Below are 144,179 nucleotides of genomic sequence, written 5' to 3'. Positions count from 1 at the left end.
GCTATAACGAAGGGATTGAATCGGTTCAACAGCCTTGAAGAGTGCAATCAATATTTGTGAACGTGAGCTACTCTCTCTCAAACCCTGAAACCAGACAAATCAGTCTCAAACATGTGATGTCATAGGGTGCAAAGTCTGGAGCTGCTTCACTGACAATGAATGGGAGCCTGATTTTGTGGAACCACAGTTTGTTCATTTTCTTTCTTATGCCCAAATGAGCTTTACTCTATCAGTTGTGAAACAGAAAACATACCCATATACTCAGAACATTTCCCAGCTCCAGACTTTATTTGCTATGAGAGCTATGTCCAAAGTCCGGCCCAGGGGCCAATCATCTCCCAATCAAGTTTTCATAAAGAGATGATTAATGGACAGAGTTGACAGCGAGGGCTGCTGCATTCAGGAGCAGTGGAAGGTTGACTATTTTTTTCAGAGAAACCTGAAATAATTGCCTTTGTCTTAGTTTTTCATTCATTTTCCATAACTGCTTATCCTGTTGGGGGTCGCAGGGAAGGTTGTGGCTGGAGCCTATCCCAGCTGACACTGGGCGAGAGGCGGGGTACAACCTAGACAGGTCATATAGGGACAGACACATAGAGACAGACAACCATTCACGCTCACATTCACCCCTACGGACAATTTGGAGTCACCAATTAACCTGCATGTCTTTGGACGGTAGGAGGAAGCCGGAGTACCCAGAGAAAACTCACACTGACATGAGGAGAACATGTAATATCCGCATAGAGGGGCTCCCCCACCTTGGGTTTGAACCAGGAACCATCTTGCTGAAAAGAAAAGTGCCTTTTTGAGGATGAATGTATTTTAGAGAACCAATTAACCTAACCTGCATGACTTTGGACTGTGAGGCAACAATACTAACTGCACCACCATGCCACTTTTGTCTTTTTAATAAACCATATGGTGCTAGTAGCAGCTGGCCCCCAGCTATTTTCACATTATCTGATCTGGTCCCCATTCAAAAAAAAGCAAAAAGCATTCAAAAGTTTCATTACCCTAGTTCTTAGATTTGAGAGAGTTGTTCATGTTGACTAATATTTTTGGACTGTCTTTGACCAAAGGAATAATGAAAATTTGAAAATAGGCATAGTTCCCCTTTAATGAAGAAACCTGTGCTTTTATTCTGAAGGATTTCAGTTGGAAATCTGTTGCTGGCGGAAATCAAAATTAAGACATATATTTGACTGCACAGAAACATTTTTGGTCATCTTAATAATAAAATAAAGCCAGAAAATGTGTTTGTTATCACCATGATATTATATAACGTTACAGTAATTAAAAAGCAAATTGGCCTGGAGAGTGCACCAGGTGTATGTGTAGCATTACGATAAAATAACGCTAGCTTTAACGTTAACGTTACTTCTTGATACTTGAATTAGCTTAGAAACACTAAACGCGACACTGTCACACACTTAAGCACATGTAAAAACTCTAATAGTGATTTTCTTGAGCGTGTTAATTAATAAACACCTGCGTTTATGTGTAAAAAATCCTCGGTTGAAATGTTACTCATAACAGTTGCTGCTAACGTTAGCTAACGTTAACCCTCACTACGCAGAAGCTAACGAGCTAGCTACAAGTGACGTTAGTTAATATTTGTGCCGGTGTTTGTCTGATAAACAAAGAAACGTGTAAAAGTCTTACTTGTGAGTGTCTCTAATCCTCGCACACGTCCTCAAAACTCTGTCACTTTGTCCTTTGAAACCATACAACCACACGCTTTGAACAGTTTACAGCTAACAGTTAATGCTAACCAAACTAAAATCACAGATTACACTCTAGTTAACGAGTGTGTAGTGGTTACCATAGCAACGACGTCATACGTCCCTCATAATGTCAGTTAACGTCGCTTATCTTCGCATTCCTTCTTTCTATTAAGCTAAATTTAGCACTTGCTACTTAAAGTTGCCAGCTAATAACATGCAAAACAATGTAAAAGTTTAAAACAAGGGCACCCAAACAATCCTAAATCTTATGTTACACTTGCAGCGACCGTCCAGCAGATGGCGTTACATTGTAATTTACCGCACAGCACGTCCTCAACATGTGTCCTGCATTGCCAACAGACAGCAGCATCAAAGGCCGGCTGAATGAAAGCGCTTAAATGAAACAGGATTCAGCTGACCTGAATCCAAGGCGAAAGTGATGGCCATGATGCAACACTACTGTTCTCCTGTTAGCTTCTTTTTCCCACAGTGTACTCTGGGAGCTGGCACAGCCCATTACTCACCCCTTGCAACAGCTGCAGGGGTGTGTTATCTGAGCAATGTCTGTGTGTGCACACAATATGTATGAAAGAGACATAATGAGAGATTCATTTCAGTCAGCACTGATTAGTAAAGGTTATCCTATAAACACTGGGTGCCACCAAGCAAGACGCCCCCCTCCTTAAAAGTATGGCCAGCCTGTGATGAATTGTGGGAGACAGTTTTAGACTGTATGTTCCTGATTTGCCTTGGGTTTACTGGTTGTTGCACAAATAACCTTCCCCTTCAAAGGCTGTTTTCAGTGTTACTTTATTTCTTGCCTACAAAAATTCCCAAAGCCATATGGTTCGACATATGGCACAGGTATGTGCATTTACCACGTGTAAGTGTATCATGATGTGCACCAGAAAGAAAGGCAAAATCATATGCAAAAACTCTGATAGCACACCCATGCAGAACACTGTGTATAAATGCTTGCATGCACATATACACTGGGCCTTTCTGAGTTTAACTGGCATCATTATAATAATGGCCGTCTCTATTATTTGACTTCAGTTCGCTTAAACCATATCTGACTAAGTGGCTCTAAACTCCCTTGCAATTTGGTTGTTTTGGCAGGGGAGCTATGCAATTTTTGTGCATAAAGTCAACAGCTGAAATGACTGATTTTTCCAGTGATTGCTATGTAGACACATCATCCACGGTTTTGCCTTCTGTAATAATGGTAAACTCTGAAAAACAATTTTCATGCAGGAAAAAAACACCATCCACTGTTTTTCCATAGTGAGACAGTATGAACGAAGGGAGGGAACAAAGGCCAGAGCCATCCTCCTTGTATATATTAGAACCAATTAGACTTTTACAAAGGGACTCTCTAATTAAACCTGTTAATTATGTAGAGTTAATTTTACCACCCCTTGTTAAATCCAAACAAATCACCCGGTGCTTTGGGATGAATGTTTTGCACGGGAGCCAGGTTTCCAAATTAACCTTGAACCCTCTCCAACAGTCTGGATGCTAACTTCTGAATCCTGGCAGGCCCCAGTTTATTTTGTGATGAAAATATGCCACTTCATGTGCCCCTAGCATTACCATTTTTGGCTAAATAAAACATAAGCCCCAGTTTTATTGCTATTTTAGGGGAGAGCAGCTGAGAATTGCAAACTTATGTGGGAATAATAAAAGGATGCTGAAGGTTTTAGAGTTTCTGCTTCAGGTTACTGTTTGTTTCTACATCAAATATAAACTGTACCGTCCTTATACATACTTTACAGACTCTGCTTTACCCTTTACCCTCAGTCAAACCATTTCAAAACAAATCTACCGTGGCTTCCCGGTAACCCAGACAAAATTGCTGACTTGGGCTTCATGAGTTCACAGGAACTGCTGTGAGGTTTAATGATCTGCAAATCAGACACCAGGGGCAGATAGCTGGGTGAAGACTATGATTAATGTCAACCTGTTTTGGTACAGACATTCATACCCCCCTCAGGAGAAATTGTAATAACTTTTTGTTGTTTCACTTTTCATCTTGCTCCACCAGTTCATCAGATAAAAAAAAAGATTCATCCAGTATTTTGATTTATGATTAAATACCTGCAAAACTCATGACTCTCCCATCAACCTCAGCTGAACTTGTGAGCATGCTACACACCAAGCTAACATCAGCACGTTAGCGTTGTGGTATTAGCCAAGACACTCTCAGGGCCGTTTCATAGTCGACGCAAAGGCACGCAGACGCGAACGCATTGGGACACATCGAGACCCACTGGCCGCCATGATGCGTGCTTGAGTCTCAAAATGTGTTGTCCATTTTTTTGATACGCGATGCAGCGACGCGTGTAATACCATTTGTTGCCAGCGGGGGTGATAATGTAAGCAATGTACTTGAAATTAACCACTTTTTGTTATTCACAGAAGAAGCAGATATGGAATATGGCGGGCGAAGAGAAAAAAATTTGCAAACTCGTACAGGCACATCCCCATTTATATGACAGTTCTAGTGCACTGCACTCTAATAAAATAGCAGTACTAGCTAGCTACCACAGTACTAGCTAGCCGGAATGTACCGGTGACTCTGCTACCCCCTATTGCGCAAGTGATGTATTGGATTTCAAGTGTCGCCTGCGTCGCTTGTGTTCAATGTATTGACTATGAAAGGAAGTGTGTCGCTTGCGTTGCTTGCGTCACTTGCGTCACTTGCTCCAGTGCGTGCATCGACTATGAAACGGCCCTACGAAATGACGGCATAGAGATACACAACCCAGTTTCCAGAAGAAAATGTTGGCATCATACGCCATAGTAAACCACAGTTACATTTGCATGTTTCACGGGTATCATTAACGTTTCTAAAGTGATGTGATATGCTGAACTGGTCATCGTGAGGTGGAAGGGATGGTGCATGGCAAAGGTACAGACCACTGTTTAAGACCAACAAAAGCAACAAAAACATTGCTGTGTTGCCAAGTCATGAAAGGCAGTTGTCTTTTACCGAGATGCTGATGCTTTTCCTGTCCCCAAACAGGGTATTCTAGGCCAGGGCATTATCTTTTCCTCGCCATAACCAAGTGGTTTTCTGCCTAAACCTAACCACATGTTGACCAGAGTGTTGTTGAAAAGTAAAGTTTCAACATACCCGCTACATAGGAATTTTGTTGTGTTGCAGCCTTCAGCCTTGGTCAGGTCAGGAAATGGATGTTAGTTATGTTTACGGTAACAGTCGGGTCAGCAGAAGGCCTACATGAGGCCTTGAGGTCAGGCTACTTGACTCTGTCATGAACGCTCTTCATCTATCGTCTCCCAGTTGTGGTGGAGGGAATACAGCTGCCCAGATAAGGATGTCTCCCCGGCTCCGTTGCCATAGCTCCCAAGGTTAAGGGGAAGGGAGATTGCCCTATGCTCCAGGCTCAACAGATGAGAGTCTCTTTATTGATATGTGCATTTTGTTAGAGACACTTGAGGTGATTTAGAGCGAGCCAGGTGAGCCAGGTGCTTGTTGTTTAAAGTTAGTAACCAATAAAAACTTCACAAAGTCATAGATCAGGACAGAATAACCTTACTTGGGAATGTGGAGTAACTCTCAAGGGAATACTGTTTGGGTTAAATGCAAGAACTGGGCAAGGACACCCTCAGAATCACTTGCAACTCTGCATGTTCAGCTGCGATTCTCCTCGATTGAGTCTTCATCAAGTCTCCTGAGGTCTTCTTCTGCTGTTAAATCTGCAGCTCTGAAAATTCTTCAACAATAATAATGTGCAAATGTCTTGTATCTGTGGTTTGCAGAAATGCACAATGCCAACGTTTTTCCTGGCTACTGGGTTGGAATATAAAGAACATTTCGCACCTGTTGCCATCAGCCGAGCTGCTTTCTGAAAAGATGCTGTGGAAATTAAAGAGTTAAGTAAATCTGAAGACTTTGTTTTCTGGTGGATGCCATTTGTCTTAAGAGTGTAACCTCTGCTGCTACGCCCATTTAAGGCCAAGGGTCAAGAACCAGTAACCATGTGTGTCACTTTTTCTGTGTGGGTGCATGTCCTGAATTTGTCCATTTGCTTAGTAGCCACTGCACAAACCAGACCTCTGGAAAAAGTTACTGTACTCCCACAGCAAAGAGTCCAGATCTCTGTTTTACTGCCTTATTGTAGTCACAACAAACGCAACTTGGGGATTGGGGGTAATTTCACAAAACCCTCCACCTCCCGGTTTCTCTCTTTCATGTGTGGTTGGGTGTTGGGTTTTTACCATTTTAAATGTCCTAATTAAAACACACAGAAGCACACACACACAGGCACACTATGCACAGCGTTCTTTTTCCATGCACACAATCTGCCGTTACAATTTCTCTTGTCAGAGACTTTGTCCTTCACACATGGCGCCTGGAGACAGTTTATAAACAGATGTTTTAAAGTCTCTTAAAACCTTGCAACCATTTTTTTTTCTTATTGAAGCTCCGACTGAATCTTTTGTGCACTTCTACAATATTATTCACGTCCTTGAGAGATCTTTACCGTACTATTCAGAGAAAGCCGAGATGAAATGGTATGTTATGATTGCCGTTAAGTCATTTCACCAGAGGGATGGAAACATGAAACTGAATCCAACTCTTCATTGTTGGATCCGACTCCATACTGCTGAGTTTACATCCTGTGTAAATATTTTGCGCCATCAAATTTGAGTTTAGTGGACTACCTACGACATAAATCACAGAGAAATCGAGAACTGCTTTTGGCAAACTGTGAGTGTGACGTAATTCTTCAGATCTCTGTGGAGAATTGTTCCATAGTGTGTGAATGGGCAGAGCAGAGGCCCAGATCTGTAAGACCCCCTACAACTTGGAGTCCTCTGACCCACCACTGTCCATGATTCTCCCAAACAAAAAAAACACATGTGCTGGAGAGCCATGCCTGTTTTCAGCATTTTGTGCCGAAGAACTAAAGCTGTATGGGTGAGCCAGCAACAGCTGTGCACATTTCATAAAGATTATCTTGACTCATTTGGAACAAATCCTGATCTTTGAAGCATGTTTAAATCATCAATAACTTGGAGCTTTGAACTCAATGAATGATGTGAACCCAATGAATCAGTACACAGTGGTGCATTGTAATGCAATCTGTTTCACTGTATTCAATGATATTCCTTTGTTTGGCATCAGATTGCATCGCCAAGTATCCTAAAAATAGCAGCATGTTGGGACAGTTTGCATCCTATCATGCCTCATGTCGCCCTGTCATGTCAGATCTTTAAATTGTTATATAGTTAGTGTTAAAGCATACACAATTGACATCTGCACTATATAATACTGGATTATGTGGCACAATATACAGTGCAGGATGTACTGGATCCTTACAGGGATTTGTTTGGCTGTCAGAACATGCAAGTTAATTAAATTTACAACCTGCTACACTTCTTCGCTGTGTTTTTATGAGTTGGTATTCCTTTCATCACACCTGGTCTAAATATGGTGTGTGTTTGTGTGAACACGTGTGTATGTGCTATGCAGGGGCAAATTCTTTGGACGTTTCAAGCCTTTCCTCGTTGAGATTTGGCAGTGCCGGTCATGTTTTCGTACCTTTACTTGCTCAGGAAGTTGAGAAGAAAATCTATAAATTCTATAGCATTTTATGGCAGAGTAAAAGAGGAGGGAAAAGAAGTACATTTGTAATGTATTTTAAAGGTTATATGTATGAGATTTTGAACATTAATAGCTGCAAACAGTTTTTTTGCTATAGATATAGTGGAGTAATCGAGTCCTGAGCAGACAATGAAGTAACACTCCCTGTCTTCTCTTCTCTTTGTTTTGATAGCCGGGCCAGCTGTGCATGCATTTTACTGCATGTGAGTCCCTCCCTTTGAAACTGTTGGCCTGTCCCATGTAGCCTACATTAAGAGACTGCTAGATTTATACTTGTGTGTCAGCTCTATACAGACCCTACGCCGTAGCCTACACACATGGCCTATGTCGTTGTGAGTGTGTATACTTGTGTGGTGGTGTGTCTGTGTCACTCTGCAGTTACACCTCCAAAACACTAGTCCACAGGGGGGTTTCTGTGAAGTGCTGTAAAGTTTAGTTGATTCAAAACACACATTAAATACACATTAAACATGGCGTAATAGAGACCCCTTTAAACGCAAGTACACAAATCAGCTTCACTATAACTCGCAGCATTCACAGACAAACACTTGTCTTTATCTGGACACATTTTCCCCACAAATACAACATGCTAATGTTTTTAGCACAAGCCTATGGCATTTTACATTGTATAAATTAGCCTAGGAACTAGTGGAGTTTTCATCTACTCATATGAAGCCAGGCACAACAGTAACATTTAACAAAGGTAACATTACAAAATTTGGCTTCATTACAACTCACAAAGTTCACTGACAAAACAACTGTCTTATACTAAGCATGTTTTTGAAATAAATATAACATGCTAACATTATTAGCACAAGCCTATGGCATTTTACATTGTATAAATTAGCCTAGCGATGAGCGGAGATCTTCTCTGCTCATATGAAGCCAGGATGAATCCTGAAGTATAAATCCCTGAAGGATAGATCACACACACACAAGACTTAAAATGCTATTTTTGTGGAGGCTTTATTGTCTTCACAATTTATTGTTTATTATCTGTGAAATTTAAGTAAATAAAAGCTTCATTTCCACTGAGGAAAATGGTTTCAGCTTACAAAAACTGACAGGGGATCTGCGTTGCCGTGACGTGTAGTTACATTTCTGGGGAGGTGCATGTCAGGCTATGGCATAGGGTATGGCATTGGCTCTAAGTCGACACAGAGCCTACGCCGTAGGTATGGTGTATGTTATAGGCGTGATATAAAGAAGTATAAATCTAACATAAGAGAGTGACCTCCCACATAGCATTGTGTAAGTGAAATGGCTAAGAGCAGTTCAAAGTGTTCAGCTGAAGTCAACCATACGGCAAAGTACCTACAGTAGTAGGTACCTACACTTCGCAAAGAATTTCTATCGACAGATTCTGAATATGTATGCAAGATTTTGGTATCTGAAGCATTCTGGTTTCTGTTTGCACTCCCTTGTAGAAAAAGTATTGACCAATCACAATTGAACGGCAGGTAAGAAATCCTTGTGGAGAGACTGCGATCTCACAACCCATCCGCTATCATCCAATGACGAGTTAGCTTTATATTAGCTTTCTTAGGACTTATTTCCATTTATATATGCAGATATGTGCCTCAACAGATTAGCCAAAATGACCAGCGCATTGGAGAGGAAGTCTTGACTCGGATATCAGCTGGCTTCACCGGATCATCCTAAATGTTGTCAGATGATAGGCATTGGAATCCGAGATTGCTCAGCAGATCTTAAAAACAGCTCCTTGCCAAGCTGAATAATTTAGGATGCTAATGTTACTAAAATAACTCAAAACTCTAAAATATTGTGCCACATGTAGTGGTTCTGAATGTCATATATAGAAGATTTAAATACACATCAAGTTGTACTGAAACAAAGTGTTCTCGCAGTAAGTGGTCACATGTCAATATCTTCCGTGTTACCAATCTTAGTCAGTATACTTGCACACTATGGGAACAAAACCATTTTGAAAGGCCTCTTCTCCTCTGTTTACCTTTGATGTGGTGTTTCTTGTTATTTTACAGAGCAGGACCCTGTTCCTCACAGGCCTTATTAGACACTTCTAAGGGAAGTACATGCAGTGCCGCTCATGTAACAAGCAACTGTGGCTCACCTGCTGGTGTCCAATAAAATGAAACAAATTGCCAACTGCTGCATATACACTTGCATAGGTTTAACCTGGGAGGAAATGGAGGCTTACAATTAGTTTTTATGATGCACTTTCAGCTTAAGGACCACTTTACCGATACTTTTTACAGTAGTAGATGGCTCTTATTGTCTTCACAGTATGGGTTTTTTTTTTTTGTGTTCTGGTTTCCATTGTGTCTCCAAAATCTGCCTCTGCTGCCAAACAAATCCGAGCTAATTAAGTTTATCCTGACGTTTGACACTCAAAACAATGACTGTATTTGTAATCAGCCTATATAAATCCTAATTCCTGGAGACAATCTATGGAAAAAAACATTCTCTAAAAGATAATTACAAATCATTTGGGAAGTCTAGCTCCATGCTAAATGAAAGACTGAATCAACTTGAGGTAATGCTTTTCACCTTAAATGCCCAGTCTAATTACAGTTTACTGGAACTTTCTGAATCACTGTCTTTGTTCACATGGATGATTTTGGATTGTAACCAGTAAAACAAAGTAGAGCCATGAGTGATAAAGAAAGTAGCAAACTCTATAAACAATAAAAGAGAAACACACTTTTTACAGATTAAATTACAGTCAGATAAACCCCTGCTTGTATCTTCGAAGTCTGAAAAGTTGGTGGCAAAGCTTGGGCTGCAGAAAGTTAATTGATTCCAGGTATGTGACCTTCCAGGACCTTTGAGGTGGAATTTATCCAAGGACACCCAACAAATGTCCAGAGGGATTAGAGTAAAATTACCTTCCTGTTTCCACCGAGGAGTCCTGTATGTATTTTACTGGCTCCACAGACCTCTATGGATTTCATGGTCAAGGATTCTGGGGGTAAATTGGAGTACCTGAGAGGGGTCATAGAGGTCACAGGAAAGTTTAAGTGAGTTGAAATAAACAAGCCCAGTCAGGTTGTCTCACCGCTGCAATAAATGCAAATCAATCTGTCACAAGTGATGAGTCACTTTGACTTGATTCTCACGAAGATGCACTCAAGTTACATAAACATCTTTGTGTTTGGTTTGGGCTTAAAGTTAATCTTTTCAATCTTTACCTATACAGAGAGGATTCACTTCCTGGAAGCAAGTCCTCCGTGCCTTCAATCATAGCATGCCACCAGATTATTGCTGATTGGCTCAGCTGGATTAGCATCTTACTATCCACTGAAAATGTTAAAGATGACAGTTGACCTTCAGTGTATGTCATCATTTATCATTTTCACCTACCTTAATAGTTTCACTCACCACAGAATGCAGATTTATCAGTCTGCGTTCTTGCCTGCACTTGTGTTCTTGTGGACTTGTGAAACGTCATTAGTCGCAGCCCAAGTACTGTTCCAACTCAAAGTCGGCATCCAGCCAAGTACAATTCCAAATGCCTGGATGTGAACTTGCTATCTATCCCAAAATGCATTCCTCACAGACCAGCAGCAATGGCAACCATCCTTGGGAGTTTGTGCTCCCGAGCTGAACTTGCCAAGTCTGAACTCCCAAGTGTGCAAGTCCGAACTTGGCGTTCTTGATATTGAGAAATGCCTTTTATCTCTTGCACATACCAATGTTAGAAATCATGGAGGAAAATGGTGTTTATCGACCAAGATAAATAATCCAAGCTATACACAAACGTCAGTTCTTCAGTGGATTCTTAGGCATGTGTTGAGGTGCTATATACTTTAGGTGCTAGGTTAGGTTGTCTACCTTTTGTTTCTCCAGTAAACTAAACTAAGCTATATAACCAGTAGAGAACCCGTTTGGTCGATCCCATTTTTGACTCACTATATCTTAATGAAAAATGTGTTGAACTGAACTCAACCTGACTGAGCTATCTCTACGATTCGGTTTATGTATGTTATACTGTAAAAATCCCCACTAGATGTCACTGTGTCTTTAGATCGTAAGCCTTTTCAGTTCGCCTCCGACAAGAAGTTAGCAACAAACCCACACATGAGGGCTCTGTGTGGTGGGATTTGACATGTTACAGTTTCAGAGGTCTTACTGAACAGATTTATGTTACTTAATACAAAAAAATAAGTCTAATAGGGGTCAAATTAAAAAAAAAAAATGCTGTACCAAATAGTTTATTTTTCCTTTTATGGTAAAGGCAGTGAACTAAGCTAATGTAATTGAAATTGTGTGTAAATTAAAGAGTTAAGCCCATGGATTGTTCTTCAGAGTCTCTGAGAGTGTTGTTTAGAAGCATTTTGATTCATCCATGGTATTATCTGATATCATCCAAGGGCCCCCAAGCTCAAAGCTCAAAAATCAAAACAATGTAGTGCTATATGGCACCTCCAGTGGTTTCCATATATCACTATTTGACAAAGCCTCTTTAAAAGATGGGTGCTATATAGCATCAGAACAGGTTACCCAATGATTATGAGTCAAAGACCCGCATTTCGGTACTATTTAGCATCATTTTTGTTCAGAGTGTACATAAAAACAATAATAGAAAGTTAAAAAAGATACAACATTGTTGTTCAAATAAAGACTGAACTGACTGTTCCAATCAAAATATCCTGTAAGCAGCACCCTCAAATTGCACTGGACTATGCTGTAATTGTTGAGTGAACAGATTTACTGCAGTTAGATAACACCACTGTTTACCAGTGGGATATAATGGGAGCTTATGCATCATTCTTTTCATATCTCTGAACGAAGAAATAAAAGAAAGCATAATACAAAAAACAGATTACTGGAAAACAGGGACATGCGTGTGTGTTACATCACGTCAGAGGAGATTTAATCATGCTCAGACATCTGTAGCTGACCCATCCTTGAGGGTATTAACCCCTATAATGGGTAACACTGGAATGTCTGAGAAAGAAAGAAAGAAAGAAAGAAAGAAAGAAAGAAAGAAAGAAAGGCTCTGTTATGTGTGTCTGTGTAGTGTAAGTTAAATTTTGTGAGTCGTCTGTTGCGAAGGATGGAAGCAATTAACTTCATCTGTTCGCCAGATCCAGAGGATAGCCTCTCATTTACATACGTCTCACTTTGTGAGTACGTGTGTGTGTTAATGTGTGTGTTCCCCACAGACTCGGGGAGGAATCCTCCAGGGCCGCCTGGCTTCCTTCCCTTTCATCCCAACCACAGTCCACAGACAGCCACATCCTTGGAAACGCGGCCCTCCCTGGTTAAGATGGTGAAGTCTACGGAACATCTATGAATCAAATGATCTTCCACTTTCTCTGTTTCTGTCCGTCCTTCTAATTTGGTTGGATAACCATATTTTCTCTCCATTAATTATATTTTATCTTCCATTTCTCTCTCTTGCTATGTATCCTGGTTTTGGAACATCATGTTTTCTCATCATGAATCATTCTGTCATCTCTTGTACTTGCACACACACATCACATATCTGGTAACTTGTCACCACTCGTAAATGATAACAGCAAAACCTCTGAGAGAAAAACAGACATTTCATATTCCTGGAGCGGCTATTTTAAGCTGATATTAAAAACCCATGTCGTCTGATGTTTCTTACTGGAAAACTAGTGTTCAGTATTATGTTTCTATGAGTATTCCACACAGTAGCCACACAGTGATACTGTAATACCTCTTATTAAATGAAATCATATGGTATGTTATGAGGTTTTTCAGTAGAGCAACATTAAATAGACCTTTTTTTACTGGACCTGTAACATCAAGGACTGACTTGAAAAAAATTAAAGCTGCAATAGATTATTTTTGCCCTTTTGCGGGCAGCAGAGACAACCTGTGAACACCACAGGTACATATTATCAATAAATTTGTCAGCAAATGTTGCAAAAAGCTGTCTGTTTACACATTTAGCAGACAAGAAGCAACATTAGCATCATTTGGAGTTGTGTTTTTGGCCATATTCAATATTCACTCTTTGTTTTAGCTCTGTTTTGGTCTCCACCAACTCCTGACAAAAAAATCTGGCTCTTCAGCTGCTCTTGTTTGTTTCCCATCTCGTCACTAATTTGCGTGTTTGCCATTTGTTCCTTGGCAAGTAGTTTTAGTTTTTTTTTTCACCTCTTTTTTTTGGCAGTTTCCTAGCTTGACATCACCTGACTAAATAACAAATTCCTCTTAGTTCATTTTCAGTTTCCATGGGGCGTTATCAACGGCCATAAATCAAAATGCCTCTTGACACAATTGGATAGACCTACAACCACATTGGTTGTTCATACAAGCAGTAATACAACCCATATTAATGTTTATATTTAGGCAGAGACCTCTAGTGGCTGTAGTAATTACGGGGAGTGAGATGTTGAAAACTGTGAATGAAAAATGGTCATACACCAGTTAATTGTGCATGAGTGTGTCCGTTTTTGCTGTCAGAATTCGAAAATAGTAAGACATAGCTGCAGCCACATTCTGTTTTGCATCACAGCAAGAGGTGGTTTGAACCATTGGGTGCAGGAGCCCTTCTGTGCGGAGTTTGCATGTTCTCCCCATGTCACCGTGGGTTTTCACTGGGTACTCCAGCTTCCTCCCACAATCCAAAGACATGCAGGTTAATTGGTGACTCTAAATTGCCCATAGGTGTGAATGTGAGTGTGAATGGTTGTCTGTCTCTATGTGTCAGCCCTGTGATAGTCTGGTGACCTGCCCCGGGTGTACCCCGCCTCTCGTCCAATGTCAGCTGGGATAGGCTCGTGGGTGGGTCATGTAGCTGCTCAGTCACAGCTATACCTGGTTAAAAAATAATACTTTAGCAGGAAGCATTAGCTGTAGCCACCTTGGTTGTATTTGAATGCCACTTAACTAAGCTAGGTTTAGGCTTTCCATAGTATTCACGGTGCGAAGGTACATGAGCCAAAAATGACGTCGTCACATTTTTTTTTTTTTAGAAGCATGAGGGCCCCGCAAGTTATCAGTCATTGTCTAGAACAGGCCTGGTGTTAGATAAATGCTTGTCACTGAGCAACTGACGGATCTGTCAAAGCAAATAAAACATGAGCTCTCAGATCCGTCCAGTTCTCAAGCTAGCATTTGCCTGCTGTGGCTGAAAATGATGCCGATGAGAGCCATGAGACTGAACCAAAACAGTAAATTTATGGGTCAGAAAACCAAAACAAACATAATCAAACAAACAAATATGTCAGGTGACCACTGTAAGAACGTACAATTATGTTTTTTTTTCACCAGCTGTTTCACTTTCCAAACTAAGTTTTAACCATCAACTCTAGCATTCAGGCTCCAGTTATTTGACATCCAAAACCCTAAACTACTACTTTCCTTTGTTTCATTTTCTATTTCACTAAATGTACAAACCACAGAGACAGACTATAATTTTCCATGGATGCTGGTGCCATCGTGAAGAATGCAAAGTTCATTTTATTGCATTATATGCCATATCCACAACTGATTTTGTGTGTTTTTTCCTCTCTGTGGTCAGAAACAGGCTAAAACTGTTTCAATGTAGTACGGAGGGTTTTCGGTTTAGTCCTCAGAAAGAAGCCTACACCCCAAAACCAAAATTACAGAGTAGAGAGCTCAGATTGAGGGGGAGGGAGGGTGTGTGCAACTACAATGATGCAAACATCTGACCTTCAAAGGACAATTAAGATCTTTTAAATGCCAAATTCATAGAAAACTGAATCTGGCTCTTTTACATAAGTAAGAAAACAACAAACATGAGCCCACACGTGTGTTCAGAGACCACTTAAGCAAGAATGCAGTAATCGGGTTTGCTGAAAGGGGTCATGACTCACATCTCCTCTGTCTGCAGGGTGTCAGTAAAACCATTACAGTTTTGACCTCAGACACCGACCCCCCACAGCGACCGGATCCTCACACAGCAACTCGCATTCTCACATCTTCCAGACTCCAGTATTTAGTGGCCAGTTTAAAGAGGTCTTAAAACTCACTTGATTTCACCATAGTGAAATCAAGTGAGAAAAACAAAACAGGGGCACAGATCTGCCACTGGACCAGATGACTTCAACCAGCAAGATTTAAAATGGAAATTAACATGAGAAATGTTAAAATGCTGCTAATGACACACTCATTTTGTCAACCAGTCAACAAGTTGACACATAGGCTCAGTTGGTGAGGGAGGGTGAGTGAAGATGAACAGATGCTGAGATCATGATGAAGATATGCAGCTCCAGGGTTGGCCACAGGCTCCCTCTGTGTGACCTCTGAACCCTCAATTAGCTGTGTGGGATGTCAGCCAGTGTCTGAGCACATGTGGAATAGCTGTGTAACTCACTATGCATGCATGCACACACAGAATGCCAGCATGTCTGGCTTCGTAGATGTTTGCTAGAAAGCATTATGAACATTCCCCTCTAACGCATCAGCACACCATGCAACAGGCAGTATAGAAGCCAGTGTATGTACTGTAATTATTTATAAAACTAAATGTGGCACTGCTTTCTTGATGGTAAACAATCCTGCCATAACACTGCTAAAACAAATGGAATGTCTCTTACACATGAACTCAGTTTTGGCAATATACTTTGTGTCAAACTTTGCTGGGTAAGGCCGTTTCAATTTGGGGTCACTGGGCAAAAATACCACAATAAACGTTGAGGGTAAGGTAATTTAAGTGGTTGGAAAGAACACCAGACTTCTGCAGCTCCTCTTGGCTCTGTTTTCAGGCTTTAGAAAGTCTAACTCATGATGGAAGACTTTGGGCAATCGAAGGTCATTTCAGAGAGAGGGCGTTCCTGTTGGCTGTTCAACAAATGCAGATGCTTGTGCACGTCCCCTCAGATAGCAAAAGCCTGACTCAATGGTGGAGAATCCTGCAGAGTCAATTGATACTCCAACATTGGCAACAACTGCAAAGCAACCCATAAAAGGGAGATGGGCGTATCGAAATGAAAGTCTGAAAGAGAGTTTGCCAATAAATGAAATAAAACATGAACTGTTGTACAGATGTGGAGAAAATGTTGCTAATAATTTAGCCTTCTGCTAACTAGAACCAAAGGCTCACATCTGCGGCTTCTAGCTAACTTTAGCTAGAGCATTGTATCCTCCGCCTCACTCCCTGCTGCTACACCTCACAGGGAGGAGAGTGGGCAGCAGCTCTGGAGACTGACCCCAAGTCAGCAACCAGAAGCTAGCACAAACCCCAACTCTAGGGGACTGGACAGCCCAATTCCCCGCTGGAATAGCAAACTTTAGCTTGTAGGTACCGTTACAAGCTAAAGTTTCTCGCTGCTGTTACATGTGGGGGTTTGCAAAAGCCAAATTTGAGCTGCTGGCGGTTTTGAGCTGCTACAGTCACCACTCAAAAGTCTGTGTCTTGAGCTTGCCTACTCCCCTCATTGGAAAGCAGTTCACAGAGGCAGGGAGCGAGGTGGAGAGACAGAGGGTGGCTAGCTAGCTAATTCTTGTCTCAGTCTTAGTCTGATAAACTGAGAAAGAGAAGGAGCGGGGTAAGGAGGGGCTGAGTGAATGTGTTGCATTCACTTCTACAATGAAATAACTGCTGTGTGTGTTTCTGTGTTCACAAACTCAATCAAACATAGCAAGACTTTTGATTAAAACACAGCCTCAATCACTACCTCTTGAGACTGTGTCCTTGGGACATGTCTCAGTGATCTGTGTAAAACTTTTTTTCTTTATAGTTCAGATCCTCAGTAAAAAGACAGAGTCCAACTTTTCATTCACGGGAACTTTTATTGACTTTTCTCTTCATTTTCTGGCCTGTATTTCCAAATAATGGACTTTATAGAATTGGGTTCGCTCACAGACTCTTGGGGTTGCAACCTTATAAAACCGAAGACAGTGGTAGTGTCTATAATGCCTCGAGAGCTGGAGACATATGACTCACATTTCTTATGAGTTTTATTCAACTACAACTGCACGTATACACTATGTTTTTGGGGGGTTTTTTCAAAATCAACCTTTGCCCTGTTTTCATTATTGTTCGTTATCTCTACCAGGCGCAAGCCTGGAAATGATCAAGTTTGTTCTTGTGTTTGCATGTGTGTGCATGTGTGTATCTGTTTGTTTACGGGTAATCTCACAAACTACTGGACCAATCAGCCAAATATTTTGTGCCCACATTTATGACTGTACACTTGAGGGCCTCTTGTGGTTGTGGTGAATCACAATTGCTGATTGCTGTTTTATACCACTGTAGACTACTGATTCCTCACTCCTTATAACCAGCTGGTATTGGCCAAATGTTTTCTGGGAATCAGCTCAGCTAAAAACAACAAGACTCACCATCTGTTGCAGGCCACATTTTGGCCTTTGTCATACCTCAAAAACTGACATCCATGGAGAAGTTTGGTCTCATTTTGAACCAGAGCATCTGCAGACTAATTCCATATCCGACATGTTATAATGCACTAAAGTTAGGAACATTATAAGATGAATTGGTTTCCTATTTCTATTATCTTTGCTGTCATCTTGACAGCCTGATTTTGTTCTTTCCTTCGCAATGCATCATACCACACCGGAAACATTTCAGAAGCAGTGCATTTTGTCTGCCTGATGTTGTAGACTAGCAGAATTTGTTGAATTTTCTTTGATATTTATGCCTACTTTGTTGTGCTATCACCTACAGACAAAGTACATAAAATCCAGTTAGGAACAACATGGATCAAAGATTTGTGGCTATGTTTTAGTTATAGTGGGGTGGCATAGCTCACAAAATCAAGACAATCATTCAGTTTGTGATAAAAGCACCACATTTGGTACATATATAGCTTAATATATGTAAGGGACATCTGGATATTGGGGCATTGCAGATTGGCATTCTGATGACAATGGCAGCAAAATCCAATATGGCCACCACCCAAAAACCATTTAGGCCAAAACTCCACCCATCTCGGTTGCTCACCACCTGGGTTGGCTGGGGCCCCTGCTTCGCAGCTGCAGTGGCCTGGGTTATAAAGAAGTCAATCTGGAACTCCATCGGTAAAAAAAAAAAAAAAAATGTTTTTCTTCCTTCCTTCTGGAGGCACTGCCCATAGTTTTTCGACTAACGGAAGTGCAAGGCCCTTGGGGATCGCTCACCCCCTTCACTTCCGGCGGTGCCCCCAGTGTTACACTCCTACCTGCAACTCGAACCAAACGGCGGTAAAAACGTTGTCGTTAATGCCCTTTTTTTCCTGTCATGAGGAGTGGAAGGTGTGCTGGTGGATGCACAACGCTTGTAAGTTGTGGTGTTGTCCATGTTTTTCACGTTGACGAGACGGCGTTTTGGGTGAAGCGGCCGCCATGGACGCGGAGCTTGCTGTTTCTGTAGGTACACATTTCCTGGGGACACCTGCACGTCTCGGCCCCACCCCCTCCATTGTGATTGGCTAAAGCGTCAGCAGCATCGTTCAACCTCAAAACCTCAGCACTCTACTGAGAGCACTTTTCTGGCTCATATTTTTTTTTTTGCTAAATGATGCTTGCAACACAAGACCATCTGTAGGTTACTTTTCAGTCCTCTAGCTCTGTTTCTCTCTCAATAAGCATACTGTAGAAACTCCTGTGTTGCCATCAGTGCAACCTTGGGCCAATCAGCCGCTCTCGTTTGGTTTATTTGATGGACCACAAATATGGAGGCATGCATGTTGCTGTTAAAAGGATTGTGAATTTTCTTTGAGCCCCCAAAAAATCTTTCCTGTTATCCTGCTGTTCTGGCTTTCCACCATGAACTTAGTCAAACAGAAGTTCCAGTGAAATCAGTGTTAGTGGAACTTCCTGAGAAAACAGGAGGCACTGAAGACAAAATGCCAAAATATTACAAGTTAACCACTTGCAGATCTTTGATGTTAACATGCCATTTTGGACGGCCATGCATAAAAAAGAAATGGTGCAAATTTGACTGCAGGTCCACTGACCTAGAGGTGTGTAGGGAGTTTGTGAGCCATAACACAGAATATAGCAGGACAGGAAACATGAGCGGTCACCCAATCAGAGAGCTTGTAAACAAAGACCGAAATGTTCCTTTAAAGACAAAAGAGGCACGCAAGCTATGAAGCTGGCGCCTCTTCAGGGTCGATAGCACACACACACAAACACACACATACAGACATACATATCATTATCACAGTATAACTTGTCTGTGCTGGAAAGCAGATGTTCCAATGAGAGCTTACCCTTCACAGTGAATCATCTTTGGACGCACACAACACCAGTGTATTTCATTCTGACGCACGCAAACACACACTCATACACAACATGTGTAATGTACAGTTCACCATAAATCACAAAGGCTTGGAAGGAGATTTGAAAACAGTGCCGAGAGGATGCTTTTTAGTCAACACGAAACAGTGAGATATGGAATTACTTCAAGATTTTCTGCCGTAGATAATTGTGTGTATTTATTTATGTGTGAGCAGGCGTGTGTCCAAACCTGTCTGTATTTACTAAACTCTAAACTACACACAGTATATCTGGAGGAAGATTTAGAGAAATAAGGTGTGTATTTCTTTTTTATTTGAGCTCTTGCAAACAAAGGACAAAGATTTAAGGGAATTTGTGGGAGGCTGAAGGAGTTTTTACAAAGAAAAGGAAAAGAAAAAAGACACGTAAACAGACACATAGTTCAGCATCAATAGCTCAGTCGGCCTCCTTAATCCTACGAGACGTTGGCAGATTTGATCAAACCAAAAACAAAGTTTGGCTAAGCTCTCTCAATTGACTTCTGTGGAAGAAGAGCAGGTGTGCTGGATCCAGGCTCACACACAGTGATAGATATTGACACACACACACACACACACACACACACACACACACACACACACTTCCTTCAAAGGAGACAAACTGTTACCCTGAAGTGAAAAAAGTGACGTAGGGAGGATAAGAAAAAGGAAAAATTAGTAAAAGATGGAGTGTGGTGCGTGAGGAAGGAGGCGTAAACATTGAAAAGACGGAGCTGAAACTATCTACTATCAAATCTTTGATTTCTAATATTTAATCTCCACACTTACGTGAAAATGGTTTAATGAAAATACGAAATCCTTACAATGAACTATCACACTTGTCAAATCTTACTCGAGCGCAGTAGGAGAACATAAAATGCAAATGCAACAGCTCTGAAAAGTCTGCACATTCAGTATATTTAATCATTCATTTATTTCCCCTGGTTCCCAGTATCAGTCTATAGCTACTGCCTATGTCTGCAGCTGTCAGGACAGATGTTTTATGCTCCATGCTGCAGCCTCGCAGGGGAAAGGTGCAGCACTGCTACGCGCGAGGATCTACTGTGTTGCCTTGGTTGAAATGGCATGCAACAAAATCCAGAGGCAGACATCTGCACACATGACACTGTCTGTCTGTCTGACGGGTCCACCATGTTGAGATAAAGAGGCTGGAGGAGCAGAGCATAACAGAAAAGCTCCCCTGGGAGGAAAAGGAGGTCAGCAATATAGATCCGGTGGGGGTTAAGGAGTACAGGCATCTGCAGCAGGAAGGAGGTGACATCTGGGAACTCCAGAAAACTTTCAAAAGGCCTTCAGTTTGGAATAGACTCACTGAAAAATAAGATAGAAAAAGAGAAAAAGATAAGAAAGCGAAGGAAAAATTAAGATAAAAAGAAGTATAGACAGACAGACGCTCCTGAAGAATTAGAGTCCCTGTATGGTTTATGCAACCCACTCGGCAAAGTAAATGTTGGCATACATTTCTGCAAATCATGGATACATTACATTTGCATGTTATTATGTAGCGGATACATTGAAACTTTCCAACAACCCTGTGGTTGAGGCGTGGTTAGGTTTAGGCACAAAAACCACTTGAGTATGGTTAGAAAAAAATCATGATTTGGCTTTAAATACCCAGTTCTGCTGCTTTGTCTTGGGAAAAAACAACTGCTTCTGTCGCCCTTTCCTGCTGGAAAAAGAGCTACAGGTCACCAAAAGACACCCATGTTTAGGGGCTAAAAATCCACTGGAAACTCCAGAGGAAGTATTTAAGTGTGGGAGTGGCCTATTTGAATCCATTTTGTTTGAGGCCATGCGGCAAGGTGAGCATGCTTGTTGATCCGGTAAGTTCATTTAGCTCCTTTAATTTTAGCTTATATTGTAGTTATGCTATGTAGCGTGTGAAATAGAGTATGGGGAATGTGCTAGGAAAGGTAGTATCAGCCCTGTTTCTACCTAGAGCTCGCATGTACGGAGCCTGGGTTTGGTTGAAGGTGGCAGTGCTGTTTGGGCTGAGAAAGCCATGTGTAAGTAAAGTAAAGGAGGTTATTGGGTTGGTGCAGGGAGGGGAGCAGTGAGACCTGGCATTAGGGGAGTGTCTCTGGGACGCTAGAGATCACTGTCTAGCCTCCTGGAGGTGTCGTGGGACCAACTAGACAAAACACTGGTGAAAGGAGGTTCCCACCCAGTGACCCCAAAGACATGCTAGTTATCACTGCTCATTGGTTTGTATAGTTAAGCCTTGCCATATTAGCTTATCATAGGGCTTAGGTTTTTCACTGAGTGTTGATCCTTTCTCTAGAGCACAAACTTCTTGTGTTTATTTGAACTTTGTTGGTTGTTGGTCCTTGAACAGTGGTCTGCAGCTTGACAGGCATATCGGGAAGGCCTCATACCATTCACCACCCACTCCACTTACCGATGACAAAGCCAGTCATATTAGAAATGTTGATATGATACGTAAATTGTGCAAATGTATTTGTAGTTTGCAGAATGTTTTTTTTATTGCTTTCCAGCTCCTCCAGGGGCACCCCAAAGGCGTTCCCAGGCCAGATAGGATATGTATCCCTTCAGTGTGTCCTGGGTCTTCCCTGGGGCCTCCTACCAGTGGGACATACTCGGTATACCTCTAGCTGCTCTACTCCGAGCTCCCTCCAGGTTTCTGAGTTCGATAGACTATCTCTAGGGCTGAGCCCAGCCACCCCACGGAGGAAACTCATTTCGGCCACTTGTATCCGTTATCTCATTCTTTCAGTAGGTGAGGATTGCGATGTAGATGGACCAGCAATTCGAAAGGTTTGCCTTCCAACTCAGCTCCCTCTTTACCACGACAGTCCGGCACAGCGCCCGCATCACTGCAGATGCTGCGCCAATCCATCTCACACTCCATTCTACCCTCACTTGTGAGCAAGACCCCGAGATACTTGAACTCCCACGCTTGAGGCAGTAACTCTCCCCCAAACCGGACGGGGCAATCCACCGGTTTCCGCCAGAGAACCATGGTCTCAGATTTGATGGTCCTGACTCTCATCCTGACTGCTTCGCACTCAGCTGCAAACCACCCAAGTGCATGCTGGAAGTCATGGTGTGATTAAGCCAACAGAACCACATCATCTGCAAAAAGCAGAGATGCAATTCTTAGGTTTCCAAACTGGATCCCTTCCTCCCCCCGGCTGCATCTTGAGATCCTGTCCATGAATATCACAGACAAGATCAGTGACAAGGGACAACCCTGGCAGAGGCCAACACTCATCGACAATGTGTTTGACTTCACGCTGAGCGCGCACACAGCTCTCTTTGGACATACAGCAACTGGATGGCTCATAGCAGCGTACCCTGTACCCCACCACCGTTACTCTTGTCCACTGTTACTCCTGAATCTGATTGAGAAGTAAATCTGACTTATGATGTGACAGTACTTTTGTAAAGGTTTAGCTCATCTTGGGTAAAGATTGTGTTTTGGGTTGAACTAGGTTAGAATAATAAACACAATAATAACCACAAGGTTGAAGTTATGGAATTTCTCTCGCTATCAGGTATGTAGTTTGAGCAGTAGGTTTATTCAGCAACAAACCTGGATGTCAGTGTAACAGGGTTTTAAACTGGGTGTCTGAAATTGATTATCCTCCAGCTAGCTCATTGCCTGAGGAGAGATAAGGAAGACAGAAGAAAAAGGCGGAGCATAAAATGTGGATGAAAAGAAGGAAAGTAGGAGGCAGCAGAGGAAAAAGAGGAGGACATGAAGGGCAAGAGAGACGCTCGCAAAAAGGATGAGACTGACAAAAAGGATAAAGGAAAGGGGATTTAAGTAGAACCTATGTATTATGGGCTGTGCAAGTGGAAAATTTAGATTGGAGAGAGGAGTAGGAGAAGAGTTGGCACAGGTGGGGAGAAGGGATGTGGGTTGAATAAGGAGGATTTGGTAGGTTTGAAAAGCAAAAGAGAGATGAGGACTGCAGAGTAGAGGAGGATTTTGAGCGGTAATATTTTATGTCTTCAGTGGAATGAGCTGAAGCATCCAGTTTGGCTTCAGACAGACAAGCTCAGAGAAAATATGATCAGTCTACTTACTCATGTTGTCACAATTTGAAAACACAGTCATTATTTAGTTGTTGCAAGTCACTGTGCATTCAAAATTACTTGTATTTAGTGCAGTGACAGATGATGTGTAGAGTGTTAAGTACCCACTTTCCAAATGGAACATTAATACTGGATGATTACATTCAATGGAAACTATAACCGGCGCCTTGTCGTCATTATCAAAAGAAGACAACCTGACTTTCTGAGCGTGTGTGTTTATGCACTTCTACGTGACAGCTGCTATAAACAGCTGGCGACATTATTAAACCACAGAGTGGCATGGCATCAGAGCACTGTGACACACCACTGCTCCTATTAGCGGCTGAGGTTTATGGTGCTGTCGTCCTTTTATATCACAGATTGCAGCTTTGGAGAGAAAGTTTGTCTCTCTATAAAAGGTCCAATTTAAGAAACATGCAGTTAAACAGATGTTTCTTTAACATCTGTTTAACTGGTTTATGTATCTACACAGAAAGTGTTTCAGAAGTGTGTCTTTAGTTGTGCTAAATGCAAGTGACCGACACTTAACACTGTGCCTGAATGCATCCTGTGTTGACACGGAGGGCTGAAGCTACTGCTCTGCTAACGTGCTACTTATGCTACGCCTCCTGTGATACATTGTGAGATTTATGTCTGTTTGTTTGACAGGTTAAAGATGGACTTTGTCTTGTGATAAAAAGTAGAAGATGTAAATCACTATTGAGTTTTTAGTGAAATAAGGCCTCCATTCATTGCATTGAGAATACACAGTCTGCTATTAAATAGATAATATGACAACTAACTTCAAGTGAAAACTCTTACAAACTTCATATTAACACAACCAACCCAATGTCATTCCCAGGGTGTCAAATATCACTGCTTTGTCACACCCCTCTGTGTGTGATATTAATGCACCCTTTAGCGTCTTTATGAGACTCACCGGGCTGCCAACTAAATCCAGTGTAAACCCATCTGCAGCAATACTTGATGCTGAGAGCAACTGATGTAGTATAAAGTGTGGGGAAAGTCTGCATAGGTTGGGAGGCAGGGGAAGCAGATGGGTCAAACAAAACTGGACTTTCATTCAGGAGGCCACAGTTGTGTACCTTGTGAAACCAAAAGTCAGTGCTGTTTTAATGTCATATGAAGCAATTTGCCTACAGTTGTTGCACACTGATGTCACTCCAACACATTTTCACTCCGACCTCATCACATATTGACGTTTGGTCATGGACTCTCCATGTCCAAATACGATCTGAAAGGTACCCTGGGTGTGCTGGTTTTTGACGTTCTGGGAAGCGGGGTCACTTTATACCTGTTACATGCATCGTCTTCTTTCAAAATGCACTTCTGTTTTCACAGGATTGTTTACATACAGTCTCTTTTAAAATAAATGCACTACATCAGTACACCATGAACTGATGTTTTTTTTTTTTTTTCTTCCAACAAAAAACACACGTTGTTGGGTTTAGGAAAAAATAACAGGGTTTGGCAGAATCTTATGTGACATGAACACCACTCTGCCAGGTGAAAGTCTGTGTTTGTTGGACCCATACACCACCCCTTCTGTCCACCCTACTAGGACTTTTGCCACCATGATGTGGCAGGACGGCACAGCCCGTCTCCACTCATGTTGTGTATGTGCTGGGTCAGGTGGATAGCTGTGTAGGCTCGCCCCTTTGCTCCCCGCCCATTGAGTGACACTGGGCTGGGAGCAATTATCCAATTTCACCAGCGTACTGGGCGAGGCCAGCCAAAGCTATATATGGGGGAGAGCTGCGCCTCTCAGATGTGCGTCCCCCCACCTTATCCGGAAACCTGAGCGTGTGTGTCGGCAGTGTGGTTTGGCGTGGCAGAATTTGATCCACGTGGCTGTCTTGAGACGCAGGTCGGCGCGTCTCCTCTGCTCACTTTGCCAGGTAGGCTCAGACACTATTATTGCGTCTCTGGCTCGTATTGGTGCCGTGTCTGATGCGCTTTCTGCTCTCCGGCAGAGTTGGCCTGTACTCTGGCCGGGGGTTGGGAGTGCGTGGCCTCGGAGCCGTGCGCAATAATCCGCGCACCGCGTTGGGAACCCTCAGGTAGGCTGGCTCGTGTGTGTCTGGCGTGTCTCATGCGCTCTGTCGGGCTGCACATTATGTGACTCTGGTCTCTGTTTGCTGTTAGCAGCTATAAAGGTGGTTGGTTGGTGGCTATTTCTCCTGTTGCCTGTGACGCTGCGCCCTCACTCACGGGTATGTATGCGTGATTGTTTTAATCCATCCAATTGCAAGTCACGTATTAATTTTAGTCTGTATCACAGCAGGTGGCTCCTCCTCTGAGGTGGGCCGCTGCGCTGCTGCTGCTGTTCTGTCTCGGGTTCACCCCAGCAAGCTTATTGTTCTCTTACATTTGTGTTTATTGTTTTTCGTTGTTTTGTTTTTTTTGACATCATCAGTGTGTGTGGGTGCGCAGGTGTTTGGAGTTTCGCACGCCTGGAGTAAGTCAATCTGGATGAAACTCAAGTGTTGGCTGAACTGTATGCAGTGCTGCTCATGTGGAAGAAATGAATGCAGCATAGGACTTAAAGCTACACCAAGAGGACTGATCCACGTCAGCAATCTATTAGTATTGGTTGATTATTGTTTCTTTGTATTGTAATTAGATAATTATTTCGATCATTGGTAGATTTTGTGACCGTTGTTGTTTTCTGTAGATTTTTTTTTGTGTTTAGTTATCCAGTTATTTTTGCATAGGTTTTGGTTTCCTATTTTTTTTTTCGTTTATTATTTGTTTGTTATATCAACAAAAGCACAATCAACCTTGGTGGAGACCTCCTGGGCCCGGCATAGTGTGGTGTTGGGGCAGTTTCTGGCTTGGTTCTGTTTTTTTCTTGCCCCTTGCCTTGACTAATATCTGCCTCTTTTGTTGGACAGGAGCTGTTGGGCTGGTGTGGCGAGCGACTGACTGATTCCTGCGGTGGCGGTCCCCTCACTTCCTGTACAGTAGTGCACATGGGTGTCAGTTGATGGTGTGTGGTTTCTTTTTTTCTTCACGTGTGGTGTGCCTTATCAGGACCCTTCCCCTCCCCCTCAGTCGTCGCCGCCTGGTGAGCCCTCAGCCCCTTTACACAACACATGCACTTTTTTTTTTGGCAAACTTAACCAACCTGTCAAGAGGCCCCAGAGGATTGTGCAATAATTTGCCTTTTGTTATTATTATTGTAATCTAGCTTGCATCATCACTGAGATTGGTCAGCATTTTAAATTTTGAAATATCGTTAATAAACTTTCTCTTTTATATTTTATTTGGAATCCGTCAGTCTCTGTGTCTCTCGTACCTGTGTGACCTTGTTTACAGTATTAGAGAGGCGTTTCCCCTCTGATATATTTCCTGGGAGTGAAATTCCCCTAGGTGGCGTTGTCGGACACTTAATAACAGAAATAAATAAATTCAACCCTCGTAGCATTGCCACAATAACTTTCGTTCTTATCCCACCACACGCTGCTGAGTGCTGTTAAACTATGATAGCGACTGGTTGCGTATCAAAGGATGGCTTTTTTCATAAGTGTCTGATGTGGCAAGTCACTTAGACCGGGTTGGTCACTCATGTGACCCATTTTCTTGGCTCTACCTAACAAAACTTGCTAAAGGGCAGCCTGTGTGTTACTTGAGGACCTGGAGGGGTGAGACACTTTGTTGGTATTAGGTATTTTCATGCTGTGTAATGTGTAATATGTTAATTTTGTTTAGGTATTTTAGATCAACACACTGTTCACTGATCTAATACTGACCTTTGGCCCTCTTACTCGAAATTGGATTTCGACAACTTCAAAGTTAGACTGGGTTGGTCAGTCATGTGACCTAGTTTCTTGACTCTACTTAACAAAACATACTGATTTTAACCCAAAACTTGATCTTTTTTCTAAACCTTACCAAATTTTTGTTGCTTAAACCTTGACGTTGTGACGGTTTCACAACATTAACCACGTTTTACAATCTATTCAGCCGCGCGCCACATAGACACATTAAAAGGTGGCCTGTGCGTCACTTTAAGACGCAGAGGGGCGTGACAATTTGTCGGTAGAAGGTATTTTCATGCTGTATAATGTGTATCATGTTAATTTTGTTGGAAGTATTTCAGAGTAAGGTTGACGGTCGACCGTCAACCTCCTCAAGTAAAACTTTCTTCCCCACTATGTTGCAAACTTTTAAAAAGGCCTTTCCCCCCCACTATGTAATGTAGATCAAATCCTCAAACATACCCCTCCGCTGCAAGCTGAAAATAGACTTAATTAAAACAAGATCTGAGGTTGCAGCTGCATAAATTATAATTTTACATCTTCTCATCCACTACCTCTTACATCTGACACAGCTGTGTAAACAGCCTCTATACTTTGGGAAAGTTGAACTCAATTTAGCACTTATCACGTCAAAGCTAAATATTGTTCCATGGTTTTAGTGTCGCACTTTAGTATAGACAACACTTAAATCCTAAAATGACAAATTCTGATTATATAAAATCATCACATGGATTTATTGCCCTTACTGTGCACAGCACACGATTCCTAGGAAACATTTTCCAAACATAGTTTTTACTTCAAAAGCTGTAGAGTTTGTTATGTTTGTGATAGCTCACAGAAGCTTGTTACATTTGCAAATGATTATGACTACTTTTTTCCAGAAGCTTAGTTTGTGTTTGTGAATGTGTGCTAAACACAGGTCACTGATGTCTGGAAAATATAAGCATGACATGTGAGATAATGTCAAAAATAAATCACATTGGTTCCCCAGGGCAATGACACACTGCAAAATATTAGCCAAATAAAGAGAGCGATCTGAGTTTTGTCTGTTATTAGCAGGCAAGTTCTTGCGTTGTGTTTGTACATGATCTGTGATTATGGTGACACCTGGTCGTTCTGATTTTATGTGTCCTGTAATTTCAGCCCAGCAGAAGTCAACACAGATGAATCATAACCAACTTGTTGAGGCAAAAGAGATGTATCAAAGCTTGAGCGAGCAGTGTGGCTTCGAGAAGAGACTGGGGTTGGAAAATGGGTCAAAACCAAAGCAGATAATGGTTTGTGTGAAGTAAATGTATAATGTTAAAGTACTGGTAATAGTCAGTTTAAAAGTGAAAGTAGGTAGCAAGGCTCCTATTATATTACTTTGAAATGGCAGCCAGCATAAAGTGCTTTTCAAAATAAAATCTTTTCCACAGCTAAAACCAAGGACAATGACAGCTTGTCTTTGGGAGACAAGATTTTGGTAAGACCAGATGGCGCATGGCAAAATTTAATATAATAACTAGGAGGCTGAGCATATAAATTCTAAATGCACGTAATAAAATCAATTAAAAAATCAGCAGACAACCAGAGAGGAGCAGCATGGTTCAGGCACTAAGTAAAGAAATAAACAACCCTGAGAACTCGGCATGACTTGCTAAAATAAAACCATGATTGACCTGTTGAAGGACTCTCAATAATATTAAGGAAAAATATGCAATTTCAGCAATAATTTACCACACCTGGAGGAAAACAAGGCCGCACAACTGTTCAGCCAGAATACATAATGGTTTCTAAATGCACCAGCATGGAAAACATACAGTACTGGAATAACTGTTTGTCTCATGAGCTTTTAGTTCCCCAATTAAAGCGCAAAGATGACCTGAAACAATAAAACAATCACGGACCCAGCATTGAACCCTGAGGAACACCATGCAACTGTTGGCCAAACAAAACAGTTCTATAACACAGAGCTGGTCTGTGTATCATTTGTGTTGCTGACAGCTTTGGTCAGCACTTACACTGTAAAGCTTAACATGAGTGGAGCAGCCACAGTAGTCCTATGTGTGCACACAGGATGCATTCAGGCACAGTACTGAGTGTCTCCTGTGTTTTGGAGGCGTTCAGAGCCCAACATGCAGTCACTGGAGTTTGTTCTTTTCTCTGTCTCCTCCATTTGTCAATCAATGACCGTGGTGTCTGAGAAGTCTTGTGATGTGGAAGGACAGATTAGCAGCTATGGTATGCAGTTTTGGACAGTGCTGGTCTTCACATGACCTTCTCCTTTGTAACAAGAGGAAGCGCAGGGGGTCTCAGTCCTGTCAATAAGCCTTGGCTAACATCAAGAAGGATGAATTATACTTTTACACTAGTGATTATTTAGTCATGGTCACAAAAGAGCAAAGTAAGAATTCTTCATCTGTTATCTCTATCAGTAGTAAATTTTATTTTGATTAGCAGTACTAATGGGGATTGTGGGAGAAGCATAGCGTACTTCAAGTGTGATATGACCCAAGGACACAACAAAGACATTTTAAAAATGGTAAAATGGAATGAATCAGTAATATAGTGAAAAGAATTCTCCGTCCATGTGTTGCAATATATTTAATGCTCTCCCAGACCAGCCCGTCTACAACACTACTTCCTTTAAAAGGTACATTATTACGACTTCCTTCATCGTCACCATGTTTGCTGTTGTCAGAAATTGTTGACTCTGCTCTCTAGTGCCATCTAGTGGGTGTATCTATACCAACATTAACAAAGCATGGAAAACTACGAGCACTGACTGAATTAATATGCGATTTAGGAGCCGTACACATGTTGCATCTTTAACCACCTGGAAAACCCAAGATCGGGCACTGGACGCAAGTCTTGCGCCCACTCTGTGCCAAGATTCAAGGTTGTGTCTGAGGTTGCTGAGCGACTATAACCAGCACTGTATCATAGACTACTTACTAGAAATCCTGAGTGCAGAGCTGATCTTCCAAGTGTTGTTCTGTAAGTGTGCACTGGGCCAAAATATAGTCCGCTTTGAGTAGTCCTTTATTAAAATAATCAACTTCTCCTCCATATTTTTCACAGACTGATATTTACAGAAGAAGGGAGAGATATCTGTCGGCTGTCATTGGTTGTTCCTCGTCACATGACATGCGGTGCGCGTTGCTCTGTTCCAAAAGTTGAACTCTGTTTATCTCAGGGCGTAGCCATCGCGCCTTCAAAAACAGGCCATCGGTAATGTGTGCTCGTCACAGCGGTGCCACTCTGGCATTTGAGCACACCTGTTGCATGTCTACATTGAAAACAATCAATTTGAGGGTGCAAAAATGTGGCAGGTGTATGGCCCCTTCAGCAAACAACTGAAATGTGTGTTGGAGACTGGCCAGTGTCTGTAACCTGGGTTGAAGGTTTCTAAAAGCCAAGAAATACTTAGGTTCATATTAGGCCCTTCGTATTCTGCTGCAGTTCGCCAGGCATCCAAAACATTCAGTAGGAGTTACTATTGCAATAAGAAAAACATGATCCCTCACTGGCTTCCCACCAATGAATACTGCCAGTAGTTTTTGCTTGGGTTTAAGATTGAAAGGCTTATAAAGAGGCTTAAGGGTTTGGATAGCTGTGTTGCAAGGTAACTTTTCTTATCCAAACACATCCCAGTCTCATAATTTATAACATTTGATGTTATAAAAGAATTCAGCTCATTCTTTGGGTTACCAAGACCCCAGTTTATTGTATTTATTCTCTCTCTGGCGTGTAACATTTATGTGGAGTTCAAAATTTTAAATCTGTGTATCAGTCACTTTCCACTTGTCAAACAAAAGTGACCTCACTGTACATCTGTTGCACCACACCGGCTCAAACAACTGGTTTAGGTTTGTGTCTCTTTAATGGGTCACAAGGTCTCTTCTGCTGGATCTTTGCTGTGACACTACTGATATTTTGTCATTAGCGAAATTCAATTTACTCTTTGGAGGGGCCAAGTTGAAGATTTCCATTTCGTGGCCGATCCCTGCCATGGACAGGACCATTACATCAGAAACAGGGTGGAAACACTGGAACCAGATATTTAGCACACTGGAGTATTTATTGGCACTTGAGATGAAGCAAGTTTAGGATCCTTCAGGTGATTGAAACTATGTCAACTTAAACGTAAGACAATTCAGAGCCAGAGAACACATGTGTATGGGTAGACTGTAGCCTGCAGCTCATGGCTACAGTAAGAGATCTTGCTTAATTCCTTGGACATTCCCTTAGCAACACATACATTTAGCCTGTATGTGACGAAAACATACATACACAGAAATAAAAGTAGTTTTGGATACATTTGGAGGAACACTAAATTGACTCAGTATGGGTTGTGGGATGAAAAATCTCAAGGTATTGGAAAAATTTTTTCAGATCTAATTTAAACCAATCCACCCCTGATATTCTCCATACAGACTCCACTGCCTAAAGAACACATCATCCACTGCAGTGGAGCAGAGGGGGCAAAGATTCCTCCGTCAAAGCAATTAGGCTTGGAAGAAACTGCCAAAATGTTACTTTCACTTTTTCCAGGATGCTGTCGTGTGGGTTTGCTCTTAATGCAGCAGTGTTATAAAGTTATATGGAGTGATAGGACATTAGGGTTCACACTGTCTTTGGGGCAGAGATGCAGAAATAACCAGAATGTTTGAGTTAACGGACGGAGCCAGGTAAACCTCTGACAGCTGTGCAAATCATGCAAACTGGCAAACATAGGACTGGAGTATGCTTGAAATGAACTAGCTCAGAGAGGAGAGGTTAAGATCTTGCATACTTTCTCACCTACACATAACTGGGGAATTGCTGCATGAAGTTGTAAGATTGTCAGTTTTTGGGAAGTAACAGAAATTGGCAGAGGCAGCCCTCCTAGATCCTGGCGTCGAAAAGGTGTAGGAAAGAGGTTTCAGATGCTGTTTATAAGGCAAACACTTGAAGTACACACTTTTCCACTTCCTTCACCACTTGTATACTTAAGCTCTCTGTCATTTCACACATGGCTGACACTGCACATTAAAGAGTGGGGGGTTGATTCTCAGTGGGCAGCACAGTCGCCAGAACATCGTATCATATCTATATTTCTAATGTGATGTAGATGGGATGGTGGGTGGTGTTATACCCAGACGAGACTCCTGCCAAGCTGCACACAACTGCAGACCAGTGATCAGGACCAGCAAATAAAAACAAAACTTACTGTTTTTTTTTTTTGTTTGTTTGTTTTTTTAAAAATCTAGACATCATTGAGTTTCCTGCTGGGATAGTGCCATGAAAAGTGTTTGTTTTTAACAGATAATGAGGTGGATTTGACCAAGACATTGTTGCGTTTCCTGTTAGGATATTGTCACGAAGAGCAGTTGTTTTTTTTAACCAATAAAACAGTTATGTGAGTGAGTTATTGCTGACTTTCCTGCTGGGATAGTGCCACGAAAAGAGGTTGTTTTTTGCTGAAACATTGCTGTGTTCATTAGTGAACTGCTACCACTTGCCATCTACATGTTAGCATTGCTCACAATATGCATTTGTGGAAAAGGGAATACAAATATGCTGAAAATCATTTACTATCTGGATGGACTCAGTTTTGGCGGAGTAAACAAATATACAGGCATCCTTATTTTGACAAGGAAGATGTAAGGGGGAGAAGGGACACAAGGACGAAGTAGCAACACAGAACAGGATGTGCAAATGTGTTTTTGTTGGATTCAGCTTTCTCTGCTGTCAAAGAAAGAAATCTCTATGGAAAATCTTTTCTTTTTCGTCTCTTTTGTGTTTACTTAGAAATGTTCCATCTTCTAGGCGTCTTATTCACACAATTTATTTTCTGTTCTTTTGGGCACAACCTACATAGAAAATCCCCAAAAGATTCCCTGCACATGGAAGTCGTATTTCCATATTGATCCCAGAGTGTAAAGAGCATTTGAATCCAACACTTGACCACATTTCTACTAATTAAAAATGTTGAGTACTGTAGTCACATTAAGCAGCAACACTGACATTCTTTCACCATCTTTAAGCAATTAAGGAATTGGCCTAATGGCTCAAAGACAAAGCCATTTATTTTCAGAAAATCTGATTCATTAAAAAATCCACTTGTTCTTTATGTGGAATATTAAATGACGAGATGCAGCCAAAGAAAGCATTCCCCCCCCCCCCGTTTTTACGTGTTTAAAACTACAGTTAAAAACCATACAACTTTACTGTCGGATGACATGTTTGCCAAAAGAGTCATAAAAATTAGTTTGTTTTTCTGACAGTCATAAATCCCAAACTGATCACCTCATCCTTGACATGCTTTCTGTCGTGTTGCAAACTCTATTGTTGTCTCAAAGTTCAAGCTTCCAGCCACTGACAGTTTAATACAAAGTCCCACAGGCAGCCAAACTTTCTATGCAAATGAGTTTAACATGAATACACCTCTATTTCCTTCCAGCCTCTGAAAACATGGGGCTTCCTTGGATTAATGTTTGCTTGGCAGGGGGATTTTCCGGTGCTGGATAACTCGTCGTGGTGACCTCACTCTGCACTCCCCATAGGGAGAACAGCTATGCATCCTCTGGGTTAATGTGAGTTTAATTTAAGCTGTTGTCTGCACAGGTTGGATTTTGACCCTCAGGTTGGTGGGAAATGTCTGAAGGTCAATTTAAAGAAGAAGGATGAGTGAAACTGAGTGTAGGTAATATTCAGCAACAGTAGAGAAGTTCCCAGGGGAGAGTTAGTAAGCATTTAATCTTCTCCACCCCAAATACTCCCCAAAGTTGTTGCAATTAATATTAGCTTGTTCTTGTTTGGCATAGTTTTATCCCCTTGGATCCTCAGAGAGAGAATCCATCTGAACTGGGAGACAACGTATCCATTCTCCGTCTTGTTATCTTATCACTTTAGGGAGAAGAGCTATGCTGTAACGGTGATAACTCTGAAATGGGATACGGCCATTAGGGGCAAGAAAGAGCTTGATGATAAAATGGTTTATCCACTGGCCAATTTAGCCACTGTCAGTTGAGTCAGTCTGACAGAGGGGAGTAAGGGCTTTAGCCACTGATTTGTTTGTGTGAACTGAGTGATAGATGACACTGGAAAGACATTAGCTGCTGCATATATATGAAAAAGATTTCATGATTAGGGACACTGTTGATTATAAAATGCTTCAAGTACTAATCATCACTATCCTTTAAAGGGCCTCAATGTCAAATTCAGAGCATATGAGCTATCTGGACACAGTTCTCAGCATGGAGCTGGCTGAGTGGTGGCTAGTGGCTAACAGTGCTAACTCAAGTAACGGTGCTAATCAATGGCAACAGTGCTGACAGAGCTAACAGTGTTTACCATGGGCGAACTGGAGTGTGGGCCCTACGCTTCTGCTATATGAGTGCAGTGTAAAGCAGCAGCAATGAGCCACAACAAACCACAGAGAAGCTCGGGTTACAACACACAGAGAGGGAGTATGACTTCATTCTCTGCTCAGGACGCCATTACTCCACCGTTTCATTACATAGCAACTTGGGGTTTGCTGCTAATGCTATGAATGTCGCACAAAGAACCTTTAAAGCAGTATTCATTGACTTTTGTTTTTAATTTGGACAAACAGAAGTTGTGAATGCAACATTGAAGAATTAACAACGTATAAGTTGATATAGCGAACATTAGAAAATAGCTGTCTGTTGCACCAGCAGACATGGAGCAACATTTGCACTCAGTTGGAATCATATGTCAGGCCACCTGATGAATGTAAGTGCAATACTAACTTTCCTTTTTGCTCAGCTTTGGTCTCCACCAACTCATAAAGTGCCCCGACACACCAAGCCGACGGTAGGCCAACTGTCAGCCGTCGGTCAATGATTATTGCCCTAGTTCTTGCAGTGTGTCCTGCACCAGCGGCATTAGCCAGCCCTTGCCTGCTTTTTTTCCAGCTGATTCAGTATGTTGACTTGGTGGCACAGATACTGGAGCCCGTCTGTGGGTGAAATCACTCTGCTCTAGATAATTATGTTAATAAGAATTGTGAATCATTTTTTTAATTTTCAAAGTATTCTAAAATGTGTTGGTTAATAGTAGAAGATAAACGGAAGTGAGGAAAGTAAACAAAATGGATAAAGTCAAGAGGGCGTGAGATTGAAACTGTGAGATAAGATTTTTTTTTAGCCGTAAGTATCCTTCCTTTTTTTAATGTTGGGTTGTGTTGTTAATGTGCAAACTGGCAAACTAGCATCTTGAATCTGTCCTCTCGGTCTTCTGGTTTCCCTTTTTGAATGATGAATACAGACTACCAGCGTTTTCACTGAGACAGAAGCGACGTGAGGTGTTGTCCTTAGTTACCACTAGTTCTTTGATGTGGGTTTGGTGTGTCTGGGCTTTAAAGGAAATATCTGACACTTTATCTGCTAAAGGTTTTACTATGTTCATCAGCTAGTTGCCTTCTGCTGTTTGGTTCCACGCAGGTAGGGTAGAGTTGGTTTTATTAAAACATATTTGATAAAACAACTAGCATTAGCATAGCATTGAGTCTAAGCCTTACACTTATTGTAAACTGTGGGCTGTAAAATGAAAACAAGGAGCTAAAAGAGGCTAAAGTGTGTGTAGAGCTGAGGGGAACTACAGAGTTGGGTGATAATTCAGTGTGGGTTCATCTCTACAAATGACCACTTTCACTTTATATACAGTCATGTGATTAACTGTTGATGTTTACAGTTTAGTTGCAGACAGCAGTAATTGCCAAACCACTGTAAAGCTCACTGCGTGATCTTGTACAGATGAACTATCAACTGCACCAGAGCAATCATGCAAGCATCTTATCACTATAATTTTTGGTTTGTTATTTTTGAATGACCCACTCTACACATGCCTGATGGTTCCCTTTATTTATCTGGCAAAATAAAACTAAAACTTCCAGTTTGTTGCACAACAGGAAGATGACTTACATTACAGTAAGATGGGATTCATTTATCAGTTGTGGTGCTCGGGCTCTCAAATTGTGACAGCACCAGATGATAAAAAGTATCCAGACGGTCCCCTTTCCACCCTCCTGTTGGCCTGGATTAATGAATGTCATTACTCTGAACACACAGTTAGTTAAGTCATTTTTTAGTCATTACAGCACAATGAACTGCAGGCCGACATGTTATGTTATTCCCTTCTATGACACCTATTTAGATGTATTTAACGTCTCCTTCTATTTATTCACTCTGCATCCAGCCTTCATTTGTCTTTGCGGTTTACTGTAGTTATGATCCTTTAATCCGATGTGACTCCCATAGAGATAGATTGTAGCTGACACACAGTTTATTATGTGGTATGTAATTGATCCTGCAGATACAAAAACATATCATTGATTGTAATTTTGCTTATTTCTTTTGTCATGTTTTTTTCCCCGTCTTATTGCTCTTTTGTCTAGCCACAGACACATACCAGATGGCCTACACTCCTCAGGGTGATGCATAATTGCAAGGTTATTTGTATTAGAAATACATAGTGATTATTCAGCGTAAAATGACACTCAACATAAACTTTTAGTCCAGTCTTCCAGTATCTCTAATAGTGTCCCAACGAAGAAAAAGAGAGAAAGTGAGAAGAAATTATGCAAAACAAATAAATCATCAAAAGCCAGAAGACAGATGAACAGTGAGAACATGATAGTGAGAAGGGAAAGACTGAGAAAATAAAGAAGAGTAAAAAAAAAACATGACATGATTTCCTCATTTAAAGAGTGATTTACGCTCGTTTTCTTTGAAGTGAGCAATTACCTGCGGAGCGTGGACTCAATCAGTGCTGCAGACTTTAATGGGAGGGATTCAGCGGATGGTGCTTTGATTAAATAGGATTAAAGTTTATAGCCGCAGCAGATGGAGATATGGGGTCATCTGGTTTGTCTAAATAGCTGCATCCGTACGGCTGCGTTTGTGTGTACATGTGTTGTTCCAATGCATTTCCAGTCTGTCGTGGATTGTGGCCAGGTAGAGAAGCATGGGACACAGGCTGGGAACTGTTCTCCTTGTCTGTCTGCATGTTTCTCTCTCACAAACAAAGAGGCAAAGACGACAGAGGTTAATTGACAAAACATGTACGTCTCAGATCAAATGGTGTCCCATTGCTGATACAATAAATAAAAAAAACTCTCATCTCCCGGACAGAGAAGAAAAGAGTTCTCAATTGGTTTAGCATTGCACTCTCATGACACTGACTCAATGGACAGACTAAAATCATCAAAATCGATGCAGCAAAACTGGAGACATCAGCTTTTTCCCCTTTATTCCATGTATTCTTCATTGTCAAAACCTGGTTTCTGCATTACCCACGATGCAACCCTTTTGCTGACACTTTGGTCGGAGATTCGGGTATGTTATGCTAGTAGCAGCTAATGTAGCCTGAAGCTGCTAGCCTCGAGCAGAGATAAGGAGCGGGCTGGCTATGGTCCACACGCCCAGAAATTTTTCAGATTTTCAAACTTGTCATCAGCCCCAATCAATGCGGACTCAAGTGACATCACCAATTAATTACGAACTAATTTTAGCTCACTAAACATGCCCTTGAAATTTACACTTAAAAAATATGTATAGGACATGCAGAAGGCCCCACCTCTTCTACATAGAAGCAAGACACGTTTTTTTGTGTTTCTTTGTAGTCGTTATGTCTATGTCTGTTTGTCTTTTAGTGCTAATTTTGCATCTCATATAGTTGTCTACATCTCTTAGTGGTCATTTTGCATATCCTTGTAGTTGTTTTGTGTCTCTTAGTGGTTGTTTTTTGTCTCTTAGTGGTTATTTTGTTTCTCTTTGTAGTTGTTTTGTGTCTCATGTAGTTGTACATCTCTTAGTGGTTATTTTGTGTCTCTTCGTAGTTGTTTTGCGTCTCTTAGTGGTTATTTTGTGTCTCTTCGTAGTTGTTTTGCGTCTCTTAGTGGTTGTTTTGTGTCTCATGTAGTTGTTTTACCTTTCTTTGTGGTTATTTTGTGTCTCTTTGTGGTTGTTTTCAGTCTCTTTGTAGTTGTTTTGTGTCTTTTTGTGGTTGTTTTCTGTCTCCTTGTAGTTGTTTTGCGTCTCTTAGTGGTTGTTTTTGTCTCTTAGTGGTCATTTTGTGTCTCTGTAGTTTTTTGTGTCTCTTAGTGGTTATTCTGTGTCTCTTTGTAGTTGTTTTGTGTCTCTTTGTAGTTGTTTTGCGTCTCTTAGTGGTTGTTTTTGTCTCTTTGTGGTCATTTTGTGTCTCTTTGTAGTTGTTTTGTGTCTCTTTGTGGTCATTTTGTGTCTCTTTGTAGTTGTTTTGTGTCTCTTTGTGGTTGTTTTATGTCTCTTAGTGGTTATTTTGTGTCTCTTTGTAGTTGTTTTGTGTCTCATGTAGTTGTTTTACATCTCTTTGTGGTTATTTTGTGTCTCTTCGTAGTTGTTTTGCATCTCTTAGTGGTTGTTTTCAGTCTCTTTGTAGTTGTTTTGTGTCTCTTAGTGGTCGTTTTCAGTCTCTTTGTAGTTGTTTTGTGTCTCTTTGTGGTTGTTTTGTGTCTCCTTGTAGTTCTTTTGCGTCTCTTAGTGGTTGTTTTTGTCTCTTAGTGGTTATTTTGTGTCTCTTTGTGGTTGTTTTGTGTCTCTTTGTGGTTGTTTTGTGTCTCTTAGTGGTTGTTTTTGTCTCTTAGTGGTCATTTTGTGTCTCTTTGTAGTTGTTTTGTGTCTCTTTGTGTTCATTTTGAGTCTCTTTCTAGTCAGTTCATGTCTCTTTGAGTGACATTTTGCAGGTGAAGGCCAGAGTGGCCCCTGACACTTTGCGCCCCTGGGCCTGTGCCAGGTAGGCCTGTTCAGTAATCCATCGCTGAGCCTATAGTGGATTTTTACAGCTTTTTTTGTGATGAAATGAGCTGCCTGCTACATCTGGAAACACTGCCACTTCTGACATCAAACTTATACACTCAGTTTGTAATAGGCTGACCAAACGTCCTCTTTTGCCCAGACATGTCCACTTTTCACGTCCCGTCCAGGGCGTCCGGGGGTCTTTTATAAACTGATGATAACGTCCGGTTTTCCGTGTGTTTGTGTGTGCTTGTGTTAGAGTGCGGCACAGGCATTATATTTCTGTCCGAACCGAATTTGTGTCACACAGTGGTTACAGGCTATTTAACAGGTCGGGCGTGCGCCGTGGGTGCTCAGCTGCGGAGAGGGAGACCTCCGTGTTTGAGACGGGAGCGGGAGGCGGGAGGTCCGACGCTTCTAGCGAGAGGAGAGGGAGAAATAAAACAAAATAAGATAAAATAGGAAAAACCTGTCTCCCTCTTTTATTTTATTTTCAGCGTTTAATCAAGGCGGAGGCGGGCGGCTGGAGGTCCGAGACTTCCAGCGAGGAGAGAGGTAGAAACAAACAGCCAATGTGTGTCTGTGTGTGTTATGTTCAGGTGTTGTCACGTAAATAACAGTGCCCAAGCAATAAACACGACAGACAATAGGATTTTATTTATTTTTACACTACATTTTCACTGAAAGCTGACCGAATCCGACCTGAGCCCGAATACAATTTATACATTTTTGACCAAACCCGGCCCGACCTGTCGGAACCCGTCGGGCTCAGATCGCCACACTCTAGTCTGTGTAGCCTATGTGTCCCCTGGGCCTGAATCTGAATTTCTGTCTTTGAGAGATATTATTTTGTAATATAACTGAATTTTCTATCCATACATATAAATTTTAAATATATTAAAATTAGAAGGCATCTTTGAGTAAACTGTGAGTATCATTTAAGTAGGCTGGGTCGTGGCCGGTCGAGTGTCCTCTTTTTTGGAAATCAAAATATGGTCACCCTAGTTTGTAAACTAGAGACGAAATCAGTGAAGAAGAATGCATTTTTTTCCAGCAGGATTTGGGGCAGGAAAGCATTGCAGCCACCATTTGCAACATGTTTTCCCTGTGGCGAGGGCTGGATATGAAGGAAATGCAATCTTAGCCTAATTAGAAGGCAGTTTTTCATGTTTACGTTACATAACTGTCAACCTGTCTCCAAAGTATACAATTAAAATAAATTATAATGGCATTTAGATGGATTTCCTACCTCCCAGGGAGCCCTTGGTTTCCATTCATTTAGACTTCATTAGCAGAGACTTGAAACTTCAGAGTCTGCAAGCTTTGTTTTTTGATATTATCTAGCATAGATAGTGTTTTTTTTTGAAGATACCACAAAGGATAAAGATGCCCTAAAACTACCTTTCTTGACAAAATTAGACATGTCCACGCACTGAGGTCTCATCAGAGATTTATTTAGACATTTATGTAGTACACAGAGGCTATAAACATGTCTGAAAGGGATGCATTGGGTTCAAAAGTCAACCTGGCTCTTTGAAGAATGTGTCTGAAGCATTTTAACAAGGTGCACATCCTTCATCTCCCCGCTGGCACCACAGCTGGCCTGGCACACAACGTTCATCCCTGGGTATGAACGTACACACAAACACACACTCGGGCACATGCATGAAGTTAGGTTTGATAGAGGAAGTGCATAATGCAGCTTATATGGATGTTAGTTTGTGCCTATCTTGTAAAGAGTGTCCCGGTATGCATGCATACTTTTGCACACGTGTGTGTACAGTAGGCGCTAGCATGTTTAAATGTGGAGGCTTACTGTACGTCCGATGTCCACTGCTAAGCAGACAGGTTGACTGTTTTATGGCTTTAGCAGCAAAGCGCCTCAGGTCTCCAACCCAGCTCCTCCCTTCATACTTAAAACAGTTGTTCTGGTGTAAGTGCCCTCAAGCTGTTCGAAGTGTTTGGCAGTAAACAATCTATTTAAGCCAGTGCGGAGTGGTGGTCCTAATATGGAGCTGTTTGACTCAGTGTTGATCCAGAGAAGAGAAGAGAAGAGAAGGGAAGAGAGGAGAGGAGAAGGACAGAGTGAGCAGCAGTATGTTGATTAGCTGGGATTACTGTCCTCTGGCTCCACAAAATTACACAGAATGCCCCTTACTAGTAGATGAAACTATTTGTGTGGGAGCTGTTTTGTGTCAGAGAGGCCAACTGGTTTGTGTTAGCAACAAATGGTAGAGAGTGTTGAGCCACTGTGGGAATCTTCACTGCTTCAGAAGTAAATATAGTGATGTACTACAGTGAAAAACAATTAGACATAATTTAAAGACACCAGGACACTGGAGGCTCACACATGATTTATCACAGAAAGTCAAAGAAATCAGACAGCATGAAAGTGATGTGTCTGTAGTCTCGTGTTATGCAGCAGAGTTACGGGAAGTTTTTTTTAAGATGAATGGAACAATTCACTGCCTTCTCTTAAATATAATGGAACTAGAAGGCACTCAGCTTGTGGTGCTCAAAGTGCCAAAAAGGTACAACTGAAAAACTCAACAGCAATGTCTCCTTCCAGAATCATGACTCAGTCACTCAAGATAATACACAGACCTTGTTGTGAACAGTCACAAGCATGAGTCTCTTGTTCATGAGTAGATGCACGCTTCCTTCTTCTCTATGGTCGATATCTCCAACACTCCACAACTCTGACCAAAACAATCTAGACTAATTACACTACAGGTAAGTCACAAATTTGACTTGACATTTAGACTTGGCTTAAAAAAATTAGAAAGACTTAAACTCTGACAACAAACACCAACTTTGACCCAGAAGAGCCATGTTCGCATCCCCTAAGATTATAAAGCCAAACCCTGTTCTTTTTTCCTAAACCCAACCTTGTGTTTTTGTTGCTTGAACCTAACCACGTATGTTAGTTGTTGGAGGAAAATAAGGTCAATTCATGTTGTTGCACTGACGTTGTATGAGGCAAGGTTAAGTTTGCTGATTTTCTTATTTTTTCCTTACATTATTCTAACATATACATTTTATATTGAAGCTTTGAGTTTGGAAGTTCAGTAATGGCCTAAGTGTCATGTATAAGTAAGTATGTTTCATTGAATTTGATTATTTGTTAATCCTTTCTGTCTAGAATTAGCTATTTCAGTGAGTTTTGAAACTTGGGTACTGTAGCTTTAAGAGACAGCAGCCTCACACACGGGCTTCTCGGTGGGCTGTCGAGCTGGGAAATTAGTGGACCCTAGAGTAGCTGTAGAGACACACGGTTTTCATACCGTGTCCTGTCCTGTATAGTTTTCATTAAGAAAGGCCAATTCTGTGGATAGTTTTTTGTGACACTTGTGGAATAAAAGTGTTTCGTTTTTTCCAACTTTACATGGACGTCGAGTGGATTATTGAAAACTACATCGGCAGGACATGTGTATGCAAAGACACACAGCTACGTCACATTTGGCCGTTACAGTTACGTTACGTTATTTTGAAAGCGACTGTATTTAAACAGTAAATTTTCTCTGAAAACAGAAGTGTATTTTGAAAAAAGACAATGCATGTAACATGCAGAACTTGACACGGTGTCCCAGAACGTCAACAAGCGACACACCCAGGGTACCTTTCATGTTGTATCAGGACATAGAAGGTCCATGACCAAATATGTGACAAGGTCAGAGTGAGAATGTGTTGCGAAAGCACATTTTTTTGTATGTCTTATGGCATGTGTTATAGTGAAACCAACCAACTTTGCCAAATAAATGGCTTTTGAATTCGATAAAATAAAAATGATGTCCTCCTGATGGTGCTAGAGAAAAGGCAGGGGGGCACCAAAGTCACTAAGATTCATCCTCTGGTAACCATGAATGCCCTTATAAAGTATCATCCATTTGGTAGTTACTTAGATATTTCAGTTTAGACCAAGGTGGAAAGTGCTGCTAGTAGGACTGCCCCCCCAACTAAGAATATTTTTAGTCTACCAATAGTCATCATTTAGGGCCTTTAGTTGACTAGTTTTGCTGCATGTTTACAATATTAATGTAATTATTAAATGATATATTTTGGGCGGGGCAACACAATGGTTTGAGTTGAAGGTGTGAGAAAGAATAGTATCAGTAACATTGTTAACACTGTGCTACATTACAGAGAAATACAAAACCGTACTATTGAACTTTCATTAATATAGGCCTATATTTTATCTACAAGTGCACGTCACACACTGAGCGAGCCGCCTGTTAATGACGCTGTGGGCTAATGGGCATGTAGCTACTTCCATGTTTCAGATGATACGTCATGTTTGTAGTCGACCAATGAAGATGAGTTTACATATCACCTTGGGTTTGTCCTTCACCTTCTCAAAATGATCCCACACTTTGGATTTCCTGCCCGACATGTTATTAACTAGCCTGTGGAATAACCGCAGGTACCAGCCCTGAAAATCAGGGGCCGTACATCATCTTTAACCACCTGGAAAACACAAGGTCACACAAGGCTACTCTCGTGCCTTTTCTGTGCCAACTTTCAAGAGTGCACTGGCAGGTTACATCTGCGGTTGCTATTTACCTGAAATCCTGAGTGCAGAGCTGATCTTCTTCCAGGCGCCATTTATCAGTGTGTAGGCCTATCATCCATGGGACAGATGTAAAGCTCTGGGTAGCCCTGCACTAACATGATCAACTTTTCCATATTTATCAGACGGAATATTTACAGAAGAAGGGAAAGATATACGTCGGCTGTGATCTGTTTGTAACCTGACTCCTGTCTGACTGCTGAGTGTGGCCTCTTCCTGTGTCTGTCCTTTCAAATGAAATTCCCACATGGTCCAGTCATACAGGTTTTGATTTTTATTGACAAGGCGCAGCTTCAAATAGCATTTCACATTTTTCTTCTTTTTTTTTCTCTGCAACTCGGCGACCAATGAAATTTCGCTGACTAATGACCTTTCTGGTTGACTAACATTTGTTCGACTACAAAGGGGGCAGCCCTAGCTGTTAGCATGGCTAAAAAGTAGCAGGCCAAACCACAACACTGTATTCATGGTCAGTTCCACCTCTGCACTACTGTGAAGTGATGCAGTCCAGATGATGGGTTGCAAACTGTTTAGAAAACCCAAAGTGTTGCCTCCAACATGCAGGGTAACATCATTCGAGGCCTAATAACAAAGAAGAGATCACCCTCTGAGGCCGCGATCAAAGGCAGATGTTGGATGTGGACTGAGGCTGTTTTGGAATAAACCTGATAAGATTTCCATTTCCTAGGCTCGGAGCGTGACACCACACACACACACACACACACACACACACAACCAGGTGGGTGAGTGTTTTGCCACCCAGACGCCCAATCTCTCCTTCTCTGTTTCAGTCTAATAGGCCAGTTAGCAGCAGATCCTGGAGGAAGTCCATTAGTTTAACAGAAGTGGGGGACCAGTGCAGGGTTTGCAGCCGTCCTACACGTGTGTGTTTGTGTGTGTAATGCTAAACCAGACACAGACTTGTGGCTCCTTTGAGAATCAGCCTTACTCACTCTCGCTCTCAAACTCCTCGCATTGTCAGTGCGATCCAGCTGAGTGGGTGAAAAGCAAAGGACTGAGAAAAAAGGAGAGAGAGGCAGCTTGTATGAGGCAGTAGTCAATCACTCAGCACAGCCCGCCAGAGAGAGAGAGAGAGAGAGAGAGAGAGAGAGAGAGAGAGAGAGAGAGAGAGCAAGAGATTGGAGAAGCAGCCAGTCGCTCGTCCCTCACTCCAGGCTCTAAGTTTATAGGCAGCCAGGCAGATTTTCTTGGCTTCGACACAGCGCTCATGACAGGATTAGGAGCCGGGGACGCGGGACCAACCGGAGATCTGCAGGTCCTAGTGGACAAGCCTGGGCCAGATTCTCTCCCTGCACAGGTAGGACTGAACCCTTCATATTGTACCAAAGTGCCCCAGATCTGCCTACCTACAAAAGATTTCTCCTCTCAAAGCAGCAGCAAATCCCAAATCCTTCCTGATGCAATATTCAAGAGGACTTTTCTTCTTTTCTGTTTTTTTGTTTTTTTGCCAAGTATTGTTTGGCACCACAGTTTGGTTTTTGGTGACAAAATCTGAAACCCTGAAGGCTTGGAAAAGCACAATATTACTTTAATCTTCATGTGGAATGCTTATTATGTTGCACAGTGTGTAAACCAGTGAGAGTATTATTTCTTCTTCTTTTCAAATCTTTTTTGAAGGTTTTACAAGTGTGACATCCCCCCTTTTTCTTTTTCCTTTGTCCCTCAGTAAGTTCTCAACATTACAATTCCACTATCAGCGCATGCCTATCATGACTAAGTGCTTCATTGTAAGTCATTTACATAGAAGTTGTGGCAAACGCAACATTGAAACACATGTTCAGTGTCAGACATTGATCGAATTATCTGCAGTTTGGATGTCTCCAGAACAAATGATGACACTGCAAACATGCGAAGATATGAATGGAAAAACTCCAAGCAATGAATTACTGTACTCATTACATTTAAGCTGCATCTCGCTCCAGCTCAGTATTTGAGAATGTCCTGACGTAAGCGCTCTCTATCTACTACAAACTCCAATATGTTGCCGAAGTTGTGCCAAGTTTTCGGAGGGTTGTTGCGCCCTGACGCTGATAAATTGCAGAGAAATTCTGCAGCAAAGCAAACATTCAGCTGCTAATTTTAGATGCTTCCTCGCTGCTTTTGTTATGTAACCGGCTGGTGGTCCCATGCACCATAACTTACAATGCACTCACACTAGTATGATTAGGTATGATTCAGTTCCCCATGAGGCTCAACATACAGAGCTGAGCCCCACTGGGTTCATTTACCCACTTGGAGCCTCTTTGTACTGTAAGGAGTGTGGATAGTCATGCCCACTTAATGACTCATGTTCATTGAATACACGGCCAAGTCTTTATCCTGTTAAAAGTTTGGAGACTTCAGTGTTGAGTTTTGAGATTTCCCAATCCTGCAAAATTTGCATGTATACTTGCAAGTTGTGTCTTTCTATATAAGCATTTATATGCGTGTGAGCACAGCTACATGTACATCTGCGCATGGATTTACATGCCGTTGTCTAAGTTTCAGTAAAATTCCAGTCTCATGCAGCGCAGAGCAGCGTAGAGCAGAGCAACGTGTAGTTTCCCTCTGGAATCCTGCGCCGCAAAAACGGGTGCGGGGTGGTGGGTGGGAGAAAAAGCTTGACTTGCAAGTTTACTCTGATTACAAAGTGCGAGAGTTCCCTTTTACTTAACTTTCTGCTGTTTCAGCTTGCCGCAGTTAAGTTTAAGTGGAGGACTTTATAGTAAGAGGAGACAGGGTGTGTAGCGGGAGAGCTGTGCTTGAAGTGTGAGTGTGTGTTGGGTGTTTAGGTGCAGATGTGTCTGGCACCAACACAAAGCAAGGGACATAGCTGGTTAGAGAGGAGAGACACTGGTTTGTGTGTGTGTGTGTGTGTGTGTGTGTGTGAGCTCTGTTAAGCATCTCATGACAGTTTTTAACTCCCTCATTCTGATGAAGCAGCTCGAGAGGCACTCAAGATCTTTGTTGGAGGAGAATAAAATCCGAAAACACTGCAGAAAATTACGTAACGTCAAAATAAATGTAATAAATCTGGCCCAGAATTTATAAACCTGACACATTTCGGCTCTACGGTAATCCCGCTTTTATGATAGAGCTGAGTGATTCGTAGATTCACAGTTTTAGAACATGGTCAGACTCAGCCAAGAAACTGGGGGGGAGACACACACACACACACACACACTGATGCCTGCATAACGTCAGCTGAAAGCTGGCCGCTTGTTACAAACACACACACACAGGAGAATGGACTCAGAAATGGATGTGCATGGGACAATGACCTTTTTTAAGACTTCTAGTTGCTATTCTCGTGGTGTAGTCCCCAGAGAAAAGGGGAAAACTGATTTCTCATGGGTATAGGGAACACACAAAGGCACAAATTTGGCTCATGTTTGTTTGCGTGAGTTCACACCCTTTGACCCTCTGTAAAAAAAAAAACAGTGTCATTTTCTCTTTAACTTTTTCCCCTCTCGCCTCTCCTCCTTTTTCTGCGGCAATGTCTGGTTTCAATTAGGCTCTCAGGGATGTGTGAGGGTTCTTTTTCTCGCTTGCTCTCCCTACATATATGGTATATGTCTGTCTGTGTCACCATCTCATCCTTTAGGACTCAGGGCTTGTGGTTAGTCTTTTTCCCTCCTCCTCTCTTTACATTCTCATGGTCTGGGGTGTCATTCTTTCTTTGTCTCTGTCTCTTTGTTGGATGGAGAGTCTGTTACACGGTAACAAGCCAGAGACCTTTGGGCACACATGTACTCCCACACATAAAGGGAGTTTAGCCCAAAGGAAACAAAGTAAGGTCGGCTTGCTGGGAGGTTGAGAAAAAAAAGACTCACCTTTAAGCTCGCTCCTTGTTGCCCTCCAACTCTCTGTCTCTGTTTCTTACTGTGATTAACTTCCCTGACTGACTGACTGAATTTTTGACATTTTTCTGTAAGTAACAGATGAGAAAAGCCTTGTGCTTGTTTTTGCAGCCTCTCCCTGCATGTTCTCGCTTTCTCTCTGTAACACAGTGGCCCCTTGTGTTTCTGGATGGTTTGCTGTAGAGGTCTGAACTCTTTCCATCCCCCGTGGCCCAGTCCAGTGTTATTGGAGCATGCAGAGCCTCTACTGGCAGACAGTGCAGGTGACTGTGCAGCCTCAAGGCTTTGCAGGTGAGAGGCTGTGACATTGTTTGCAAAGGTGCAACAAGATTTTTGTCTGTTTCAAGTTGAGCTTGATTCCTTGACCTGGTTGAGTGTGCAAACTGTCATGGACAAATATGTCAATGAGGAGCAACATTTTTGGCCAATTAGGGGCAATGGAACAAGCTGTGAACACAACTTTGACATACACTCACCGGCTAATCAGCCAATCATGTTGTGGCAACTCAATACATTCAGGTATGTAGACATGGTCAAGACGACCTGCTGAAGTTCAAATGGAGCATCAGAATGGGGAAGAAAGGTGATTTAAGTGACTTTCAACGTGGCATGGTTGTTGGTGCCAGAAACTGCTGATCTACTGGGATTCTCACACCCAACCATCTCTAGGGTTTACAGAGGATGGTACCAGAAGAGGAAAAACCCAGTGAGCGGCAGTTCTCTGGGATAATAGGCCTTGTTGATGCCAGAGGTCAGAGGAGAATGGCCAGACTGGTTCAAGATGATAGAAAGGCAACAGTAACTCAAATAACAACCAAGGTTACAACCAAGGTCTGCAGAAGACCATCTCTGAACCAACAACACATCGAACCTTGAAGCAGATGGGCTACAGCAGCAGAAGACCACACCAGGTGCCACTCCTGTCAGCTAACAACAGGAAACTGAGGCTACAATTCACACAGGCTCACCAAAACTGGACAATAGAAGACTGGAAAATGTTGCCTGGTCTGATGAGTCTGGATTTCTGCTGCCACATTCAGATATTAGGGTCAGAACATGAAAGCATGGATCCATCCTGCCTTTTATCAACAGTTCAGGCTGCTGGTGGTGGTGTAATGGTGTGGGGGAGATTTTCGTGGCACACTTTGGGCCCCTTAGTACCAATGTTGCTATGATTCAATATGGACCAAAATCTGTGAGGAATGTTTCCAGCACCTTGTTGAATCTATGCCACCAAGAATTAGGACAGCTCCGAAGGCAAAAGGGGTCCAACCTGGTACTCGCAAGGTGTACCTACCAAAGTGGTCGGTGAGTGTATACCACCATAAAGTCTATATATCAAAGGGTCCTAACACACCAAGCCAATGGTCGGATGTTGGACAGTGTTGGGCCATCAGTGAGTGCCCTAGTTTCTGCAGTGTTTCCTGCACCATTGGCATTGATTGGCCCTTGTCGCTTATTTTTGGTTGATTCAGCAGGTTGAACCAACTCTAGAGAAAAATATCTTGCTCTTTAGCTGCTAAATGCTCCACTATGTTCACCAGGTAGTTGCTAACTTGTCTATGTGCTGTTTTGTGTTGGGCAGGCAGTTAACTGTCAGTTCTTAGAGCTTTGTTACTTAAAACAGCTGCCTCAGAAAGCACGCTTGATGACAACGATGAAAGTGATCCACACCAGTTAAGTTACAACCAAAATAATGAGCTGAAAGATGTTAAAATGCACCATAAAGCTGAGGGGAACAGCACAGTTTGATAATTCTCTGTTGGTTCATTCCTTACAAGTGACCCCTTTCACACTGACATATTAATTTGATCTATTGTTGATATAAAAATATTGATTAGTGCAGCTTTAAGCCAGGGACACATGTGTTTTAGTGTAATTATGTAATGTCCCTGCAGTACTGGGTGGAAAAAAATAGGGACGGTTACCAGCAGTTTAGGATTCATGTCTTGCCACCGGACCAGTCAGAGTCAAATGTTTATATGAAACATGTTTGATTTTTATGACTAGAATTTGGAAACATCTGGAAGGGATCCTGTATTTTGAAACACAAATATGATCTGAGATCTACTGTATTGCTAATATGTGCTGTTTCCTCTGTTGGTTAGGGTTTAAAAAAACAACCCTCTTGTGTGTTCTCGGCTTAACAGAAGCGCAGCAGTGTCACCTGAAACCAAACAATTCCCTCTCCCTTTGCCAGGGGGAATTTCCCTCCAGCTGACATCATGATATTTTATGTCCCATGTAGCTTCAGCCTCTGACATTAATCTCATCCTTAGGACTTTAGTCTGTCTCTCACTTACTCCCTCTGGCTTATTTCCAGTGTGAAACATTGTGGTTTTCGAATATGCGTGCTTCCTCCATCTGTATTTCTCTCACCGCCTCTTCCCGGTGTAGGTGGGTTGTGATGGTGTCAGAAGACAACCTGTCTGTGTGTCCTCCGGTCTGCTGAGGCCAAACGGCCCATTTCAGCCCACAGACGGTTCAGAAAACATACACAGACACTGCATGTGTCAACATTTGTCTCCTCTCTGTGTTAATGTCTCTCTTTGTGTACATCTGCATAAATATACCTTTATAATATACACTTTGTGTCTGCATGTGTGTGTGTGTGTCTGTGTAGACCTCCTCTGCTTCATTCACACATTTGCACTTTGACCTTTGGTTCTTTAGCAGAGCGGTGTAACTTCCTCTCCCCTTGGCTAATGTCACTACTGAAGTCCCGCCAAACCACCTGGTTAAATTATACTTTCTACTTAATCATGCAACACGACCCTACATAATGTGTATGCAGCATATGTGGTGTGCTACTACTCGTGTTGTAACTGCATCGCTGACATTTATTGCTTTAACTTTCAGTTTCATGAGGAGTGTGAGAATCCAAAGAATGAAAAAGGAGTTTTAAAGGGACAGTTCACCCCTAAATCAAAAAATACATATGTTTCGTCTTACCTGGAGTGCTGTTTATCAGTCTAGATTGTTTTGGTGTGAGTTGCTGAGTGTTGGAGGTATCGTCTGTAGACATGTCTGCCTTCTCTCCAATATAATGGAACTAGATGGCACTCGGCTTGTCATTTTTTATTTTCACCCTTCCCCAAGGCTTAGTTTTCCCCATCCATTTAGGGATTTCAAGGTTTATTGTTTTCATTTCGATGTTTCAAGATAGTTTTAATCTGTGTACATATTTTTTTGTCTTATTATACATGCTTTGCCAAACAGTATTACAAAATTACATGATCTCTGATTTGCAGCAACTTAAGTCTCCTAAAATCACTGTTTGTAAGTTGATTGTGTATTTATTATTATAGTTCATTATCCGCCTCTGAACTTCATCCTAAAATAAGGCTACAGCGGGACAATAAAACATAAAGTGCAAGATCGACTCCTCTTTGTTGATGCACAACCTCCACACGAAAGTATTTTCTCTGCCTTGAACATGTAGAATCTTTCTAAGAATTTATATATTAGCGGCATGGTGTTGCAGTGGTTAGCATTGTTGCCTCACAGCAAGAGGGTTCCTGGTTCGAACTCCAGGGTGGAGGAGCGCTTCTGTTCAGAGTTTGCATGTTCTCCCTGTGTCAGCATGGGTTTTCTCCAGGTACTCCAGCTTCCTCTCACAATCCAAAGACATGCAGGTTAATTGGTGACTCTAAATTGTCTGTAGGTGTGAATGTGAGCGTGAATAGTTGTCTGTCTCTGTGTGTCAGTGCTCCGATAGTCTGGCGACCTGTGGGATAGGCTGGGATTGGGATAAGGGCAGCAAACTAGTTGTTGTCTTGACGAGCCTCTCGTCTATGAGTAGATGCACTCTTCCTTCTGTGCCCCTCTGATACAGTCAGAAGGTGTAGCTATTTGGAAAGAAAATAGTTCCTACACGAAACTGCTCAGAACAAGGTCTGTGCATAATCTTGAGTAACCGGGTCATGATTTATGGTGAGAGACATTCTTTTTGAGGTTTTTCAAATGTAACTTTTTTTTGGCGCTTTGAGCACCACAAGCTGAGAGCCATCGATTTCCATTATACTGGAGAGAAGGCAGACATCTCTACAGCTGATATCTCCAGTACTCAGCCACTCACACAAAACAATCTGGATTGATAAAAAGCACTACAGGGAACAGGAAAAAAAATGTGTTTTTAATTTTGGGGTGAACTTTCTGGATAAGGGCATACTAAAGCTGATACAGGGAGACACATGATGTTCAGGAGATGAGTTACACGTCTACCCTCCCTGCACCCTGTTCCCCAAAACAAATTCCACACAGAGAAACACTGCAGACTTAAGCATTTACTCAGTGGTTTTTGTTTTGATTGAGCGCACACTTGTGCTGAGTACTTGCTGTCCCTTACTTTTCTAAAACACTGACTCGTAAATTGTTTTGGTTTGAAAAGCCATTAGAAAGATTTAAATTCCAGAATAATTATTATTCCATTTGCTCAACAGTTTCAGACACAATGATACAGTATGTGTCTGTCCAGAGCACGGTGGTAACTGAATCTCTATCACAACTTATGACATAATCATGCTCTGAGTGCAACAAGTATCTGAAGGGTTTTTTGGCAGCACTGTCTGATTGCGGTCTTCCTGCAAAATCCACCCAATGTGTTTGGAGTGTAGAAGTACTCAAAACGAAGCCAGGAATGTTAACAAAACATAAAATGTGTTATAATTAGCACCCAATATAAAAATCAAACAACAAACTGTTAACAGACTGACCCCAAGGTCTTTAAACTGCTCTCTTGTTCGCATGCAGGACCTTTGCTAAACTGTGAACAGACTGATAAAACTGTCAGCCAAATACGGCGCTGCATAAAGTGCTGAAGGCGAGATGATTGATTAGATAATCTATTTGACATACAGAAGTAACTCACTTTTTCAGTGTGGGGGTCGGTTTCATTTGGACTTAAGACAATGGCAACAAACCATTTGTCAAACACAGAGGCTGAGAAATACATTAGCTAATAACTTTTAAAGATCTTATATTATGCTCATTTTCAGGAACATACTTGTATTTTGGGTTTCTATGAGAACATGTTTACATGCTTGTATGTCAATAAAACACTTTATTTTCCTGATGCTGTCAGCCTGAATATACCACTATTCACCCCCTGTCTGAAATGCTATGTTTTTGCAAAATGTCTCTTTAAGCCCACCTTCCAAAGAAGCCCAGTCAGCTCTGATTGGTCAGCAGTTACAGGTCTTCCACATCTCACTCTCGGTGTCTCTGTACCATCATTGCAGCTGTGGAATGACTGTAACAGCACTTTCTACCTTTATATAGCATAGTTGTGACATCACAATTTCATGAAAGTCCTTACGGCTTGTTTTTAAAGGCACAGTGTTTATGTTGCACGTGCGCATGCTTTACAATAAAAACGCAACCCGGTCTCACTCCGAAATTGTCGAAATCCGGCACTTGGGCAGTGACTTGTGATGCCAGACACTGACGAAAAAAGGCGTCCTATAACGCCCTCATGATACGCGACCGGTTGCCTTTAAAGTTTAACGACAACTGGCTGCATCAGTTGGAAACACGGTGGGACAAGAACAAAGGTTACATCAGTGAAAGTCCGAGTGGGGTGGGCGGAAGGGGTGGTGGATGGGTCCAACCACCACCGACTTTCACCTGAGAGAGTGGCGTTCGGGTCCCGAAAGATTATAAAGCCAAACCCTGTTCCTTTCTCTAAACCTAACCACTTACTTTTGTTGCCTAAACCCAACCATGTGCGTTTGTTGTTGAAGGAAAAAGAACGTCAGATCAGGGTGTTTATTTTGAAAGAGACTGTATGCATGTAACAGGCAACAACCAAAGCACCCAGGGTACCTTTCATGTCGTATCTGGACGTGGACAGTCCATGACCAGACGTCAATGTGTGACGAGGTTGGAGTGAGAATGTGTTCGTGAAGGACAATAGAACAAAAAGAACAAGAGTAGCCATGAGGCTGTACTTACAGCAGAGCTTTCAGCTAAATGCTAATGTCCACAGTTGAACACACAGGGCCAACAAATCACCTACCATCTTTTTTTCAAAAAGGCCTCACATTCTTTTCACAGGTTTATTTTTCCATGGTCCAAAATAAGAGACATCTTGCAACCACATTTCATGTCCAGACCTAACTTTATTCTGCTTCAGTGCAGATGGCAATGGCAGCAATAAACAGTCTGCATAGTATTTAGAGCAATATACCCGAAGTATCAAAAACCCTGAGGGCTTTCTTCTCCATGTTTGCAGACACAAGGAGACAGTTTTCTTTGGGTTGCCATAGACTGACCAGAAGGAGCTGGAGTGGGAAGTAATACTAGACTGGAAGGGCTAATTTGAGCTGGTATGGGCATGAGGTGAACCACAGGGAGGGTTTGGCCTGAGTGGGCTTGTCATGGTCCCAGCTGGAATGTGTGTCTTGGATATTGCAAGCTGACCGTGGCTTTAGTTTTCCACATCACAGCTGTTCAGCAGGAAAAGTCCGGCCCTTCTTAGAAAAGGTCTGAGCGTTAATAGCACTGGTCCAACTGGTTTGGAGATGGTTCATTGACTATAAAGGGAAGTAGAGTGATTTATTTTATTTTTTTGCAATAAAAGTGAACAGTTTCATTAGTTTGTTTAAAGTCCTCATGAAACAGAAGTCAGAGCATCCTCAGCTCCTGTACTGTGACAATTCCCAGTGAAATATTTGAGCAGTGTACAGTTACAAGAGGGGTTTAAATTTAATTCATTGCCTTTGATTGGACCGCTAAAAGCCGGGGAGTTGCTGACATTAGCTTGATACAGCGGATACAGTAGAGCCCGCTGCTGAGTGGACTGTTGGCTTCACACACAGCTCCCTCACTGTGAGATCAGAAGCAGGACAAGGGAGAGATAAATAAATTAAACCTCTGCCACATCCCCCACATTGCTTTGGAAATGAAATCAAAGGTGTTGCCCACTGATATCCAAACACACATCTCTATCTGCATATTGCTCTGTCAGCTATCTACTATTACCCCAAAAGGGTGAGGTGTGGTGTTGCTAGCTAGTTGCCTAAAGTCTTTGATTGGATGAACTTTTGTAAACGCCCCTGAGTGCTGGATAAGTCATTGAACATTTGAAACCAGTGTCCGAAATTAACTTCTTGACTCACCGGCCAAGTGGACTGGCAGATGAAAAAATCCACTGGCCAAGCATATTTTTTACCGTCCAGAATAATACATTTTTATTTTTCTTGTCACATATACAATTGATTCAGTCCACTTGAATTAAGTAATAATGTATTATGATAAATACAAACTTAAAGAGGGCCTATGGCCTATGGAGGCAATTTAGAGTTTGCCATCTTGGTTCAGACTATGAAGCCTTAGTGTTTATCATATGTTTATTTTGGTACAAACATTTACTCGCCAATGTGGCTGGTAGCCCTCGGAGATTTATTTGTCAAACTGAAACTCTACCTGCATTTAGCGCTTGGTGGATGTTAATTTCAGACCCTGTGTGAATCCATTTTACATGGTTTTACAGAAGGAGAAAAGACCAAAAGAAAAGGTCAGAACTTGACCTTAAAACCGTACTCGTACTCATACTCGTCCTCCACTTATCTGGGTCCGGGTCGCGGGGGCAGCACCCTCAGCAGAGAAGCCCAGACAGTCCTCTCCCCAGCCACTTCCGTCAGCTCTTCTGAGGGAACCCCGAGGCATCCCCAGGCCAGCCGGGCAATATAGTCCCTCCAGCGTGTCCTGGGGCGGCCCTGAGGTCTCCTCCCGGTTGGACATGCCCCAAAAACCTCCCAAGGGAGGCGCCCGGAAGGCATCCTTACCAGATGCCCGAACCACCTCAACTGGCTCCTCTCAATGTGAAGGAGCAGCGGCTCTACTCCGTGTTCCCCCGGATGTCCGAGCTCCTCACCCTATCTCTAAGGCTGAGCCCAGCCACCCTGTGGAGGAAACTCATTTCAGCCTCTTGTACTCGCGATCTCGTTCTTTCGGTCACTACCCAGAGCTCGTGACCATAGGTGAGGGTTGGAATGTAGATCGACCGGTAAATTGTGAGCTTCGCTTTCTGGCTAAGCTCCCTCTTCACCACAACGGACCGGTTAAGCGCCTGCATCACTGCTGACACCGCCCCAATCCGCCTGTCAATCTCCTGCTCCATCCTACCCTCACTCGTGAACAAGATCCCGAGATACTTAAACTCCTCCACCTGAGGCAGGACCTCCCCCCTAACCTTTAATTTGAAACAGGGAGTAGCCGGCAGTATTCCAAGTCACAGTTGGACTTTCTTTCGCCTTGAGTTTTGCTTATAGCGCTGGCCCGATTGTTGCGGTCCAGCCCAAAAATTCACATAGCCTAAATACTTGTTAGAACGAATAAAACAATTCACACAAGTGAATTGAATGTAAAGTCAATGTAAAGACACGATTAGACATGTGCGATGGAAGCGAAACGAAATATGCAAATTAAGTGTCGCAAATGAAGCGAATAGCGCAATTTTTCAAAAATCTGAACTTCAGTGACCAATTCGCGCTGCAACAGCCAATCAGCATTGAGATCCTCTGAGAACATATAATGCCAAGGACGTACCAGCAGACGTTCATTTATCAATTCATTGATTTCATGCGTGTATGACATGAGTAATTCACATGTACGAAGCGTGTCAACTCAAAATATTCCAGCGTTTAAACTTGTGTAAGTGATGTGACACAAAAATTCGCACCGCATTTGGTGTGAACACACAGTCACACAGCAGAAGGGAGCTGCTTCCTCTGGAGCTAAACCCACTGATCAAACTCTTTTTCTCTCAACACACCTCTACTCTCTTCAGCTTTGGTTGGGGATGTACGTCCCCACATGATTGGTGGAGGCTGTGCAGCCATTGGCCATCCGTCCAAAACTGCCATTTTGCCTGCGGCTGGCTAGTTATTTATCTAGCTTGCTAATTCCACCATGCTATTATGGCACATTGGTTGCAGACAATGAGGAATAGTGGACTGTCAGTGTCCATGGCTCTGTCTGCCTGTCAGCGCCTGTTCATTTTGAAAGAGCAACAGCTAATGGGGAAACACCAACACTTACATCATCACTCATCACACTTTTGTATTTATAGGGCTGGCCTTGCTTCTGCTGTCCAGGCAATTTGTTTGACTTATATTTGGCATATAAAAAGAAATAAATCTCTTTCAAGATTTAAGTGACACCTGTGGACCTCACTCTGTGTTATCTCATGTGTATTTCTGGGCTGAACCTACAGTACAGGCCAAAAGTTTGGACACACCTTCTCATTCAATGCGTTTTCTTTATTTTCATGACTATTTACATTGTAGATTCTCACTGAAGGCATCAAAACTATGAATGAGCACATGTGGAGTTATGTACTTAACAAAAAAAGGTGAAATAACTGAAAACATGTTTTATATTCTAGTTTCTTCAAAATAGCCACCCTTTGCTCTGATTACTGCTTTGCACACTCTTGGCATTTTCTCCATGAGCTTCAAGAGGTAGTCACCTGAAATGGTTTTCCAACAGTCTTGAAGGAGTTCCCAGAGGTGTTTAGCACTTGTTGGCCCCTTTGCCTTCACTCTGCGGTCCAGCTCACCCCAAACCATCTCGATTGGGTTCAGGTCCGGTGACTGTGGAGGCCAGGTCATCTGCCGCAGCACTCCATCACTCTCCTTCTTGGTCAAATAGCCCTTACACAGCCTGGAGGTGTGTTTGGGGTCATTGTCCTGTTGAAAAATAAATGATCGTCCAACTAAACGCAAACCGGATGGGATGGCATGTCGCTGCAGGATGCTGTGGTAGCCATGCTGGTTCAGTGTGCCTTCAATTTTGAATAAATCCCCAACAGTGTCACCAGCAAAACACCCCCACATCATCACACCTCCTCCTCTGTGCTTCACAGTGGGAACCAGGCATGTGGAATCCATCCGTTCACCTTTTCTGCGTCTCACAAAGACACGGCGGTTGGAACCAAAGATCTCAAATTTGGACTCATCAGACCAGAGCACAGATTTCCACTGGTCTAATGTCCATTCCTTGTGTTTCTTGGCCCAAACAAATCTCTTCTGCTTGTTGCCTCTCCTTAGCAGTGGTTTCCTAGCAGCTATTTGACCATGAAGGCCTGATTGGCGCAGTCTCCTCTTAACAGTTGTTCTAGAGATGGGTCTGCTGCTAGAACTCTGTGTGGCATTCATCTGGTCTCTGATCTGAGCTGCTGTTAACTTGCGATTTCTGAGGCTGGTGACTCGGATGAACTTATCCTCAGAAGCAGAGGTGACTCTTGGTCTTCCTTTCCTGGGTCGGTCCTCATGTGTGCCAGTTTCGTTGTAGCGCTTGATGGTTTTTGCGACTCCACTTGGGGACACATTTAAAGTTTTTGCAATTTTCCGGACTGACTGACCTTCATTTCTTAAAGTAATGATGGCCACTCGTTTTTCTTTAGTTAGCTGATTGGTTCTTGCCATAATATGAATTTTAACAGTTGTCCAATAGGGCTGTCGGCTGTGTATTAACTTGACTTCTGCACAACACAACTGATGGTCCCAACCCCATTGATAAAGCAAGAAATTCCACTAATTAACCCTGATAAGGCACACCTGTGAAGTGGAAACCATTTCAGGTGACTACCTCTTGAAGCTCATCGAGAGAATGCTAAGAGTGTGCAAAGCAGTAATCAGAGCAAAGGGTGGCTATTTTGAAGAAACTAGAATATAAAACATGTTTTCAGTTATTTCACCTTTTTTTGTTAAGTACATAACTCCACATGTGTTCATTCATAGTTTTGATGCCTTCAGTGAGAATCTACAATGTAAATAGTCATGAAAATAAAGAAAACACATTGAATGAGAAGGTGTGTCCAAACTTTTGGCCTGTACTGTATAATTCATGCAGCATTAGTGCCGCCATGCTTTACCCACGGAGCTGCACACGCAGGACCACTGGTACAGTTGCATCACAGTCCTTTACATAAACCACATGTACCAGACCAAATGAGTTAACCTGAAAGCACTTATACACAGACTTGTGTCTGGGTCCACTCAAGACCCCTCTCCACCTCAGTCTAGTCTCGTCTGGTGTTTGGACTGGCACAAGCCTTGACTTGTGTTGACATATGTCTCTCATCAGCCGCACAATCACGCAACACAGACACAAGAAAGGGCTTGTAGTTGATGTGTAGTACTCATACATACATATATAAATCTGTGGAGGTATGCTTGTGTGTAAATATAGGGAAAGAAGAAAGAGAGACACGTTCATACGCAGACTCACAGATGGTAGCTGAAAAGAACCAATTCACTTAGTTCGTGTTGGACTCGGAGTAACAGCTCACTAAAAGTGTGCGATTGCATGCGACGGCTGCAGTGATGGAGATCAAACTTTTGTGTTTGCTTCGTTTGAGACGATTGATAGTTGGACAGTCGAAGAGCGCTCAATGGACTGGAAAGTGCCTCCCTGGTACATTCTCAGCTGTTTCTGTCTGTAGCTAGCTTACATGCCCAGTCTGTTATTCACAATGGAACGACACCATCTGCATTGACGGGCTTGTTCCACTGTGTGAGAGACTGGAAGACTGGAAGGGGGCTGCGGTTTGGTACAGTTGGACTGAGTCAGCGTGTACACAAGTGTGTGTGTGTGTGTGTGCGTGTGTGCGGGGTGTCTTGGCAGACTTGAGGGTCTTGCCTTTTTGCCTCTGATCACACAAGGGACCCATGACTCACTTTGTTTTTTTCATAAAACACGCGCACACATATATTCACACAGTCAGCAGGCAGGGAGTCTAAAACAAGTGGCTATGTAGCAACAGAAAAGACAATCAGCATTATTATTAAGCCATAAATATTAATATCTCTGGTCTTGGAGTTTTCATTTTTGTGGCTGATGATAGTTTCACAGTTTGGCAGAACATTTGGTAAGACGGCAGGGCTGCAAGGAAAAGAGAAAAAAAAAAAACACAAAGGCAGGGAGTCAAAGAGTAGTCAGACAGTGGTTTTAAAGAAATAGTTTAAAGAAATAGTTTGACATTTTGGGAAAATCACTTATTCGCTTTCTGGCAGAGGGTTAGATGAGATGATTGATTGCACTATTATTTGTTGAATAGAAGCTACTACCAGCAACTGCTTAACTTTGCTTAGCATAAATACTGGAACTGGGAAACAGTTGGCCCGGCTTTGTTGAGCAGTAACATAATCTAACGCCTACCAGAAACTCTAATTAACACATTACATCTCTGTCGTTTAATCCAGTGAGAAACCACTTTATTAGGTGCAGCTTGCTGCTACTGGGTTGGACCCCCTTTTAATTCTTGGAGTCATAGACTCAACAAGGTGCCGGAAACACTCCTCACAGATTTTGGTCCATATTGACATGATAGCATCATACAGTTGCTGCATATTTGTCGGCTGCACATCCATGATGTGAATCTCCTGTTCCACCACATCCCAAAGGTGCTCTATTGGATTGAGATCTGGTGACTGTAGAGGCCATTGGAGTACAGTGAACTCATTGTCATGTTCAAGAAACCAGTTTGAGATGATCTGAGCTTTGTGACATGGTGCGTTATCCTGCTGGAAGTAGCCATCAGAAGATGGGATAAAGGGATAGACACAGTCAGCAACAATACTCAGGTAGGCTGTGGTGTTTAAATGATGCTCAGTTGGTACTAAGGGGCCCAAAGTGTGCATAGAAAATATCCCCCACACCATTACACCATCACCACCAGCCTGAACCATTGATACAAGGCAGGATGGATCCATGCTTTCATGTTGCATACACCAGATTCTGACCCTGCTATCTGAATGTTGCAGCAGTAAGACTTATCAGGCCGTACGTTTGGACCCTAACTCCCCCCCAATACCAACATGAAAGTATCAGATAAATGTATTTCCCAAGACCCCACACTGATCTGTAAATATAAATTCATACAAATGGGGGACATAGCTCAGCCTGGGAACCAGACGAATCTGCGAGCCAATGTTTTATTTGCCCTGGCAGATGCATCTGGTCCCCCTCCTATTCAGGCAGATTTCCAGTCGACCAGGCTCTTATTGAGCCAATCACAATTGATTATGTGGTCAATGGGGGGTATTTGAGAGGAAAACAACCAAGATGGCTGCGGCTGATGTGGAACTTTCAGAGACATATTGATGCTATACCATCACAGCTCATCTCTGCATGCTGTTGTCTGTTTGCATTGGTCTGTCTCTCAGTCACGTTTTATTGTTCAAATTGGTTGTAGGTCGACCCAGTTGCACCCAAAGGCATTTTGGTCTATGGCCGTTAATAACAACCCTTAGGTTCCAGACTCTGGTCTTGGGAATACCAGGCTAGAAACAGCTAACCTGACTCTGTCCAAAGGTAACAGAATCCACCGACCAGCACCTCTAAATCTCACTAATTATCACAATATATCTGCTTTATTTAATCCACACAAAAGTAGAAGATGGATACTGGAAGCAGTAAGTGCCAAGTGCAGTAAGTTCTTGGAGTCTGCGCTGGTTTCCTGGCAAACTCAAGGTTGACAATGAGGGCCCTTGCACACTAAGCGGATGGACAGCCGTTGGTCAATGTCGCGCCGTGTGTCCTGCACCATTGGCACTAGTTGGTCCTTGCTGGCTTTTTTTCACGGCTGATTTCTCTCTGAAAGTGGAAGTGATGAAACAAACAAATGGCTAAAGTCAAGAGGGCGTGAAATCGAAACAAACTTGATACTGTATATTAGGAAATACTTTCGTAGCATTGAGCTCTTTAACACAAACTGGTCATAATTGTTTGTGTCATTGTTTGTTAGCATATCATTTGTTCTTTCAACATCAGGTTCTGTTGTTTATGTGCTAACTTGCTAACTAGCATCTTGAATCCCTCCTGTTGGTCTTCTGTTTTTTTGACTGACAAATACAGACTACCACTGGTTATTTCCTCTCATTCTGGCGCAGAATTTACATGCTAGTTGGTTGTTGCTGTCATCTTTGTGGTGTGTTCAGTGCAACTTTTTGGTCGAGACACATGCGCCGATAGGCAACGCAACTGTTGCCCTTAGATGTCGGTTTGGTGTGTCTGGGCCTTAAGACTGCATAATGTCAGACTGTTCCTTTGACTAAGCTGTTTTTCTATGCCTACAGTTGGTAGATCAGATGACACTCATATGATTGTTTTTGGAACACACTGTGTGGGCCTGTTTCAATTCAGATAAAAGCACATATGGGTCTGACACGTTTTATATATCAATGCAACAGATGTATTTTGCAAGGGATAAACATCCTGTAAGTGGATGGAAGTCGTCAATATGCAGGCACCAAAATGAGAACAGAGAGAGAGATGGACTCAGAGGTGGGGCACGAGGCACAAAAAGTAGGGAATAAAGGAATGTTTTTTTTTAAAAAAAAAAAAAAAAAGAGGAGATGAAGAGAAACATCCGGTTTGGAGCTGAAGGTTGAAAACATTCATGGGATATCCCTGAAAGAAAACAACTCTTTAATTTGACCACATTTTAACCCATAACATGTTAACACATAACAAATGTCTCTTTCTTTGCCTTCAAACCCCTTTTCCTGTTTCCTCTTACCCTACCTCGCCACTAATTCTTTCAACATGTCCTACCATTTTGGTTGTCAGCATGTCTCGACATGCCATTGAGACAAATCCCTGTGCAATTTATTGTATGTGTGAATAGAATCATTTTGCTTCTTTTGGACTTTTTCGCACCAATTGACCAATCGGAATATTTGGTGCCCTTTACTTTTCTATTACACTTTCATGTCTACATGTTGTGTGAAAACATGTAGACATATTTTAACATTTTGTTACATGTGCACTGTTGCTTTAACCAGTGGTGAGCCTAGACTTGGGGGGGGGCCTGGAAAAGAAGCCCATCCAGGCCCCGATTGAGGGTTTACAGCTGTCACTTTAAAATGTGCCTTTGTGAGTGGCCATCAGGGGCCCCCTTTTCTCAATTTTTTTTTTTTTTTGTTTGGGGGGGGGGGGGGGGGGCACCAACATTTGTTTTGCTTCTCCAGACAGTGCACCTCTGGCTTCGACCCTTGTACTACTAACTGATAGTGGCTGATAAATTTGTTGTGCAACTTTGCCTCTGTATCAACGCTTGCAGGCTAGTTCATCGGTTGCCTCTGAGCAAGCTTTGTGTAAATAAGCAGCTATCTCAAAGAATTTATGTGACTTTGAGCCAAACAGCCTCTGTCTCTTCTTTGTATCCATAATTCAGTCAGGACCACTTCCGTCAAAGAAAACTTTATTTCCATTTGCGGTATTATATTTGGCGGCAAGGCTCTGTTCTGGGGCCTCTCTGCCTTTCCTTGGCCTATGCAGAAAGCCTAATGTGGAGAGAGCACACCTCTCTGCCCTTCCACATGCCTTCATAGAGGCCTAAGGCAAAGAGAGCAAAAACCTCTCTGCCCTTCCATGCACCTACATAGAAAGCCTATGGCAAAGAGAACAAACCTCCCTGCCCTTCCATGCGCCTACATGGAAAGCCTACGGCAGGGAGAGCATCAGCAAAGACCCCCTGGGAACAGAACAGAGCAGCATAAATGGCAAACAGAAATTACACTGAGAAGTCAGACACAGCATGAAAAAAGGAGGAGCTGGGGTGGAGACAGGTTGCAAAGCAGCTTGCAGGGGAAGCAGCGACAGTAGGCAGGACAAAGCAGTTTAAATAGGGCACTGAGAGTTGCCAAGTGGTTGCATAGAAAGAAATCACGTGATCTATCAGCTGACTCCCTTCCATCAATCAGCTGCTCCATCAGTTGACTGGGCTGAGCTTGACATCATGTCCTGCCTGAACTAACACTATGCTCAATATTTGTAGGCAAGGGACATTTTAAAAAAAAAAATTCCATAAACGACAGCTACATGCATTCATCAATATGTGTGTAGTCACAACAGAGCTTTCAGACAAATTCTAGCTGTCATTCACCCTAATTAAACATTTTTAACTTCTGACACCTGCCTTTGCTTTTGTGTTGCCGGTCAGTCCAGCATTGCCTGCTATCCCATAGTACTTTGGGTGGCGTTTGACTCACATCACATAAAGAGAAAGAACAAAGGTTAACTTCACTCAGTTAAGTGTTCACTGTCAAATATGGGTGTCAGGACTAATACAGCTGCCATCAGCAACAGTTTGAATCCACGGTCAATGGACTTTGTGCACCTCTAAGTACATTTATATTACTGTCTAATCAACATTCAAGTCATCAAATGCAAATAATGAACCTCTAAAGACATAATTTGTTTTACATCCTTGCAATGGTCTCATTGAAATAATGTTTCATTTGCTGATAGCAAGAGCCTGTAAACTGTCCTACAAATTACTAACAATGATTTAAGTGTCAGCTAAATGGCTAAAGCATTTGTGTGAACTGGCCATTGAAGACCTTTAAAAAGTCACCTCTCACTCTCCGTCTGTTTGTCTCTTTATACACACAGCTGTGACCAGCCTCCCGTGTCCCGTCACACCAATCATCCGACAACAGTCTTCCAAGGTTGACCTGATTACAGAGAGGCCTCCCTTCCTCTCCTCTCCTCTCCTCTCCTCTCCTCTCCCATCATGCGTCTCCTCACCACCCTCCTCCTCTTACTGCTCCTCCGGTCAGCTGAGCCCCGGAGAGGCCCTCGGTCGGGGGCTTTGGAGAGGGGCGCTGGGGGCCGTGTACGGGGCAGAGGCAGGGCCGGAGTGATGAGACGTCAAACTCAAGAGTGTAAGGAATACATGGAGGCAGGAGAGAAGTACCTGGACTGCCAGGACAGGCAGCTGACCACCGTGATGCAGGACTGGCCCAAAGATATTCACCACCTGCTGCTGGCAAGAAATAAGATCCAGGTACGCCTAAACTATTTATGGTTCAAATATAAAAAGGCAAGACACAGACCACCTGCTACAGTCCAGTTATTAAACACAACCAACAGCAATTAACAAATCCTGAGAATGTGGAGTACAGTTTGTAAGTATTCTGTGCTCAAGCCTCTTACCCTGACTCTAAACTCAGCCATCTTGTTGATACCATGAGCATCTGTGCACCATTTATTTGGAGCTGAGATCAAAGAGTGATTTTCCTGCTACGTATGTGTGTGTGTAGGTTTATGCATGAGTGAGCACACAGGATGTGTGTGTCACAGGTGTTGAGAGGAACAAAACAAAACACTTTGCCAGCAAGGTAATAAATAAAGACGAATGGCTTACAAAAACACTGATGAATCGGTGAAAAATGACTATAATTAAGCTTTATTTTCAAGTTCAATGAGTAGGGTTGTTGAATGAGTGAGTAGTGAGGGAAAGAATGAATAAAGTGGATTTACTTTATTTTTAGCTGCACCTGTAGCCCTGCTGGATTTTGCTTAGAAATATAGCACATTTAAAAAAGTGATGCATAGAGATCATCCAAGTGTTTCAGTGAACTCCATCTTTTAATGTTTTGGTTCTCACTGCTGTCATGAGCCATTTTTCCAGATGTTTTCCAACATGTTTTCATCCCAGGTGGTCCAATACCGATGCTTTCTGGACGCAAACACTGAAGGCACCCTTTGGCGTGTCTATGACAAAGACCCTTTAGTGTCTATATCTGATGCTCAACTGTGCAACGTGAGGGTTCGGTGTGTGGTGGTTGGGTCACTCCTAAGCATCACTTTACTTTTCTCCACACTTCAGCAGCCTCACAACAACATTTCCTGGTTACCCTTCCTTGTTATGGGTCACATGTCTCTTAACTAACCAATGAGAGGCTAGACGGACTGAGACTGAGGTAAATGTGTGTGAGAATTACTGAGGCAGATCCAGCAAATGATTTAACTGTTTATAACAGTGCTGCTGTGAATATTTTAACATGAAAATACGTAAATAATCATTGTTTTGACATCATCTTTTGGGCTTAAAGTAAGTGATGTAAGTTACGTAATGGTACGTACAAAACAACACTGACTTTTCATTTCACACGGGACACAAACAGCGGTCTCCTGGGTGAAAGTCTGTCTTTCTTTGACCGATCCATGCCTATGCTGACTCTTTTACTCTATACTTTCGATGGGTTTACATTGGAGTCAGCTGAAAGCCTGGTGCCTCATAGAGATGCCAAAGGGTGCCTTCAGCGTCCATATCACATGCTGAGTGGTTTAACAAAGTGTTGGTATTAGATGACCGGGGAATGAGAACAGACGGGCAAATATTGTCTGATATAGACTGTCCATGAGTCTGACAAAGCTCAGTCGGCATTTGCTTGAGAGGAACATCATTTCAAAAGGGATACTTTTCTGATTATCAGCCAGCTTTGTATCATCACAATGTGGGTCGTACGTGTAAATGAACTGTAGTAAACTTCCCTGCATCTTACCAGTGCCCAGATCTTCCTGCTCATCTCCCAGTGAAACTCATTAAACGGATTTTCGCTTGCCCTCGGCTGTTGCTCAAACTACACATTGTCCCTCCACTGCAGACACAAAGAGTATAGAGGCAGATTGAGAGAGAGGGAGAGACCCACCCCTCTGTCTCTCTCTCTCAAACGCAGACCAAACTCTGATTAGCACTTCCTAGTTTTACCATTCGATCAAATACAAGCCAAGATTCTGTTACTGTTTTGCCTATTTCTCACCTAAAATGACCTTAGAGACATATTTTAGTGCACTGTTTGGCTGTTATATGAGAATTTGTGAACAGGAAGTGGGCACGATACTGTTTCCTGTATTGTAAAGGTAAGACTCAAGAACTTAAAATGAAACAGTAACTAAAGGTGCCAGACATACTTCCAGCATTGAATGTCTGCGGACAGCTGAGGTCATGCAGACACCCCACCGTCATACTCCAGCAGTAAACGGGAGGACTGGTAGGTGAGCTTACCATCCTCCTACTGCCAATGTTGGGTGAAACCGAAACTGAGAAGCTGCTGCTGGGTTTGGAATAAATGTCTGTCAGATATCCAACTTGAAACTAATTTTATCGTGTTACAACTGATAAAGACCATCTTTCCAGCAGTGAAGTACTTCTTTAAGTAAACAGCTTTATATATGCAAAAACTAACAGTTCACATCTTCCCCTTAGGTTCTGAGGGACAACATGTTCTCCCAGTTCACCCAGCTAAAGAGCCTGGACCTCCAGCAGAACGACATCTCCATGGTGGAGGATGGAGCATTCAGCGGCCTCTCCCAGCTCACCACCCTGCTCCTCCAGCACAACAGATTGAAAACAGCCACCGAGGAGGTCCTGCTCCCTATGCCCCGCCTCACCTACCTCCGTCTCTATGACAACCCCTGGAGCTGCCACTGCCAATTGGACAGCCTGATCAGGACCCTGCAGGTGCCTAGCAACCGCAACCTGGGCAACTACGGCAAGTGCGCGGAGCCCCAGTCGCTGAGGGGCCAGAAGCTAAGGAAGCTGAATGTGGACTTGTTGTGTGCGGGTGACAACCAGGTGGACAGGAGGCCGGGGGGGGACCGAGGTGGGGGGCCACCTCCACCCATCAAGAAGCCAGAGGCCACGTCCATGTGCCACACCTACATGTTCCCAAAACCTCTGCTGGACTGCAGCAGTAAAGGTGAGACTGTCAAGTTCTCTATCTCTTACAGAAGTCAAGGTGACGTGATGATCAGCGCCATCCATCTTTGTTTGGGGAAAGGGGGTGTGCATTCTTTGGTCTGTACACTGCAAGTTCTTGAGTGAGCTGCGCTTTCTCATCCTTTCCGGTTAATTTCACAAATGGACTGCACTTGTACAGCGCCTTTCTAGTCTTCTGACCACTCAAAACATTTTTCACTATGCCACACTCACCTAATCACAGACAAACAGCGTTCTCCTGGGTGAAAGTCCAGAGTTTGTTTGACCCACCCACCTCGACTCCCACTCACCCTATGTAGACCTTCGCTCTTTACTAAATGGCAGTTGCTCAGAGCATCAAAAAAATGCAGCGACATGATGCGTCTCATACTGCCACTTAAGGATGCCTCGGTGTGTGGGTATCTGGCCCTAAGGGCTACTGATCTAATGTCATTATTTGATGAGATGGAAGTGAGAGCAGGTTGGGTAACGCTACCTTTGTGCTAGCCTAAAAATATTAGTAAAGTACTTTAAACTGGACAAACGTGGGCCGATAATGACCATCAAAATGGAAGACCAAACACAGAATTGGATTATAACTATTATGCCATTATTATATGACATATTAGTTGGAGATCTGTCTATTCTTCTCACCTGTTCACCACACCACATTAAGTGTGATTTGACTTGGAGGATCAGCGTCTGTTTTGGTTGACACTCCTGTCTGTGTTTACGTGAACTCTTTTATTGGCTGCCAGTCACTTTTTACTTCCTGATTCTTCAACTGGTATGATATAAAACTAGAGACTTGGATTTTTGGTTGTGCTAGGTGTACAACCAGTCAATAGCTCTTCAGCACATTGGCATGTTGATGTCACAAACAGGACAATCTTAATATACCACTTTTCTGAGTATTTCTCTGCTTCAAACTGTAGCTGAAGTGATCTTTCCTCCACGCCATAGTCGCAAACCAACAAAAGATGGCAAGCAGAGTTCAAGAATAGTTAGAATCTGAATTACAGCTTAAGTAATCATTACGTTGGTTGAACATAAGAGAAAACACATGTACTGCGTCCACAGAAAAGAGTCAAACTGCATACGAGAGGTGAAATAAACTCACACAATGAATCACTCTATTTTCTATTCTCTGCATTAGAAACTGTTCATTTGCAGCCAAACTCAAGTGAAATCAACCAGTGTCACTGAAGCTTTTCTACTCAATCAATGGTTATCATGTGTGACGAAAAATAATTTTCCTGGCGAATGTATCAATAACAAATAGACTGCCCTGGCAGAGGAGTACCTCAAATAAAAGCTGCAGTTGTTAGGTTTGCTCAGCACTCTCCACTGCAGACTTGTGCTTGCTCTTCCAGTTAAATTGGACACGAGAATTAGTTTGCCGTCTGATGTTTTGGTTACAACAAGGCTGAGCAAGCAGACTTGTGTTTGTTTTATTAAGTTTGAGCCACATGGGACTCCTGAACTTCACTGGAAGGGAAGGTGCTGGGTCTGGACTGGTTGTGGTCTGTTCTTTCAAACTACAATGCTGGCATCTTTATGCACAGGGCGTAATTTTGCAGTTTAATCTTATTTGTTTGACCTCAGGTCGACGACTGCGGTTGAGTTGCATTGTTTGGCTTTCTGATGAGTTGCATTGTGGTGCGTTTGTGTTCCTGTGTGGTCGGTATTTTTTCTCTTTTTTTTTCAAATACAGCACCATCTCTTTTGTATTGTGTTGTAATTTGAGTCATGCGTTCATCAGTTCTCTGCAGATTTGTGCTCTCCAAGATATTGTAGAAAGCGATAATTGCCACCAGCATCTCAACCTGTTTGTGTTCTCAGTTCTAACGCTGAGTCAGCATGGGCAGAAAGCTGCAGGAAAGATGGAAACAGGCAGGCATCTGTCAGAGAGGGGGCGAAGGGAGGGGGGGGGGGGCTTCTCTCAGCTCTTCCAGTTTTCACATCTGGTTCTCTCTGTGTGTAAAAATGCCACTATAAGGCTGCTATCATAGAGATTGTAACTTCTCCAGTGCTCCATAAAAACACTGTGTCAGTCTTGCTGTTCAAAGACAGACTGGAGGCAGGAAGGACAATTTCTGAATTTGTGCAGACCGATCACTTTTTGTCACTTTTATGTGGGCTCTTTTTTCTTGGTTGCTCTCTCATCTTCTCCCTTTTGCCTGCTTCTCTCTGTCTTCTTCTTCATCCTCATCTTCTGATGCCCTAGAGCGTCCACTGTCAACAGACTGGACTAAAAGATTGTCTGTGTTCATGTGTCAGACCAAGTGAGCTCCAGATTTTAATGAGCAATTGAATCCATCTATAAATGGAGAGCTTATGCCTTTCACAGAAAGAAATCTTTCACAGACAAGCCAAAACCGCACAATGCAGCGCTGTGTTGTGTAAATGCTCGAGGAAGCTTTTTGCATATTTTTCCAATTTTTTTTTTCGGCAGTTAAACTTTTGAATTGATTCTTTATCTGAAACACTATAAGGTTTCTCTGTTGTTCTCGCAAGCTTAATCTCCCATCCATCTCCCTCACATCTTTTCTTCTTTTCTTTTTTTATACTTGGTAATAACTCTCAACATCCTGCCTCCTAAACCATGCCCCACCACGAGAGCAATATGTGATGTGTGAATGTTGCTTTATGAACTACAGCTGTCGTGCATGACATTCAATACGTGGTTTCTGTGTTTTTGATTTGTAAGGACGCACATATAGTTGTCTAAGTCTTTTCATTCTACTGCTTTCCCTCCAGTGCCGGTGTTTTCATTAGCTGCATTGGTTGTATTAGCTGTCCGTCAGTGTGAAATCTAATCACAGGTTGATTATATCATAACACATTATGTTTTCTTCTCCCGCTTTTGTCAACAATCCGCCAGCATCTGCAAGTGTTAAGACTTCAGTATGCTGTGGTATATAACTTTGATCCGAACACACATTAAATTGCATTCTTTTGGTTAGCTTTAAATTTCAAATACTTCTGAAGGAATAAGCAAAATTACTGCTCTGCCCATGTTCCATATGTGCCTTTCCATCCCACAGGAAAATTGTTTGGGGGCCACAAAATGAAAAAGGGTTCCCATTTAATCAAGTACAACCAGTGCTCCTATTCTGGAATAATACTTAAAGTACCCCCCCCCACAAAATGTGTTTTACTATGTTTATGTCCCCTAAAATGTCTGACCTTGACTATAGACCCTTTTACTGCCATTAAACAGTATGATGTTTATTGGTAACAGTAAATACTTGTTCCCTAACCTGACATGTGAGCATTTTTGATGATCGCCTCCATCCAGTACTTTCGTCTTATCACATTTAACCATGGTTGTCTTTGTTGTTATTGACAGGTAGTGGTGGCTGGTATGTGATAAAATTTAAGTTTTGAGCCATGACTCCTTCTATTCTGGCTCCCAATAACACAACAAGACGACACTTTAGGACTCCTATGTAGCCTACAGCCCTGTGGTGGAGAGTGTGTTTTGCCTCCTCAATGTCTGTGCACTTACCTAAAATCTGAGAATCAAAATGTATGTTAGACATTAGATACGTTGCTAATATGAAAGCCAGTCTCTGTCTAATACAGCGGGGATAGAGTATGCAGTCTTTGAACGTAACCAAGACCCTGATGTTTCCTTCCACTCTCTATCAAAAACCCCATCATTGCACATATAATTGTATGTTTCACAAACAATGCTGTGTCAGTCACTGCCAGTTAGCCTACAAGCTAACAAGCTATTGATGTGACCTAGAAATATTCAACATTATAAACTTAATGAAAATAGCAGAACACTTTATAATTTCATTTTTTGTTCCTTGGTTTAATATTTTGTTTATTTTTCTGCCTCAGATCATACAGACAGAGAGTGTGATAATCTGTGAGCGACAATTGTCATGAGAGGGCGCCTTTTGACTATTCTTCTCTTTCTTCTGTTAGCCTAATAATGCTAATACTAGCCATCTTGAAACACACTGCCCTTTCACAGGCTAGCAGGATTAGCACTGGAGAAAGGGCTAACCTAAAATTAAACTAAGTGCAGTCAATTTTCTCAATTACGGAGAAAGAGCAGATCGGCTTCCAGCCCCTTTTTCAGAGTTTTGTTTTTTAATAGGCTTGTTATGTGGGATAAAAGTGCCCACTGGAGTTTTCTCGTAAACATACAAAAGTTATTTTTACATTTAATGCATTTAACCAAAAGAATTCTGTGTATTCCAAAAGTCTAACAAACTTGCCGACTGCATTTCTGTCCTGGTAAAACAAAACTTCTCTGTGTGTTACCACCACCAACTGTCAATTACTGGGATAGCACGATACCATCAGTAGGAGTGTGTATTGCGTTGCCTGAGTGCATGTGGGACCTATATTTGTGCTCAACACAAACAAACACATTGCTGAAAACATTGTTCCATAATGCTAGTAACAGCCAAAACTCCACAGGATGCCTTTTAATTTGTGTTAAGTTTGTGCTAATTTGATTAAATACAGCTTAGAACCTATGCACTTAGTGTGCACAAAAATAATTGAATTGGACACAGGGTTCCTCTACGAGATGCAGCCACAAAATTAGCTCATAATGTTGGCCTGTGTTTCCCAGCCTTGCACGGAAGCAGTTTTAAATTTAATTGCAAGACTGGCAGCTTTAAAAGTAAATTAGAGCAGTTAGATTATAACCCACATGTGGAATTATAATCGTCAGAAAGCCATGGTCAAAAATACAGAGAAATGAAACTTAGGTGAAAACAAACTGTTAAGCGGGTGAACATGAGTGTGTAGAGGTCTAACAAACGTGGGTTTCTTTCACATGGGACCAGAAAACAAGCAGGGAGTGAAAGTAAAAAATCCCATAGCAGAATGGAAACATGCTCTGATCTGTCTGTCTACAAATCCTGTATTTTCCCTTTGTGTATCTCTTTCTCCCTGTTTTTCTCCATGTTCCCCTCACTCTGGTTTGCAGGCTGTTTCTCTGAGGTGAACCACAGCAGATTTCAGGCTCCACATCCTTCTCACTGGAGATCAATGCTGCACAGAGTGGTTAGAGTTAATGTGGGAGCTCTTAAGACCATGCCTCTCAAAGATGGGACGTGGACTTGAGAGTTAGTCTGTGGTAATATAATAATGTGCCTGCATATTACTTCTGTTAAAGCCCCTTTTCTACAGTGGACACACTGTTAAACTCCTTCTAGGTGTCCTGCAATCAATCGCCAAAATAGAAATGTTGGCATTTATGTTTCTACAAACCACAGTTAAGTTACATTTTTATGTTAGTATAGTTTCAACAACACTGATTAACATGTGATCAGGTTTAGGCACAAAAACACTTGGGTATGGCTAGGAAAAGATCATGTTTTGACTTAAAATACCTGGGCTTGGTGGCACAATACTGGCTGGAAATGCAACAGTGTCTTTGTGGCGGGGCGTTGGTAGCTTAGTGGCAGAGCAGGCGCCCCATGTACAAGGCTGTTGCTGCAGCAGCCCGGGTTCATGTGGTCCTTTGCTGCATGTCACTCCCTCTCTCTCTCTCTCCCCCCCCCCCCCCCCCCCCCCCCTTCACACTTGTCTGTCCTATACATTAAAGGCTAAAAAGCCCCAAAAAATATCTTAAAAAAAAAAACAAAAAAAAAAAAACAGTGTCTTTGTGGCAGCGATGTGTGATGGAAAACTTGCAACGGGTTGCTAAAAACCATCCACGTTCTATGGCTAAAAAACCCCCTGGAAAAACAGCGATGGGTTGCTAAAAGACAACCAGTTTGGTCGTTTGTTGGTGTTGAACAGTGGTCTGCAGCTTGGTAGGGCATCTCACCTGGATGCCACACCATCCACCATCCCCTCCACGACCCGATGATATAGTCGGCTGTACAGACATCGATATGATACATATGAAATGTATAGATATAACATATTCATGGTTTGCAGAAATGTACAATGGTGACATTTTCATCTGGTGACAGGGCTGGGATATACTATAGTTGTAGTGAAAGTAATTTTTTAAACTAATAGCCTACCTTTAATATTTAGAAATAAAGTCTTAACAAGTATTTTCACAGTTTTCCATATTTAGAAATACAACAACTTATTGTAAAGTAATATAAATTTTGCTTACAGGTAAAGTTGTAGACCTATGTGGTATTTTGACCGCATACCATTTTTTATTCACTCATTTTATTTGTAAGAGATCATGTAGCCTACAATATTAAACAAAAATATCACTGATGTATTGTAGCCTACAAGAGTTAGCGTGAAGCTAATTTTCATACACATCAACTCTGGCTAGCTAACCGGCGGTTTGCAATTCTAGTGAGAAGCAGTGATGATACTAAAATAGACTACACAAATTAGCTAGCCAGAGAAAGTTAGCGTTAAAGCTAATTTACAACACAAGAGTATATTTAGCATTAAATAAGTAGTATTAGCATTAAAAATGTAGAGTTAGCATAAATAAGTGACTCATTTAGGCCTGTGTCGTATTTTTAGTACACACCGTTTTTATTTATAAGAGATCATGTAGAATATTAAACAAAAATGATACCAATGTATTGTAGCCTACCAGAGTTAGCTTAAAGCTAATTTTCATAGACACCAGCTCTCGCTAGCTAACATGCTGTTTGCAATTCCAGTGAGAAACAGCAGCTAGCAGCAGTTATGATACTAAAATAGACTACACAAATTAGCTAGCCAGAGAAAGTTAGCTTTAAAGCTAATATACTGTACAACACAAAGTAACTTTAGAATTAAAAAAGTAATTTTTACATTAAAAAAAGCAATGCTAGCATAAAAAAGTAATGTTAGCATTTAAAAGGCAAAGTTAGCATAAAAAGTAATATTAGTGTTAAAAAGGTAGCATTAGCATAAAAAAGTAATGTTAGTATTTAAAAAGAAGCGTTAGCATTTAAAAAAGTAATTTCATCATTAAAAAGGTAACATTAGCATAAACAAAAGTAATATAAACATTAAAAAAGTAGTGTAAGCATAAAAAAAGTAATTTTAGCATTAAAAAGTAAGATTAGCATTACACCGGTAATGTTATGACATTGGGAATAAAGCACCCTTTTTCTGGATAGTCTATCAAGACACTAATGTTAGATATATGTCAGATATGTTACATTAGTGCTAAAACCAGCTCTTTTTTTGTCCCCATGAGCCTCAGTTATTTCACTTTGTTTTTTTCCATACACATCTCTCAGAAACCCATCTACAGGGTGGTATTGATGGTTTGGCCAATGGCTCTAGACTCTGCCTTTAACACTGTGTTCATGAGGTCAAGAAATCATTGCTTTCAGAAGTAACATAAATCCTCCATATAAACTTCAGGCCATTTGAGCAGCCAGCAGTAAAGTGACTCATGTATATGGTGAGTTGGCTGCGTCCCAGTCACACAAACACCCACGCGCATGATATTATGTCAGGCTCTCCCTGGACTTCTTGGTTAGTCAGCAGAGGAAGAAAAAAATCCATCTTCCATCTGAGTGAGAGGCAGAGGAAGAGAGCATGAATGAGAAAGTATCAAACATCACTCTCTAATAACTGCAGGATTTAGCTGCCAGGCGCCGAGAGGCTTTCCTGCAGTAGTTTGAAGGTCCCGTCCACACTGGGAACCACACAGCTGCTAGGAAACTGACCTGATGTTCGACTTCTGGGGTTCAGAGTTTCCCAAAGAAGTTTTTCACACTGAGGTGAAAAGGTCACTGAAACACTGTGAGAACAGACCATGGGATAAAAATTCCATTGAAACCAATTATTTCTGGCCTTTACCTTCACTGCTTAATGCTTAAAATGTGATGGATATACCTTGGATGATAAAAGGCTGATTAAATTTTGATTATTTTCTTTTTGTTATACCCAAGACACTGTTGTCATGGTGACATGGGCAAAAACAGATCATAGCATATACTCAGTCTTGGGCATGACAGACTCTGGATGTATTAATCATGAGTTTCAGGCAAAAGGTTTTCTTTTTGTAACGCTATTAACAAAGATGTCATGTACTGTACAGCCAACTGATTACTCACATTAAAGTCTGCTTAAAGGTCTTGTGGAGTTCTAGGCCACTGCATAGGTAAAAAAGGTATTGGTATAAAGCAGTGGTTCTCAACCGGTGGGTTGCAGTCCTGGGACTGCCAGTGACTAACAAACATGTCAAGTTTGTAAAACACACTTTATTTTTAAGTACAGCAAATTTCTGACACAGAGCTTTTATTTATTTTGCTGTTTCCTGCTTTAGAGTGCGTGATTCACAGACAGGTACTTGACAGAGACAACTAACTTGCTTGGTGATATGGCCAAATGCAAGTATGACACTGAATGTACTAAATTGTGTGGACCTTGAACGAATGACTAAGTAGACATCTGGACCCTGAGACTGGACCAGTTGAGAACCACTGGTGTAAAGCCTTTTATGGCTTTAGAGGGAGATGATTAAAGTCTGATAAATTTCCTCAACTGATGTTGGATGGCACTGAAGACTATACATTTGAAAATGATCACATCTGGGGGTGCAGAGTTTAGTTTGTGAAGTGAGCTTACCGGTGTTCATAGCTTGCATTAATGTATGAAGAGAATTAGATACAGTGCTGGATCAACATTCCCATGAAAGTTGCTCAGTGGCGCATGAAGCCAAAACAGTTTGACTGTCCCCGGGTATAAAATTACCCAGATCTTTCGCATTGCTGGGCCCAGAGAGAAAGCACACTATAGGCATTGCCGACTGTGCAGCTAACTTCCAGTTAAGCCCTCCACTAACTTGACTGGGGGGCGCTGGAAGTACGTTGGTGCAGTGGTTAGCACTGTCGGCCAGCTGGGGCTCCTCTAGTGTGGGTTTTCTTTGGGTTCTCTGGCTCCCACAGTCCAAAGGCATGCACGTTAGGCTAACTGGGGACTCCAAATTGCCCATAGGTGTCAATGTGAGCTTGAACGGTTGTCTGTCTCTATGTGTCTGGCGATTTGTCCAGGATGTACCCCGCTTCTCGCCCAGTTTCAGCTGGGACAGGCTCCTACACCCCCACAACCCTTAACAGGATAAGCAGTTGTATATAATGAATGAATTAATTAATAACTTGAATGGGGATAAAATTATTTAATCCAGTGGCTCCTCTAGATTTATGAAATGTCTTTGGACCAAAGGGAACAAATCCTGTTAGCGAAAAGAGGCATTTTTGGGGGGTTGTAGAGCTCAGAAAAAAATGTTTCCATTGATTTACAAACGTCCCTTTCACAATGTAAGTCAATGGGAAAAAAATTTCGAGCCCGGTGACATTTTGTGACGGGCCAGTTTGGCCACCAGTTTGAGGCTAGTGGCTCACAGCTACATTAGTTGCTACTGTTTGAACGCACCTGAATCACTGAGCAAACTGTCAGCAGTTATGTTGCATTGTGGGTAATGTAGGCAGCAGGTTTTGACATTTAACACTGGAGAAAAGTAGCTGAAGGACACAATGGTTTGGAAAGAAATATGAAAACCGATTCTGCTCTACTCTGAGTTACGGCATGTAGGCTGACTTAAATCCTCAAGATTATCACTGGAAGGGAGGATATGACTGCTAGCACTTATCTGGCTGTTGTAATAGTGATATCGTATAAACAGAGTTGTCAGCATGTTTAGAAAAGGCTTCAACTATCTCTCCATATGTTTGGTCTGAATACTGAGAGAGAGTTAAGTATAGGCCCATTACATAGAGCCCAAATATAACAGCATGCAAAATCCAAAGTGTGAAAGTCAGTATAGGGGACGCTGACAGGTTATTGCACCTGTCGTGTGAAATGTTAATGTTGGAAAAGATCCCAACTCGGTTCAGATCTTTGCTTCAGCCTGGATACAAAGTAGTGTTCTTGCCTCTTTTCATAAGGCGTATATCCTCATGTTAGACAAATAACTGTACTGTGTATATTTCCTCTGCTGCCATTAGCCGGTCATTTAATGCCTGAGGTGAAAGTGACCTCACATGAAAAAAATGTTAAACGTTATAAAAGGTAATGTATTAAATATGAACCTTTTCGCTGCTACCACGCAGCACAAGGCCCAAACTGTTAAAACACGTTGAGAAATCATTTCCCCAGTCAAGCCTGGAGCGAGCGTCCAAACCACAGACGTTCACTGCACTACGCGCAGCTGACCCCAGAGTAATCATGTCAGCACTGTAAAAAAATAACTGCTTCCCTTTCTCCTGTCTAAACAGTATGAAGCATATTGCACCGCTTGCTCAATCAGAATCAGTGCACAGAGGAAATATATCCTGCAAATGTAGCTTTTTTTAAAACACCCTTTGCAAAGTTTTATAGAATATATGGTGAAGAAAAGATGGAGAAACTACTATGCGTACATATAATTCATTAATAGTGCTGACCAATGCCCTCTGGAGGAGGATATGCCCAGATTAATGTTCTGCACCTCTGCTAAATTGTGGAAAAAGTTTAGCTCTATCTATTTTAAACTATGTAAATACTCCTGAACATTTACTAAACATTTACCTAATCCCTGTGTTATACTAATGCACGGCCTGCATAACTAACAACCTCCATAGGATATTTTAGCAAATGACCCACTAAATTGCTGCATAAAGTAATTCAAAGCTGGCACTTTGACATAGCGCAGGTGCTATAGTTGGCTCGCCATAGAATAAATGATGTCATCACTCAACTGGTCCAAACTTTATTTATAGCGGAGGTGCTATCAGACGAAACACATGGAGAGTTTCTCAGGTAGCAAAGCACAAAGCACTTCTTTTTTTGACATTAAAAGTCCAAGAGGGACAGATGTTCACATGTGCAAATATGACATAATGACTTGAGCAGGTTCAGTAAAAAACCCAGTCCAAACCCAGTTATGAATGAATGACTTTCACTTCTCCTGACATGTTCTTTCTCTTTCTCCTTCTCTCTGTGTGTTTATTCTATTCACTCAGCGGCCCGCTCAGAGGAGGCACAGATGGTAAAGAGCCTGACACTTTATCTGAAATATTTGCTCAATTAAAAATCTCCAGATAACCTCAAGGCCCCTGATAAAATGTCAGACTTCCTGAGAACACATTAAGCTCCAGGAAGCGATGCTTAAAGAGCGAGGGGTAACACAACATTACAAATCGAGATAATCTCTCCATCTTTGGTTTAGCTTTGAGAAATAGGTCCTTCTGGTCACAGCCTTTTGTCACCGCCGAATACGGAGCGTAGGAGATTATCCTCGTTCACTGTGAAACACACAAGACCACAGATGTATCTCTTTTGGACGGAGAAGACCTGTTTTTTGGCTCAGAAGGTTGATTTCTCACCAGGGAGCCTGGGAATTTGAGTCTGATGTAAGAGTGCCAGCAGTTTTCCAACTTTTTCTAATCTTGGACAAACTTGCAGACACATGTACACCTGAGGCAAGGAGGGATTCCCTTTAGACTACAAGTTCTCACAGCACAGGACTAATCGCTTCTCCAAAGTCTGGGCCTGCCTTTGCAAATGCCTGCTGCACGCTCGTCAGCCGCCACTGCATCACATCACTGAACAATAATAATAACATTTCCTTAGTGCATTGCCTACATCTGTGTGCATGCTGTATACGTGTGTCCTGTGTGTACGTGTGATTGTATTTTCTCTCTGTCAGTGATGATTGATGGCACAGTGCCTCCATGACAACAAAATCTGTGGCAGTAAAGCGTGCGCATAAAGACTGCAACATCTGCTCTATAAAAGTGTCCATAAGCAGTCTTCCGAGCAAATCATACAGCCCGTGTAAATAAATACGTGCAGGAAACCCATCCAAATGCATGTACACATGAATGCTCAGCCACACACATATTGTACACAACCTCTTTTTTTTTTAAATCTACAAAATAAGGCAGTGATTTAACACCAAAATAAACATAGATTGATTATATCTTCTCGGCATCCGCTGCTTAAACATACTCATGTATCTGATCATCTGCAATCTCTCTGCAAATTTCGAAAACAATCACCCACACTCATTTTGATGACACAGGTTGCACAGGCCGCCTGCTCAGTTTTAAACAGAGCTGCAGGCTGATCGGCGCGGCAGATGTGACCTCTAATTCAGGCGATTTTCGTGTTTTCACAGACACTGACAGGTGAAACAAGTCTAATGGTTGTGGGAACCACAAAAGCAATTCAAAATCCATTAAGATGCCTATTTTCGTAACTTCAAAAGACTTTTCCTGACTGCCAAAAGTAGAACTTGTGCAACACGGGTTTGAACATGAATCTGGATCTGCTTATTGTCTGAGGAGAAGCTCCAAAGAATCTAGATTCAAGCTTCAGCTCTAGCTTGGGACAAACTGTGTTGACAGTGACAGACTTGTATTCTAACAGGCCCAACACTGCAGGGATGATAAAGCATTTACGAACTTGGACTTTTGATTGGACTTGGACTATGAACTGGGACTTTTGATTTAAAACTCCAGAGAGGATCTGTTATCGAAATGGGAATATGTGGGAATCCCTGTTTCGTACATTAGAGTCTTCAAAGACTTACTCTCTTACTGGTGGGAGATGTGTGTGTGAGGCTGGAAACACTGGAAGAGAGTGGAAACATTCCCCCACCACCCCTGGCACAGAAGTGAAATATTGTTATACATGCTGTCACACTGGACTCCATCTTGAAAAGGTTAAATGTTGCACACAACCCACACGACATCTTGAAAATGTATAAGGATGCAGACAGATTGGATTTCCAGCTCTCCTGCTGATTCTGGAGCTTTGCACTCTGTGTCATGATTGTTGCGCACATCTGCGTCCATCCTGCGAACCATCAGCAGGAATGAATGCTTATTTGTTGCATTAAAGTTTATGTAAATACTTGCTGTGAATTATTCTCACTATTTAAAATCTTGCAAAAAAAACCCACTCCAGCTCCTTTCACCTTTGTAACTCATGTTTCTTTGTCTGTCCTTCTTTGCAGATTTGAATAACATCCCGTCAGACCTGCCGTCTGACATAGTCAAGATGGATCTGTCCAGTAACACCATCAAACATCTCAGGCCCAAACAGTTCCTGCTGTCCAAAGACCTCAAGCTGCTCAACCTTAGTGGCAACAACCTGCAACATATAGATACAGGTAACTCAGGCCACAGAGTCTTGTCTCTGATTGTCTGACAGGTGTTCATTAAAGTCATATAACAGGCTTTACAGACTAGTTCTTGAACCACTCACATCTTGTTATGCCTGGTGATGGGGGGGGGGGATCCCAACTCTTCAGGGGAAGAATCCCAACTTATTTTGGATGTCTGAATTTGATATGTTGAGTTGGTTCTTCAAGGAAGAGATCTATGTCTTAGCTAGATTTATTGAAAAAGCATGGACATTAAGACAGAAAACACTGTATCCTACATAAGAGTACAATACTTTGACTTTTTTTGTTGTCGATGATGATGGATACATAAGATTCTTGTTTTTGCCATCTTTGAATTGTTTGTACATATACTGTGTAGTGTCTTGTAAGTCCATGTGGGCTGGGCACTTTAACGTGCATGACACTTAAATAAACCAATCAATCAATCAATCAATCAATCTTCGTCACTAGCCAAAGGGGTTGGGAACCACTGGGTTAAACTGCAAATTAACTCAGAAAAATGTGCATTGAAAATACTAGCATCAACAAAAGTGGCCCATTTAAAGGGATATTGGAAATATCAGCTGTACAAATGTCGGCCTTCTCTCAAATGTAATGGATTTAGATTGCACTCTGCTGATGCTCAAAGCGCCAAACAGGAGAAAAAAACAACTTTTGAAAAACTCAACACATTGCTGTAGCCTGTTCTCATCCCGAACTCATCAAATACTGTCGCTTCGTCAATGATCTCGGCTTCAGACACCATCACAAAAAGGAACCTCTCGTGAAGGGATGATACGCTGCCATGTGCCATCAGTTTATGGTATAGTCTCTTACACAGACAGCGATGACGTCAGCACGCTGGCTGACTCTGTCGTCTGTGGACATTCCCATAGGAAAGTTGTAATAGAACTAGCGCTGGCTCCCAGCGGCAGTGATGTGATTGGATCCAAATCCGTATACTTCCGTACTTCCTCGACCAACAGCTGATTAGCTTTGCCTTACACCCGTCTACACCAGAATTGCTCTTCCGGTGCCGTACCTATGGCAATGCCGTCATGTGGTCTGGATATCCCGGCCCATTTCTATTACAAAACGAAAGACGAATGTCCCCAAACTCCCATTCCGAAGTAAGGGAGGCTGGTCAGGGGAGACTATTTATGGTACACCACCTGGCAGTGTATCATATCGCTACAAAGGGTTAATCGGTTTGTAACGCCACCAGTGAAGGTGGATGAGTCCAACAAACAGCAACAAGGACAGGAAGTGAGGCCGTGGTTCACTTTCTGTGTGAATGTTGAGCCAAACCATGATGTCTTTTTCTAAACTTAATCACATGCTTTTGTTCCCTGAACCGAACCACCATGTTTTTGTTGCACAAGGGAACAGCTGTCAATTCGAGGTGTTTTACCAAAGTTGTGAGTTCATTTTGAAAAAGACTATACGCATCTAACGCGTAGAAACTGTACATTTCCTGTGAAAACAGAAGCATATTTTGAGAAGACACAATGCATTTCATGCATCTGACCAGGATGCCTCTTGGGCAGGAGGTGTCCTGGGCATGTCCCACTGGTAGGAGGCCCCGGGGCAGACTCAGAACACACTGGAGGGATTACATTTCTACTCTGGGAGGAGCTGGAAAGTGTTGCCGGGGAGAGGGATGTCTGGGGTGCTTTGCTCGGCCTGCTGCCCCCACAACACGGCCCCAGATAAGCGGATGAAAATGGATGGATGGATGGACAATGCATGTACCAAATGTAAATTTACACAGCATCCTGGAATGTCAACAACAGATGCAGGACGACACCTTGCGCATCATATGTAGACGTGAAAGTACCACTGACCGAGCAGAAAGATTTGATGAGTTGGGATGAGAATGTGTTGCTCGGACACCTCTCGCATTTCGTTTGAAGAATTTCAACTTTTTCCATCATAGAGAAGATTTAAGGCTAAAACACACCAGCGGCGTCATATGACGGCGGCGTCATATGACAGCGGCGTCATTGATGCGAGTCAAGTGCCGCCCCCAACACACACAAAAAGCGTCACGCTGCGGGGCATCAACCGGATTTCACACTCCAGTCTGCTAGGCTGGGATGTACAAAATAGAGCTTTTTCAAGGGCGGCGACGCTGGAAAAATAGGACAATAGGGTAAAGTGCCGCGGTGCGGCACATCGACGCACGTCGAGCTGCCACCGGTATGGGTTTGTACATAGAAAATAATGGGGGCAGCTGTTTTGACGCGTGTCGTATGCCGCCGGTGTGTTTTGGCCTTAAGAGTCCCACAGGCTTGAACAGGTTGAGGAACCCATTTATTCCTCAACTTAAATCAGAGTACAGCCTCTAAGTAGCCTCAGTGCACCAGTCGAACTTTGAATGTAAGTGGGGAATGATTCATTTGTTGCACTTCATCCATTATTCGTAACGCCTGATGTGATTTGTAGTATGGTTCTGTTGTTTTCCTAAATGTTGTTTTGAATTCTTGTATTTATTTAAAACAGTTGATATCCATGGACTCAAGTCAAGTGTACATTATATTAAGAATATTTAACCACTTTACCTTGCCGTCAGTCAGCCTTTTCTGACGTAGAACTGAAGCTGTTATCTGGAAGCCACCAGACTCCATTGACAAAAACAGTAATTTTGCTTTGCAGATCAGGGGAGTTGCTGGTCTACCACTGCCTCCATCGGTTAGTGTGTAATGTCAGGTAAAGCAGTGAAAATATTCCAAATATAACATACACTTAAAATGATAGATTTGTTTTTAGTTCGCTAAAATATCCTCCATAGCAGTACATTGCTTAGCCTCTTTTTATTTATGATAATGGCTAAAAATAATAACACGTTTGCTGATGTCACATATCGCTGTGATTAAAATCACTTGCCTACCCAGAGGCGGTTGTTGTTGATAGCACAACGTTGCAGTGATTCGGCCTATAACGTGAAATCAAATCAAAACCATCTAGATTGATAAATAGTCTGACAAGTTAGAGGGAAAAAATGTCTTTCTGAATGTGGGGTGAACCGTCCCTTTAACAACGCACATAACCAAATGTACGGCTCTCAAAACTGAACAGGGATCAAGGGAAAGTTCAGCAGAATTCGTCAGGGAAACACAAAACAATTTATTGTTCAAAAGATCGATTTTACTGAAGCAGAATATCTGCTCTGAATAGTAACTCTGCCTCAGCACTATAGCGCCATTAAAAAAGTGCAGACTCATTACTCACTCCATGTTAATGATGTCTGGGCTTGTGTCTTCCTGCCCAGGAGGGAAATCCTTTACAAAACCTTGTAGATTTCTTCATTACCCTGCGACACATGTAAACAATCTAGTGCAGCCCGCCCCAGTGTGTCCAAGACCACTTGGAAACTGCACAAGAAATACTGCGTAACTCTGAGCGCTTGTGATAGCCAGTGAGTGACATATGGTCTCAATCATAGTTGCTCCTTCTAATCACGTACACATTGAGAGAAAAATAAAACCCAAAAACATTTGCAAGAGGTTGTTTGTCTTGCCTTTTCATTCATGTTTCTTTCCCCTGCTGGTCACCCTCCAATTGAAAAGCATAAACAAAAGGCTCTGGCACACTGGAGTTATTACTAATAAATGCACAATTATTGCGTCTTTCAGTGTTGGGTTTGGCAGATGTTTGCGCCAGATTGCTGTGGTTTTTCCTTGCAGGACAAACCCCAAAAATAGAAAAAAAACCAATCATTTAGACAGTCACAGAAGAGTACAGTATATGTGAAGGTCAATTTAACACACTTTCCCTATGACTAATAACTTGACATTTTAGGAATTGTCACAATTCATTTCCACCCATCTGGAGCTTCAAACTCCTAAAAAATAGTCTTAATACTCTCCAAGTTCCTGTTGAAGATCCTTCCTGCCTGCATCTCTTTTGTGTTTCTGTAATTGAAAAAACAATGCAGCAGCAGACAAATATGTAATAGTGGGACTTGTGCAACAGTGATATCTGGAGCTATGGCGACCAGAGACTTTGAAATTGTGTTTATTTGTTATGGAGACTCGTTGCCAGCATCAGCCCAGAGCGTTGCAAGCCTGGGGTGCAAATCCCTAATTTATCACCTCTGCTGAATTCGGACGAGAGTTGCTTTTTCATGCCTTTTTGCCTGCTTCGTTCGTAGCTCAAAAAAACGTTAATGCGTGTGCGTTGAAGCTGGAAAAATCGATGACAGGGTTTAAAGCATTACCCTCGGTGGGTGTTATGGCATATGGATCTGTGAGCCTGGTGGGAGTGCTGATTAAAATACTTGGAGATAAGAATGTTATGTAGAACATACCTTTTTTTCTGTGACAAAAAGTTGACTTGTCTCAAAGGATAGTGAGATAAGGACGGTTTGAAACAAAGAACAGATGGAAAGAGTCATCAGGGTGGAACTGACATGTCACACTAAGCAGGGAAGTATGGTCATTAAAGGAATAGTTTCTCTCATGGCCAGTGGACTTACTCCCTGGGTCTGTGTTTCTTGGTTGAGGTCGCTCAGCAATTCTGACACTGGAGTCTCCACAATGTGTGGCTACTATCTTATCATACATGAACAAAATAAAATCCAAAGGATATTAAAAGTCACACTTGAGTAGAGAGGCAAAACAAAACAGGAGCTCAGCAATAGACATCCATTTTTAGCAAGGCAGCCGCCCAGCTACTCAACAACATGAGGCACTGTCCGATGATGTCGTGTCCCTTGTATCTAGGCAACACAGTAAGGTCATAAAGGTATAAAGGTACATGCCTAGACTGTATCTAAAGATTGACGACATGACAGCTCCTGAAAACTGAAGCAAAAACATCTTGATTGTTGCTTGGTGGCTGGCTGCAGTATAGGTCATAAACCCCGCCCTCTCTATGTTAGTGGATAGGACATGGGCGAAAGTAAAAGATCATTTTAGGTAGTTCTTAATGCGTGCTCCAGGATCCATTTTTCTGATAAGTTTGGGTTTTATTAGCTATTTGATGCTATAAAAAGGGGGTTGGCCATCATGATTGACAGCTGTGTGAGCTAGTCACTGTGCTCGTGATCAATGGCACTGCCCAAGATTGGTTGGGGGTGTAGGGATGGGACCTTGATACCACAGAGATCGCTACTGTGCAGACTCTGGCTCCACATCATCTGTGTGTTCCAATACCATACTCCCATTGTGGGTGTAATATTATGACAAAGTAGTATGTCCGGATTGTGTGCATACTGCATGCAACAGTACATATGTGATTTGGAACAAACCCGATGTCACCAGTGCAAGATGGCAGCGGCCGTATTCGGGATATTTTGGCTTGATTTTTGTGGAGAGGTGAAAGAAGTGAGAGGAAGTGAAGATGCTTTGTCCATCTTTCATATACAGTCATTGGGTACATTTTACAATTTTAACTGTCACAACCCATGACCATCAATGGTAGTTTATTACTAAATACACACAGAGGCATTTTTTCCTGAGGCCAGCGTATGTTTTTAATTCTTTGCAATGGGAGCAGAGCGCCACATGTTAACGCTATGCTCCAAATGGCAGCAGCATGACAAGGCGCTGAGGCATTCGTCACTGTTACTTTTTACCCAGAAGTTTAATCACAGTGGAAGAGGGGCCGGACAAACACCACAAAGACCAACCATCACATCTTACATGTACAAGTGCTGAACAACAACAAGGGAGAAATATGTTAATATAACTTATACATTGTAATATATTAAATCTCATGAACCCACATAGACTGGTGGGTCAGTCACCTCCCCACGTGCTTCGGCCATCTCTTTATCCAGAGCAAGGGCCAGAGATAATACTGCCTCTTGTTCCAACATTTTTTACTTCTGGAGGTACTGTGTGTTATAGAAATCAAACCAAGATGTCTCAGCTGAAAAATGCTGCACCTCCAAAGCGCTGTAGAACTCCCAGCTGGCATTTCTTAATATTTAGCTGGAAAGAAAGGCGTCCCAGGGGGGAACAAATACCTAAAATTGGCAGGAATATGAACAGGTATTTTCTCATGCCAATTTTAGGACACACAGTCCAAAGACTGAATAATACGCTTCCTGTGAAAACTCTGATGACACGCACAAACTGAATATACTTCACAGAAAATACTGCTTTATTTCAGTGCCTGGGAAAATACCATGGAAGTAGACCACACCTGGCTTCCTGTAGCCTTAGTGGCTCAAAAAAAGCAAATGATCAATAGCCCATTTGGGAGAGTCATGAGTCGAGAGATAACAGGGGCCTCCCTCATCCCTCTGTTCCTCTCCTTCCTCTCCTAAAGCTCCCTCTATCTGTGTCATCTTTATGGTTGAATGATGAGATTGCAGTAAATTATCTTTATGATGATTGAAAATGGATTTCAGGAGGATTATAGTCCCCAGGGTCCTTTTTTTTAACCTTTGTGTCTCTGTCTCAGTGATGTCTTTATCCTCGATATATTTTTCTACCTTTTATATGTTCTACACACTCTCCTTTCTCTCTTCTTCTTTCTCCTCCTCTCATTCTCCCCCTCTTCTCTTCCGCTCTGTTAAGATCAAAGCTAGGCCCAAGGCTGGTGGACAGCGTGAAACAGTCTTGACTGTCCCATTACACAGACTGATAACAGTGTCTGGAACCTTTTAAGGACATCAACAGTCACCTTTTTAACTCTTTAGCTCTTCCCAGCTCAAAGTCAGTCCACCTGTTAAATCCGCTGTTAACACATGAAACTGTCATGTGCCCTGGAATCTAAAGTACAGCAAGTGTGTCATTAAACATAATTTAGACAACAAATGTTTTGGTTAATTTTCAGTGCAAACACATGCCATGACCATGTTGGTCCCCTGCTGCTGATGTCATGTTCTCCCTTATTTTTTTACTATTTTTATGGATAGGGAAGTACACATTTTATGACTTTGCCTTTTTTTTTTATTTCTTAAAAGTTTACATTTTGGACATACCCATTTTCCCCAACTTTTCATTGGACAGCAACTACTGGAGTTACATGTTCCATTAAAATGTAACTTAAACTTAAAGTGCATTATTCCAAAAATGGACACCAGACAAGACGCTTAAAGCTGCACTAATCAATATTGATTTCATTAACAATTCATCAAATGGCTTTGTGTAATGAAACACAGAAAATCCTCTAACTTTTCAACGTATTCTCATACAGCGGTTCATATGAAATCTCACAAATTAGCGCCCAAAGAATGGCTTTGTTACGTTATGTACGTGAGGTAAAGTTATGTCCTCAATGTAAAGTTACTTGGATTTTGTTTAGTTACGTAGGTTAGGTTGAGAAAAAGAAACATGGTGAAGGTGTGTCTTAGAATAACTCAAAGCTCACTTGGTTTCACAGGACACATACACTATCTCCTGGGGGAAAGTCGTGTGCTTGTTTGGCCAATCCAACACCCCAAACTATTATGTGATTGCAGCCTTCCCAATTACGTGGATTGTACATGAATTCTGGTGCATTATTTTTCATAGGTACATGTACGAACAGTGTATGAGAACAGCTTGAACTCTGCTTTACGGTATGCAGCTTTACTGTTTCACTCTTGCAGCTCTCATCAGCGCAGTTCCCTGACGCAGTGGACAGCCGTTTCAGCAGCAAAGTTAGCAACTAGCTTGTAAAGAAAGTGAAGCATTTAGCAGCTTAAGAGTCATATTTCCCTGAGGAGTGTGTGGAGACCAAAAAAGAGCTTAAAATATTGTGGTTGCAACACTATTATAAGTGAATCATGTTTTGTGACTGCAGTACGTGGAAATTAACAAACAGGAAGCATCCAGGGAGACAGGGTGGCCCTTTTAGCGTTCAGCCAGCAGTAAAAGATGCTAACTTATCTTGTTCTACCTTTCTCTTCCTCCCAGCTGCATTCGCAGGCCTGCTGTACCTCCGTGAGCTCGACCTGTCCAACAACAGTCTCCACTACTTCCAGTATGGTGTACTAGAGGACCTCTACTTCCTACGGAAGCTCTCGCTGGAGAACAACCCCTGGATCTGCGACTACAACATTCACTACCTGATCTATTGGCTCAAGCACCACCCCGGCGTCTACTACACTGGCCTGATCTGCTCCGAGCCACAGGAGTTCATGGGCTGGCGCGTTGAGGATTACGTCAAGACCTACAACGGGGAATGTCCCAAGGATAAACAAACTGGAGGAATGGATACGGGACAGGGAGGACAAGGGGGGACAGAAAATGAGGCACAAGAGGTGATGGGGGAGACGGTTGTTGGGCAGGGTGGGCGTCTACCGCAGCACCTGAAAGAGAAAAAGAAGCCCAACAAGTTTGAGATCATCAGGCTGAGTTAGAAAGGTGGTGGATCGGTGGACAGGTGTGGTTTAGTGTGGAGGTCAAAGGAGTGTTGGATTAAAATGGAGGTCTGTGGACAGGCTGAAGAATGGATTCATAACAGTAGACTCAGTGATCTGATGTTTAAATAAAAGCTGATGTGTAAAAGTACAATTTGGGGAAAAAAGATCCATTGCCCTTTTAGTGATCAAACAAAAAGCTAATTTTAGGACATTAACATTTTCTTAATGTTATATTGCTAAGTTTACCTTTAAACTAAAGTTTAGGATTTGCCATGTGAGCTTTTGTTTTATCTTTTCTACAGAGCATTCCCAGTCCAGTCCGTATCAGATCTAATAACCCCAACAACAAAAAACGTCTCTTTGAATTTGCCACACAATGAACTGCAGGTGCTCTCTTATTTCCTTTACAGTCATTTTGATTGAGTTCAGGATATACTTTTTTTTCCTTTCAAAAAAGTAGTTTGTGGTCTTTTTTGTATGAGTTAATGTATGACATTGTCTATCTGTTTTCTGGAAATAAAATTGGGTTTATTTTTTCTGAGAATTCGTTTGGACAGACATGACGGGGAGCAAAAAATGTAGGTCGACATACTGAATCAAATATGACAGGAAGCAGATGTGCTGGATCATACAGTAATGTTTTGATGAGGTCATGTAAGTTTCCAGATACACTGGGGATCAACCAAGTGCATCATGACCTGGGCTGGGTATCTTTTAAAAAAATTACGATACCAGGACCCTTAAAATGATCCTGATACCAATAGAGTACTTCATTTGATACCTATTATATGAATGGTTGTTTAGCCATAATTTCAAACATTTAATGGCACCTCAGCACACTGAACCCCAGCTCCGTCAAATACACTGTGCTTAACTTCACCACACTACAGACTTGCTGCTGCAGGAGTGTGAGCTCTGCACTGGGGACAGTTGTTTAGAGTCCCACCAGCCACAAAGACACAGTGACAGGACTAACTTTTTGCAGTGAACGGCTAAGGAGCCCCACACATGCTGCATTTTCTGCGCCCTCAAATTCATTGTTTTTAATGCAGACGCACGGCAGGCACGCTCAAATGCCAGGGCACACATGCGTTCCCAAGTGAACATTTTTCAGGCCGCGACCGCTGCGCTCTGAGATAAACCGAGTTCACCTTTTGGAACACAGCAATGTACACTGCATGTGATGAGGAACAGCCAATCGCAACTGACAGATATCTTTCCGTTCTTCTGTAAATATCAGTCTGTGGTAAATATGGAAAAGTTTATCATTTTAGTGCAGGGCTGCCAAAGCTTTTCATCTGTCCCACGGTCGATAGGCCCATACACTTATAAACAGCACCTGGAAGAAGATCGACTCAGCACTAAGGATTTCAGGTAAATAGGCTTTGATACAGCACTTGTTAAAGTTGCTTAGCAACCTCAGCACCCTGGCGCTGCACTCTTGAATGCAAAAAAGGCACAAAAGTTACACCCAGTGCCCGACCTCGCGTTTTCCAGGTGGTTAAAGACGCGGCATGTGTACAGCCCCTAATGCTACCTAACGGTTATTAATGGTTTAACAATTGAGTCAAACTGTTTTGGTGTTGGTGTGACTTTGTTGGGACCGTTAAATAGGTCAGTGTCATAGTTAGCTGCTGCTGTACTGTTAGCTAATGCTAACAGGGCTGACGCTGAACTGACCTGGCTGGGAGAGGATCAGATCCCGGTGCAAAAAGTATCAAATGCAGAAATTGTTTGATTCAAGACATTTTGATACTGCTTGGTACTGGGTTATTTCAGAGGAAGGCCTACCAATGCCTAGCCCTAAGCATGACTAATAATTATCGCTAAACGTGCTAAATTCTAAAAATGGCCTGATAACAGAGCTTAAATGTGACAATGATGCATTTTGACACCAAATCAAGTAACTTAGCCTTCTCCAGAAAATGCCCACATGTTACTTTTCAGCAAACACAAGGTAATACACACACCCACAAAACTGATGTCTATTAATGTGGTTTAATTTTTTTGGAAGCCCATGGCAGGAAGCAGTCTTCACTGATTGTCAGCTAATGCCACCAAGTGTGCTGAACACACAACAGCCAACCTCCTTCTTTTTGAAACTTGAAATCTTATCATGCAGATTCTCATTCCATGCTATGGTCATATTTTGGGCCTTAATGTCAGTTAAAAACAGGATAATTAATCAGTGTCAGTGAAGGTATAAAACACAGACCAGATTACATTTTAGCAGAACTTTTTGTCACTAAAATAAGTAGGTCACTGAGGATGATTAAGATGATTTTATAGTGATAGATTGATCATGTATTGCTTGTCATATGGAGCAGATTTTTTTTTATTTTGGATTACAGGACAAGTCCACACCTGGATTGTTTCCACAGCTGTTCCACTTGTAACTTAATCAGTGAACATTAAGGCAGATTAACTGCATCAGTGTAAGAAACTAACAATCAGTGCAAGTCCTGCTACATGACTTCCAGATTGGTGTTTGAATAAGGTCTGCCAACTTGGCATTAGACAGCTTATACCCTGGATGTGAGCCTCGTCAGTTCATTCACTTCAGCTTGACTGTTGCGTTGGCAGGAAGTGATTTTGGCAAAAGTCGTCCTTAAAGGTGATTTTTCCTGTTTACTGGGTTGCATGTAAACGTAGTTAATTGTTTCTTAGCGCAGTCACATATGTTTTAAATCACCTTGGTATTTATTGTCTGAGGCAAAGAGTAGCCAACCTGCAGCTTTAGGCGATGTGTAACAGCACAGTGCCCTCTAGTGTTCACATTGAAGTAGTCCACAGGATGACATAACACACTCACATGGACAACTTTGATAGTGTAGTCCTGCAAGTATTTATTTATAATTCACGGTCTTTTGGCTTGCAGCAGGTTCTCCAGGATGATTTCATCCAGAGTGCAGCAGCAGAGGATCACAGCTCGTCATAGTGGCACCACAATATGGAGGTCACTGGGTGAAATACTCAGAGTCTGATGTACTACAATAACATCTAATGTCATTCGCAGAATTTCAGAAGTTTAACCAGCAGGGGGAAGCATGAAGACAAAATACAACACAAAGAATGTTGTTGTGTTCAGGATAATTGGCTGAACCCATACTTGCCAACCCTCCTGATTTAACCGGGAGACTCACGTTTTTCCTTGCCCTCTCCCCTTTACCTCCAAGGGTCAAGATTTTCCCATATTTCTCCCGATTTATGAGACATTTTCACACCTTTTTGTCCTTTTTCATGTTTCTGCCACTGTACAGTGTGTATAAGCTTGAGGACCAGTGGTGTAGTGGAGGGTATACGCAGGTTTCTTGCCATTAACAGTACACCTTTCTATCAGCCAAAAAGCCATTGAAATATAGAGGAGAGTATACCCATTTCCTCCTTGGTAACCGACCCATCTACCAACAGGTACACCCACCTCATCAACTACCACTACACCACTGCCTAGGACTCTAAAAGTCTACTCTGTCCACTCAGACAACAATACACCTACACCAAATGTTGTTTCCTGGCATACGCATGAGAGATGGAGAGAGAAATGGAGAGTGTTAATACTCAAGGAATTTCAGACATCCAGGACAGAAGAATTCCCATTTACTGCAATGCTTTTTCTATCAAGCACATGATCATACAGTTCAACAGTTGTGTTGCCGCGTTTGTGCCAGAGATTCACAGCAGAGGGGCGATTATTCTGTATCTTTCCTGAGAATTGAAAGTACAATTAAAAGTATTTAACATAAAAATGCTGTTGCAGTGTACTTATTTTTGTTCTTTGAGTCAGCAGATTTTTTTTTGTTGGAGGATCCCCAATCCCCTACTTCGGTTTTGTCTCAAGGTTGGCAGGTATGCTGAGGCCAGCAGGTTTTCAGGATATTTAGAATGCTTAGATTTCGTGGCTATTAACCCCCACATTGATGCTTTAGTGATTACATTCAAAATTTGATTACTTTTGGTAGTGCAAACTTAAAAACATGGAATAGTAACAGTCAAACGGCATTTCGTGCTGATAATATTACATGACTTGGAGGAGAAGAAACAGCCCATGTTCTCTCAGGCCAGGTAAGTCACAGACAAGTGGCCTTCACTGAATTCATTTCTCAATACTATAAATATCCCAAACTTCCTCCATACAAAGATTCTTGGTTCTTGAGGCCTTGTGCATCTCTGGATCTTCTTCCATTCCTCTTCTCCAACATTCCAAATAAAAAGTGTCCTTCACTCTCTTCCCTGTCAGATCCACGTTCGAATCAGCAACATTTCTTCTCTGGTGGTGTGTAGGCAGCTACCGCACCGTTAACTGGCCGAGAGTTGGACCGAAGGAGAATTCGAGGTGTGTTGCTGCTGTCAGAGTCCCCCGGCTGGACATTGAGGCCGTTACGAGACAGCAGCTCTTTGGCCATCATGAGGAAGGCTTCTTCTACATTCTGACTCTCCTAGACGCAGAGAAGGAGATTGACAACTTTATCTAACAATTTTTAACCAGCTCCTCTGTGCTTTACATGCTTGAGTCCGCTTATTACCTTTGCAGATGTTTCTAGAGCAGCTAGTATGTCTTTCTCCTTTGCCAGATTGCAGGCTTCCTCGAACAGAACCTGACGTTCCTGCTCCAGGTCACATTTGTTACCTGCATGGAGACAGTCAGGGAGCTTAAAGATGCAGACACAAGACTACTTTAATGCGACAGTTCACTCCCAAATCAAAAGTACATGTTTTTCCTCTTACTTAAAGTGCTATTTATCAATTTAGATTGTTTTGGTGGGAGTCAGGGAGTATTGGCATATCACTGCACAGTAGGAGGCATGAATCTACTTAACAAGGGGCTAGTGCTTGTGACAGCAAAAGATGTACATATTAATGGCGTCCTCCCTGGCTTGGCTGTATTGTTGGCTAGCTCAGTGGTGCTACAAGAGCTAGCAATAGATGCACACTTCCTTCTGCATGATGATACCAGTGCCTCTAGGATGTTGTGGTCACACAAATTCTCACAAATTCAGCCAACCCCTGTGAAATACAGATGACCTTGCAATTGTATGGGAAATTCTGCTATTTGAAACAGGTAAAATCTCAGACTCTCCTTGCCTTGCTTTCTCTCTATTGATGATAATAGTACAGCTGTGGGAGAGTGAGCTCCACGCCCTGCACAGAGTCTCACACACAGTGACAGGGTTAACTGTAGGCATCACATGGGTAACGTTACCCATTAGTTTTTATGTGTTATACGGCAAAGTCGAGCCATTTCAGTGATGGTGTAAGATTGTTGAGACCGTTTATGGCTCAGAGTTGGATGTTAGCTGCTGCTCTGTTAGCTCATGCTAACCAGGCAGAGAGAGCAGGAGGAGAGCAGCTACAAACACCTATGCTCAGCTGTTGCAGACCCCCACTACTACCCATCATTACAAATAGATTCTAATTCTGAGGTTAAACAGTGAATGCTCCTGATAGAGTTTGTCAGGAATGAGTCCTAAAACCCGGAAATGAGTTAGCATTTTCCCACTCACAGTTTCCTCATCTCAGAGTCAATGGGTTTTTGGTTAGATGCTTGAAATAAGGTCTGTGGTTAACCCAAACTAAAGAGACTTTCACGTTTTGTACTACGACATAAAATATGTCAGTAAAAACCCCACTCCTGAATTTTGAAGTTTCTAAGTGTCTTGATAATGGCAGTTGCTAACATGTGGCTAAACAAGACCACAGAACATCATCACACCCAACATGGCTTTACAGTCTTGTTATGGTGGTGGCATTTGGTCATGCGACTGTAATGTAGATCATTAATAGCTTAAGGTTGGGTTTTTACTTCTTGTGATCACATTTAGGCTTCCATAATCGTCAAAAATTGTGTTAATTTGTGAAGATTATCTCGCTGAAAACCGTGTAAGTATCATAAATGTTTGTTGCAACAGAGCCTATTTTCAGCAATAACTCAAAATTCAATGGAAAATCCTTGACGTTTTGATGAGGGAACCAGAGCCATGCTAACTTCCGCCTCGGCCTACAGAGAAACCTAACTCCTGGAGCAATATATGCTAGGCTCTGAATTTGAGACAGCATCAACCCAACTAAATTTGCAATTTTCACTTGACCCCGCAATTTCATTGCAAAAAATGACTAAAACCAATGCAAATATTTCAAAAAGCTGCCGTGAAATCAGGCATTTCAGGCCGCACCAAACCCAAAAAGAAAAAGGCCACACAATTCTTGAGGGACTGTGATACAGTTGGCAGGTGTAGTTCGGTAAGAAAATAGTTCTTACATGAAACTGCTCACAACACAGACTGTGGATTATGTTCGGTAAACAGGTCCTGATTTCTTTTGGTGCTTTCAGCACCACAAGCTGAGTGCCATCTAGTTCCATTATATTCTAGAGAAGGCAGACATCTCTACGGCCGATATCTCCAACACTCGTCAGCTCACACCAAAACAATCTAGATTGCTTAATAACAATAAATGTAAGAGCAAAAATATGAATTTTTGATTTTGGGGTGAACTGTCCCTTTAAATATCCAAAAGGAGTACATCCAACATGTCATGTCCACACTCACCTATAAGAACCAGCACTACATTGCTCGCTCCGTAGAGCTCCACCTCTTTGATCCAGTGAGTCACAGAGTCAAAGGTTGGGTGTCGCGTGATGTCATAGGCGATGATGGCACCGTGAGCGCTGCGATAGTAGCTCTGGGTGATCGTGCGAAACCTCTCCTGACCTGCCGTGTCCCACACCTGCATCTGTTACACACACGGGAACAAGGAATCAGCTTTAACAGCTATATTGATTAAATACACGTGACTGGATGTATGGCTGACATGGACAATAAAACACACACACACACACACACACACACACACACACACTCACTCATGGGAAACAGTGTGTTGGATTCTTTATGTCTCTGCAGAATACTCCCTGAGCACCTGACAGACCATGTTAACATAGTAATGACTGTCATGGAGACCAATCTAAACTCACCTGCTCAACCTATTTTTAGCGCCAGTGTTGATGGTTTGAACTATGTCTGCTTGCTTTTAAACCAAATCACAGAATAGTGAATCACATCTGAACATTTCTGAATATAGTCTGTGAAAATAAATAACCCTGACTGTTTATAACAGGACGTGCAGTATGTTGTTCTAAAAAAAAGATAGATTGTTGAGTATCATTTCCAGGTCGTCAAATACACCAACTTTAGGTCTGTGGATCAGTCCGACTACCAATGCAAAGTCGTTAGCATTTGATGACCTTAAAACATCCGTCTACTATCTATCTGTCTTTCTTTAGAATTGCATACTGAACCTTTAAATGTAGATTCTGTAGAGAGATTGTTGACACTTGAACTCTACACCTAAAGAACTACACCCCTCCCATCAGTGCTCCTTGAGGAGCTCCATTTTACCATCCCTCTCAATCCCACTTCTCTTTATACATCCAGGTGATTTCCCCACAGCACGATAGTGTTGTGTAGCATGGTCCGACACTTTGTTTGTCTCCCATTTACAGAGCCAGGGCTGTGTGTGAACACTGAATATTTTTTCAGAACACACACACACGTTGGAAAGCTAGCGGACCGTGAGGAGATACTCGCTGACTTTGACAAAAAGGTATTAGATTGAGTCGCTGATAATTTACCAAGCAGTTCATTCCATTGTATTACTTTTACAACCTTATGTTGACTTATATTGTGATTCATCGAACATAAAAACAAATTAAATGGGAAAATAAAATGCTTCTAGACTATTAATTACCGACATCCTGCCTGTAAACACTGTTGGTGATGCCTCTGGAATAGAAGGGGAGGAGTGGATCCTCACAGTTTAACCATTAATAGTTACAACTACAGTAGGTTACTCTATAAAACTAACTTTTTTGAAACTGTAACTATATCGTAAGAGCAGTGCATTAGATGGATAATCCCTGAAAAAATCACGTTCCTCTGGCTCCTCCTGCTGCTCTTAATGGCATTTGCAAGAATCCATCTAGCCTGAACAAAATCAACCAATCACATGCCCCAATTGGAGCAAATCATCAGTTTCCCCCTTTTTTTATAATGAAACTTATTAACTTTGTAATCCTTCTCGCGTGAGAAGGGTATTGTCTCAATTAAGGATATGTACATTGCTAATGTTTCTGATATACCGAGGACAGATATTTGCTGGTTTGAGATTGGGCTCGTAAACATACAGGTTCATTTCCATCAATCCCCGAACAGCAGCCTCTAGATATTCTATTTCCAACAGCTCCATCTCTCAAAGGCACAATATCCATTATGTATTTGAAACTTTCACCTTTACAGACAGCTCTTGATGCATTGAGAGAGGCGTGGCAGGTTGATCTGAACCTACAATTTACAAATGCCTAGTGGTCAGATACATTCCTGAGAATGCACACCTCATCAGTATGTGCCAGGTATGGCCTGATTCGATTCAAGTTTGCACACAGACTTCATCTATCTAAAGTCAAAATCTCAAAGACGTACCCCTCGGTTGACGATTCTTGTAACAGATACAAAAGTACAAGTACTCATACATTCTGGGTGACTGGTCCTCCATTTTTGAAGCCCTTCCCAAAACACTTGAAGAACAATTGATCCAAATCCTCTCACATATTCAGTGTATTCGTATTCAGTGTAAAGACCTTCATATTCCTAAGGTACAGTCAAATAGCATTGCTTATGTCTCCTGTCACTCTCTTAGCCAGAAGACTTACACCAATCAGCTAAAACACTGAAACCACTGACAGGTGAAGTGAATAAGTGATTATTTTGTTCCAATGCATTGTTCTGCTGGGAAACCTTTGGTTCTGGCATTCATGTGGATACCACCTGACATGTCCCACCCACTCAAACACTGTTGCAGTCATGGCAACAGTACTCCCCAGTGGCAGTGCCCCCCCAGCAGAAATAAATAGCATGCTACACTACAAAAAACTGTTTAGAAATGGCCTGTGGAACGCGACAAAAAGCTCAAGGTGTCGACCTGGTTTCTAAATTTCCCAGCTGCCAATCCACTCAAGGAAGAAAAGAAAAAGATTCAGGCGGAAGGCAGAGTCTTTGCAGATAAACACACCTCCACACACTTCTAGTAGGTCAAAAGTGATGACTGAGAGGTATTACATCTGTATGAGTCTATACAATGATTTTGTAGAGTGTATCTTTAACGAATTTGAGGTAAGACGGCATGCCATGACTGTTTATCTTGCAGTCATCTAACTGCCTTGTCAACAGAACAGTACAGTTGGAGTAGGTGTGTTTGTGTGTTGAGACACACACTGTTCCTCCCCCCTGGCTATGACAAATCTCCAGGTAAACCTTAGTGACACAAATACAAACAGAAACATACAAAATGGTAGGAAATTTGGATGTAGCAATGACTTAATTTGATCATTCTAGGCACCCTTACCCACAGTATTAAGAGTGCTGCAGTGGCTGTGTCTACCCTTTGATCAATACAGGTAATCACTTTGCACATGGATGATCATTTGAAGGGTTTTAGAGGAAGTACTCAGGGTACAGACTAACTTCAGCAATCACTGTCCACCTACATCACTCAGTTCCCTTTCTATCTTAATGACAGCACGGTGAAAGTCATTCCAGATTTATTTTCGTCTGCACAAAAGCACGAGCGGAACAACCTGAAGGACAGGTCCTTCATGTGAGCAGCTGGTCCGACTGGTTTTGGACTCAGTCTAACTGACACTGTAGCCAAAGGACAGCCTCTCACTGTGGTGTCATTTATCCCTAAACCTAAAAAAAAAAAGTCCATCACATCGGACAGGAGGTGCGTTTTCCTGATTTGTGGCGTACTTTTCGTTAAATATCTTTCACATAAAAGGCCTGTGCAGTACTCCGTGTTGTGCTGTGCTGCCTGTCGTTGTCAGAGCCAGCTGGCTCTACGACACCCGCGATAAGGATCGAGGCATTTAGCTGGGGCACAATCAGGGTTTCTGCAGGGTTATTAAATTCAAGACTTTTTGAATACTGCATAGAACGCAATTTAACACCTGTTTCACAGTTGTACAGGGCCGATGGATAATTTCATGATGGATTATTATTTTCCCTACTTCCCAAAGTTATACAACAATAATTCCTAATATAGTGTAATGAGGGGATCTCGACCCAGATAAGCCACATAAAATGGATGGATGAACTAATTAAAATGATCATTTCATTAGGGGGGGTTTATACCTGACATTACTGCCTTTATCATTTAATACTTCTTAATACCTCATAAGGCCTTTTAGGAAACTGAATTCAGTGCTTTAAGGCTTTTCAGGACCTGAGAACAAGCTGATAGTTTGCTCTTCTCACACCTTAAAATTCTTCTTTATCCCTTTCGAGTGCCTAACCTTGACTTGAATCTACAGTCCCCTGCTGGTAGGCCAGGTTTTGACAGTAAAGGCTCCACTCATCCCAACATTCATGCATTTACAGCGTGTCCGTCAACACACTCAATCACACCAGTGCCAACCTTAACTTTCTTCCCCTCGATATCCACCGTCCGCACAGTGAAGTCCACCCCGATGGTGTTCTGCTGCCTCTCTGAGAAAATCCCTGACTTGAAATTCTGAACCACGCAGGTCTTCCCCACGTTTGAGTCCCCGATCAGGATGATCTTGAACAGGAAATCAAAAGAGTCATCATGCTCAGGTCCTGGGGCCTGCATGGTGGAGGTACAGTGGAGTCTGTGGACAACTGTAGATCACTTGGACTGTTTGAGGCCTAAAGATGCTTGGGTATCTTTATGCTTGAGTAAAGGCTGTGTCATAGGAAAGACCACTGGTCCCAAAATGCATTTCAGTTGAGAGGTTTCATCTAAAAAAGAAACAGTTTTCCTTCCAGTCAAAGCTACAGCTGGTCAGGCTAGATTTCCTGCAGCAGTGTGACTGTAGTTAGTCCAAATGTAGCCTGTAAAACCAGTTTAAGGTATGGAAAGTTTGTTTGTGAAGATGTTAATGGTGCTGTGCAAAGGTAAGAAAGCACGTCACAGCCTCTTTACCTCACCAATGTTTACAAAATAGAATTCAAAATAAAATTTGAACTGTACGTACACAGTGGAAAGAAAAAAACAGACGCAGCAATCTGGAACAATCAGCTGTGCCTGATTTCAGTAAGGGATTATTCTTTGTAATTCAGCTTCCCCTCTGTCAGTTCAGTCTGTCCTCTTTCAGAAGGACAAAACGGCCTCAGTCTCTGCTGCTCCTTTCAGCTCCTTCTCAGGTGTTGACCCAGTTTGTGGCCCACAGTAAGAAAAAAAAAGCATGACCACACATCCCATCCTTTTTGTCCTCCTGCACAGGTCCTGGTCAGCAGCAAAGAAAAAAGTAACTTCCTTCAAATAAAACAGAATTTAAAAAGATCCCTGTGTGTAATCCAGGTTCCTGTCCAATCCACCTGCTGTTCTTTCACACACGTGTCAGTTCTTTTCCTCCTCTGGCTCCTCTGCCTCTCTTTATCTCTGTGTCCTCCTGTCATCCGTTTTTCCTGTTCCTACTGACTAACAGCCTCCTGAGTCTCTCAGTTTTTCATAGCACCTGTGGAAACAATAGGAACCCGCCCTACCTGTTATAGGAGAGTAGCCCAGCCCCACTGAGGCTGTGGGATGCTGGGAAATGCAGTCATTTTGCCAGTACAGCAGCATCAGCCACACTAAAGAGTGCAAATACATTTTGGGATGTACTGACGCTTTAATGTCCCAACTAGAATTTAAAGTTCTGACAATCTGAACAATTCAAGTTAGGTTGCAAAGGTTTGGCCACCCCTGGTTAAAATTTTGTTTACTGTGAGTAGTGAAGTAAAGGGATGAACTGATCTCCAAGGTTTCTGATTTTACAACACATATTTCCTAATTGTCTGAAGTGCATAGACTGATCCTGTTACACTAACATTTTGAGTCCCACAACAATCCTGTTCTAATGAGTTATTCATCTGTACATATTAAGAACTTCATTGTTCTTCAAACAACTTGTCCTTTCCTTAAAAAGAAAAATAACCATCTTGCCTCAGTCTCTCCCAGCCACCTGTTCTTCCCATCCATGATGGACGAGTCTTTTGATATTTGGAAAAGAAATGGAATTGGAAATATGAAGGCCCTTTTTACAGATGAAATATTTCCTTCCTTCGAACAACGGTGAACTAAATCTAATTTACCGCAGTCTCATTTCTTTAAATTCCTCCAACTTCATAGTTACATTAAAACCATTACTTAAATATTTTAGATCTATATAGGAGATGGAGTTGGGGGTGGCTTTGCAAGTGGAGCAGTGGGTAAAAGCCCTTGAGGGGGTCCACATGGCCCTATTCTGGGCCCGGCATGGCCTCGTTCAATTTAGGGTGCTGCATCGCCTCCATTTCTCAAAAGTCAAACTCTTGACAATGTTCCCAGGTGTCTAAACTCAGAGTAATGAAATTTGTTTCTTCATTAGCACGGAGGTACTGGAAGAACCCCTATCCTCTGAGCTGGACTCAGTGGTTGAGGGAAGTGATGCGACACCTCAAACTTGAGAAACTAAGATTCACAATGAATTGCTCCTCGGATAAATTAAATCTGGAATCCTTCTCTGGAATATATAAAAGCTAGACTCTAAACCCCCACTTTCTTGATAACTCCACATGAAGTACTATTGTATAGTATTGTTTTTATATCTTGTTGTAGCCGATCATAACAACATTTTTTTGCAATGGTTTATAGCAGTGTATATGTTGTGGTTCTCCATGGGACCCATTTTCATTCAGATATCTTGAGGTGAGAGTTCAAGGGACCATTTGAAAATGGCTATGTCACTTTAGAGCGTTCTTTAGCCCCCTTCACATCAAGCACTTACGACAGGGTTGGTACCAATAAATGCCTTGGGCCGTCTGGTTTCGCTTACATAACATAGCACACTACAGCCTCTTAAAGACAGTATTGGCGTCCAATTATTTTTCACCAGGGGGGGCAGGTGTTTCAGGGGGGCCATGTCCCCCTTTTGAGGGCACCACTGGGTACAAAACCAAATATATACACATAAGGACAAAGGAAACATGATGATGTGCAGAATAACATGTTTAAATTGGACATGAAACGTCATTTGAAACAGTGTAATCCATTACTTAACAGTATAAAAATAATTCTAGATATCCAAATACAAGTAACTGATTTTTCTGAGGTTGCATTTCACCTCTCACTCATGAATGAATCCCGGCTGAACCTCACCCCTGTGCACTAATCCGCCTCGATTCCCATATTTCCGATTGCACTTGAAAGCGGCGCAGACCCCTCACCCAGCACATCACCGTGACGTCCTGTGCGCATAGATAGACGCTGTAGATGCCCTTACAGTTATTGCCAAAGGTCCACAGCTGTGATATTTTCTGCATGTAAAAGCTGGTTGTGGAGGCAGGGAGAGACGCAGCAGCATGCAGCGGAGCGCAGTGGTCGTGGTGGCGGATAAAACGAGCCTGAAGAGGCCGTTTATTTTTGCAAACGCTGTGCATATGGTAGGTACATCTCACCGCTTCTCTATGCAATGTTAGAGGCCTGTGTGATTCATCTGTATGGGCTGTTTCTCTGATTAAAGGATTGGATTTGCTTGCAGTTATTTTTGATCCAAATCATCCGTGTGCCTATAAATAACCCAAATAGCACCATGCTGGTGCTGTGTGTCTGTCCTCACATCTGCAGCAGTCCCCTCCATCAGATTTATGAATGTAGGCTACTATGTGGTAATGCCTGCGGTGCATTCTATGCACTATAATGTTTTAAGGTTGTGTTGAGGACAAAAAAATGACTGGTAGCTATGTCAGAAAAGACGCCATCCTGATCATTTGCATTTACAAAGATAACCCTGCTCTGTTATCCCTCCATACACAGACCTCTCCCCCTAGAGACTATCTGTAATGTCCTCATAGTGCTGCTGGTTACAATGTGTTTGTGTGTTAGAGTTGTGTGCATTGTAGGTCTCTATTTGGCTGTGATATCACCGTCCTGCAAAGGTATTATCAGGGCCGGCCCTAGACTTTTGGGGGCCAGGAGCAAGATGTGGTTTGCCCCCCTCCCTCACATTGTAAGGAATAAAATAAAACTAGACTACTACAGTCAATACAGTATTTTTTTATGACCCTAGCAAACTTGGTTTTTTTTAACCCTAACCCTAACCCAATACACCCTTCCTACCCAAGGGGCAGCACTAACTCAGGCATATTGAATGCCGCCACACGCAATTGGATAGCACGATAGCCAATCAAAGCAAAAATCAAGGTAACGTATTCATTGCAATAACCCCCATTTGTTTGCCGAACAGTGGGGCTAACTGATATATTATGCTTTTACCGTATCCCGTCGGCAAACGTCAAAAACGTCCTTCCTGGAAACAAAGGCTTCTAGGGCAGTCTTCTGTTCCTCTCTGAAGGAAAAAGATAGGTGTAGTTGGCTTAGCGTTTCTTCCAAAGCTAAATTGAATGGACGCGGTACTTCGGCAGCTGCAATCTTGGCTGTTTACTTTTTAACTCCGATGGCGCAGCGCTGTCGTCAGCATGTTATGCCCGTCCAGAGCCCGGGAACTGGATGGAGCAGTGAGAAACAAAAGTGTTCCAGCTCGTTTCTCAGCACATGTCTGACCACTGCTTCCATTGGATGTCAGTACAGGTACCACAAAATTAGGTGGGGGAAAAAGTGGATTTAACGGTATCGGTATTGGTCATCAGCTAAATAAGTTGTAATATATCAGCATATTGGATATCTGCAAAAAATCCAATACCCTGCATCCCTAAATGGAAGCCATCTATGGCAACAGGCTAGCAAGCAATCGGAGAGATAATGACTTGCTTGGCCTACTTGAATCGTCCATTTCGCTTGTCTCTGATCTTAGTGTTTTCTCGCTATTGGCAAAAATGGCACAAAATTTTCATGTTTCATTTTATGTACCTGATGTGGGGGTTTTCTTCCCGAAAATTATTGTAAGCAAACATTGTGAAATGGTCTTTTGCTTAAGGGCCAGCTCTGGGTATTATCTTAGCTGTAGCCTAATCCTGGATAGCTGTGCTACTGTCTTCCATTAGCACTTAAATTAACTTGACGTGATACTCCTCCAGTGGCTGACAAAATAACATGTATGGATTGGATACAAAGTAAAGCAAGGTTTATGCTTCTGCCCATCTGATGCAGAGACGTGACGTGCATCTCCCAAAAAAATTGTAACCACACGTGGAGGCAATGCCGACCCAACACAGACCACAAGAGCTATGATTGGTCCTTCAAACTCCATAATTTCCAGCATTTCTCAAGGTTTCACTTCCTGCTGCAGTACCACAACACCGCCTCGAGCCATTCAGTGGGCATACAGACCATCGGCGCAGTCGCTTCTCTCTTCGTCGTCATCATAACATTTGTAATAAGAGCATTTGTTGTTCAGTATCGATCATTTCGAGCTCCAGCAACAGTCTTTCTCTCTCAGTCGCCATCTTCACTGTGACTAGAGCAAAGCCAGAAGACAAACAATGAATGAGCAACGACCATAGACATTACAGAGTCTAAGTAGGTATATTAAAGAACACCACGCCCCCAAGTGCTTTGGCAGGGAATTGCATAGCGATGTAGACCAACAGAACGCAGAACTATGATAGGCACAAAGCAACTGCGTACACGTTGCTTCGAGTATATGCAGAAGCGTAAAGAAACTTTAAGAGACACTGGCATTGTAAAACTAAAATTTCTGTTTAGCCTTCGACACTTTTCATGTCTTCTTAACAAAAGCTTTGTGTTTCCTTTCTCCAAAGGCACTGTGCTTCTTCATGTTGACGATGACAGTCGCTTGGCACAGAGACCTCCTACAAACTGGCAAAGTAAGACCGACTTCTTAGCGGATGAAAATAATACCCTGAGCAGATAATATTATTTATCGGAGACGGACATAACCCTCGTCTTGTCAGGCTTTAAAAGGAGGAAAAGAGTTGCTGGGACATCCAAGGATCATTGGGGGGATTATTAATGCATGAGTTTACTTGGTCCTACATCAATAGTGCCTGAACGCACCACAGCAGCACTTTTTATATTGTCTTTTGTCTGCAAGACCTGAGCTAATGTTGGCAAGCATCTGCCAGCTGAAGTGTCCATTGTCTTTAGGCCCTGTGCCATACTGTAGCTCTGACCTTTGACCTCATTTGTAGCCGTGCTATGTTAGAAATACATGAATTAAACATCTTCTGCAGATTCTTTGATTCTAAATCAGAGATACTCAACTTGCTTTGCCTGGGGCCCACTTTTACAAAATGAAAGGAGGCCAGGGGCCACTTGCAGCAGCCCTGCACAGGTCACTGCCCCCAAGGGTGTTTCTATGATTTGAGAAAAATCAGGGCTTAGCCTGGACCTCTTTTTGGGTGTTCGTGGGGCATTTCTTTGATCAACAAGCTCAATTTTGTTGCTTTTTAAGTACTTAAAGTGGTAAAAAAATCTCAGTGATTCAGTTTATCTTCATTGTGAATTAGAAAATGGTTGGGGGGCCATCTAGCACCCTACCGGGGGCCAGATTTGGCCCGGCGTGGGCTGCAGTTTCAGTATCACTGTTTTAGATTATTTTGTTACATAAAACAACAGGTCATTTGCCAGTCAATGAACCCCTTTAAGGCCATTGTTATTTGTCTCCACAGCTGGTGTCCACTGTTTCTGTAGTGATAATGTACGTGGTGGAGATCAGCTGCCTGCTGCTCTCAGTGCTCGGTGTGGTTGGAGCCTGTAAAGGAAAGAGATGGTGTTTGATTCTGGTAAAAAAAAACACACCTGCTTTCTTTTCATCTGTGTAGGACAGTATTTATACAAGTGTTTTCTGCAAATGATGTTTCTCTGATGGTTTATGTGTGTTCGCAGTATGCAACTGGGATGGCGGCAGCCAGTCAAACGATAATCGTTAGAACGGCACTAAGTTACCAAGATGTTTATGAGGTAAAGTACCTGAATGCCTTGCTTTTACAACTTTGTTATCTTAAAGTATTAAAAAGCAGCTTTAACTACAGAATGAGTGTTCAATGTGATTTCTCCCTCCTCAGAAACGTGTGGCGCGTGAGGAGTCCAAGTTGCTCGCCATGATGCCCCTCAGTACAACCAGCAAAGCCAACAGGACCCTGCTGTATAGTATTCAACAGGAAGTAAGCAGCTGTATTTTTTAACTTGATGTTTGACCTGACCAGGCTCAAATGGCCACAGCAAAATGGAGCTTGTGCTCGGTGAATAAAAAAAATGTTGTCAAGGTGCATCAAAGCAAAAACAAAGAACTAAAGCAACATAACCAAACAAAAGAGGGGCAGAGAGACGCAGCGAAGTGAAGGTTCAGCTGGAGACATGCAGGCGACCAGCTGCACACAGACTGAAATAACCTGGAACATCATCAGATGTTCCCAGTTGCACTAATGATCTCCTGCCTGCAAACACAGAGCACAGACGGGTAAATCACAGCACAGGAGATGGCACCCCAGGGGTCATCACAACTGGGCCAAGTTTTAGATAACACATTCCTCTTCCTTAGTGCAGTGGAGCTTGAAAAATATAAATATATAAAAAGACTTTAAAGGGCACTTTTGTCTACTGGGCCATTAAATGGTGTGTGTCCCATTTGTCCATACATCTCAAATATTAGGTGTTTCTCAAAGTCAAGGAAGGATCCTTAAATTGCTGAATTTCAAGTCCCACCTAAGGATTGTTCCAATGTCAAGGATCTTGCTTATATTTGTTCAAATTGTTCAACAACATTAGAGAGTGACATAATCATCACAGTACTGGAACCCTCTCAGTCCTCAGAGGGTTAATGAGGCACACCTGGGCACCAGCTAGCCTGTTCCAATGTGTGCTCACTGAATGCAAGGAATGGCTTTTGCTGAACCTTTGTAGGACCTTGACTTTGAGAAACACCAATTATGTCATCAAAGTTTTGCATTTACACTTCCCATATTGCATTGGAGCATGTTAACACATTAGTGTTTCCATGGAGTCCATCAGTTAGCTGTTGCCTGGAACTTAAACCCCATTTTTTCAGCCAGTTTCTCCATTAAAAGTATGCCGAATTAGCTATCAGCAGTCCCTGTGTGCGGTGAACACGTCTGTACAGAAAGAAATCACTGGACTGCTTTGATACTCGAGCAAAGTTGAAAATGTGATTATTCTCAGGCAGGTTCTGCAGTGTCTTTGTTCTTTTCATGGGTGTATTTTCATAATGATTTGTGCACAAAAAAGGGTGCTCAAGGTGCATATTGATAATGGACATGGGAGATAATGATACCCTGAGAAAGTGTAAGTCAGATATGTAAAAATATGTGTATCTTGTCCTTGTGTCTGGATTTGACTGAGTTTATGACAAGGAGATTAGCCTCACAGCGTGGCTTCACAAAACACACTCCTTTAATGGGAGCAAAACCACATAAGACTGTCACTGCTGGCTTGCCATCCTTGACAGCATGTTTATTTGCTGTACTAGTTTGCTAATACAACCAGCTGAAACCTTTGTGGTTTATCAGGCAAGCCACTAACGTGCTGTTAGCCGACTTGTCCTTTGCTCACCACAGACTACTGCTGGCTTAGGCGTGCTTCTGGGGCATTTTCTCCCCCACACTTGCTTGCTTGTTAGATGGAAAGCTGCCAGAGTTCTGACAATGCAGGAGAATAAAAGGAAAAGAAATCTATGGAGTCTGCCCTAAAGCACACATGTGGTGGATTTAGCTATCACACACACATCACACACAGCACTCAGGTGGCAATCAAGCATGAATGTGGCCTCACCAGCGATATATTTATAGTCTGTGAGGCCGTTTACACGTACACGGTGATTTTGATAAACGGAGACATCTTCCTTCGTTTGTGCCCTTCGTTTACACGCAAACGGAGATTTCTCCTCTGAAAACGAGTCTTTCTAAAAACTCCGGCCAGAGTGGAGATTTTGGAAAACTCCGGTTGCGCGTTTGCATGTAAACTGAGATAAACGGAGATAAACGGAGTTATAGGCAGCCCACGTCACAGTATGCGCCGGAACTTGCGCCTGTGTAAAAAGTGCGACCTATGTTGCTATGGTGACAATGGATACATGGAAGGCTTGAGCTTCTCGTTACACTGCCACCTACAGGTTTGGCATGCTCTTGTGTATATATACACGGGTAAGTGTAAACGAAGATCTTTTTGAAAACGGAGACGGTGAAATGTCCGTTTATGAAAATAGCCGGCAACGTATAAACGGCCTCTAAAGGGCAGGGCCGGGCAGGTGGGTGTGTCTTATCTTAAAGAGGTTTCACCTGGGCAAATGATTTGGGGAAGAGTCATGGACAAAAGCCCAATTACTGGTTCATTCTTGTGCTAAGCATTGACTTTTGCCATTTGAAATATTGCATAGACTTCACTTATCAAAAATAAGCTCTGTAAATATATTCAAATATATGTATCAAATATTCAACATATTGGCAAAATATTTCTCAGTCACTTTCAGACGTCCTGGGTCAACCTGGGTAGATTCTGAACCTCTGACCGCACCCTTTGGTATTAAAGGTTCTGATCTCGTGTTCACCAGCTCCCAACATAACATGATATTGTTTGTAACCCTACTAGCATGTAAATTGATATTATTAAATTGGAAGCAAACACGGGCCCCTGACCATTCTGCCCACGAGAAGGATGTGATGCACCACCTGCATTTGGAAAGATTAAATTCTCATTAAGAGGGTGTGAAAACAAATTCTACCAGATCTGGCAACCCTTTACAGACCAGAAGTTCTAAGATATTATTATTATTGTTATTATTATTATTATTATTATTATTTTAATTATTTGTTTATTTTCTTTTTTAATTGTTTTTAAATAGAACGCTAAATTTTATTTTTCAATTGAATATTTTCTATATTTCTTATAAATTATGCTTTCACTTTTATAAATATATGACGCACCACCTGCATTTGGAAAAGATTAAATTCTCATTGAGAGGGTTTGACCACCGCCCTTTTTTATTTTATTTTATTTCTTTATTTATTATTTTATTTATTATTATCTTTTATTATTTATTTATTTATTTTATTGTTTTAAATAGAACGAAACATTTTATCTGTAAATATTATATTCTGAAATATATAATAATCTGTCTTTTTCTTTACATGTATGACAACTCACCCTTTAGAGTATTTTTGATTTTTGACTTTTTTTTGTATCAGAAATTCTGATTTCACTTTTATACTACTGCCACTCTCAACCCCCAATAAAAAGACTTGGATAAAGAAGTATCACATACCCTGCCATGGGGGAATCATTCCCCGTACAAATCCAGCCAGTACATTGAAAAGTCATGATTTGTACCCTCAGATGTGAGGGATGAAATGTTTATGTGCTTTCTGTGTGATATATCTTGTGATGCATTTTGTCCTGGTTTATCTGTAACCTTTAACTTCTGTACATGTGTGTGTTTGTCACCTCCAGTTCGAGTGCTGTGGTCTCATTGAAGGCTACAAAGACTGGGGCTCTTCCATCCCCGCCTCCTGTAACTGTCACTATCCAGGGAAATGCGTGAGTATCTCCTTTTATATAAGCAGTGACGATGACTCATCCTGGCCCCGCAGCCTCATGTTGTCAGTCAAGTGAGACTCATGGGGGAAAACGTTTTGTTTTTTTTAAGTGACCTTGAAGTTGTGTATGTCTTTGACCAGAGGGCTGCAGCAGAGCTGAAGAGAATCCAATATACCTAAAAATATATCTTTACAGATGAAGAGACTGGAATGTAATCTGGCTTCAACTGAGTGGCACAGTTTATTGTGCATATCAATAATACTGGTAGTGGCAAACAGGTTTTCAAGAACTCTTGAGTTCAACTTTAAACTACCTGTTCAGTGGATTAAAACTGAACATTGAAGTAGCTCTACAAGATCTAATAAATGTCTATAGTGCAACAACATTTGGGAGGTTACACATTATCATAAGTGATCGGTGTGATGGCCAAAACTATGTGTATAGGATGTGCATAGGACCCTGGTCTCTATCTTACACACGGCTCAAAGCGACACACAGTGCAACACAACTGTCATTGGTAGTTTCAGACAGATGCAGCTGTCTTTTTTATGTTGCACTTGCACCCATAGGAGTGTAGCTTACTGCTGTTTTGAGGCAGCAGAAAGTGATTGCGCCATTGACCAGAAAACCCTGGTCTAAAATCAATGGTGCAGTATCGTCCTGCTATTTCAAGGGCGCACTACTCAGATAGTTAAATGCCCCTTCACATTAAGAGAGATGTGCGCATAGGAGGAGCAGTGTAATTTCATTGATAATTTCAGAAGCTAAAAGTTTAGATCTATTTCCTTTGTCAAATTTAAAACTACAGTTTTTAGTTTTGCTGCTGCAGTGACGTTACTATTACTCAGCAGAAAACTGCTTACCTCTTGAATTTGCTGAATCCATCGTGTAAATAGCAGCACCAGGTGCAGCCTGGTTTTTAAAGGGAATGGGAGATAAAACTCTGATTAGCTGAATTCATGTTACGCCCACAACACACCGAAAGCGACAAAGTACAACTCCTTTGCCCCTTGCACCTTACTTTGCACCCAGATTAGGTGCTTAACTGGCAATTCACTAACAAGGAGGTGTTAGTTGTCGGGGACTGGTGAATGGATGTAAGTAGGGGTGAAGGTGGAAGTCTTCTGTTAGGTTGATCTGGGAGGATGCACTGGAGATCAGGCCGAGGGAGACTCAGTGTCGGGGTTCTGTCTCAGGCCCTCCAGACGGTACCTAGAATGAGACATGGGAGAGGTATGCACCAGACTGAGGGGAGAAGGGAAGAGAGGATGAAGGAATGATGGTAGGGATGAGGTAAGGAGGATGGTGGATGAAAGGAAGGGAAAGGGAGGGTGGGTCGAGAAATCTGGGAGTTAACAAATTAACTTCGGAAGTGGAGATGGAGAGCCTTAGATGCACTCGCGCCATGCACTTTAGACTATGCCCTTAAGATCATTTAAAAAGGGCCCCCAAGGTGAATATTGTCAAAGCGGCACCCACTTTTCACCTGTGTTGAGTGAAGCTTGTATTTGTCATATGATGTGATGGGGTTTTGTGCTCCTCACTAGATTCGACTACGGGGCAGCGCCACACTCGGAGCTCCGAAGAACCAGTATGTTTATCAAGAGGTAAAAGATCTCCACATCTGTGTTTCTGTTCAGTGGTTCCTGACATTTGTTACTGGTGACCCCTCACACTGGTTTACAATTAACCTGCACTTTGTTTCCACAGCCTTGCCTACCAATTTATGTCTCTGAACTGAAGCTTGCGTTCTCACTGGCGATGGCTGTACAGTTTGGAAGTGGAGTGTTTTGGGTATGTGTGGTTTTTTTCCTCCACATTTATGTGTTCGGTAAGACTTTACCCGGACATTAGCTCATCATAAACTTTACCCTGACAGTTGAACATGAGAGAAATAATCATGTTCCTCTGGCTCCTCCTAGTGCTTCTAATGGCATTTTCAAGAATCCCCACTCACCTATGTGTTCTCTCACTCAGTCAAGCTCAATATTTATACTTACCAACTTTCCCATTTTTCCCATTTTTCATTGCCCTCTCCAAATTTTTACACCTTATCACAGCCTGTTTCTGGCACTATAGAGTGTGTATGAGCCCTAAGACTCTAAAAGTGTACTGTCTCCTACCGTTGGCACTTCTCCTTTCTCAGTCCTTGTTGACCCTCCAGCCTCGCATGAGTTGTGTACAGCTGCCAGTGGACGACTCGTCTCTGTGCTGACAGTGTCACCCCTGTATAAGTCTGATGGGACGCTCTACTGGTTGTTTAAGGAGTGTCTCGAGGGACGGGGGGACCTGACTTGGCCTCCTCCATAGTTTTGCAGAGGCTTTGAGCCTTCTGTTCTGCCTCACTTAGGCATCCAGGACCCAAAGGTGCGTGGTTAACGGAGGATAGCCGGCTGTGGGTCCATGGTGCAGGCCGAGCGTACAGCCTGGTCTCCCTCCCTCCTCTTGGTACTCTGCTGGAGTACCAGGGTCGTGAAGCAAAGGCTTCCGTTCCTGTTTTTTTGGAATTCTTTCGGGTCCTTCTTTCTTTCTGCTCTTATGTTTACACTTGTTTTATCTCGGGCACGTTTAACTCTCTCTTTATCTTGCTTTTTGGCATCGACTTTTCTCTGTCAGCTTGTCTTCGCCGTGTATGCTGTTGGCACTGTGTTGGAGGCACCTACTGGCTCTGACTGGTTATTGTCATTCAGACGAGGTAGATTATTTCAGATGTCATTAGCAGCACTAGGAGGAGCCAGAGGAACCTGATTTTTCACAGACTGTGGGTCTTTCCCAAACCAGACCCTCCTCACTTCCTCTCTGTCACCTCTTGTTTTTGTCATGCTGGTAAATCTGAATGAATTCCAGTCTTCTCTGTTGCTCATGGTTTCAGTAAAATGAACTAAATGACTGAAATGTAGAGAATCTGACCGATGTCCATATTGACAAAAGTTTAAACATTTATATTTGCATGTGCGATCTAAGCAGCGAACTAACGTTAGCTCAAGTAGGTAGCCAACAGCCTGGTTTTATACATCCAAAGAACTTAAGAAGAAGAAGAAGAAGAAGAAAAAAATAACCAGCTTGGTTTCCAGATCAGGCCTCTAATTGAGACAGGCCTTTATTTGTCAGAATGTGTAGCAGTTTTAATTCAGTAAGACTATTGAGTTATCACCTTGATCTAATCTGTGCTAGAGAATTTTCGTGATACAAATCAATACTTCCTGTCATGATGTAGACATAGTACAAAGGGGTTGTGGTGGTCGGATTTGATCCCAGGTCACCAGAAAGTCATGTGGCAGCCATCACTGAACACCACAACGAGTGCGTTCGGGATCGCATACTTTTTATATTTACTTTTACTAGGTACCGCAGATGCCCTACTAATGACATACTAATGTCTCATAGCATTACGCCCTGAACTTTGAACCTCTTGCTTTTATATCTGTTACCCAACATCCTGGTATTTTTGGCATACTATGTATTGGGACATACTTAATCTTTTTTCTGACAGTATGTCAGTGTGGGTATTTGAATGCACAGCATGCTTGTAACTCCTGTGCTCCCTCTCTTAGGTGGTTCTGCTCGTCATGAGCATCAAGCTGATGGGCCAGATAAAAAGGAAACAGGAGTTCATGGCTCTTCTCCAATCCAACAGATACGTTCCCGGTGCCTTCTAGTCACCTCGTATGTTTTGATACACACTTCAAATTACTGTATTATCAAGCATACCTTGTTTGTATTTGCACATGTAAGCACATTATGTGGTATTCCATAAGCTGGCCATTTTGTGCCATAGGAACATATGTTGACATTATAACTTTCTGTTAATGCATGTGAGTGATATGAGAAGTAATGTACATGCATAGATCAATTTCAGATTACTCCTTTTTTTGCCTTCCTGCTGTAAAAACATTGCAATTTAATGAAACTAACCGTCTTTATTAATCAGCTCATTTTCTTTGTCATATCTCTGGAATTATGTTCAAAGTGAATATTGTACCAACATTAACCAGCCATCTGTTTTCTCTGAGTAGCTGCAGCCGATCCCGGCATTTCATTTATTTATTTATTTATTTATTTTACAGTCAGTGTTGTCTTCTCTTAATAATATTCAATATTATTTATCTCCATTTCCTTCATACCTAGATACACCTCTGAGTCTTTGGAAAGACGGATATTAACCTAACTACATCTACTGTAGCTAAAACTTTATCAATTAATCAACTAATGGGTTAACCACTTGTCGACTGGACCAACGTCTTTTAAACACAAATATTTAAATATTCGTACGTCTTAAGCTCACTCATTGAATTTTCAGCATTAGAGCAACCAATAATCTTTGAACCAGTAATAATATTAATAATATTATGTAGCACCTTTCTTAAACAGTGTTTACAAAGTGCTTTGACTGAAATATAATCGTTTATTTATTACTGAGCATTGTTTTTTGGGTAAATAATCAGGTTGGACAAAGGAATGAGACACAGCTCTCAGCGGGACAACAGAATGTCTTGATGCCTTGTTATGCACAATGTATATTTGAAACGTAATCACTCCATCTGGTTGTTATTAAAGCACATTGATTGGGTAAATGACGCCCACCGGGAGGAGAGCGGATTTCGTTCGGTTGCACATTCAGTAGACACGCAGTAAAATCCTCAATTACTTTGCCTCCAAATTTTCGATTTCAAGGTTTGGAGAGTTTTTGGCACGGCCGCTGCAGACAGGTTGTGAGAGGCTCTCGTAGGGAAACGTGTCACCAGTAATCTTGCAGAGACTGAAGTGTCGCAACTGATGCCACTCTCACCGAAGAAGCCTTTTACGCCACATCACTCCGAATATGACTTGCATGAGCTGCCTGCGGTCGAGATGTCAAACGAGTTTCATCTGAAACAGCAGATCCAATGTCTACCTGTGCACTTTAACCATTAATGCCTAATATACAATATGTTCTTGCAAAGGATGGTATTTTTATTTCTGTCATACACTGTTTTTTTATTTATGGAATGGACTGTAAGATTTTGTAAATAGCAGTAATAAAATATGTGATTCTTGTTCCTTGGGTGTTTTTATTTTTTAAATGTTTCTTAGAGCTGGAAAAACCTACATTTACACAAGTGCTGTACGATTTTGTGGTACTTGAGTATTTATTTTAGTTTATGTTGCAGAGTTACATTTGCTTCTCTGTTACGCCCCACCCTTGGGCGGCCCTATGGGAGGAACAAAACTCCACCACGGACCCAAAATAACCACATAAGACACCTTTAACACTTTTACACCTTTATTTCCTACAAATAAACTAAGCACAAAAAGTAAGGAAATTTGTGTTAAATCTTATACCATAGGAAAGCCTGTTTATTTCCCTTTTAGATGGTGCCGCATCTGTGGGATGAGCAGCAGAGCTGAGTATGTGGGTTGTGCCCATGAAAAATTTGCCAAATATTCTCTGCCAATGCCAATGAACAGGCGTTCCCCATAGTTCGTTGACAACTACTTTTTATTCACTGAGATAATGTGTACCTAGCATACCAGCTACAAAGTTGCTGCCATACCAACAGCAACACACAGACATCCAACAAAAGTGAACTGCCACTACCACAACACAAAATGGACACCATATGGTCTTCAACCACACACACACACACACACGTTACTATGGAACCAGCAACACAAATGGCCCTGATCTTTCGGGAAGCCATCCCCACCACTCTAAGATCCAGTGATCTGTGGGGTGACTACACAGCCTTAACAGTCTCCCACGCTGATCGGTATATTATGATATCAAGTTTAAGTCAAGGACAGGGTTACTGCATATCTTAGGAAAGGGGACCAGATAAAACTTTTTCTGAGATCCTCCTAGTGACTATCTTTGTCTGATGTAAGAGTGCTAAATGAGGAAGGCTTTGCTGATTTCCGGTTGCGTGAAATAATACAGCGGGCCGCGAGAGATGCAAATGCTAATGCATTATTCTGATAAGCTGATACATTTCTTTTTATTACTCAGTTTCCGTCACACTGAAGATGGCAGTGATAGGGTTGGGGATGAGGTTTTTTTTGCCACATGCATGTGAGAGTATTTCCATTTTGCACGACATTACAGCTCCATTACATTTTAGAGGGAAATGCTGGACTTGTTTTACCTACCTTTGGACATGAAAGTATTGCTACTTCTTCCACCACTGCTCAGTTCATAAGAGACAATAACATTAGGGAAGTGAGTTTGTCACCATCAGGTGGCAGGTTTCCATTTCAACCATTTGACTGATGAGAGAAGCAGGTCATTAGCTGTCAGCACAGAGCGAGCCAACCAACATGATTTCAGCATTACTTGTTTTATTTGAGGTTACACATCCTTTCCTCCTGAAAGACACAACTGATATTGTGTTACTCAACATTTGACGATATTTAGCCACATTTATGTTTATAAAAATGTCCTTTTTGTGGCGTATTTCCAATAACCTGTCAGACTTAAACATTGCAGCTACATTTTATTTTTTGGCATGACATGTGGCATTTGTGTGTGTCATACGTATCATATTAACATTTTTAAAGTGAAGTAGTTCAGATTATATGTGTGTCTCATCAGGAGGAAGAGGGATTCGTGGATGGCATGACACCTAGGCATGACAGCTGCAACAAAAGCCGTTATTATTACCCACACATCAGAACATTTCCAGTTGTTGTGACAAAACTGGGCATTTTTAAACGACAATTCAGGATATTTCCAGGCATGTTTATTGCGACGAAACCAAGTATTTGAGGCCTAAATATAAAATATAAAACTTCAGCTTATTCAAAATGCTGTTGTGAGGGTCCTGACAAAAACTACATGTAGGAAGTATGACCACATTGCTCCAGTTCTAAAATCTGAGAATTGATTTCAAAATCACTCTGTGGCTCAGTGCCCAAATATATATCGGACATGCTTGTGACATATGAACCTTCAGGGACCCTGAGGACATCTGGGGCCAGCCCACTGACCGTCCCAAGAGTCCGAGCAAAACATGGTGAAGCAGCGTTTTGTTATCATGCAGCACAAACCTGGAATAACCTCCCAGATATTAGACAAGCCCCAACTCTGACTACTTTTACGTCAAAGCTAAAAACATTCCTTTTTTACGCTGCCTACTCCACCCTGTAATGACTGCAAACTCATTTTTTAAACTCAATTTTAAATCATTTTAAATAACAATCTTGTCTTGTCTGCACTTTTGCTATTTCTAATGGTGATTTTTTTAAAAAAAAGTGACATTTTTCTTTGTCTGTATCCTTTATGTTTTATATTTTATTGCTCTATAAAGCACTTTGAATTGCCTGCGTGTATGACGTGCCATCCAAATAAAGCTGCCTTGCCTAAATATGATCTTTTCTTATCTCTAACCAACCACAGTGTTGTCACGACATAAAATTGAAATGTATGGAAAAGTAAAGTTCAACATATCTGCTACTAATGAAAGGTACAAATGTAACATATCCACGGTTTGTAAAAATGTACAAAGTGAACATTTATTGAGGTGTTTAGTTACATTCCTGTACATTCTGCTTTTCTAATGAAGGGGATAAGGGAGTGTCAGGAAGCTGTGACACAGCTTCGAAAGAGGAGGAGACAAGTTGTTGGATTTGCTTCTTTGGCACCCAAAACATGTAAAATACAGTTTCTTAGTTGCATCTGTATTACTTTCTTCTCCTGCAATGAACTGAAGCATTTAATCCTGGAGATACTTTGTCAATGCAATAGCAACATATGTACTGATGACATCCTATTTTATATAACTGTACTATAAAACTTTGCAGGTGCTCCAGTAGCTTCTTTAATCAAGATGTAATTTTAAAAAAAATGTTGAAATGATGATGACATAAAATACATTTTGGTGTATTATGATACAGAAGATTACATAAAGCGACAGAACAGAGTACAGACACTTATTAAAGCTGTAATACATCCAAAACGTAAACATTTCTGCAGTCATATCTTCAGTGCTTTTGTTTTGAAACCACATTTTCTTTAACCATCTCATTTGAATTATTTGGTCTTTTTCACATATCTTATCCCTCGTTTATGCTGCTTGCAAATGTACTAAATCATGTTTTATGTTTATGTTAAGTTTAAATGTATTCACTGTTAAACACACGTCTTATTGAAGACGTTGGCTGGAGATGCTCTGAAAAAACAGAGCTACGGTCTCAGATTTAATATGCAGCTTAATATGCTTATTTGCTTGTAACAAAGAAAATTCCCTTTCACAGTTTGTGCTCTTTATGGCCATTTTCATATCCCACAGTTTTCCCATTGTAAAAATACATATCTTTGGGGATGGCAAAAATGAATAAAGGTTTCGTTGTTTAAAAAAACAAATCAAAACTACCCAAACAAATACATTCAAGAAAGAAATATAAAAATGTACACATTTTTCATGCAACTTTACTTGTTGGGGGCGACTTCTGATATATTCAAACATCATAAAAAACACTAAGTATAATTGTATCAATCCTGATCAGGTGTACTCTGCAGCGTCTGCAAGAACCAGGTAGTTGCCTGCTTTTGCCTCTGGACTGTAGACCACCACGGGGATGTCCTCCTTTTGATTCAGCTGACACAAGATGAGAATACACAACACCACTGACAATATCTAAGGAACAGAGAAACAGAGACGGGTTTGTACTTCCTGTTCATGTTGTGCTGTTTCATCTGATGTCGATACATTGTTCTGAACAAAACTGCAATTTCAGAAGGAGACTGAAGGGGGCAGAAAAGACAAAGCAAATGCGGTGACAGTGAGCAGATTTACCCTAAATTTAGGATTCTTTTACTTCATCTGCACAGGTATTCGGGATTCATAGAGCCCCCAAAACCTTCACCAATAAGATAGAGCAACTTGGACACCACCTGAAAGGGCCAAGACTATGGCGAGATCATGTCCCTTGACTTTAATTTTCCATAACTTCTTTAAGAATTTTTTTTGGCTTTTTGCCTTTATTGGACAGGACGGTTTGGAGTTTGATGGGGGTAGAAAGGGGGGATGACATGCAGCAAAGGGCTGTGGGCTAACTGAACCTGCTGCCACCTTTGTACATGGGAAGCCCGCTCTCACCCCAAAACTACTGGACACCCCGTTAATAAGGGCTTTAAAGTCATGTGGTTCAACTAAAAGGACAAAAGCATGAAATGGAGGCATTGTATTAAGAATGACTGTCATGATGCAGCACAGTCGCCAGAATGAAATGTTGGCACTGTGCATTTCTGCAAACAACAGATATTTGATATTTGTATGTTTCGTATGTATGGCGTAATTCACATTACATGTGTATGAGCTGAGTTTTTTATCAGGAAGAAGAGGGGATGGCGGATGGTGGGATACCTAGGCAAAATCGCTGCCAAACAGCACACAGCAGCAGACCACTGTTCAAGACCAACAAATAACAGTTCTGGACATGTCTAGCCGTGTTTGTAGCAACAGTAGCGGGTGTTGTTCAACGACAGATCGAGAAGTGTCTAGCTGTGTTTGTAGCCACAAAAGTGAGTACTTTTGTCCAGCCATGCTTACAGCAACAAAAGCAAATACTTTTTAATGACAGTTCTGAGCATGTCCAGCTGTGTTTGTAGCAATTAGAGCAGCTGTTTTCTAACAACAGTGCAGAACACCTCCAGCCGTGTTTGAAGCAACAAAGTGAGTACTTTTTACCAACAGTTCTGGACATGTCCAGCCATGTTTGTAGCAAAGAGCACGTACTTTTACTTTGTGTTAGTAGTGACAGAAGTGGATGCTTTTTAACAACAATTCGGGACATGCCAGCCATGCCTGTAGTGACAAAAGCGAGTAACTTTTAATGACAGTTTTGAGCATGTCCAGCTGTGTTTGTAGCGATTAAATCAGCTGTTTTCTCACAGACAGTGAGGAACACCTCCGGCTGTGTTTGTAGCAACAAAAGCAAGTACCTCTTAAATGACAGTTAGGGACTTGTCCAGCAGCGTTTGAAGCAACAAAAGCGAGTACTTTTTAACAACAATTCTGGACGTGTCCAGCTGTGCTTGTAGTGACAGAACCGGATGTTTTTTCACAACAATTAGGGACATGTCCACTTGTGTTTGAAGCAACAAAAGGGAGTACTTTTTAACGACAGTGTGGGATATGTCCAGCCATGCTTGTAAGGACAAAAACTAGTACATTTTAATGACAGTTCTGGACACGTCCAGCTGTGTTTGCAGAGATTAAAGCAGCTGTTTTCCAGCAACAGTGCAGAATACCTCTGTTTTTGTAGCGACAAAAGCAAGTACTTTTTAAGAACAATTAGGGACATGTCCAGCCGTGTTTGTAGCAATAAAAATAGCTGTTTTCTAATGACACTTTGGGATATGTATGTCTGTTTGTAGTGACCAAGCCAACATTTATTCTGGCAGTTGCATTGCATGATGACCATTCATGAACACCATGAGACTCAGCTCATCTGTGTGGTGTGTGAGCTTGAAAAGCAGTGGTTGAGAACAAGCAAAGAGCAAGTTGGTAAATATGGAGGCAGGTAGGCGGATACATAAAGACAGTACATACCCAGAATATTAGGATCCCCAGCATTACGCCCAATGCAATATTTATGGCTGCCATCTCATGCTCGATCAAATATGGAAGGCATGGCTGAAACAGAAGAGCGAATCAATCAATGTGACTTCTCAAGGATACATTGCTTCATTTTAAGGGGTCGGAAGGCAAAGACAGCTTGAAACCACAGTTTCAGACCATCGAGGATTTTGTAGAAATGTTACAATTCATAGGATTTCTTCAGAAAAACCAGCGTTGCAATTCATGGGACAGATAAGTAGGTAGGTAAGTAAACAGAAACCCAAAAATGCAGAAAACACACTTCTCTTTACATTAAACCGACTGGAGTAAAAACAGACTAACTAATAAACTTAAACGAGTCTTCAGACCAATACAGATAGTCTTTCCAAAAACTCTGAAGGCATAAGAACACAAAGCAGAGCGTGACACATAAATCTAGAAATGAACATTTTAATTAGAATGCTTTTATTACCTCTTTATAAATCATGACGGGCTGGTCATCGGTCATGTGCTCAGATAGACTGCTGTCTCTGGGAGCTGCCACCTAGAATACACACGGACATGAATTAGGGATCGCTAGAGTTATTACAGCTCATTCTGTGGGTTAGGGGTTAGGGTGTGTGTGTGTGTGTGTGTGTGTGTGTGCGTGCGTGCGTGTGTGTGTGTACTAGATCTCACCAAAGGTTTTTGAGACATTCCAATCCGACCCATAAAACCATGCCATAAATGCCGAACGTGGTATGTCATTCACATCCACAATCTCATCAAGTGCAATGCTAAATATCATGTCTTCTTTCAAACCAGCTGTCTGCTTCACTCCAACGTTTTCTGCCATTTCTTTGATGCAGCGTTCAACACCTCTGGCTGGTAAGCCATCAAACGAAATCTATGAGCTACGACTCATGTGCGACTACGACTTGGCGTGCCAGGGGTGATGTGTTTGTTTCTCTGCATTGGCAAAGACTTGGGGGTGTTTGCTTGCTTCCCATACCTGGACAGAGCATGTTTGATGGGTTGTCCTTGAAGTTTTCTTTTTTCAAAATGGCTTTTAACACTTGACATTCGACAAATAACCTTTTAAGGACATACAGAATGGTCCATCTGACACACAAACCCCCTCTCTTTTGTCCACGAGAGCTGGACTGCCCAAACCTTTACTTTAGCTTTCTTAGCTAGCTGACTTGCCATTGTCTACCGAGGCCCCTCCGACAGCGTTATCATTTTTCCCAGAAGGTGATGCCAATTAAAGCCAGGCCTCTACGCTATGTGTGGCTGTGATAACAATGGCTGTGAAAGAGGTTATTTGGAATGCAGATGAAATGGCACTTCAACAATTCTACAGAACTCTCTTGAATACTTATTGCTGGTGTGCCATTACTTAAGCTATCAGCTTGTGGTAGCCTAAGGTTGCTGACTCCTAATATTCAGTATGTCTCGAGTTTTGCCAATGACTACCATACATCAATGGTGCAGGAACTGGGTAGCTTTCAAACTCACACATGGAGCAGTGGACTCTTCAGTGCACAGGCAGGATTCTGGGATGTTGTCACCCCAATCCAGGTAGCCCTGATCCAGTCCACAACACTGCAACTGAGAGGGAAGATGGAAGGAAGGCAGATTATTGCAGTGCGCTAGAAATCCAGTCCTTTCTCTGTTCAACTGCAAGGCGTTTTGTGATATCCAGTGATGCCCTTCGAACCAATCAACAACAAATTGACGTTGCTCATTTTATCAGGAAAGCATGTGCTTCTGTTTTTGAACCCCAGCATTCATATAATAAATGGAAATCTTATGCTTTCTGTTTCACAAAAACCAACGGTGTTTTCATATATGTTCATGGTGGTGTGTGTATGCGTGCTGTCTGTCTAAAGCACTTGGAACTGCCTCTGTACAACATTAAGATAAAGATTTGACAAAAATATGCTTGAACGCTGCACCAACTCACACAGCCACACAGGTTACCTACTTCGATCTGTACATCCTTGAAGCCGTCTATAAGAGCCTCACTGGTATTATTCAGCGGCAGCATGTTTAGGTATTGCTTCTTCATTTCTTCTGCCTCCTGCACAAAAAAAACAAAGTAAAACAAAAATTAGACAATAAGCAATTTGAAAATGTAAAACTGTATTTTTGGAGTTATTTTTAAACAGTTAAGTTTCTAAGACAGTTTTACAGTTCTTCAAATCTAAATTAAGAAGGTGTCTGAAAGGTGCTACAGCTCAACTTTTGAGTTTGCAAGCCCTCACCTCATTTATTTAGTGACTGCAACACTGTTCACTACCCCTGAACATTGACTCTCCAATCATAGCTTAACAGCAGAATTAGACGCCTTTTGAATGAGTAAGTCTGCATCTTATTACGGGTGACTAACACTCCTACCGTGCCTGAGATATGCCAGCGTTTGTGGCAATGTGTTATTTTTGCCAACAAAATATGCTTCACCAGCAAGAAACCAGAGGTCTGTTTTTTTACTTCCTACCCAGTCACCAGAATAAATGCTGGCATTGTACTTTTCTGCAAACCACTGATATGATAAATTCACACATTTCATATGGAGGAGATATGTTGGAACTTTACATTTCAATTTTCAATCTCATGTTTTGACAACACCATGGTTAACAAGTGGTTATATTTAGGCACAAAAAACACTTGGTTAGGGTTTTGACTTAAAATACCCAGTTCTGTCCCCAAAAACAGGGCCAAATGTCCTAATGTCTCGTTAAAAAATACCTTTAATCACCATTAAAAATGTTTGGAATGTTGCAGTGTCACATTAAGAAATTCACGGTTTTGTTGACAAAAACATGGCTGGAAATGTCCCAGTGTCTTGTTAAAGTTACAGTCTGGTCACCACAAACACAGCTGGATATGTCCCAACCTCTCGTTAAAAAAATACAAAGTTTTGTTGATGAAGACATGGCTTGAAATGTCCCAATGTCTCTCAGAACAAAAAAAAAAAAAGGTGTTGCCACAAACACGACTGGAAATGTCCCAGCATCTTGTTAGAAAATACCTGGTTTTGTTGACAAAAACATGGCTGGAGATGTCCCAACGTCTCGTTAAAAACTACCCAGTCTGGTCGCCACAAACAAGGCTTGACATGTCCCAACAACATCTTGTTAAAGAATACCCAGTTTTGTTGACAAAAACATGGCTGGAAATGTCCCAGTGTCCTGATAAAAATACCCAGTTTGTTTGCCACAAAGCTAGAAATGTCCCAATGTCTCATTAAAAATGACCCGGTCTGGTCGCCACAAACAAGGCTTGACATGTCCCAACATCTTGTTAAAAAATACCCAATTTTGTTGACAAAAACATGGCTGGAAATGTCCCAATGTCTTGTTAAAAATAGCAAGTTTGTTCGCCACAAACAAAGCTAGAAATGTCCCAATGTCTCATTAAAAATGACCCGGTCTGGTCGCCACAAAAAAGGCTGGAAATGTTCCAACATCTTATTTAAAAAAATACCCAGTTTTGTTGACAAACACATGTCTGGAAATGTCCCAATGTCTTGTTAAAAAATACCCAGTTTTGTTGACAAAAACATGGCTGGAAATGTCCCAACGTCTCATTAAAAATGACCCGGTCTGGTCGCCACAGACAAGGCTGGAAATGTCCCAGCGTCTGTTAAAAAATACCCAGTTTTGTTGACAAAAACAGGGCTGGAAATGTCCCAGCATCTTGTTAAAAAATACCCAGTTTTGTTGACAAAAACACGGCTGGAAATGTCCCAATGTCTCATTAAAAATTACCCGGTCTGATCGCCACAAACAAGGCTGGAAATGTCCCAACATCTTGTTAAAAAAAATACCCAGTTTTGCTGACAAATACAAAGCTGGAAATGTCCCAACGTCTGTTAAAAAATACCTGGTTTTGTTGACAAAAATAGGGCTGGAGATGTCCCATCTTGTTAAAAATTACCCGATATGGTCACCACAAACCGGCTGGAAATGTCCCAACGTCTTGTTAAAAATTACCCGTTCTGTTCGCCACAAACACTGCTGGAAATGTCACTGGTCTGGAACATTGGTGCACTGCTGTTTGCTTGGCAGCTATCTTGCCATGGTGCCATTACATCCCCCAGACCCACTGCCTCCTGATGGGAATCCATCTCATGTAATGTACATATAATGAACTACGCCACTTTTGAAATGTTGATATGATACTATTAAAGGTACAAATGTTGCATTTGTGTGTATATACGTTTGCAGAAATGTAAAATGCCTTATTCTGGTGACTGGGCTGCTACTTCTTGTTAGTCTTTGTTTCATAAATCTGTAACTTTATAACTATAAACCACAGATCTCCTATACGAGAATGGAAAGCTTCACAGGAGAAGCAACAGTAGCTAAGTGGTGTTGAGCAAACTGTCATCTGATCTTTGCTCCTGTCTGCTCGCACCCTAAATTACTAACCTATTATATAAACGCAATAACTACAGCCTCTTCCTGTTTATATAATGCATTAGTTTCACCAGGACTGCAGTTTAAATGCAGCCTGCAATCTTGTATAGTCCTAACTTTGTAATACCTTTGGTCGTGAAGCCAGCCCTTGAATTTCACCAGCAATCATGAACAGACTGCTCAGGATCATTCCAACTACAAACTGAGACACACAAACAGACACAAGCAATCAGATTTATACTTGTTTACTACATGTATTACTATTTCTAATGACAATACAACTGTGATTTCTCTTTTCTCACCACTATGAGTGCCCACTTCTTCTCTTTGCAGGCACCATACAGACCAATGATGGTCAAGACCAGAGTTACAATGCAAATAATATACAAGGCATGAAAACCTGCAAGCATCTTTTCTATCTGCGGAGAAAACAGAGAACCAGGTCAGCAGGCTCGGTAAACACAGAAAAAAGTTTAATGACTTGTGTCACTAATACTACGACATGGTAGTATTTCATTGATCTGTTAGCTGTTAGCTTTAAAAACACTATTGCAAAGTCTTTAGTTTACATGTCTCAAAGTTTTCAGCTGATTTTTTCTGAAATATGACTTCAGAGCAATCATTTAACTTATTCTATCTGGGGAACTGGAATGGTATATCATACAAACCTATATATAGTTGTGTGTTCTTGAGGAAAATATTAACAAAGCTTTTAATTGGAAAAAAATTCAGCTGCAGTGACTTTTTAAAGTGTAAACAGACAACTTTTCAACCTTGCCCCCTGGCGTTCTTCACATGGCATTACTGTTGACGCCACTGATGCCAAGACAGCTGGATCGCTTTCCAGTTCCTTCAGAGTCTAAAAGCTACCAACAACACAGGACATAGTGCATTTTGTTTTCCGTTACCATTACTTTGGTAATTCCATCGCCTGCCATTTCCGCTACTAGGGTAGTTACTGCAAAGCACTTACGTACATTGATACTCTTTGGTAACATGGGCTAGCAATAGATAGCTATTGGGGAAAACAAAGGCACTACCCTCTCCCTGTTTACATTGCGCAATCATTGACACACTTTCTTTGTGCCATAAATTGAGCCTTCATTTGGAGCCTTTCCCAGCTGATATTGGGCGAGAGGCGGGGTACACCCTGGGCAGGTCGCCAGGCACTCACATTCACACCTACGGACAATTTAGAGTCACCAATTAACCTGCATGTCTTTGGACTGTGGGAGGAAGCCGGAGCACCAAGAAAAAACCCATGCTGACAAAGGGAGAACATGCAAACTCCACACACAAGGGCTCCCAACCACTGTATCACCGTGACGCCCTCCACTTTAACATGAAGTCTTAAAAGTCACTGTTCAGTCAATAGTATGCCATTATGTGCAGCACTGAAAAGCACCATTACAAATCACAAAAAAATGAAGCGTGCAAAACAATAGCTGCGCTGTCAGTTAAAGAACCATACCAGTGTTTTTGTAAGTTTAAGCACTTCACTGGATTACGCATACTTTGCAAACACAGGCTGTACAGCTTAAGATTTGGATGTTTTTCACAGGCAGCCATTTGCTCCCATTCATTCCTGTGCAGCAGGCTCTTGAGACTTATCTGGAACAGCATGAAAATACACTAAAATTTTTAAAATACAGTAAGATGATTGGTGGAAATACATGCGTTACCTCTTCATCCTCGTGAAGGTATCCATGGCTAAACAGAGTAGCGGCCAACAACAGGGCACTGACGATCTGTAACAGCAGCAACACACTTCATTATTCATTTCAGTCGGGACTTTAAGTAGAGGTGTAAAGTGGTCACAACACTGGCTACGGTTACATGATAGCTTCTCATTCGGAACGAAATCAATCTGAATGAAATCATTCGGAATTGAAGTTTTTCCAGGTAGTTTACATGGGAAATATTCATTCCGAATGAGGGTTTACATGGGAGATCAGTTCAATCGCCTTTATTCAGGTCCGCGCAAGGTTTGGGGAAGGTGGGCAGGGAAGGTTTCTGATTGGATAGGGGGCAGGGTGGATGTTACGTGTTTACGTTTACCGGAAGAAAACACTGTAGTCCTCGCTCCGGATAACAAGATGCTTGACGACGCCGTTCTTAGTGCCTTTTTCGGGCGTCTTTTGCTTATATTCTTGAAGCAGCAGTACGACAACAACCTTGTTCTGCTAATGCTTCATCTGTTGAGGAGGAGAAGGGAGGTAGAAGACCGTGCTGTGGCGAATGGAAAGCGGTGAGTGCAACGAGTCCGACTGCTCTAACTCAGCCCGTTGCTATGCAGCCCGTTGCTATGCGTGCTATATACGTCATCGCGCCAGAAGGGCAAGGACACGAGCATGCGCAGAAAGACCAGAATGAGAGGAATGAGTGTATACATGCACACAAAATTCTTTCATTCGGAATGAAAAATGGAATAAACCACCCCCTTTAATCGGATTTAATTTTCAATCGGAATGACCATTTTTCAATCGGAATGACCGTTTACATGACCACTTTTAATCGGAATGGCCTTTCATTCCGATTAAAAGTGGAATTAAACTGTCCATGTAAAAGTACTGACTGTCAACTTGTGCGATAAATACATTGTAAAAGACCGCAATGTTGTACGCAAGGATTTTTGAGTCGTTTTTGAGTTAGTTGACAGAGAAATCAGTCAAAACGGCCCTTTAAAATGAGACTATCAGGGGCCGTTTATACGACAACGATTTCAGTAAAAACGGAAAAGTCTGTCCTTTGCGTTTTAAAAAACTTCTGCGTTTATATGACGACGTTATTGAAACGATCCCCGTTCACACGGAGACGCAAAATCTACTGGAAACGCTGTAGTATGCACGCCAGGTCAATGGGTGGCAGTGTAAATTTTCAAAGCAACACCATGGCATGACGCCATGCGCCTGCGCCGAAGCGCCTTCCTCTCCAACGCTGTGATTACAAACCAAAACAAAGAAGACGCACTGGCGAAAGCATGCACAGATAACTTTGTCTGGATGGATGACGAGGTGGAGTTGCTACAGTAACAGACCACACTTCACTTCAAATCAACAGGGTGAGCAGCACAAACAGAGCTCGGCATTGTTGTTATGACGGTCGGCATGCGTAGTGACTGGAACCGTAATGCGCATGTGCGAAAAGTCTCCATTTTCAGAGGAACTGCATATTGCACGTTTACATGACAACGGAGACGCTGCTGTTTCCAAAACGTTGCACTCTGGAACCCATTTTCAAATCGTTGCGTTTTCAGGCACCCAAAACGCCGCTGTCGTGTAAACGATCGGCCAAAACGCAACTAAAGTTTACCGTTTTCAGTTGAAATCCTTGTCATCTAAACGGGGCCTCAATCTTTGTTTTTATTGGTGCCTTTTATGTTCAGTTTTCAATTTGTTCTATGAAATAATGCCGGAAAAGATTCCTTTTAGTTTTTTTCTTATTTCTGCCAGTAGTTTGTTGAATCTTAGCTGCACTTTAATACCTCTCTAGGTACCATGTCTGAAGGGTTACTTTTGGTTTCAAAGGTATCATACTGAAAGTGTTTGGTGACGCATTGTTGAAGGGCCCCCCACCTCATGGGGCCCAGAGCAACCGCACTGCCTGCACTGTCTATATCTACACCCCTGGTGTGCATGCATTGCAACATCAATCATCATGTAGTTCAAAAAAATGTCAGAGCAGCGTCTCCAATGATGTCTCCAACAACTTATTCAACCAGCTGTTGCACTCATGAAGAGCCTGTTGCTGCCACAGCATGTAAAGAAAGTCAAATTGTGTTATTAAGCTATAAATAGGCTGCTAAACAACAGAGAGGGGACGGACCAGCCTCGCAGAACAACTGTGACAGTATTAACATACCCAGGGGTACAGATTTAGGGGAAACCTCATGTTGCACAATCCAGATCCCATCTGTTGTTTGTAAGGAGATGATAGAAAAAAACTTAATTTTAGGTTTTTAAATCCAGGTACATGATCACATGTCATTTTATGAGCTAGTATTAAGCTGATGATTAATAATAACATTTTTGTTATCATGTCCAGGAGTTTGTTTTTTCTGTTTTTGGGTTATTTACAAAACCCTCCTGTCCACTTTCCTTTATCCTGAGGGTCCACTTTCTCCCCAAAATGTTTATTCCAACAAGTTTATATTTTCATGTAAAACAGTTATAGTTCCTTAAACAATGCCTCTCATCTCCAATAGGCTTTAACTGCATCTCTAATGCCAACAATTAAGGAGAAATAAGATCATATTTCTTCTCTAAGTTGCGTTTAAAACAGCTGCGTCAAAACAATCGACCTGCAGATTTGCGCATTAGACAAGACAGTTCGTTTATGTTTAATTATATACATGAAATCAGCACTGAGCTGCACTTACAAACCCTTTTGTGTCCTGGGCAGAAGGAAAAGTAAAACACTTACCGCGATCAAACTTATCACGACAATGTAACTCCGTTTCAAACAGACGTTCACTTTCCCCATGATGCTGCGCTGTAACTCGTGGTCTCAATGTGTGATAAAGTTTAAAGTTATCTTATAATAATGGCAATCCGCATGCTACGGAGAGAGGTGACCCCGACTTTAATAACGGGAATTTTCACTTCTTGTTGCGCACTGCACCTTGGTGTCTGTACATGGGCGGAGAGGGGGAGAAAGCCGTCATGTTGTGCTGGAGAAAGGGCCCCTCCCCATTTGGAGGGTCTGGGTATGTGTGTGGGTGGAGTTGGAGAGGTAGGGGGAATAATTTTGGGAAGTATTTGTACAAATTGTTCACACATTTTGATTCTAATTTGATCTGATGCCTGGAATCAGCTGCTCGGTGTGATTACACCTCAGGCCTTTATGTGGAGTTTGTTTTAGAGACACATAGTTGTGGAAAAGGCTCCAAAGGGGAAGGTTAGTGACATGCAGTAATAGGACATAGATGTTAGTAAATGAAGATGGACCAGATTCTGAGATAGAGAGAGAAGGGGCTCAGTAGATTAAGCCTAGCCTCGCATCAGACAAAATTCAGAGTGAATAGAAACCAGGCTCTTGAAGAGCCCTTCAAGAGCCTGGTTTCTATTCACTCTGAATTTTGTCTGGATTCTGGTTCCGGTCTAGAGAGTGGATGCCGAATTCACCAAATTCACCAAAGTAAGTGTTCACCAAAGTAAAACTTTAAATTCTGGCGCACCATCGATTTGGGGTGATGAGGGGTGTACGAAATATATAAATAGCTTAATGGCTTGAGGCTTTTCTTGTAAATATATTCTTTAAATTAAAGTTTCACCGCATTTTTATTAGCTTGGTGCTTTTATTTTGACGGAAAGGCGCATCCATTGAATTCCGGATCCTGTCTCACTCGCCCTGGTTCTGGTTCCTTACCAAAACGGCCACTAACGGCCCTAGACTAGATTAAGCCTATATCAACCTAACTAGGGGCTGGACCAAGACAAGCCTGAGCCAGCCCTAACTGTAAGCTTTACCAAAAAGGAAAGTCTTAAGTCTACTTTTAAAAATGGAGACAGTGTCTGCCCCCCAGACCAAAACAGGAAGATCGTTGCACAGCCTGGTCAAAAGTGGGAAGCTTTAAATAGGAGGTGTAAAGTTAGCAGAAAAGCCATCGTTCAAGTCACATTAAAGAGGAACTGTGTGTTATTCCTATGGTTGGTAAAACAGTCCAAAAATAGTGTGAGTGCTAAAACTTAAATTTGTGATGTCATCAAGTATGAAGTCTGGAGTTGCTCCATAGAAAATGAATTGGGAAAGATGTTCCAGATCAGTGGTTCTCAAATGGTGTGCAGCTGTGATGCCAGTCCAGGTGTACACATAATTATTGCAGTGCTCAACTGGGCCTATACAAAAAGTTGTTAATGAATTTTTAATTGACTCAGTATGTATCAGTATTTCATTTAGAAAACCTTCACGGATAACCTATTTGTCGCCATTCACATGTGGGAATTGTAAGTGTGTGACACATCAGAAGTCCAATGGCTCGCTTTATTGTATGGATCAAATTACAACAAAGCACGAGCGAAAACGACCTACCACCGAAAGAAAAAAGAGTCCTTAGACAGTTACACAAAAGCTACCTGTCTTATTTTTTTATTATTTTTATTGTCTTATGTCTTGATAAGAGTGATAATGCACAATAAAGAAGCTATTGTGCACAGATATAAATACAGGTGTGCCTTGAGATTTTGGTTTGCCCTTTGGTGTGTCTTGGGCACAGAAAGTTTGAAAACCACTGATCTAGATGACACTGAGAGCACCTGGGGGAATGCTCTGAGTTTATGGCTACATTTTCTGTTCCAGAGCTGAAAACACGACAACAGTTTGGGTTTATAACAGAAAAACATTCTGTGGCTCCACAAAATCAGGCTCCCATTCATTGTCCCCGGAGCATCTCCAGACTGTTACTTCGTAAGTCAGAGGTCGGATCTGGAAATGACGTCACACCGGAGTTGATTGTATTTCAATAAAACAAGTCAGAAAACTTGGATGTTATTACCAAAACTAGCTCTGCTAGGTTAGCCACTGTTAGCAATACCAGTTGACAACAACACAATATGCTGTATTTTGCACATACAAACACAGTAGCAAAACGTGCACATGTAATAGAACAACTGTATTAATGAGACACAAAAAAGACAGAAGTGCTCATGAACAGTGTGTAATGACAGCTTTTTGAATTTTGAGGTCAAGGTTGGTGAGGTTTCTCCAACTTTCAAGTCCTTTTTAAATAGGAGTTGTGCAAATTTGCAGGAAAGCCCAGTCAGTCTTTTTTCAGCATTGGCAGTATAAAAGCAAAATTGGGGAGTGCGGCAAAATGCCGCCTGCCTACTTTTGTTTATACAGAATGTGCCTTTTTTGGGGCAATGGGGGGCGTGAGCAAGTAACAAAAGGTGTAGCTCAGCGTGTGACGTAAACAGTGACGTGGGAGGGAAGCCGTGGCTGGTCAGTCCTTCGGTGATTCTCTCATAAGTTGGCCCGTTCTTCACCGTTCCTGTCATCTGATGGTTAATGGCCTCTTCGTTTGGGGCAATTCCTTGTCTCCCCAGTTGCTCATCTTTACAGTGTCTGTCAGGTTTGCGTTTCCCTCTTGCTGTTTATCCACCGCCAGTAGCTTGCATGTGCCATGTCATCAACAGCCCCTCCCGTTGCGGAAGGCCGCCTCGGTCTGTTTAAACTAAGAAGGTTCTGCCAATATGACTACCCTACGAGGCGGAAAATTGGGCAGCCTAAACGCTCGCAGCTTGCCGGCAAAACGGGTGAACATTCGCGGAAAATCTGGCAGTGTAAAAGGGGCTACAGAGTCGGAAATACAACGTCAAGGGGGTGTTGCAGTTGAAATTTCCAACTGGGAACTCAGAAATTCCGACTTACCAGTGAACATGGGACACACTTTTTATACTTGATGACATCACTTACTTCTCTGGTTTCTGGCTTTGAGAGAGAGTGTTCACAAATATCGATTGAAGTTTCCTCGGCTGTGGAAATAATACATTGGAAATCATAATGACGGTGGTGTTCCCATTTTTAGACAATGTTGTTGATGCATGTAACCATATGTAACACTCCACATCAGCTGAAGTGGACACATGTACCTGAATGCAACATTATCATAAACACGCAATGATGATATGATCTAAGGCATCTTGTCCATTTATCTCAGACACACACGTGTTCTTTCACCAAATTAATAGGAAGTGGTCAATATGGAGAAGCTTTTATGGTTTATTGTGCTGGCTTACTTCATTCTGAGCATCAGGGTGGGGCAGAGACAGACAATCAGCAGTGTAACTGTACATACAGTAGAGTGAAACAGAAAGTCATTACGGGATGTTTACCAAACCCAATTATGCTTCCAGTGAGAAGTCAGAGAGAGAAAGAGACACATCATGAAGAAAACAGAGCTCTCAAATGGAGGTGATGGGAGGTCAAAGCATGATGGACGTGAGAAAAATACATCAAAGCATCAAATTCTGGCCAAGGGGAAAGGGCCCCGCAAGACTTTTATTTTGAGGAAAAAATGAAAGACATTTACACCCGAAATTGATGCATAGAAGGCAGAAATTGGTGCACAAAAATTCACCTGAATGCAGGAAATTAAGGTGGAGGACCCTCCAAACCCCCTGTTACATATGTGTCCTCTACAATGTTGAAACAAAACCTACACCCGTGTGTGTGTGTGTGTGTGTGTGTGTGTGTGTGTGTGTGTGTGTGTGTATTTCTGTGAGTGAACTTGCCTTCAGCTCAGTCCCTCATAAAGCAGTTTTTGTCTGCTGTTGTCTTGGACGAACAAAGGAGCTATAGAGGCTGCATCACATGACCTCCCATCAGAGACCCCCACACACATACAAACACGCTCACACCATCCATCTATCTATCTATCCATCTATCTATCTGCATTTCACTTACCCACGCACACAGACTCAGACACACAGAGACACATTACTGCAACATTATTGGTCTCTGGAGTCCTGCCAGAAAAATTTCAATTGTTAAAACAGATCCAGAGCGGAGCATTTCCTGACGGAGCACAGGAACATCTGGAGAGCATGATGAACACACACACACACGCACAAATGCAGGAAACCATATGCACACACATGTAAAGGTTTTTTTAGTGTCCCTGTTTCAGTCAACTTCACCACCGCGCATCCACAAAATCGCTGGCACACACACACGTGTGTATGTTGGCACGCAGTCACACATCTGTAGGACATGAATGCACAGAGACATTCTGTGGCGCAGAGGATGTTGGTGGTGGGCGGACAAACGCCAAGGGCCAACAAGGTTTTATTTTACTTTGAGACGCTTGGACAAATTTTGTACTCTGGAGATAAATGTTGCACAGTTGGATTCTCGTGGAGCAACATTTTGAGAATATGTGGGAATATTTAAAGAAATATAAGAGTGAAGGATGGTACAGATGAATGTACAGCGTTGTGAGAGAATGTTGGCCTACACTGCGGATGATCCTTCATAAATCCTTCTGTAAAGACCTACCTCAAGTTCCCACGAACAAACTTTTCATGTCCCTATTGTGTCAAATGTGAACCGTTTGATGCTGGACACCACATGAGCATCAAGAGCAACACATAATCACTCATGACAGAGTCAGTAATCTCCACACAGGCGGGGACAAATAGTTATTAGTCCACCTACCTTACAACAGCGTCCTCATTCAACATGTTCTCGCCCCCAACCTTGTCAATTACAGCAACTTGATCAGGAGCCCTGTGCTTCAAAATATGATGCTCTAGGCGCTCCCAGGAAGTGCAACGGGCTTTGAAGCCAATATTGGTAGTGGCCAAACAGCAAAATGACATGGTCATGTAATGCTATTGGGCCCAGAAAGACTTTTTCCCATAGACTTTGTCACAACCACTGCAAAAGGGTTTGTTTCACTACCAAGACTTGATCCATTCGGTCTGGCAACATTTGGAAAAGTCTAGAAGAGCCACAAAATTAATCAATATATCCTCAGATAATTTAACAGGAAGTTAGCTGCTTGGCCTGCTTCATGGGCCACAGAGTGAGAAAGCATTGCCGATCATCCGGTTAATTTTGCGGGTAATTTGGGGCAGCAGTAGCTCAGTCCATAGGGAGTTGGCTTGGGAACCGGAGGGGCGCCAGCTCAAGTCCTTGTACAGACCAAGTATGGAGTGTGGATTGGTAGCTGGAGAGGTGCAGGTTTGCCTCCTGGGCACTGCCAAGGTGCCCTTTGGCAAGGCACTGAAACCCCAACTGCTCTGGGTGCCTGTACAAGACAGCCCCCTTGCTTTGAAATCCCTCCATTTAATGCATGTATAGGTCCTTTTTGTGCATGTGTCTATCTTCTTCTTGTTCTTCTGCAGGTGGCTTCATGCTCCACTGAGCAACTTTCATAGGAATGAATGAGGCGCTGGTTGTTGACATTCTGGGACGCCGTGTCAAGTTCTGCCTGTTACATGCATCGTCTTCTTTCAAAATACACTTCCCTTTTTACAGGAAGTTTATTGTTTACATACAGTCTCCTTCAAAATAAATACACTACGTCAATACAAGAAAGTGAAATGCCACTTTTTTTTTCTGGACGCATATCATGCCAACGTTAAAGGACGGCTTTTTTCATCAGTGACTGGCGCCGCAGTCAGTGCCCAAGCGTCGGGTTTTGACGACCTAAGAGCGAAACCAGGTTGGTCTTTTCAAAACAAACTTCAGAGGATTATGGTTTGGTAAGAATAAGTATGTTTGTTACATAACTTAATTAAGTTAACAATTAGGTCATGTGATTTATGTCACTTCATGTATGTGTCACATGAGGTTAATGATATAGTGTAGTTAAAAAACAAAACAAATGTTTTACACGGGTTACAAACACCGGACTCGTGGGTGAAAGTCCTGTGTTTATTTGACACACTTAGGCTGATTTACTCACTCTTTATGCTAAGTTGTTGCCTCGGATGGGTTTACATTGTAGGGCCTTGCACGTTAGAATCAGACACCAATGGCCACTGACCAAGTTGCTGAATTTGACTCCCTGGGAATGAGAATGGGCTGCATTATTCAGAGCCTAAATTGTCACTCCACTGATTTTTACATGCAAAGTTTATGAAAACAGCTAAATGATGTCTTCTGTAAAAGAAATGCAGCACTAAATCCCTTGAGTGCCCCGTTAACAATACGTGCAACATAGAAAAATGAAAGCATTTGATTAAAAGAAAGACTTTACCCTGCGGAGCTATAGAGGGGCTGGTAGGTGGAAAGTTTCACACTGCATATTTGGAGCAACATTTTTTTGTAACCAGCTCCTATTGTTTTTGAATCCTTTGGTTCCTGTGGGAGGTATTAGCACTGCTGATGCTCTGGCTGTGCGTTTACTCGGATGTTCTTCAACAGACAAATGAATCCTTATTCAGGAGTACACTTATTGTACCACCAACAAAACAACAGTTTGTGAAGCAAGTTTCATCTGCTTTTAACTTTTCCCTTAAAATCCTCAGCAGATGTAAACTCTTCCTCCACTCCTGAGAAGACCCTCTCTTGACCTTGGTCCAAAGCAGCACAAGTATTAGAAACATATCACTATAAATATGATCATGGTGCAGTTTGGAGTCAATGGGTCCAAGGTAAGTTATGTCACTAATCTGGAACTACGATCTTGAAATAAAGCCTAGTCAGGAAAGGGACCCTCACTCTGGAGAAATAAGCTCTCACTCCATTTCCTTCCAGTCACGACACTAGCTGTAGTTTTTTTGGACATGTTGCAGATGACCTACTGCCTTCTTACGTAGTCCTGAGAGCTGAGCAGTGGCGTAGTCTAATCTGATGATGATTAGTGTGTGTGTTTTTCTTGGAGAAAGCTGCAGTACATTCCTCATGTGTTGCTCAAAACACCAGAAATCACCAAAGTCTCACTTACAGCAGGCAAATGTTACCGAGTTGGATATTTACGTACGAGATTCAGAGTTTAATCTGTGTCATAACATCAGAACAAAGATGAGGAAACAGGCATTTTTTTTTCTTCATGAGTGAAGTTTCTCTTTTACTCCCTGCACCTGGCACTCCCCAAAAGAAAGACAGACTGGTTAAACAAAATGCCAGCCAGTGTGGAGGAGATGTTTTGTTGATTCAGGAGTGTGGGGAGTGTATGTGTTTCCTGGCTTCATGTTCTGTAGTTTCATTGTTCTCACATGCAGCCAACACAAGATATTTATCAATGTTTGATGAGATTTCCAAAGTACAACTTAAATGATTTCCACTAACTGTTACAGTGATTTCCAGGAAATGAGTGGTGGTGGAAGGGGGTGAGGGGTGCCAGTAAACCATGCACCCACTGTGTGATGAAACTCCCTCAGAGTAACACAATGCCTGTGCTATTCATTCAGTGTATGAAAACAATAATAAAACAAGATACTACTGAAAGACTACAGCACACGGAGGAAAGCACTGATGTAATGTAATGTTGTTGTAACAGCCTCTCTACTAGGTCCATTTAGAAGCTGATCCAGAGCTTTCAGTTACCTCACATAACATGGTCTTCATCAGCAGACTGAGTTTCGTTTGTCATAGAATTGTAAATGTTCGAAGTTATTTTTTTTCTGAGCACTCCAAGATCATATTGTAATCATTGTTTTCAAGATCAACAATTAACTGTGAACCTCAGCATTAAATCTTTTTATCCCAATTTTACACCCAATTCATCTGGTTCCTCTGTTGATATAAATGCGCATACATAAATAAACATGTTTATGAGTTTTCCCCATGTGATATTGTTATATTTGTTTCTGTTCATAATAATAATAATAATAATAATAATAATAATAATAATAATAATAAATATTTTTATGTTATTTTTTGTTTAAAAATGTCTTTAAAATCCATAAAAAATACTGACTGAACCAACATAAAGCCTATGTATGTATGTATGTATGTATGTATGTATATAAGTATGTGTGTGTTATTTATTAATCAATTTTCTACATTTAAAGCAACTGTAAGAATTAATTTTTTTAAAATCATCTTTAAACTGCATAAAATATTGACTAAAGCAACATAAAGACTATGTATGTATGTGTTAAGATTATTATTGTTATTGTGGTCATTATTACTATTAATATACATTTGTTATTTCACGGTTCATGTAATCATAAGAATTCATTGTTTATAAATGTATTTAAAAGGTCTAAAAATATTGACAGAAGTGACATAAAGTCTATGTTTGTATGCTTGTGTGTATTATTATTATTAATATTATTATTAACATATTAATTTATGTTGCGTAACGAAGCAACAGTTTATAATATTTTGGTACATTATAAGTTTTAGTCGGTGTAATTCAATTTAAATATTTTTGACTGCTGCAAAGTTCGTTAGGTTCTTATAGGTATTAGAATTTAATTTATAATAATAATAATAATTTAATAATATAATGATTGCATTAGCGCTTACAGTAAATGTTTAACATTTAATTTACTCATTCATGCCCCTGTGTCTCAGGGTAACTTTAGTTCCTACCTGCAGTTGTGTTGTTTTGACATTTTTAAGTGTAACACAGCGTTTGTTAACGATGCGAGTGCTGCACGGCCCCTTTAAGAAAAGTCACATGGCGGTCACATGACCCGGAAGTCGACTGAATTGTCTCAGCGTTGTTGTGTTTACATCAACAGCTCCTGTTTTGCATACCGCGTGCAGGTTCGGTGAGTGAATAAACAGGTGAAATATGATCATTTCTTTTCAATAAATATATATTCTTGTTTCAGATGCAGGTATGTGCTTTATAGTTTCTGTTATAGCGCGTGCAGGTCTCTCTGAGCTCAGTCGAGGCAGCATTAATGTGTAAGATACGGATATTACTGTAATTAGACGGGCTATTTGACATGTATAACACGTGTTTAAGGAGAAATAAAGCCCCTGTCATCTTGCTAAGCTTCCTGACATTACATTTTAAGATGTGCCTTAAATCTGATTGCCTTTTAGAGCAGGCTTATAACCTCATTATTCTCTGCTGCCGTCTAATGAACGGTTTTATTTTACATTCTCTGTCAGATTAACTCATAAAGTATAATTCTAAGTACACATAAATGACTTACCTCAAGTGTGTGAATTAAGCTGTACAAATAAACACGCATTTTTTTTTTTTTTTTTGTCTTAATTATCAGCTTACACATATTGTTAACATTTCATTTCTGTCCCCTTCAGGTACAGGACAAAGTGAAAACCCTGCAGTGTTTGGATGAAGTGACCATGAAGCAGGACAGTGATGCTGTGAACATCCCCGCCTGCTTCATATCAAACCACGAAGGTTTCCTTGGAAGCATCAAAAACTTCATCAAAGACTTTGTGGTGACTGAGATAGACATCAGCGGACAGCGTGTGAACACAGCAGCAGCCACACATGCACCAGACTGTGCCTCCCCAGATAGGAACTATGAAAGCAGTGCAGACTGTAAGTGGGACAATCACTCCTCAGTCTCACAGGACACTGATGTTTCAGCTGACTGCGGGTTAGATGTCACCATACCTAGCCCGGGCAGTTTTGATTTAAGTGTGATTTTAGGCCAGTCGGTCAGTGACGAGCTCGAGCAGTTCGTGTTGACTCTCAAAGAAGAGCCGACCAAGCAGGAGCTATCTCTGGGATCCTTCGCCGACAAACACCACAGAGCCAATGTCCACCGGGCCGTCAGACACCGCTTCCCCTTCCTCATGACTGTCACGATTCAGCCTGAGATCAGGGTGAGGGAGGACCCAGACTACAGAGAGCTCTCCCGGCTGGTTACAGAGGATGAAGCAGAGGACTTCTTCAGGTTCATAGATGCCAAAGTGCGAGGCTCGTCCTATACATTTGGACCTGATGACAATAAGGAGCACAGGACGGCGGTCCACCACTTCCTGAGCAGGAGGTTCGGCAAACTGGTTGAGACTAAAAGCTTCACCGACCAGGGGACGACTGCAATCTCGGTTAGGCTGAGAGAGCAAGGGAGGCCAAAGAAGAGAACCACAGAGGAACGTAAAGAAGAAGACGTTTACACTGGTAAAGTGCAGAATTAAAACTCTTAAATGACTGATTATTTTCTCAACTGATAACTTGAAATTGCCTGTTTATCCAACCAGTAGTTTAGAACCTAAAGTATTATCATGTAATCCTAAACTAACACTAAACCAGCATAATGTTCACATTTAAGAAGCTGAAGTTCTGGTAGGATTGTTAATAAAATGACGTCAACTAGTCCTTTCGGTGTTTTACCAGTTTTAATCACCTGGTCTGTTTGTTTTGTTCCTCTGCGGATAATTCATCTCACATGAAAAACCTCCTGAACAGTAAACACTAAAGAAATTCTAACCGGGAGACGTTTCAGCTGGTTGCAATCTGCAATCCTCCCCACTAGAGGCCACTAAATCCCCCTAAATCTCACACACTGCTCCTTTAAAACCAAACAGAAACACAGCTGCATGTGTGCTTGTCTTCTCTGTCAGCTTTCACTCTGCGTAAGGAGAACCTGGAGACTCTGGAGGCCATCAGCTACATGGCCGCAGCTCTCGGGGTCCTTCCGTCAGATTTTACCTACGCTGGGATCAAGGATAAGAGAGCCATCACTTACCAGTCCATGGTGGTCAAGAAGGTCTCAACTCAACGGTGGTTCTGCATTTATTTCATGGATTTTGATTCCCCTTTGAAGCTTGAATTGAATTCCAAGAATCAACCGTTTATTTATTTATTTATTTGACGTTATTTATCACCAGGTTGAAAGAGAAAACGTCTGAGTTTGTGAAGAGAGGGATGCATCTGTCTCAGATCCGCTCCGTCAGCGAGCCTCTCCGGCTCGGACGACTGCAGGGGAACCACTTTGACCTGGTGGTCCGTGACTTGAGACCACATGGGGCCAGTGACGCACACTCCTCTGGCGCAGACACACACTCTCGTCTGGCAGCGCTGGTAAAGGAAGCAGTGGAGAATGTCAAGGTATTATTTCCAGCTTCAAACTCTTGTACTGAAATGTCAGTCTGGATACACACAAGTATAGAAGCCCATTTCTGCCAGTGCAATGGTAAATGTTCGGATAGCTGAATATTAAAACATTTCCAGCCGACTACTTTCTCACAGTTTCAAGTCACGTCACAGATCTTGGTCATTTCTAAACTGTACCTTTTAACCGGATTAAGGGTTTTAATCAACGAGCATGTTTGTTGATGCGAGGAAAAGACCTCTGCAGGTCATCTGGCTCCCAGTAAAAACCTTGCCAACAATGAACACTTAAGGAATTCTCACCTATAAACAAACAGCACCTCAAAACAAGCTGAGCTAGCATTAGCAGCAGCTCCTCCTGTCTGACTGCCAAAGAGCGTCAGAGAAACACTGACTTTTAATGTAAAAGTGCTTTATTCGGTGTTTACCTGTTTTAATAATCATGTCTGTTTGAAGGAGGAGGAGGCCTCTGCGGTGAATGTGGCTCCTGAGGCTTTTACTACGAAGCAGGATTAGGGGTTAGCAAGGGAGCGTCAGGATGAACTTTGTGTTTTCAGGACTACAAAGCTGCTTAATTTTTTATGGGGATAAATCATCGTAGTAAACAGGGTGTCTGCAGGTCCTGAAAAAGTCTTAAGTTTTCTTAATGTAAGGCCTTAACAGTCTTAAATTGTCTTAAATTCAGATTTGATGGGTCTTAGATATTTTCGGTCACATTGCCGTGAATATTTCTTCAGCCTGTGTTTTCATTGTAGGTTTGGTCTTAAATTTCATATGAGTTGTTATTAAAAAGATCGTAAAAGGTCTTAGATTTAACTTGGTTATATCTGTAGACACCCAGAGTAACATATGCAGCTATACAGCTAACCTTCTACAGGACAGGTTAACTTCAGAAGATCGTATCACAATCTGTCAACATCCCGCACACTGATGAATCTGGACATGGACAACAGCCCTGAGTGACACATAAAGAGTGTACGTTTTTTAGGTCTGTAGAATCATTTTATTGCTCGAGGCTTTTTATTTCCACTCTGGCTTTAAAACAGAGCCTCTAACAGAGGGATTGCTTCATATCTTACATCATACATTTGCAAGTGGACGAAGAATCTCTTCTTTATTTTAATCTTAAAGGGGAGACTTTTTACACGTTTTCATTAACAAAATAATTTCAATTTTCAGTTATAGTGATAAAAAAAAGTTTATTCAACCAAAAGTAACCTTTCTGTTTTCATTCCTTTCAGGGTCATTCTGACTGATAATAATGTATCGTACAGTGAAAATCTCACACCTTTGCAACCCTGGTTGGATCTCTTGATTATAAATGAAAGAAATGTTGAATGGTGGATGCTTGTTGTTTCCGTGTCACTCTTGTTGTTCAGGAGTACTTTAAACATGCTAGGGATTTTTCAAGCTAGCTCCGATACAGCCACCTGTTTGTTGCTCTCTGTAGGCCAGAGGTTTTGTCAACTACTACGGACCACAGAGGTTTGGGAGTGTGCAGAGCGTTCAGTCTGACCGTGTGGGGCTGGCGTTACTCAAAGAGGACATGGTAAGTGTCACAAACAATTAATATGTTCATGACCAGTTGTTTTAACCCTTCATAAGCGGTGTTATCGACTGCATGAAGCCTGAAACGCCTCCAGAGGAAAGAAGAGTGTCATCTGTGTAAAATAAATCACATGCATTTCCTATCAGACTGCACAGTACGGTGTTGCTAACGTATGTTGGGGTGTGTGTTGCTGTGTGTGTGTCAGGTGAGTGCTGTGCGTCTCTTTTTTACTCCGGAGGACAGCAATGACCCTCAGAGCCACGCCAAGAGACACTTCCTCCAAACAGGTGAGAGCCAAGACAACACTGACCACTTTCATTTTGACAAAATATGAGCAAAAATGATGTGAAAGTTGTTTCCCAAGAACTTATTAATACAGAATTTGCAGGAAGTGTGAGTTTCTGTGGGTTCCTTTTTGCTGTTGCTGTAATATTACAGTAACCACACAGTTCCTCATTCAAAGAATCTGCTGAGACGCATCATGTTTTTATCGAAAACAACGACTGCAAACTTAAGAGTTGTGATATCGTGAATCCATCTTTAGCATCCTGGAATTTAACACGCCGGAAGTGTTTCGCTCTCTTTATCGCTCTCGTCTTTCCTGCCTCTCCCATAACCAGATAACGCCAAGGAGTCTTTGGCGCTGATGCCGCTGTCGAAGGCCAGAGAGCGACTGATGCTTCGGGCCCTGAACCGCTACGGCACAGGTCCGGATGGTTGTGCCCAAGCCTGGTTCAGCCTGCCCCACAGCATGAGGGTCTTCTACCCACACGCCTACTGCAGCAGGTCAGCCACAGGGAAAATATCCCAGAACACTCTTTCAAAATGAGATTCCACAGCTAGATTGTCTCATCCTGTTTCAGGATTTAAGCTTGCCTTGCCGTTTGTGCATGTGTATGTACTTTCATTATTACATCTAAGTCAAAAAGTTAGCATCTGATTTTAAGTTTTAAACACTACCGTAGTTCTGAAGACATTTCCAGAATCTTCAAAGACTCTTCTAACTCTCTGGATAAATTTAACATACTGTTTGATAGTAATGATTGTGCCGATATGTTTGTCAGAGTGTGGAACGAAGCGGTGGCACACAGGCTGACGACTCTGGGCCACAGGGCCAGGCGAGGAGACCTTGTGTGGGCGCAGGAAGACGCTGGAGAAACCAGCTTGCCTCAGGTAAGAGTGTGATCTGTTTTTGGGATAGTGCAGAACAGATCAGCAACAACAGATAACTACAGCAAGCAAAACTAAGCATTTATGCCTTGACAGCTTCTCCCCAACAGTCATGACAGTGGTCTTAAAGGCTGAAATCTGGTGTGATCAAATGAACCAAACACTCATTTTTGAGTTCTCCATTATTATCCTGTGAGTTTGAGAAGATAAAACAAATTTTTTTTTTGATGAATTATCATTATCTTGAGAAACTGGCTTTTTTTCCTCAAGAATCAACGTAAATTAGCCCATTATCATGTGAAATCAAACTTTGTTTTCTAGAGATAATATAATTCCGAGATAACAGCGTAAAAAAAAACTGCAAGCATGGCCGTACTCCACTTCCATACTGGTAAACCCAGAATCTAACACATAACAGTGACATGTTGTGAGAGCTTGGGGTTAACCTTAACTACAGGCTGAACACAGAGAAATACACTTACTGGCCACTTTATTAGGTACACCTGTTCAACTGTTCATTAACACTAACAGCTAATCAGCCAATCATGTGGCAGCAACTCAATGCATTTAGGCATGTAGACATGGTGAAGACGACCTGCTGAAGTTCAAACCGTGCATCAGAATGGGGAAGAAAGGTGATTTAAGTGACTTTGAATGTGGCATGGTTGTTGGTGCCAGACGGGCTGGTCTGAGTATTTCAGACACTGCTGATCTACTGGGATTCTCACGCACAACCATCTCTAGGGTTTACAGAGGATGGTCTGAAAAAGAGAAAACATCCAGTGAGCAGCAGTTCTCTGGGTGAAAATGCCTCGTTGATGCCAGAGGTCAGAGGAGAATGGCCAGACTGGTTCAAGATGATAGAAAGGCAACAGTGACTCAAATAACCACTGGTTACAACCAAGGTCTGCAGAAGACCATCTCTGAACCAACAACATGTCCAACCTTGAAGCAGATGGGCTACAGCAGCAGAAGACCACACCAGGTGCCACTCCTGTCAGCTAACAACAGGAAACTGAGGCTACAGTTCACACAGGCTCACCAAAACTGGACAGTAGAAGATTGGAAAAACATTGCCTGGTCTGATGGGTCTGGATTTCTGCTGCCACATTCAGATGGTAGGGTCAGAATGTGGTGAAAGCATGGATCCATCCTGCCTTGTATCAACGGTTCAGGCTGGTGATGGTGGTGTAATGGTGTGGGGGATGTTTTCTTGGCACACTTTGGGCCCCTTAGTACCAACTGAGCATGGTTTAAACACCACAGCCTACCGGAGTATTGTTGCTGACCGTGTCCATCCCTTTATGACCACAGTGTACTCATCTTCTGAGGGCTACTTCCAGCAGGATAACGCACCATGTCACAAAGCTCAGATCATCTCAAACTGGTTTCTTGAACATGACAATGAGTTCACTGTACTCCAATGGCCTCCACAGTCACCAGATCTCAGTCCAATAGAGCACACTTGGGATGTGGTGGAACGGGAGATTCACATCATGGATGTGCAGCCGAGAAATCTGCAGCAACTGTGTGATGCTATCATGTCAATATGGACCAAAATCTGTGAGGAATGTTTCCAGCACCTTGTTGAATCTATGCCACCAAGAATTAAGGCAGCTCTGAAGGCAAAGGGGGTCCAAACTGGTACTAACAAGGTGTACCTTATTAAGTGGCTGGTGAGCGTATATCCGATACAAAGGTAAACATCTAAGGTGTCTGCGTATAAATCAGCCGAGGGAATTAGTACTTACAACTTTAATGTTTTCCAAAGGTCCAGTTTGGTATTTCACACTCTTGAGCGAAGTTCAAACTCTGTACCAAGTCCAAAAATAAAAAGCCTTGGGGGGTAATTGTCCGAAGACTCATGAATCGTCTTGACCAATAGGGGAAAAAGCCCTTCTCCTCTCCCTGGGCCTGGGGACTTAATAGGTTTCATAATCATCTTGTCCCCCAATAGAATAGCTCAAGGAAATTTCAGCAGTAAACAGGGATATTTAAGGACACAGTCTTTTTTTAGGGATTGTACTTGCGACCTCCTGATTGCAGGACTCTCTAAACATTTTGCACACCATGCCAGTGCTCCTGACATTTCCTTTGATTTTCCAGATCCATGTGGTGACGGACCAAGAGGAGCAAGATGGCGTGTACACACTGGGACATGTATGTTGTTT

The 144,179-nt window shown here is 42.0% G+C and overlaps 6 protein-coding genes and 1 long non-coding RNA gene across 10 annotated transcripts in view; 4 read left to right on the top strand and 3 right to left on the bottom strand.

The window, feature by feature from the left end:
- The window catches only part of ccdc146 (coiled-coil domain containing 146), a 77,201-nt gene extending 75,233 nt beyond the window's left edge, over positions 1-1,968 (bottom strand). The window contains exon 1 of one of the 2 annotated variants that reach the window (XM_033614683.2): positions 1,663-1,968. In XM_033614683.2, coding sequence (XP_033470574.1) covers position 1,663 — 1 coding nt within the window. In that variant the 5' untranslated portion in view covers positions 1,664-1,968. The remainder of the gene's footprint in view (positions 1-1,662) is intronic. The other variant, XM_033614682.2, reaches the window with a different exon arrangement.
- Positions 1,969-25,142: 23,174 nt separating this feature from the next.
- Positions 25,143-27,055, top strand: LOC117249472 (uncharacterized). 2 transcript variants are annotated; one of them, XR_013490409.1, is made up of 4 exons: positions 25,143-25,516; positions 25,592-25,678; positions 25,767-25,831; positions 26,052-27,055. It is a non-coding gene; the product is annotated as an uncharacterized LOC117249472 (long non-coding RNA). The 2 variants fall into 2 exon arrangements; XR_013490408.1 differs by having other exon boundaries at positions 26,035-27,055.
- Positions 27,056-44,696: 17,641 nt separating this feature from the next.
- On the top strand, positions 44,697-88,957 carry lrrc17 (leucine rich repeat containing 17). The gene is made up of 5 exons (XM_033614736.2): positions 44,697-45,029; positions 63,976-64,369; positions 66,578-67,070; positions 79,965-80,120; positions 87,965-88,957. The coding sequence occupies exons 2-5, from the start codon at positions 64,097-64,099 to the stop codon at positions 88,408-88,410; spliced, it is 1,368 nt and encodes a 455-aa protein (XP_033470627.1). The 5' UTR covers positions 44,697-45,029; positions 63,976-64,096; the 3' UTR covers positions 88,411-88,957.
- Positions 88,958-91,993: 3,036 nt separating this feature from the next.
- Positions 91,994-99,927, bottom strand: LOC117249237 (ras-related protein Rab-19-like). The gene is made up of 4 exons (XM_033614737.2): positions 98,878-99,927; positions 94,959-95,142; positions 92,937-93,040; positions 91,994-92,849 (listed from the first exon to the last, which is right to left on the bottom strand). The coding sequence occupies exons 1-4, from the start codon at positions 99,070-99,072 to the stop codon at positions 92,664-92,666; spliced, it is 669 nt and encodes a 222-aa protein (XP_033470628.1). The 5' UTR covers positions 99,073-99,927; the 3' UTR covers positions 91,994-92,663.
- Positions 99,928-101,675: 1,748 nt separating this feature from the next.
- Positions 101,676-113,952, top strand: LOC117249021 (tetraspanin-8-like). Its single transcript, XM_033614335.2, has 9 exons — positions 101,676-101,885; positions 104,163-104,228; positions 105,033-105,146; positions 105,250-105,324; positions 105,429-105,527; positions 108,826-108,912; positions 110,460-110,519; positions 110,623-110,706; positions 112,467-113,952. The coding sequence occupies exons 1-9, from the start codon at positions 101,805-101,807 to the stop codon at positions 112,569-112,571; spliced, it is 771 nt and encodes a 256-aa protein (XP_033470226.1). The 5' UTR covers positions 101,676-101,804; the 3' UTR covers positions 112,572-113,952.
- Positions 113,953-116,374: 2,422 nt separating this feature from the next.
- On the bottom strand, positions 116,375-128,524 carry LOC117248994 (tetraspanin-8-like). Its single transcript, XM_033614285.2, has 9 exons — positions 128,276-128,524; positions 125,536-125,601; positions 124,156-124,272; positions 123,981-124,055; positions 121,417-121,512; positions 120,948-121,040; positions 119,923-119,994; positions 119,442-119,525; positions 116,375-117,524 (listed from the first exon to the last, which is right to left on the bottom strand). Exons 1-9 carry the CDS (start codon positions 128,333-128,335, stop codon positions 117,390-117,392), a joined length of 798 nt encoding a protein of 265 aa, XP_033470176.1. The 5' UTR covers positions 128,336-128,524; the 3' UTR covers positions 116,375-117,389.
- An 8,412-nt stretch (positions 128,525-136,936) lies between these two features.
- The window catches only part of pus7l (pseudouridine synthase 7 like), a 7,972-nt gene continuing 729 nt past the window's right edge, over positions 136,937-144,179 (top strand). Inside the window, exons 1-9 of one of the 2 annotated variants that reach the window (XM_033614185.2) lie at positions 136,937-137,022; positions 137,525-138,356; positions 138,800-138,959; positions 139,067-139,286; positions 140,740-140,838; positions 141,044-141,125; positions 141,459-141,624; positions 141,903-142,011; positions 144,115-144,168. In XM_033614185.2, the coding sequence (XP_033470076.1) occupies positions 137,570-138,356; positions 138,800-138,959; positions 139,067-139,286; positions 140,740-140,838; positions 141,044-141,125; positions 141,459-141,624; positions 141,903-142,011; positions 144,115-144,168 (1,677 nt within the window). In that variant the 5' untranslated portion in view covers positions 136,937-137,022; positions 137,525-137,569. Of the gene's footprint in view, positions 137,039-137,524; positions 138,357-138,799; positions 138,960-139,066; positions 139,287-140,739; positions 140,839-141,043; positions 141,126-141,458; positions 141,625-141,902; positions 142,012-144,114; positions 144,169-144,179 lie in introns of both variants that reach the window. The other variant, XM_033614184.2, reaches the window with a different exon arrangement.

Source organism: Epinephelus lanceolatus, chromosome 23 (genome assembly GCF_041903045.1).
Source record: "Epinephelus lanceolatus isolate andai-2023 chromosome 23, ASM4190304v1, whole genome shotgun sequence".
NCBI lineage: Eukaryota > Metazoa > Chordata > Actinopteri > Perciformes > Serranidae > Epinephelus > Epinephelus lanceolatus.
The sequence above is the reverse complement of the archived record's forward strand: the minus strand, read 5'-3'. Positions and strand labels throughout refer to the sequence as shown.

Coding starts and splice junctions, on each gene's coding strand:
- lrrc17 (XM_033614736.2), top strand. CDS start 64,097: ATGCGTCTCCTCACCACCCTCCTCCTCTTACTGCTCCTCCGGTCAGCT. Junction 64,370..66,577: donor TGGCAAGAAATAAGATCCAG/GTACGCCTAAAC, acceptor TCTTCCCCTTAG/GTTCTGAGGGACAACATGTT. Junction 80,121..87,964: donor CCTGCAACATATAGATACAG/GTAACTCAGGCC, acceptor TCTTCCTCCCAG/CTGCATTCGCAGGCCTGCTG.
- LOC117249237 (XM_033614737.2), bottom strand. CDS start 99,072: ATGCAGGCCCCAGGACCTGAGCATGATGACTCTTTTGATTTCCTGTTC. Junction 93,041..94,958: donor TGTAGTGCTGGTTCTTATAG/GTGAGTGTGGAC, acceptor GTCTCCATGCAG/GTAACAAATGTGACCTGGAG. Junction 92,850..92,936: donor CTCTAGAAACATCTGCAAAG/GTAATAAGCGGA, acceptor CTCTGCGTCTAG/GAGAGTCAGAATGTAGAAGA.
- LOC117249021 (XM_033614335.2), top strand. CDS start 101,805: ATGCAGCGGAGCGCAGTGGTCGTGGTGGCGGATAAAACGAGCCTGAAG. Junction 101,886..104,162: donor TTGCAAACGCTGTGCATATG/GTAGGTACATCT, acceptor CTTTCTCCAAAG/GCACTGTGCTTCTTCATGTT. Junction 105,528..108,825: donor TGTATAGTATTCAACAGGAA/GTAAGCAGCTGT, acceptor TGTCACCTCCAG/TTCGAGTGCTGTGGTCTCAT.
- LOC117248994 (XM_033614285.2), bottom strand. CDS start 128,335: ATGGGGAAAGTGAACGTCTGTTTGAAACGGAGTTACATTGTCGTGATA. Junction 125,602..128,275: donor TCGTGATAAGTTTGATCGCG/GTAAGTGTTTTA, acceptor CTGCTGTTACAG/ATCGTCAGTGCCCTGTTGTT. Junction 121,041..121,416: donor TCAAGGATGTACAGATCGAA/GTAGGTAACCTG, acceptor CTTCCCTCTCAG/TTGCAGTGTTGTGGACTGGA.